Genomic DNA, 121,896 nt, shown 5'->3' with positions numbered 1-121,896 from the left:
GTGAAAATAGGGATACGCCTTTACGTCAGAGAAGCGACATATTTGAAAAAAGTATTTTATGCTCGTCATAGATTTAGAAATTTATCATAAAGCTGTTCTTTTGGCCGATGTACGTATCTATCTGTATCGGGGAACTTATGACACCTATGTTGTTTTCAAAATGAGCCAAGACTACAAAATAGAGCAAAATTGTTCCTCGATTGTTGTAACTGAATAAGTTAAAAATAGGAATATCTATTTCTGCCGCAAATTGCTAGTGCCCTTCAGAAAAGAATAAATATTGGTGTCGCATCTACCGCTAAAGTGCAAGCCATGGATTCCCCATCTTGGTTTTACCATCGATGTCTATCGAAAACCGATGCGAATGTGTGCATCACTAATTGATTAATCTGAAGTGGATTCAACCATTGGATGTACTATCAGTATGTACGGACAAGCATTGCGACAAAAACGTATTTTTTTTAGAACGTCAGGAATAACAGAAAAACAGATTATTATAGGCAGAAAAATTAACACTCTAGCTTATCCAATTAGGATTTAACCAATTGAGAAAATTATTTGATCAAACTAACTAACCTATCACATATCGATGGCCAAAGTGCGGGACCAAGTATCTCCGTTTGCGATGTTGCCAACTTCCCGCCATACCTATTTTTCTTTTCGATTTCTAGTCATCATAGTTCCTTAAAACTTCCTTAATTTTCTATTCCATTAACAGAATATTCTGTCTGAATTTCAAGCGATGAAATTGGCTTGCTTCTCCTCGAAAAAATGAGTTATGAACAGAAATTTTAAAACACCGCAATGGAGATACGTAGTTTTGCACTTTGGCCATCAACACTGCTGTGCTAAGGAAAACGCCGTGTGAACCTTTAGGCGTTGCCAACTTTTTTTTGATAAAACATGAATATCCTGGTAAATTTATGAATATTTTCCTCTCGATTTTTTTGAATAATTTTTTCGCAATTTCCCCTAAAGGTCTTGAAAATATCAAGAGAAATTATTCATAACTTTCCTAAAAATAAACATTTTATCGAAGGAAATGTGGCAACTCTCGATTATTCATACGGCGTTCTCCGTAGCACAGCAGTTGTGCGCTGAAAAATTCTAGAACAGTTGGGGCAACACCGAAGAAAATAGTAGCTAAAAATAGCAGCTTGACTGAATATTGCGGGAAATTCAGAGGGAAATAGTGCTTTCTTCGAATTCATCTCGATCTAATTTGTAAGATCTCGTCGTCGAATCTCCAACGCATAATGAAAGTGAAATCAGAGTGTCTGCGACGACAGTGCTTGAAAAACTTTTAATAGCTAGAGAACGACGGGAAGTGGGGATTCTTCATACTCCAAGTTTTCACTTTTATTCGCAACCGCTCGAGCATTACAGGATACAATGTTCAAGTTTTTTGGTCCGGGAGAGCGCGGTTCTGGTCGACAAGCTGTTCAAAAGATATGACCTAACCCTCGTCACATTAGGGTCGTTTCACGATAACTGGAATCGTTTTGTCGCCGTAATAGACAACTCATTTTTAGTTGTATTTTTAGAAGTAATGATAATCGCTCGAATTTTTTCGCATTAATCTTCAAAGGGTTACGTATTGTAATTCTTTTCAATGATATATTGCTCTACTTCTTAATTAATATTATGTAATTTCCGAAAATGTGCTGTCTGTTCCGCGGTAAAAAGTCAGCGTAACACATTTTCGGCCATTTATTTATTGAAATTGAAAAGTAGAGATATAAATCATTGTAAAGCGTCATAACACGTAACCCTGTGTAGATTAATGCGAAAAAATTCGAGTGATTATCATTACCTACTAAAAATATGACCGATAATATGTTGTCTGTTACGGCGACAAAACTATTCAAGCAATCGTATGAAACCACCCACTAAAGAGGCGATGCATCATTTCTCATTATTTTTTGTGGCGTATCACGGCCTCGTAATACGCTCTCATGTCTTTTTACCCGCACTGATTCTATACTTAACCTTGGAGGGCTATTATCTCATCGAACCAGGTCTGCTTCCCGCACAAGAAAAATTGTGAACATCGATGGTAAAAATTGAAACACACGCACCTCGAATGAGAAGTTGCAAAATATCTGCTATTGTTTTATTTTTCTGAGGAAAACGGATGAGCGTCATTGCCATTCATACAAAATATAGTTATGTAAAATAAATTAACAGCTAATATTGATATGATAACAAGGTGTATTTTCCTATCAATTAAAATGATTGTCAAACTTAATGTCGTTGACTAAATGAAAAAAAATGTGTATCACAATAGCAGCATTTAAATAATATGTTTTATTTCCTTCGAGGGAAAATTTAAAAAATGTTCCCTTGCAATTAAGTGTAATTTTTCAGAGCTACAGCGCTCCGCGATCAGGCGTTGTACGTTACCCGTTCCCTTTATGATGTTATATTATAAAGTACGATAAAATAGTATTTATTTATATTTTACACAATTTGTACATGAAAGCCGATCGGCTGTGGTACAGGTCATGAATAGAATTGAACGGTAAGAAAAATAGATAGACTCTGTTGAAAACTAACTGAGACGGCTTGGAATTACATAAATTTACAAGGCATAGGTACTATAGAATCTGTGATTGGTTAAGTTTTCAGTAAAGTTCAGGGGGCATTGAAAAATTAATGTATGTTATAGAAAGCCTCCTAGAAGAGGAGTTGTTATTGACCCCGTAGAAATGAGGGTGATGAAAATTTCCGAAACATTTGCAGAGAAACTCTGTGTTTCTTCTTAACAATTTATTTGAGTATAGACTCACAACGTCACAAAATAAGACAAACATTTTCTTACTTTGACCATCGATATTTACGTCAACACAGCCCTTCAATATACTCAACTCCAATGCTCTTCAAAAATGCGAAAAAATGCGTAACTTGCGTTATTAATGCACATTTTTTTAAATGAAAATAAAATAAATTGATATTCCGCAAAAAAAATCGTGTTATGATATGTAAATTCATTCTATTCTCTTGTCTTTAGAAGTTTTCATGAAGGTTGTAGAACTATTGCTTCAGCCACAGTCCTGACGATTTCGAATGCGTCTCTGCCGCTGGGGATGATCTGTTCCGGGGGTAGAAAGAAGCTGTTCAAGCCTCCGGGATATCCAGGGCCTCGAAGTTCCACTGTGTATGCGTATTTGACCCCCTTCGATTTTGCCCAGTCGTCGGATCCCCCTGGAAAAATAGGTAAATATTCTTAGTATTCATAGTTGTTTCTTACATATTTGTTTACCCCTCCCTAGTCCTCGTAGCCCTTCCCTTGTAGCACATCCACGGATGAGACTAACGGAACCGACGTGACATGGAAACAGAGCAAGGGAAATGACGCTCGTCAATGACGGCGCAGAGATACAACTATTCGTACTTGATAGATGTCCGTGTTGCATCTGCAAAGTTGAAGGCGCCATGGCGTGAGGAGTGATCCAGCAATGCTCCGGTCTGTGCTGCCAATACGATGTCCCTCAGATTCGTGAGAGGGGTTGAAAAACGAGTCCCGAATACGTCTGTATCTTCGGCTATCTATTGACACTCGATTCCTTCCTTTTTTTTAAATTTAATGTCTGTTTTTTTAGGATGTATTTGTAGACCGATATCTGCGGCTCGAATTGGGCGATCAATATAATCAGTTGGAATCAATTACACAAAAAAAAAGACGAACATACCTGGCTCGTGCATGTTTCTATAATGAACCAGAAACTAGCGATTCATTATTGCAAAGTATATTCAAATTGATCAATTGATCAGTTTCGTTTTCCTTTCCTCCTTCCTCCCTTTTCTCGCCCCCTTCCTTCCCTCCCTCTTTTTTCTTTGCTTGCTCTTCATTTACCTATGAGCATTGAATTTGAGGGAAAGCATAGTCTGAAACGACAAACATGCGGCCACAAAACACGGGAAGCTTGGCTTCACTCCACACTGAAGCTGAAGCAATCAAGTTCCGCGGCGAAACTCGACCATTTGACGTCATGAACGCAGTCAATCAATTATACTAACTGCAAGGGATTTTAATTCATTGGCTTTTTCCTCCCCCCCCCCCTCTCTCTCTCTCTCCTCTCCTTCTCCCCCCCCTCTCTCTCTTCTCCATCCTTTTCAACCCTTTTTCCATGTTTTTGTTGATCCGATGCAACCTTGAAAGGGCCTCGTCTCCAGAATGCTTTGGATTCCAGCTTAGGATTCATTTGTTCAGGGAAACTAGGAAATTTCCTTTCATCCTCTAGAACTTCCTTCAAGTTTGGAAACAGAGCTGGTCGAAGATGGAACTTAAAACGTCCTTTTTTTCGCCCGTGAGCCCTAAAATTTATAAGAATGTCTACACTCTAGCGTTCTTCAGATAACTGACAAGCGCGAGTTTAACGAGCGATTAAACTATGATGCTTACCGGCAGCAGGGTATAGGAGGTTGGCGCTGCTGCCGACAGTGTAGTTCACATCTCCAACTTCTTTTATCCTCTGAGCCGCAATCTCACCGACTCTCTGTAAATCCGCATGATCCTCGGGCAGTATCTTATCGTAGCCCCATGGATACAGTATATACTGCCCGTAGCAGTGAAATGTCAAAAAACCCTGAAAAACACAGACACCAAAAGTTACAGCATTTATTACTTTAAAAGGTCGGTGGAAAGTTTTTAAAGATCAGCAAACGCGGTAGATAGCACATCGTCGACAGGACTCCCAAACCACATATCGATGGTGCAAGTGCAGAAGAAGTGCGTATCTCAATTCTTGACAGTTTTGAGTTACCTGCATAAACGTGTTGTTGAAGATGTCGTCTATCTACCAGCAAGAGACTATAATCGAAAAAAATAGGGAAGTCACCTAATACCGTGGACCTTTTTCCACGTATCTAGGACTTAAGGGCAGAAATTGGTATCTCCATCTCAGGAGGAGCACCTCAGGAGGTTTTTTTCCCTAAAAAGCACGGATTGCAATGCTGAAATTCGTACCCTGGGACAATCTGGGCCAATGATTTGCCTTCAATTAGTCGGGTATGCAAAATGACTGTCGTGACGTACGAATAGTCGTATCATAATTTCGCATTAAGTTTACGCAGTGGATTGAAGGCGCTCCTGTGTATCGTATCTGAGTGGCCCTGTATTGACTGAAAATTTTCAGAATTTTGGAGTCATCAATCGAGCCGTAATTTTGAAAAATGTCCGAAGAACATTATTTTACGTCCTGATATTTTTTTTGTCTGTAAGTCTTATTTCAAAAAAGAGAGTCCAAACGAGATTTTAAAAAACCGGGTATGTGTGGTAAGTTGGTTTCACCGTCGATATCCGCGGCTTGATTGTTGAATGTATATAGAATGACCTTGATCGCTAAAAATCATCGCTAAGATAGGGACTTATCGATCGGAATCACTTGATAATTATTCAACAATTGGACCGCAGATTTCATTACAGTGGATCCTGAGCTTTTTGGAATGCGTACTGAGCACAATCGATATATTTCAAATTTTAACCATTCGGTGGATTATTTTGGGCAAATCAAAATTTCAGATTGTCGATCACTTATTAAAAAACGCACTTGCTGAAAGGTACCCTCCGCAATTTTGAAGTAAAGTCAAAAACACCGTTTGTAATTAACCGTAGATTTCAATACATTGACATCGGTTGCAAAATGTAAACCGTGATTTTGACTTTATTTTAAGATTTTGAAAGACGATTTTTGGCACAAACATACTTTTATGATTGATCTATAAACTGGAACTTTGATTTCCAAAATTAACCCTCCTGGTGGTAAAAATTTGAAAAATATCATTCATACCCAGAATGCATTATGCAGAAGCTGAATATCCACCTTGAGTAATGTAAGTATATGTGTCGCAGGCAATTAGCAATCGCCGGCAATTTGCAAGCGGTTCACGCGTTATTTCAATAAATCGCAATAATGCGCATCGGCATAATACAATTTTTAAGGTTATGGTCTCCAAAAGTATGAGCTCGGCTTGAAGCGCCTTCATTTTTTGTGATACTCTACGCTTTGTCACTGTGTTAGTTTAGTTGCCTGTCCGATCTCAACCCAACTAATGTCACGGAGTTCACTGCACTCTCTTCTGAATGTGCATAATTCTGCCATGTTTTAAGGGTGGAAAAGTGCCTATTCACATTATAGGCAACATAATCAGCACTGTAATCTGGTTCTTTTATTTCAGAATTTTATAATTTTCTATATTTATTCACCACTGGCTTGTAAATTGCCGGCGATTGCTAATTGCCTGCGACATATGCGTATTAGGAGATATTAAGTGAGAATACCATACCTGTTTGCGGGGTGGACACTGAAATCGAAGTTTTGAGGCTTTACGCGAATGAAAATAGCGCAATGGAGTTTTGTACTCTAAACGGCAAGATGTGATTATCGAGGGAAAAACAAGGTTTTGTGATCTCTCGACGTGAAATAGTTAAGGAAATTCATGATGCTGGGAGGATCACAGCATAAATTGATAATAAACGTGGAAAACACTTGATTAATTCCAAGAGGTAATTTAGCTCAATTCCAAGTAGATTGATTCTCAGAATTAATATCGTCGTTTCGATACCTAAAGTCTGAAAAGGAGAACACGTGCCTTAATCGGAACGTTACGTAGCTTCCGTCCTCCTTCATTAAGTAGAGACCTAATCAACGTCAGTTCTTAAAAGCCACCGTAATTCGTTTCTCTTATCTCTCCATTTTTCAGGGAAAAGCCGCCATTTTACGAAGATTGAAATCAATTTTCTGGTTATTTAAGGAAAATTGAGGAGAATGAAGTTATAATAACATAAACTAAAATATTTGAGCAAAAATGTTTTATCCACTAGTAGGTATTAAAATAAACCATGGAAGGCAGTTTGCAATGATGCAAAATGAGATACAGCTCATTGTTACTGAACCTTCAAAAACACGAGTCTCGCATCGCGACTAAGAAAATTTCTCAAAGTATTATATTTATTCAAAGAGAGAAGAAAATCAGCATTTTCCCTCGGAATGCCGTATTGGTTTCACTTTCTACATTTTTGCCACAGATCTCACCTCCTGAAATCTTATGCTCAGCTCCCTGAAGGGCGAAGGCTCGAGGTGGTTTGTATCTGTACATCACTGCTTTTTTTGTAAAACGTTTTGAATATCAAAGCAAGCCGCGAAAAAACTGAATCTTAGCGACACATCAGCAGGGAGCGAAACATTGCGAGTTCACGCCTTGCGCCCTCGCGCCTTCAATTTTGCAGACGCAACACGGACATCCATCAAGCACGAATAGTCGTATTTCTGCGCCGTTATCAACGCTTGCCCTTTTCCTTATTCAATCTTCATATTGTGTATGTTCCGTTTGTCTTATTTGTAGTGATACTTAAGTAACATTCCCAAAGATAGGTAAGACGTTATGCGGCTTCGTTTTTTAACTTTTCTCCCGAGTCTGGGTTAGGTTCGTTATTGGCAGCATAACGAGTATTGGAAAGATTGCCAGTTCACGCCTCGCGACATTGTGCCTTCAATTTTGTAGATGCAACATGGACATCCACCAAGCTTATATGGAATAACATAGATAATACTTCGAAAACCATCAAAATCGATGTATTTAATCGGAGGCTAATTTGACCCAACTTGAGACCTAGCGCAAAAAAAAAAGTCTTATATTAGGCATCTAAGAGTTAAGGTCAAGAAGCGTGGTTCCGATAAAAAGGTCTAAAAAGTCAAATCGTACATGATAGAAGGATACAAAATCGCTGCATAATAATGCCACTTCATGCCCTCTATTGGCACAGAAATGAAGCGCTTGCAACTTTTTTTATTTCGACTCTGGGTAGAGTTATTTATCAGAGTCTCAGAATACCCACCTCAAAAAATCACCCTAATAAAAATTCCACCTTCGGGCTCCTTTCCTTCTTGATATCTAAACAAATAGAGGAGGATTAAGAAGAGGCCCGCCTGTAAAAAGCCATGCAGTGTGAATGATTCTTCTATTCGTCTTGAAGAGTTGAGACTCGTATTTTTACACATACTGTTCTCTTGAATTGTAAGTGGTACTCGCAGCATCGCGATTCGGTAAAGCTTAAGTGAAAGCCCCTGCAGATCACAAGTTAAGGAAGTAACTGGAGCATTATGCGCAAAAGTTCTCGAGAAATTGTTGAAAAGTTGCTTTTTCACCCACCTCCATCACCCTGGAATTCAACTTCTCATCGAGCCAAAGTAGGATGAACAAGACGCGGAATGCAAAACTTCACCCTATTTTAATAAAGTTCATAACAACAGACTTTGCATGATGTTTTTTCGTATCTCAGTCGTTGCATAGCAGTCATTATCGTGCACCCCTGATTTCGACGGTAATTGGACGCTCCTAGCTACCTATGTAAAAAAGATTTATATCTATTTCGAGACGATTTGAATAAAGGACAGAGTATCTTCAGTTGTAATACTTCAGCAGTTATTTTCCAATTTGCTGATAACAAATTTATTGCGCGACCTTTGAATTTGAACTTAGTCTACCGGTCGATTCCAGAGACAAAGAAACACTCACCATTCCTATCTTAGAAATAGCAGAAGCTATTACTTTTGGAACTCTCTACTTACTTATTAGGTGGATGTTATACGTCGTGTCGAGTATCTCGTGTTGGCAACAAACCGAAGTTTGGTAAACTTGTATGGTTCATGGCGTCACCCGAAGCACCTAGTAGGTTAAGTAAATGTTATTTCCATATAATGAGTTTGTTTAACAATGTTTAATGCCTGCATTTTTAAAAACTAAAGAGTGCAGAAAGTTCACAGGAATTTCTCCCAATTTTTTTATTGATTTTAACCCACGAAAAACGAGCTAAAAGTTGCTTGATTTGACTGTTGATTCCTATGTAAAAATTCGCGAGAAATACGATGGTGCCACTGGTTTTTTTCTGAAATCAACTCCCAAGCTCAAAAAAAGCTCTCAAGCTGAGGCCAAAATGGAGGGAATATCCCACTTTACTCGGGGACTCTATGACTGAAAACACGGCAACCCTGCTGATGTATTTGCTCCCTATCTTTTGCATGGAGAGTTCGTCTTGATGTAGAGATGGACTCTCAGGATAACGTAGGATATTTCCTCTATTACAGCCTCAACTTTGAGAGATTTTTTTGAACTTGGCACCATCGTGTTTCTCGCGAACTTTTACATGAGAATCAACAGTCAAATCGCAAATTCCTCACACATGCAACATCTCCATTCTTTAAAGCTGCCGTGATTTTTCTTCTCTGTGCGAAGAAAATTCTGCAAAAACTTGGAGGAATGATGTCAATTTGTTCTCCTTTTAAAAATGTAAAATAGAGGTGGACATTTTCAGACACCCCAAACGAGTTGTGTGATTGCCGACTTACACCATCGTCTCCTATGTCTCTGCCAAGATACCAATGGAGGATTTCTCTTCGACTGTTACACTGAAAAAAATTCTCGGCGTTTTTACCACGGTCCGTTGGTTCCTTTACCATCTCACTTTTGTTACTAATTATTGGTAATTTTACCAAGACAGACTGGTAAGCTTACCTAAAAACCGGTATTCTTACTGTTTTTTTCAGGTAAGAATACCACTTTTATTGGTAATCAATTCCCGGTAACTTTGCCACTTTATCTCGGTAATTGTACCACAGTCGATAAAAAATATTGGCGTTTTTACCAAGGTCCAGTAAAATTACCGAGAGAGTTCAATAATTTTACCGAGATTCCTCGGTAAAATTACCAATTCCATAAATGGTGATTTCATGCACCAAGAAAAAACTGGGATCAAATAGAACCCCGAATTCTTGGTAATTTTACCCTTCTCTCAAGAAATACACCGAGTTTTTTTTTCAGTGTAGGCGTACCTGGATTTTGGGGATGTTCTTGGCGGCGTAGTTGACGATGGCCTGGGTCTCCCTCTCGGAGGCGGGGCGGGGTCCGCGGTAGGTGTCCCTGCAGGCCTCGCCGCTGGTGCCGTGGCCGCCCCAGCCGTGCTCGAAGTTGCGGTTGACGTCGACGCCGGCGCAGGCCGAGCTCACCGGCGCCCGGTTCTTCCGCCACAGCCGCGTCGAGCGCCTCGCCCGCGTGTACTCGTACCCGTCCGGGTTCACCATCGGCATCACCACGAAGTCCAGCTCCCGCATCTCCTCCGGCAATCGCTCCCGCTTCTCCGTCAGCTCCGACAGAACCCACAGCACCGCCGCCGAGGCCACCCACTCGCGAGCGTGGATCCCTGCCCAAAGAAAGAGAAGTGGTAGCCGCAGATTAGCAGTGGCGTGGCGCGAATTGCGATCTATCGATTGTTCTTTCATTTAAACCTGTGCTAAAGAATCGATTATTAAGGGGTTCGCTGCGAGCACCCTGTTTATCGATCCTTTTCCATAGGTTTAAATGGCATAACAATCGATATATCATAAAGCAGGCCACGCCGGTGCAGATTAGTACATGTTACATTCCAGTCGCTTTTACAGCGCGCCCGAGCGCTCTGCGACACCTAATCGCCACTCTTGTCTATCGACCCAGAGGTCATCTGGTAAATGTCATCTTGTAATTTCATCTTGAATGCCACATATTCACGATTTTGCTGGACGTCCCCTGCGTCTTCTCCCAGAGGGAACCCAATCGAGTACCTTCTTAGGCAATCATGTCATCCGCCATTTGTTAGATGGCCGTAGATTAGTCATTGACGTGAATATTAAGGGGTCTATTAAGGGGTAATTGAAAGGGTCAGTAGCGCTGATCACAGAATCGTGTTTTGGCTCTTTGAAGGAATGAAAACACCTCGTAACACATTATATGTATGCACAGGATTGTTATTCTACAGGGTGATCCGAAAGTCCCTTCCACCCCCGCTAACTTTTTACCTAATTGAGATAAAGATTTGAAACTTGGGGGATGTTCCTAGGTCAAAGGGAGCTATACTTTTTGGCCCCCCTAAAATCTTCAGCGGGCCCCCCTTGGGGGGGGGGGGGGGGGAACGGACCCCAACTTTTAATTTTCAAATAGGAAGATCCTCTTTGTGATAGCTCGTTCGAAAGAGCATAAACAAAGAAAACTTTTCGCGCAAAACCGAAGTCAATATCTCAAACCGTTCCAAAATGGCAGCCGGTTAAAGTTCAAAATGTCCGAAAATTCACACCGGTTATTTGTTGATGGATTTGCGCAAAAGTCGGTATGTAGGGGTATTTTGACACGAGAAAAACGAATTTAACGTTAGATTTTCAAAAAACCGAAATTTCCAAAATGGCCGCCAGTTAAAGTTCAAAATGGCCAAAAATTTATTATTTTGGAAATCTAAGTTCAAATGTGTTTATCTAGTGCCAAAATACTCTCAAATTCCAAGTTTTAGGCAAATCTATCAGCAAAAAACCGAGGTGACAATTTTCGGCCATTTCGGAAATTTCGGTTTTTTGAAAATCTAACGTTAAATTCGTTTTTCTCGTGTCTAAATACCCATACCTACCGATTTTTGCGCAAATCCATCGACAAATTAGCGGTGTGAGTTTTCGGCCATTTTGAACTTTAACCGGCCGCCATTTTGGAACGGTTTGAGATATTGACTTCGGGTTTGCGCGAAAAGTTTTCTTTTTTTATGCTCTTTCGAACGAGCTATCACAAAGAGGGTCTTCCTATTTGAAAATTAAAAGTTGGGGTCCGTTGCCCCCCAAGGGGGGCCCCCTGAAGATTTTAGGGGGGCCAAAAAGTAGCTCCCTTTGACCTAGGAACATCCCCCAAGTTTCAAATCTTTACCTCAATTAGGTAAAAAGTTAGAGGGGGTGGAAGGGACTTTTGGATCACCCTGTATATTAATTTCCCAAAGTAGGGTCGCTAGAAATATATACTCAATTTTTTTACATGCTTGCCAAGTTTAAGAAAAAATAGTGAAAATTGGAGAGAATTCGAAAATATCGAGAGTTTTGGCGTAATTATGAGCTTTCGAATGAAGAGAACCAGGCATATCTTCATTTCTTTCCCTGAAGGGGAAGAACATATCGCAAGACTTGTTTATACGCCCATTGACCGTAATTACAACTCACGATTCCTAGTCTGGGCGCAGCAAGAAATTAAAGCAGAATATCTTGACCACTGGATCTAGAGTCAAGAAGACTCATCTTGTTTGCGTTCAGATCCATAATAAAGGTTGTCAGATTTTATCTTATAAACTTCACGCAAATTGGAGTCTATGAAAAGTGCTGATTATTAGCGCAATAAGGCAACCATGTCCGAAATACATGTATTTTAAAATATCCTCTCTACTAATGAATATTCTGACTGCATCACTGGAACACTCAAAGAGAGCCAGACTTTGTAGTTCTGTTCGCAAACGGTGATAAAATATATCGAATTCCACTCGTTTTAACCGTAATAAAACGGCCGAAACGGGTTAATTAGGTCAAATGGACTGAATTCGATTTTATTTCGGCATGATTTCTGTTCTGAGAAGAAGTTGATTTCCAGGACGCCGTTTGTTTAACGCTCGTTATTTTATTGTTGTTTATTTCTGTGTGTCACCAGGATATTTAGTTTTAATTCCTCGTAATCGAGGATATTGAATACAAATTCTGACTAAATTTTTAAACTATGAATTATTCTGAGTTTAAGAAACAATGCTCAAATTTTGTGCTCAAACCGTTTAAAATGTACATGGACAAAGACACTAAGTCTTCAAGATGCAAGTGTTACCTCCATCGATCCAGATGGCTTTCCTATTTGGTTGCCCACTCGAGATGTACAGTACCCTCAGCGTCCGCCCCTCCGCAGTGGTTCCGATGTCCTCCAGTTTAACGAAATCGCTGTAAGTCCGATTCAGGTATTCCATGTATTGGTACATTGTGTCCACGGAGTGATAGCGATCAAAAGTCAGTCCATGCCCTGAATCAGGAACAGGAGTTTCTTAGAGAACAGTCCATAGTATAGTTTACAGTCTTGTTTTCTGAGAGGAAATTCGGCAACATTCTAATGCTCATAGGGCGTTGGAGCGCCTTCAATTTCATATGAAACTGTGCAACACCTCTGTTGTGAAATAGTTGCTTGCGAAGCGCCGTCTCAGGGCGCGGCGTGCTGCCACCGAGGAACGCGCTTTGGCGCCTACAAACCTAAGGGGATACTTCAAGCTTTGCGCAATGCTTGAAGTATCCATTTGGGTTTGTAGGCGCCAAAACGCGTTTAGCGCCGGCAGCACGCCGCCGCGCCGCTTCGCTCTGTTAGGCTCTAATATTTAAACTCGCGGAGTCGGCGTTTTTCAACTCTTGGTTTTGAAATGTTTGTACTGACAAATGCATTAATTATTCTCAGTTAAATTTATGGGGAAAAAAATCATAAAAATCAACGGTGTAAGTCGGCAATCACATAACTCGGTTTACGACGTCGCAGACTTCCTGTCATACTTTATTTTTTAAACGGAAAACTACTCAACGACAGTTCTGTAAAACTGCCGTGATTTTCCTTCTCTGTGCAAAGATAATTCTGCAAAAACTTCAAGGAATGATGCCAATTTGTTCTCCCTTAAAAAAATAACAAAGAGGCGGAGATTTTCAGACACCGCAAACGAGTTATGTGATTGCCGACTTACACCGTCGATATGTTGACTCTCCGCAAGTTAAACAGTGATAATCACAACCTCGTTGGGGCTGAGGAGAGGAGGGTCGGACTTAATCAAAGTCCCGATCAAAGGAAACTCGGAGACGCAATCCTCGTGATTTAAGTCACTCTCAGACCGTGAATACTCTTAACCGGTTAATCTAATCGCAATCCTCCTCGAAAGTCTCAAAATTTGATTAAGGCCGGATCACCATTACACCTGGTTAACACTCCTCGTTTATGACCCTAATCAATTTTTCTCGTTAGTCCAGGAGCTTCCCGACCTTTGAACTAGGCTCGACATGAGCCTGGCCAAGTGAGTGGAGTGAATCAGTTGTTTTCAAAAGAGGTCAAGTCCCTTTTTGCATGAGCCTTGGCTTGCATAAAGGACAATATTAGCAAGGCTTATCGAGGAATGGACCTGTCCCCTTTTGCAAAGAACCGATTCAAGTGAGTTTGAACTTTACTTGGAAATTAAGTCACGGGGCTTTGATTCCCGGGCTGAAGAGGGAGCTTGAGTCGAGCGCGACGACGACGCGGACTCCTTTGATGAAGCAGCTTCAAAGTGAATGCAATTAAAAAGTTTCGGCACTCGATCATTGTGTCGAAAATTAGAACACCTCCGCCTTTCGCGGTATGGGGACCCGCTCCGCGACGAGCCGCGGTGTGTGTGTGACGACGCACAGTGGATCGAGCCAATGAGACAGGTCGCACATGAAATTGTTTACTAAAACTGCAAATTTAAATGGATTGCATTTTGCAAAAAGGAACCACTAGCATTGCAATGATGCTAAGATTGTGCAACTTCATCTTTTGCAATAGAATTGCGGAAATCGTGAAAAACTATGAAATTTAGATGGTAATTTTTGTCTTAAATTCACAGTTTTTAGCGAGTAAAAGAGAAACTATGAATAGATAATCGGGTTTTTCCTCGAAGACAAAAGAAGTTGCACAATCTCAGCAACGTTGCAATGCTAGTGGTTCCTTTTTGCAAAATACAATCCAACTTTTAATGTTGATTTCGTCACATTTTCAATTTCAAGGGGAGCTAACTGGACGTATTTCTATTAAACGGAACGAAGCGCTATACGGCCGTGCCAAGGAAGAACGCCGTATGAACCTTAAGGTGTTGCCAAATTTCCTCTGATGAACTACAAATTTCTTGGGGAATAGTAAATATTTTTCTTCCAATTTTTCAGACAATTTCGTTCGCAATTTCATCTAAAATATCTGAGAATTTCATGAAAAAATACGCATTAATTTCGTCAGAAATACATGTTTTATCCGGGGAAATTTGGCCACTCTCGAATGTTCATACGGCATTCATCCTTAGCACGGCAGCATAGGGGGAGGAAGGGGGAGGGGGGCTTGCATTGGTGGGTGTTTTGGAACGCGATGCTAGTCCGTCCTATACTAGCAATGCTTTTCCAGTTCCGTTTGACAGAACGCGCTACCCGGGATTCTAAAATCATCCAAAGGAACTCAATTTGGCGCGCAGTTCTGTTTAACAGAAATACGACCAATTACAGAAAAGTTCACGAGAAAACCAATGGAACCACTTTCAGAACCTCGAAGGTTTGTATAAACGGAGTTATAAGCGTTTGAAGTTTCCAAATTTTGTCCGACCTCTCCCATTGACTTGGTCCACTGTGCGACGGTATAGACTTGCAGAAAATTAAATACCACGCCCTCTCAGGTCTGATTTTTATCGCGAATTGTTTTAACTTTGGATGTTGAAAACAGTGAACTGAGAAAACTTTCTACGTGCGCATCATACAAGCTCCAGGTCCAGGTAATTCCTCGAAGAGTTTGAATTGAAATTAAATCATGCTTTCGATAAACAAACCTAGCAGAGCAGAAGACAAAACCCGTTTGCATCAAGTTAAGGTGATTCGCTGCGGTTTTTGGCGCGGCGAACTGGCGTGCGATCGCATCACTTTAGTAAAAAAATCGCGGCAGATTTTGAATTTGTAGCCAAAAAAATAACGACAGCCCTGCAGATGAGCGTAAAGAATCATTCCAGACAAGGAAATTGGCAAAATTCAGGAACAAAACAAGAACCTTTCCAGAAAAAAACCTCGCATTCGACACAGTCATCAATATCTGTATCTAATTCGAGTTTTTTTTTATCCAAAAAGTATCCCGTGGTCATTTCTATGATTTTTTTTTTGTTTTGTTTGTTTAGAATGACTCCTCAAGCCTCCTTATTTATTTATTTTTTTTATTTTTTTATTTTTTTCTGCTAAAAATGCAAAATCTTTCGAGATATTTCAATCAATCGATGTGTTTAATCCCATGCATTCAAAATCTGCCAATACTTTTCATTTATTAATGCGATAAATCACATGCCAGTTAGACCACGCGTGACGAATCGCCTAAATTAGAGTTAAGATGAAAAGCTAAATTGAAATTAAAATGACTGAAATCGTTGCGCCTCACCTCGTAATGAAGATCTTGACAAAGACTCTTTAGACTCAGGAGGGTTTTCGGCTTCCATTTGCTTTTGAATGTCCTCGATTAAAACCTTGAACTCCAAATCGGCCGATTTCAGTAAGTGCTTCGTGTAGTCCAAAGACGACTTTTGCACTAGGATGTCTACTGCCCATTTTGAGGTGGTCAGAACGTCCAGGTCTGCACATTTTATCAATCAAATTATGCATTCAAATGAAAATGAAGATGAAAATAAATGGAAGAACCAAAATAATTAGTAGAGCTAGCAGTGGAATGATGAACGAGAAAAAAAGCGAAAAAAATAAATCAGAAAAAAAACTCAAACGCAAAATTTAAAACGTCGTTGCGTGTCGGAACTTCTCACGCCCCTTTTTCAAAGGCCTCAAAGACTTCAAAGGTTTCTTCCGACCTGGAATCCAGCCTTCGAAGAAAAGATTGTGTAGGCTGTTACGACATGCGTCGGCGTTTTAAATTTTTTGTCGTGAGTTTGAGTTTTTTTTTTTTTTTAATTTTTATTTTTCAGATTCTTTTTTGTTTAAAAGCCATCATTTCCACCACCAATGAAGGTTACTCGTAATGAAAGGCCATATTTATTTAGTCGTCCTGTAGAACAACTCTTTGCCTCAAGGAGGGAAATATATTTTAAAATGGATGAGGCTATTCGTCGGTACCGTACCGATGAATAAATGGCTATTCGTCGGTACCGCATCGGCGACATTAATTAATAAAAATGTGTTGTCAAGCCTTGGTCCGAATGGACAAGCAAACGCCATCTATGGTGCTCTGTTGTAATTACACGGAGATACTAAGTGCCGATAAACCGTGTAGCCCTGAGGCACCTTATCAGAAAACGTATCTTGACCAAATGTACAACTATTGTCAGTTCATGGTAGCTGCTCCACGGCTTGCGAATCTTCAGTATCTGTCGCTGCCCCAACTAACAACGATCATAGTGCAGATAGCTATTCCACCACCAGCGAATCTTCGGTTTCTGTTGCTGCCCCAACTAACAACGATCATAGTGCAGATAGCTATTCCACCACCAGCGAATCTTCGGTTTCTGTTGCTGCCCCAACTAACAACGATCATAGTGCAGAGAGCTATTCCACCACTAGCGAATCTTCGGTTTCTGTTGCTGCTCCATCTGACGAAAATGTCAGTGCAGAGAGCTTCACGAAGCTAAACTTTAAGAGTAAAGTCATTTCACGAGGGCGACCTAAACTGCCAGCAAGACAACTTTGTTCCTTTAATCGCACCGTTGCCGACCGACAATCTGTGGAAAATCCCCCCGAAGAACGAAAACGAAAGAAAACACCTGCAAATGAAACTAAAGGCCCCACCACCCGAAAAAAGAAGCGTTCTTGATGATTCTTTTGACAGAGTAGTACATTTCAGTATTATGATGATTCATTTGACAGTGAAGTACATTTCAGTATTATGATTATTTATTTTACAGAGTAGTACATTTCAGTATTATGTGAGAGTATTAAATACATAAATTAAATTTGGAGAATATTTCTTTACAACTCGTGTTGGGTTTTTTTTCCATCTTTCACCCAATTTTTAGCTCTTAACTTCCACCAAAATATTATTAAGAAATCATATCTTTAATATAATTTACGTACTAAAATCAAAGTACGGTACCGACGAATAGCTATTTATTCATCGGTACGGTACCGACGAATAGCTATTTATTCATCGGTACGGTACCGACGAATAGCTATTTATTCATCGGTACGGTACCGACGAATAGCCATTTATCCGTCGGTACCGTACCGACGAATAGCCACTTCGTTTTAAAATTATTAATATTAAGGAAGCCTCTCACGCAACATCATAAAAAGGACAACTTTCAAAAGCCTTGCGTAATATTAAACTGAATAACTGCGGAAATAGATCCTCATACCTAAAAAGTTGCACTGCGCTGACTGCAAAAGTTGCCAACAAAAGGAAAGAAGCTATTTTAGGAACGACCATGAATTCGGTCTATAGGATTTACCGAAACACTTAAGATTTTATTTTTTTTTTTATATCGATGGCTAAATGGAGATGTTGCATGTGTGAGGAATTTGCAATTTGACCGTTGATTCTTATGTAAAAGTTCGCGAGAAACACAATGGTGCCACTGGTTTTCTCTGAAATCGTCTCCCAAGCTCAAAAAAAGCTCTCAAAGTGAGGCCAAAATGGAGGGGATATCCCACCTTACCCTGAGAGTCCACCTCTACATCAAAACAATCTCTCCATGCAAAGATAGGGAGCAAATACATTGACAGGGCTGCCACTTCATTTGGGGACTCCAAAACTGAAAACACGGCAACCCTGCTAATGTATTTGCTCCCTATCTTTGCATGGAGAGTTTGTTTTGATGTAGAGGTGGACTCTCAGGGTAGGGTAGGATATCCCCTCCATTTTGGCTTCACTTTAAGAGCTTTTTTTGAGCTTGGGAGATGATTTCAGAGAAAACCAGTGGCACCATCGTGTTTCTCGCGAACTTTTACACAAGAATGAATGGTCAAATCGCAAATCCCTCACACATGCAACATCTCCATTGCCGAGCCACATATCTCCATTTAGGACATTCAAGACTTCTCGCTAAATTTGTTTTGTCTTTGGAAAACTATTCCACGTAATTTCTTGAACTTTCCTTAATTTCTCTGATCCTCTGATGGCAGAATATTCTGCGTAAAGTCCAAGCAATTCGACCCGCAATGATTCTACTCACATATTTCTTTGCGAATCTCCTCGAACTTTTTCCGGTCGGCGACGCCTCTGATGACGACGCTCAGGATCTGGGCACCGGTGCTGTCGTTCTCGAGGTGGTCGGCGTGGTTCACCCCGGGGGGGACGTCTCTTTCATCCTGGGCGTTTTCCTCCGCACATACGCACACTAACACCAGTGACGCGACACCGACGAACAGCCACAGCGCCGCACGAATCATCACCGCGAGGACTGATCCGCGGTTGGGACTCGCATAAAATCAGCCGCGTGATGCTCTACCTCATGTCGTAAACCGGTCGGGAAACTCGCGTCGCACAGTGGATCGAGTTTACAGGAGACGTAGGACATGAATTTTTTCACTAAAACTGCAGATTACACTGAAATAAATAGATCTGTTCACAAGGCTCCCGCACTGATTTTGGAACGGTCACAGAAGCTTCCGTTATGAGGACAGAGTACTCTGATCCCACGACCGAAGTTCTGTTCTCACGACAGAAAAATTCTGTGAGTGTAACAAAGAAACTGCTGGATCCTTGTGAACAGCAGGTTCTGTCGTCAGCACCATCTATTTTTTTCTGTGTATGGTTTTTATTTCATCAAATTTTAAATTTCAAGGAGTGGTTTCCGATGAAAATTTTACAAGCATGCCAATGAAACCTCTTTTAAGACACGAACGTTTTATATTAATAAAGTTATGAGTTTTTAAAGTTTCCACATTTTGTCCGACTACTCCTATTGACTTGTTTCATTGTGCGTCGAGAGGCTGTCGTCGTGGATGGCTCTGGTTCATTCACTAAAACTCGAGCAAGATCAAGTGGATTACATTTTGCAAGAATGAATCACTGCTTCTGGCTCATTTTCAAAATAACATATGTGCCATTGGCTCCCTTATGCAGAGAGGTGATTTTATGGAAGAGCCAGATAGCAGTTCCTTATTGCAAAATGTAATCCAAGTAACATTACACTCAGGGGCCGTTTGAGTATTATATAGGGCATTTTGTCTGTTTTTTCTTTTTGTGCGTGTGTATAAAATCCTAACATATGTTGTATTAGTTATGACTAATCCTGTCGATTGGTGAGAAACTAGCTGAATTGGAAAAGCTCTGTTTCTTTTTACTCATATTTCCAAAACCAAAATCAGGAATAATTGTTTCATATAAAATGTAGGATACTCACAAGCTGACAAATATTTCATTTAATCACGATGAATTCAATTTCAGGGAACGTCTGCTGCATCTGCAGCAATTGTTGTTACGAATATGTCGTGCGTGCTGATTTCAGCTCATTACAAACTTGACTCTCTGAAGGCGTTTTATGGGCGAAAGCAATTCGCCTTCAGCTGCGTCTGCAGCAATTGTTGTTACGAATATGTTGTGCGTGCTAATTTTAGCTAATGACATACTCGCCTTTCTGAAGGCGTTTTATATGCGCAAGTAGCGCATTCTGTCGAAAAACGAACGAAGTAGGATTTGAACGACTCATTCAATCTCCAAAAGGGTGCTCTACTTTCGCACATAAAACGCCTTCAGAGAGTCAAGTATGTAATGAACTGAGATCAGTACGCACAACATATTCGTAACAACAATTGCTGCGGACGTAGTTGAAGGAGAATTGAAAACAACCGTGTAATCCACGTTGAAACACATGTGCTCTTTAATGAATATTGTTGCCAACTAGAGGGTTGTATTTTATGGTATTTTAATGGGGGATTCTCGAAAAACCCAGCAGAAGGCAAATTGTTCAGTTAAAAAAAAAAGTAGTATGATAGGTAGTCTGCATGTAGAGGCTATGTATTCGATCCACATGAATCAAACGAAAAATAAAAACGTGAACCAATCAATACCGATTCAATGGACAAATAAATAAAAAAGCGGATTAATATCGGTATAGAAAACTTGCATTTACTAGGAAAATTTCAAATTGTCTAGATTTTGATTTTTCGCGATTTTAAGTCCACACGCACCACAGATTCATCCCCTGCAAACCGTTTATGGGTACATTTGTGTCACATTTCCTTTTTGTTTCAAGATCACAGTTATACAGAATTGAGCTATACAATTGTCGCCACACACATTAGCTCCATCCGAAGTTTAATGAAGTCTCGTGCGCTATAGATATGACAGAGAAGTTTATTTGCGAACAGTTTTTGTTGTTGCTCAGTTCGATAACATTACATTTATAATATCATCGAAAGAGCGTAATTGATTTACCAGCCACCGAGGAACCCACTTCAAATAGCCTTATTTAATTGCACAGCCATGTCCACAACTGTTTACAGTTGGCCAACTTTTTGAGTAACTTCATCTAATAATTACTGAGTACTTACTATCTTTGATACTTACTGAAACTTAATTGATTGAATTTTCACCATTCCTCGGCATTTTTTATAAAATCTCTGTCAAATTGCGACAACTTATAGTGAAGATCAGACAATTCCTTCCATTGTATCAGATTATGCTTCCATGAGTAGAATGCAATCATCAACAACTTAGATCGAAATTTTTTAGACGATTTGATCCAATTTTCACCAAATCTTACCATCACGTTCCCGTCAAATCTTGTGATGAAAAATTCTCGGATGAAACTATAATTAAATTAATTGTGTTAGAGGAGGCTGAACGGAAAAATTGATAGGCTGTCGTACCACTTGCGTTTTATTGTCTGGTTCATCTAAAGCTATGAAAAGCAAGACCTCTTCCACAGCTCCATTAGATAGCGGTAAAGCGTGAGTAAATAATATCGATGTGCATAATTTGCGAGAGCAATGTTTTTAAAAGGGAAGCGTTTTTGTCACCATTTATGTCGGAGGAAAAAGTCAAAACAGATGTATATGGCACATTTACATATTCGTCAGGCACGTTTAGTTTCAGACCGTCTCATCGTAAGCGTTGACCCCAAAAAAATGTTTTGTATCCGCCTTAATTTCTCCATTAACGAATCCAGCCAATTGCTGCCGATCGATTCATCGAGCGCTTTTCGTCTACTGCAAAAAAGAGAAAAAAATCATCGCAAACTCTCGTCGATATCGAGAAGCAGTCATTTTTTCAGCATCGAATCATTTTCTACCAAGTGGAAATTCCAAAAGAGATTGTAACAATCAAATTTTAAGGAGTAAAGTTTGAGAGGTGCTCTGTGAAAGAAATACTTGTATCCCAAGAAACGCATATTTGTTGTTTCCAAAATCAAGCCAGAATAGTAGTTTCTAATTACAAAATTTAGTCAATTTTCATTCCTTTGCTCCGCTGATGCAAGGGCTTAACTGCATTTTCAGATGAGCCGTAATTTCCTCCATTTAATTCCTCATTATTTTAGGTGAAGTTAAGTTGTTACAAAAAAGGAGAAACAATTTCTGAGATCCTTTCGTGGAGAAAATCACATAATTTTGTTTACAAAACTTAAGGTGGAATAGTCAATGAAAAAAGACAAAATTTATTTACAAAAGAGAAAAATATCACTTTATTATTTCCTCAGAATTTTGTTTAGTTATAAGGACTATGAAATAGTAACATCTAAATGTTTCTAATTCAGATCTCAAAGACTGAAGCGTTCACAAAGAGCAGGTAGCAGGTACAATTATAACTTTTCAACTTCCTCAATACCCGCGGATACTTTTGCGCATACAAATAAGAGAAAAGTAAACAACTTCCATTTCATTGCGTAAGGAGGAGACTTAGATGAGGCATAATTGACAAACTGCAATATAGAGTCATTAAAAATTATTTTCCTCCTTAACTGTATGCTACTCCATGTTTTGAATGTACCAATTTGCCTCCTTCGATTTATCTTTGATTCATAAGTATTGCCTTGAAGGGAGATGTCTTCTGATCGGAATAAAAAAACTGGCACAAAATGTGAACATGTACTTTGCTAATTGCATTGCGTTTTGCAGCCAAGTGTAATTTTCGAGAAGAATAATTCATAATAAAGGAATGAGATTCACAATTTTAAACCTCCAATCCTCCGAGTCGACTCAATGGCTTTCAGTTTTCAAATCTGTTTTATGTTATGCGTTTATGAGTTTCCAAAAACAAAAATGTCGTTAAGATCTTATTCAAAACCGCCTCAAATCTTTTGAAAAAAGTGCCGTGGCTCCAATCTGATTCGCTTGGCCAAACTAATCGTAAAGCATGTTTATATCCCTGAAAAATGTGTTAAATATGATAGAATGGCAGTTTGTAGGAATAAAATTATCTACTTAAAGCTGTAAGAGAGTTTAAAAATAATTCATACCAAGCGACTCAACAAATTATAGATTAATAATTGGACTGCATTTTGCAATTTGGAACTATAAATTCTGGCTTGGTTTAAAAACAACGTGTGTGACATTAGTTTCCCGATGCACATAAGTGTTTTTTCAAATGAGCCAGAATTTATAGTTCCAAATTGCAAAATGCAGTCCAATTGTGCCACATTCCATTTCCATTATGATTTGACTACTAAATTGGTATTTTATTACGAAACGAATACTCCTTTCTACGTACTAAATGTTTACATCAATAATCACAAAATACCATCTGGACCCTCTTAAAGTTTATGGCTAAGATTTAAGGGTTGTTTTCAGGCTGAGAAGCAACCCTGCCGTGATATACAATCCGGGAATCATCTCATTTGTCGCTCTCCCACATGATAAGAAGCTCTCTAGAGTAAAACTAAAAATCTTTATCTCAAAACGTAATATCTGAGGCCTCATGCACAAAATGACCGTCTAGGGGACCATTTAGTAATATTAATGAAACTGTTAATTTGTTAGATACTCTGAATATATCAGAGCCAAATGAAAAGCCTCCAAAGGTGTCTCAGCGAAGACAAAAACTTTTCCTCTCGAAGATTCAACATCTTACCATCGTTTTGGCTGTGGTGCTTCGGGTTAAAAAATCGCATGTTATGCTTGACTAATTACTCTAAGAGTTGTTCAACAGGCAACAAAAGGATGATTCCGAGGTTTTCAATATTGCATCACTAGGAATCGAACCACAGGTTTGAACAAACGGTTTTGAATCTTTTAGTCTGATGAACTCCGAGACTGGAAGTTTCTATTTGTCACCGAAATACTGTTGAAGGGTATTTATTCGTCTACGCAAAGAATAGATTGATGGTCATACTCGCTTTACACAGGATCACATTCTGGTGATAATTACTGTAGAATGTTTTGCGCGGTAAAAGGAAAGTTGGTGTTTTATGAGCAAGAAAAGGCGAATATAATCTTGTTGGTGCTGTACACGGTCTACATCAAGTGGTCCTCTGATAGTAGTTACTGCGTTGAACCAACAAAAAGGTGTAAAATAATGATTTTGTTGGTGTACAGCACCATCTGCGATTATCTGGGTCACAAACAACACTTTTTCTCAGTGTACCTGTGCGTACTAATGTGACATAATGTCACAACCTCCACTAATCTCGCCGATTCCCAGACGGAGGAACCTAACTCAATTCTGAGGCAGCAAAATTGACTCATATAATTCAATGTTTTACAATATGACTGTAGGTCCTGTCCAAATTTTACTGATTTTTGCTGGTAAGCGGAGGAAAAGTCGGTGAAATTTTCAGTTAGGAATACCAAATAATTTTCTTGTAAGAATTTAATTTACGAAGGAGAGTTTTGCAACGTTAAAATTCAGTAACGTTCTTCCGTCCGAAGACTGACGAATTGGACTACATTTTGCAACAAGGAACTACCGTTTAGGGCTCATTCATGAAATCACCTATCTATATGTTGAAAGTAATAGCACATGTGTCGTCTCTTAAGTGAACCACAAATGATAGTTCCTAATTGCCAAATGGACTAAATTTTGCAATTAGGAACTATAATTTCTGACTCAGTTTAGAAACAACGTATGTACCATTAGCTTTCCTATGCACATAAGTGTTTTTCCGGAGGAGCCAGAATTTATAGTTCCAAATTACAAAATGCAGTCCAAATGTAGTCCAATGCACACACACTACGGTGATAGATTCTTGCTGAGATACTACAGCACCACACAGTGGTGAACAGTTGTGTAAACCTGGGAGAACCACGTTTGTACACACGTTGGGAGTTTGGTTTTGAAAACAGGTTGAGCGACGTACTATCCGGAAGTCTTGACCAGGGCCTCGGCGACAGCTCGGACGACTTCGAATCCGTCTTTACCGCAGGCGGTGATCTCTGAGGAGGGGATGACGAACCCGTAACTACCCTCGTCCCTCAACTCCACCGTGTAAGTGTATTTGACCTTCCCGTAGGCCTTGGCCCAGTCATCGGCAGCCCCTGGTAAGAAAAAAATAAAATAAAATAAATGAATAAAATGGTGTAATACATTAAAGAATTAATCAGTGCTCACATTTTACCCGGGACTAGTACCGAATTTCGGAACTTTTGAGATTGTTCAGAATATTTCCCGGAACTCTTGAAATTCCCGAAATATTCCGTATCTTTTGCATTTTTCGGAGCTTTTTTGGAGCTTTTGAAAAAATCTAAAAAGAATCCCAAAACTTTTTATGGTTATGGAATGGGAGAAATTGGAACAAAAAAGTTCCGAATCCCGGAACTTCCGGAACATAGAATGGGAGAACTGGAATTCATAAGAAATCATTTCGTATGAATAGGTCTGCGAGATGATTATTAAATGGTTGAAAATTTTTTGTGTTCCAGTTTTAATTTATCGATGTGCTGAGCTTAATTTGTAGAGTAACTATTACGGGAAAAGAGTGTTAGGGGTTATCCCCTGAAATTGTGGAACTCCTTCAAGTTGTTCGATGATATTGGCATTTACAATTAATTGTGGTATAGTACCGCACTTCGAATTGGGTCAGTGATCCAATTCATTGGGGCACTCCCACAGTTAACTAGAAAGGCCCTTATCATCTAATAATCCCTACCTCTTTTTTCCATGATTCGTGCATGAGAGATATATTTGTAGAATAAGCGAAGAATTGAAGGCGCTCGGTCATTTTTAATCCTTACGTAGCAAAACTGCCTGCTACAGCGCCGAGGGTGAAGCAGCGAGTGTCCGAAGAGTCAAAAAGCCTTCAATTGCGTGCGTATGCAACACGGACATCCGTGGAGGCCGAATAGTTGCATCCAGGTGTTTTAATGAAATTCGTTTAGTGTTCGTCCTATGCAATACTACCTTGAAGCGCTTTGCTAATTTCTGTTACACCTTAAATAATACCAGCGTTGCCTATTGGGTCAATAAATCAAACAATTATTGATTTTTACCGCAACACTGTCTATCTCCCGAAAAAGGTTTTAATTGTTTTAATGTATCACAACATTGCCATCCTGAAACGTATTCTGCGGTCCCTCCACTGTTCCCTACCGTGTATTCTTAAGAGTCTCTCCTAGCTGATTAGTGAAATATATATACAAAGCGATAGGCAAAGGAGACAAAGGGACAATGGAGCTATCCTATTTGTTGGAAAAGGTGGTTGTTATAGACTGACGATGAGGGGGGATTGATGGACTGACTTCAGGGTTAGGGTATCTTGTGAGTTGCTTTTGGTAAGTCCATTATTTACCTCTCCCGTTCATAGCAACCACCCGCATCGACCAATAGAATTGCTTTATTGTTTTCTTTGTCTATTGACTTGTCTATCAATTTCAATAATAAGTCCGTAGGTGCACAAAAAAATTTGAGTAAATTTCGAATGCTTCGCTTTTTGCTTCCATTTTGTTCCCTTGAATCTGTAAGAGGTGGAACATGGATATGAATGTTTTACATGCAAAAATTATCTTACCAGCTGCAGCGTACAGCATATTTGCACTGTTGCCAACTTTATATTTTACACCCTGCTTTTCTTTTATTCTTTGCGCTGCGATGTCACCAACACGTTGCAGATCCTCGTAGTCAGGAGGTAGCTTTTTGTCGTAGCCCCAAGGATAAAGGATGTACTGTCCGTAGCTATGGAAAGTCAGAAAGCCCTGAAAAATGAAAAATAATATTTTAGAGGCTCACTGAAAAACGCCATGTCTATGTCTATCTCTAACGCTATGTTAAACTACAACACCTAAATTTAGAGAGCATGGAAAGAGTGTTTCATGGAAGGAATCAAAAGAGAAGTCAGCCTGCTCACACTATACATAAATCCAGAGCAGAGTCGTTACCAACCTTAACATTAAAAGAGATGTAAAATGAGCAGACTGCCCTGGTAAAAATTGGCGATAGGAGCTGCGTTTCAAAATACCATAGGAATTCTTATAGCCGGCTAAAGAGGGCAATAGAAAATCATATAACTGGCTGTAAAAAGCGGAGCAAATCATATGGCCGGGCTAAACGAAGCGATAAAAAATTATGCAGCCGGGCTATAGTTCCTATCGCCGGGCTTTACACTTTATCGCCATCGGCTATAAAAGGCCATAAGAAATTGTGTAGAAATTCGTGTGCTTTGGAAATCATTAAGTTTGATACGAAACCACCATAATATTCACATAACACACATTATATTTTCCTTTAATACATATTTTTTTTTCATCAATTAAAATGAGAATAATCCATACAGGATGTGCAAACATTTCAAAATCGTGAGTTGAAAAACGCTGACTCCGCAAGATTATATTGGAGCCGAACACAAAGCGGAGCGGCGTGCTGCCAGCGATAAGCGCGCACCAGCGCCTACAAACCTAACAGGGATACTTCACGCATGGCGCAATGCGTGAAGTATCCCTGTTAGGTTTGTAGGCGCTAATGCGCTTTTCGCGCTGGCTGCCCGCCCGCCGCGCCGCAGCGTGCCACGGCGCTTGAAGCAACTATTTCACACCAGAGGTATTGCACAGTTTCACGAAAAATTACACGAAAAATTTACGTCTCTTAAAATAGGAAAATACAATGAAATGGTTGGAGGAGAGAATTTTAGGCAACAAAATGTCCTGCGTTTTTTGGATCGGGCTAATTTTCCGACGTTTATTTCCAGGTTAAACTCGACTTTTTGAGAGCTTTTCACCATCTTATTTACGTTTAACTAAAACTAAATTATTTTTTTCATACATAGAATGCTAAGTGGTGGATACATTTGTACGTATAATTTTAGTACTTTATTAGATGAATTGTGAGAAAATAAATTCCCAATTAGACGTTAAATATTGAAGGAGGACTTTGAGCGATTCAATAACCTCAGACCAAACGCATGGTGCAATGCTGCCGTGCTAAAGAAAAACGCCGTATGAACATTCGAGAGTTGCCAAATTCCTTACGATAAAATTTTTATTTTTGAGAAAAGATGTGAATATTTTTCCTTGAAATTTTCAGGAACTTTAGGTGAAATTACGAACAAAATTATCTGAAAAATTGAAAGAAGAATATTCATGAGTTTACCAGGAAATTCGTGTTTTATCAAAGTAAATTTGGCAACGCCTGAAGGGTCATACGGCGTTTTTCCTTAGCACGGCTTGAGCCCGACTGGTTGTGGCGCGAGCGTTTGCAGGCGTTTTACATTGGATGCTCACCTTGGGTGCATCGCCGCATTCGAATCATTCTTAAACGTGTTGTTACAACTGCTGCACCAGAGGTATTGCACAGTATCATACGAAATTGAAGGCGCTCCAACATATTAGGAATGGCAGGCATCCCTCAAAAGTACGGAGCTTTCCGTGCAAAATAAATCAAGATACTACGGCCCTAAAATAGAGCGGTAGTCCAAAAACTCAATAAGTCCTAGCATCCGTAATTAGTAAAATTTAGCATACACTTTATCGCCTGGCTGTTGCTCAATCGCCATCGGCTATAAGAAATTGTGCAGCCGGCTATAGAAGCTATTGAAAATCTTACAGCCGACTTTAGGTCTATGGTATTTTGGAACACAGATTCTACTGCCAATTTTTACCCGGGTGGCACTACCAGTAAAACGAAAAATATGAAAAATTGGAAATTTCCGTGAAGTATTTCATGACATTTTATAAAATTTTGAATAATTTGAAACAAATTTTCAGGACTTAGATTTACAACACGTACTGAAACATACAAAAAAGGAAAAACCATTTGATTTTCATTTATTTTTGAATTTAAATTTGTATGAATATGTCAACGTCTTCCATTGTTCTCTAAAAAGTCAAGAAGTATTTCACACGGAATTTCATGCTAGATTCAGTTTTTCATGAAAAACTGCAACCCTGACTGCCAGGGATCAGAAATAAGAGTTAGGTAGTTCATACGTTTGCGTAGAAGATGATCTCAGATTGCCCCACGAATCGATACTAATCGACGGTGTGAGGTCACATAAAAAGAACACTTTCCATTCACAAAAATTATTGGCTGCAATCAGCTTTAATCTCCTTTTCTAGGTTTTTTTTCTCTTTCGAAATCGGGCATTTTTCCGAACTATCGCATCTGTTGAACTACATTTTGCAATAGGGAAGTACAGTTTCTGATTAATTTAAAAAAACCAACATATGTGCCATTAGTTCCCCTGTTCAGATAGGTGTTTTTATGAATGAACTAGAAATAGCATTCCTTTAGTGCAAAATGTGATTGGGTGAATCCTGCGGAGTATATTTCAACAAGCGCGTTTTTCCCGACGTCTATGGGTACATTGCCGATCCACTCCATCGATGAGAGAGTGCTGACTCAAGCCTGATCAGGGGTGCCCAGTGAGGGATTTTCTGAAGAGCTGCTTCTCAACTTTGAAATTGGCGAAGAGTTTTTTTAGGTTTCTTGGAGAAATACTCTCTTCTTCTCCCTGAGGGCTTTTTCCTTCTTTCTAAGAGAATCCTCCCCCCCCTTGAAAATATGTCAACCTGTAGGACAAAAATTGTACTCCCGAGAGAGTTTTCTCGAGAGAAACGATTCCTGATCCTGATTGAAAACTAACATATTTGCTGTGTATGCTATAATACCATATGATTTAAAAGTTTTTCATTTTTGGATGTACATTTTATCCTTAAAACAAAGTGAAAAAATAGAGTCTCAAAAGAAGATGAAAGTCACCGCAAAAGATGCCTAGAATGGGTCTGTTGCAAGCAAGGGATACAGTCGACTGCATACATTTTTTAAGGGAAAGTTCGCTCTAAAATTGCGTCGGGCGTATGAAAAAGTCTGAAATCCACTCCTTTTCGCGCAATCTGCGTAGTTTGTAACACGTTTTTTTAAAATTTACCACGTATACGGGCATCAATTTGCCGCCAAAAGATTTTTTTCATCTTGACTTAGGTTGAATTTGTCTAGAGACAAGATAAAAATGATTATACCAAGCAAAAAAGTAGCTTATATTACTACAAAAACAGCATTCTTGATTTAAATTAATATTTCCTGGCGGCAATTTTAATAATTTGTTTTCAGTGTTGCTTCTTTGTTTCTCTAATCAGCATCTCTGTCTTCCAAAATCAAGGAATTGAGCGTTTTCATCCTGTTTCCAACTTCCTTTTACTTATCAATCAAGAGATCTTGATGTCGATGGTTCCTTTGATAGCCCCACGCGCTGTTGTTGTGTGTGCCGTGACGACAATTCTCCACCATCCAATCAAAGGCATCCAAGTGTTCAAACCATTGATAATGTCACGGTATCTATAAATAACCGCTTCATCGGGCAATCGAAGTCTTTTCTTCCGCAGTGGACCTGTGGTCTCCATCTCGTTCCGCCATTTAACGCGTGTACTTATACCAGGTGTAAGTGTTAATTTTTGTGCTCTCTCTTTCATTGGAACGAATAACTATACGTAGGCAAAATACTTTATTATTCAAAGATTTTCATGATTTCTAAACCATCAGAGGTCGAGGAGTGGTATCATTAGAGCAATTTAAGGTTGAGTAGACGGGTTGGAAGTGCAATAATACATGACATCTCTTTTGTAAACGCATGTGCTGGTTAGAGATTTTCTTCTCGCTAAGGTAAACCAAGTGAACAAGGTACCCGATCATGAAGAAGTGGTATCATTGGAGGAATTTAAAGTTGAGTAGAGAGTTGAGTTGATATGGGTTTGAACTGCAATAATACATGACATCCCCTTTGTAAATGCACGTGCTGGTTAGAGGTTTTCCTCTCACCAAGGTAAACTAAGTGAACAAGGTACCGGATTATAATTATTAAGTGGAACTGGATGAAAGCAAAATACTGAATGATTGTTTATGAGTATTGCTTTTAATATATTGTTGTGTAGACAGTTTGTCATTTGTCAAGTCTTCTAAGCCACTTAAAAACGTATGCAACATTCTGGTAGAACTTTTTGGCGCTATTTCTGCTCTAAAAAGTGATTCAGAGAGGAAAATAATTCATGCACTCACAAAGAATACACTTAATTTCAGTTTTATTCTAATCTTTGCATCCTATTCGTACGTGGTCCTTACCACCACAGTTATAGAGTCTTTCATCTTCTTTGGTGCTTTGAGATAGTTTGAGATGCAGATGACGCGGGAGACGGTGACTCCCTGCATATCCCGAAAAGAATTCCTTCTTTTATAAAACTTTGTACACCGATTCTCCTCTTATTCTGCCATAGACAACGCTCTCACCCTTCGTCAAGGCTCTTATTTTTCTCAGAATAATCAGTGTCAAAATGCAGCATTATTACACAAAAGGGTCAGACTGATATAACTTTCAGCACTAAAAAAAGGGCATTTTTGCCATAAAAACACACGAAACAAGGAGCGATTAAAAGCGTGAGTAGCCTCTATGACAGTCTAAATGTCTCTCCGTAGTAAGAGTGTGACGTGTAAAGGTGCGTTATTTGAAGCAATTTATTACATTTTGGTGGTTGTAATATTTAGAACAATCAACATGTTATTCGTCATATTTTTCTACAAATCATTATTGTTTATTGTGGTTATTTTTTCTGTTTTTTTGTGGAATCTGCATTCTCGTGCCTAGATTACGAGGGGGGGGGGGGCACGAAGTCCCCCCCTCCCCCCCCAAATCTAGTGCACCTTGCGGAGGGTTTTTCGTCCTGCTCCTGGGATCCAGATACCAGTCGCGGACTGGCTGATAATCAGGTCCCACGCCCCTGGCCCAAGCTAGGAATCCTGACGTCCATCAGCACGACTGGCTATGAGAGTTTGGCCCTGTGCGATGGGCCTGCTAAACTCTGAACCCAACCCCTAGAACCGCGCCTGCTGCTCGTGGAACCCCTTCAATCTGCACTGTATTGCATTGGACCTAGTCCGCACTCCTCCGGCGGTGAGCCTATCCCGCCCAACACGAAATATTGCAGCAATATTGCCAATATTGAAACAATATTGTCACGTAAATGTATCGTCAAATATATTTTAAAAATATTTGAGCGTTGAGGGGACGATTGTGCACGATATCATGACCAAGCAATTGGTATGGTATGGGCATGTGCAGAGAATGGCTGATACCAGGTTGCCGAAGAAGGTGTTGGAGTGGGTCCCCCACTCAGTCGCGTGATTTTGATGAGGGGTCATTCAGTCGTCAGTTTTTTAAGAATCTAGTAATCTGAATCACATTGTAAGGGGTGTGTAATTGGAGCAACCTTTGAATAGGTTGAACTTTTGATGGTTGTGATATTTATAACAATTAACAAATTTGTGGTAACATTTCTCACAATTCAGTCGTTTTGGTCAGCAGGACAGTTCATGATGGTTGAGGGGTTGAGTGTGGTAAGGGTGGTGAGTAAGTGACTCATAAAACTTTCAATCGCTCGCCACTGCATTGCTGCTGTATAGCAACCATCAACATTTTCTTTTCTTCCTTTATTTGTCTATAAAAACAGCATGGTTTCTCATTTCAGGTCGGTTTAGTAATACTCCTACACTTGCCCTTCGGTGTGGTTTCAGGAATTGTTGTTTGCAAGAAACTTCTAATTTGGAATCAGCCACCCAAAAAAACTTTTTTTTTTTTTTTTTGGACCTATGTTGCCATACCTCCTCCTTGTTCATGATTTAGGCATTTGTTTTATTTTAGCAAAGCCCTTAGAACTCCACGCTTGCAGCTTTTGGAATGTATTAGAGAAAACATGAAGTAGGTAAAATAAACTGTGTACTCGAAATTTCAGCTAATCAATTTTTTAGCTACCAGGGGCCTGGACTTGAAAGAGGGTGTGTCAATCTACAAGGATGTGACAGATGATTGAGTGTTGATTGCAGGGCCGGATTTACGTTTTTGGCGCCCTGTGGAGAAATTTTCGAGGCACCCCCCTCGCATGCCCCCCCCCCCCCCCCCCGCCCGCGCATTTCCCAACCCGACGGTCTTCTTTGGTTACTACATGCTAACTCTAACTAAATACGAATTTTTCGAGTGAGTGAATGATTCTGGGGCAGAAACCAAAACGTATTGTCGCGACACGGGACAATAAGCCGCCTCGCAACCTTGTCTCGCCGTTCTTGTCTGTGTCAGTGTGTCTCCATTGCCTTTATACAATCAATCAACAATCAGAGTTTCTGAACTTTCGACACAATTCTCAATTTTTTGCAGAGTTTGGAAAAAAAACCCCAAAATTTGGCGCCCCTCAAAATCTGGCGCCCTGTGCAGCTGCACCGATGCACCATAGGTAAATCCGGCCCTAAGATGTCGTGTGCGAAAGTACAGGAGGAGTGTGCTGACGACAGTCGCCGGCTGTGCCCAAGTGCGGATTGGAAGGGGAAACAAAATGGACGCATTTATTCTAAAAGGAACTATGTTTCACACAAACCCCATGCACATAGTTCCTTTTAGCGTAAATACGTTCAAATCATCATCCACCGCATGTGTTGAGGTGGAGATTCTGGTACTCAGCGCGGTTCTATTATTCTCCGTGGAACTCACCTGGATCTCGGGTTTTTTCTTGCCGATGTAGTTGGCGACGGCCTTGGTCTCGGGCTCGGAGTTGGGTCCGGCGCCGCGGAAGATGTCGCTGCACTTGTAGTTGCTGGTCCCCTTGCCGCCCCACTTGTAGCCGTAGTTGCGGTTGAGGTCGACCCCCTGGCAGGACCCGGAGCCGGGGGCCCGGTTCTTCCGCCAGAGCCGGTTCCGGTAGGCGCTGTGCGAGAACTCGTACCCGTCCGGGTTCACCATCGGCACCACGTAGTAGTCCACCTGCTTCATCTCCTCCGGCAGGTTGTCCCGGTACTCCGTCAGCTCCCGCACGATGTGCAGCACCGTCGCCGAGGCGATCCACTCCCGCGCGTGGATTCCTGAACAAAATACATTTCAAACCTTCAGATTTCACAAAAAGAGCATTCATGAAAAAGAAACCGGTCGTGTGAACCGAACGTTCGGTGTTCCGTATCCTCCCAAATTGTCGGTTTGTCAAACTGAACTTTCGGTTTGTCGAACTACACATTCGGTTCGTCAAACTGAGCTTTCGGTTACGGTTCGGAATACATTTCGAACGTTGAGATTTCACAAAAAGAGCACTGGAGAAAAAAAATCGGTCGTGTGAACAGAACGTTCGGTGTTCTGTATCGTCCCAAATTTTCGGTTTATCAAATTGAACTTTCGGTTTGTCAAACTGAACTTTTGGTTTGTCGAACTACACTTTCGGTTCGTCAAACTGAGCTTTCGGTTACGGTTCGGAATACATTTCGAGCGTTGAGATTTCACAAAAAGAGCACTGGAGAAAAAAAATCGGTCATGTAAACAGAACGTTCGGTGTTCCGTATCATCCCAAATATTCGGTTTATCAAACTGAACTTTCGGTTTGTTGAAATGCACTTTCGGTTTGTCAAACTGAACTTTCGGTTTGTTGAAATGCAATTTCGTTTTGTCAAACTGAACTGTCGGTTCGTTGAAATGCACTTTCGGTTTGTCAAACTGAGCTTTTGGTTCAAGTAACTGAACGCTCGGCATATATGACCGAACTTAGTTCGTCAGCTCGCTTTACCGCATAAGTTTGGCTGCACGACCGAAAGTTCGATTTGCCAAACCGAAAATTCATTTTCACGAACCGCATGAGTTGGGATGATATGGAACACCGAACTTTGATTCATACGACCGAACTATTTTTTTCAGTGAGGGGGGCCTAGACATGGGCCTGAGCTGATGAAGGTGGGCGACAGGGGGAAAAGAGAAGGGAGAGACAGGGTAGAAAGGGGAAGAAATTAATGTTTCCAAAAGTAAGGAGGCAACGATACAGGACCGTCCATGAAATGTGATAAAATCGGACAGAATGTGTGATGAGATGTAAACTCAAGCGGAAAACCCGTTTTGAGGTCAAACATATAAATTTTCAGTTTCCGATGCTAAACATTGCCTTTTTCTCCTTTTTGTTGTATACTGTGTATTTCCAGTCCTTCACTAGTGATCAGCACAATATGTTACGGAAGATCCTGACGTGAATGAGGTGATGACCTGGTGCTCACTTCTCCGCGTATAAATATTGAGCACTGCATTACGACTCAACAGTACTACGCTAGCACTGCACTACGACTCAAGCTACAAGCATTGGTAAATACTAATCGAAAAAATCATTTCTCAGCGCCTAAACACTTCCTAAATCTCTAAATACATTAGCTCATAAGTTTCAGCCATGAGTTGCATTTTTAATGATGTTGCGAACGTTTAAAACGAATCGACTCTGAAGCTGGCAACAGCTCTAGTAAATTGGATATGGAGACCAGAAACTGTCAAGATAGTAGCTGTTCCTGGCGTATCAATGTTTATCGGAGCATTCCGCAAGCTAATGACTCGTTCACTCGCTGCCACTTTAAAAGTGCCTTCATACTTCCTGCATAGGCAACACGCACATCCATTGAGAGCGAATAGTTGCATCAAGGCACTTCTATCATCGGTGCTTAATTCAACCACGCCGCAGGAGAGTTGACAAAGAATTTCAGCTCATTTCTTATCATCAGCGCGGAAATAAGAAAACCGTTTGGTCGCACGAATCGTCGGACGGTGTTCCATGTTGACTTCGCTGTTTAGTCAATGTAAAAATGTGAATATCACATTGGTTCATGTATTGATCGACACCATTTGAATTAGTATATTTTGTAGTAGCAAATGGATGGTTTTTGGTTGCGCGAAAATGAACGAGCGAATAATCTGATGTTTTTCTCATAAAGTTAAGTCTGGGCTGGGTTCGCGAGTACCCGTTTTCAGCTGGTCGAACCCCCCCTCACCTCCCCTCCCCTCCCCTCCCTCCCTCACCCACCCCCCTCCCCCCACCCCCACCCCCCCTCACCTTCCCTTCTCAGACAAGGGTTTAATGGTTCAAAACTTCCCCAGACGATCTCAAAACTTGCCAAGGATCATACATGGTAGCCGGCGTGTAGATGGAATTTTTGATCGGATCATTGCAAAATACGCAAAAATTAACACAATCATTAAAAAGCTCCTTATTGTAATGATATTTATACTGGATCTGAGGTAAAAATGTAGATGGTCTTACTATAGATGGTTTTCTTAAAGGCAAACTCTTCACCACAATAGTGTCAGCATCGGCAGTTTATTGTTCACTTTCTCGACCCTTCGCGTGCCCTCCGCAACTATCAAAAGGTGACGTACCAGAGTGAAAGAGGGAAAAGGTACCTTGGCTACAGCCACTATGAATTTCAAAGAATGCGTACGTGTAAAATTTATTATTATTTACTCTCGTCAATAAATAACTTTTTTATAATTTCTGATAATGTGTGGTTTCTGTAAAATGTCGAAGTGGCACGAATTTACATTATGCGCGGGAACTGTGCATCAGGATTAAGATTAACTTTGCATATATGGTTGCTAACTCTTTTCGATAAATAACTTTTAGTAATATTTCTGATTTTGTGTGGTCGTAGGTTTTTTATTTTCTATTAGGTGTACAACGTCACTCCGAGTCCGTTAAACTCTATATTGCCCTTCCATCGCAAACAAATGAGTTGAAGGCATTTTTGATGTCCAGGTCGATGACAACCATCTCCTCTTTTCTATATCAAGGATCTTACACGTCAACTTCATTAATTTTTTTTAATTTTCCTAACGTGCCTATTGTGGAGTTCCGGCAGTTTATTGTTCACTTTCTCGACCCTTCGCGTGCCCTCCGCAACTATCAAAAGGTGACGTACCAGAGTGAAAGAGGGAAAAGGTACCTTGGCTACAGCCACTATGAATTTCAAAGAATGCGTACGTGTAAAATTTATTATTATTTACTCTCGTCAATAAATAACTTTTTTATAATTTCTGATAATGTGTGGTTTCTGTAAAATGTCGAAGTGGCACGAATTTACATTATGCGCGGGAACTGTGCATCAGGATTAAGATTAACTTTGCATATATGGTTGCTAACTCTTTTCGATAAATAACTTTTAGTAATATTTCTGATTTTGTGTGGTCGTAGGTTTTTTATTTTCTATTAGGTGTACAACGTCACTCCGAGTCCGTTAAACTCTATATTGCCCTTCCATCGCAAACAAATGAGTTGAAGGCATTTTTGATGTCCAGGTCGATGACAACCATCTCCTCTTTTCTATATCAAGGATCTTACACGTCAACTTCATTAATTTTTTTTTAATTTTCCTAACGTGCCTATTGTGGAGTTCCCTTTTCTGAATCCAAACTGACCCTGGGAAAAGGTCATCAGTGTTCTAAAGGCAATGGGAAAAAAATGAATGGTTTTGAATGGAAAGATATATTAATACAGTGAGGACACCATGTTGAATGAATGGAATTATTACTCGGACACTTCAAATATGGTTGAATGAATACGTAAAATGATGTAAAAGTATTTGAATATAGAGGACACCCCACATGGTGTCGGGAAAGCTTCTCTACATGAGAAACCGAGAACTAATCTGATACATTGGAAATTTGAAACTTGATGCGGAACAACAATGACAATTTACATGTTTTGTATGAGTAAAAATTTTGTTGAATATTTACTTGCGTTTCTGAGAGGAGTGGTGGAATTTGGATGGGGAAGGGCCAATAAAACAGATGCTTGTTTAATTGCACTGCGGTGATATTATGATGGTAACATATTCCTGAAGTCTTTAAAATATTATCATGTAATTAAATGCGGAGTAATCGGATAAGTTTAGGGACCTGTTTTTGATGTGTTGTAGAAGATTTAAAAAAAAAAAAAAAAAATGATCACATGGAAGGTTCAAAAAATCACTGTTTAAACGGCTATTTTACACTTAAAAAATATTTTAACCGGCACAGGCACATCTAAGAAACAGTTTGGAACACACGCAGCACGTTTAAACCGTATAATTCACTTGTCACTTGCTCGCAATAATGGTTTGTTACTGCGGGTTCATTGACGATTTCGAGAGGTGTCATTAATGTGAATTACCTACTGTGGGATAAAAAATCCGCACACTTTTGGTGAGAGATTCAGAAGATCATCGAAGACTAGTTTCCAAATGGTAATACTCCGTCTTAAATTTCCATTCGGAATGGGTAAATTAATAAGAACTCGCGTATATAATTTACGAATGTACTTGCGTATTTAATGTGATGTAATGTATCTGCGAATTCCCGGAAAAAAAATCGAGTTAGAAAAGGCTTATGTTTAAGTTTACCCAGAGGTATTCACATCTTTCGGCAAACACTACAACTGGCCGCGCCAGATCGAGTAAATACGCTTGCAAATGGCGGCCCTCCTCAGCCGCCATGCGAGCAAGTGGACTGATAACAGGTAAACGGGGAATCAACGGGGAACAGGTAGGTAGAATGGATAGTACACGGAAGAGATCGAAATACGTCACGCAAGCGTAAACAAAACATGGCGCAGACACCGAATGCCTATCACCAGGTCTTACATCAGCAGAACCAGAAGAGCGGGAAAATTTGAAATATATAGTGATAGGATGGGGAAAAGTGATGACACGAGGGACCACTGGCCGTTTAAATGGGGGACAGAAACCATAAAAAAAATGATAATGGAGGGAGAGAAGGCTTCATATCAACGAGAGAGCGAGCTGAAGTGCGAAAAAACTGGAACATGAAACAGGTGAACATGAAAATCCTGAATTTGGCTAGGATACCTGTGCATGACACGGCGAGCATCGAAAATAGAAGGCACGTCGGACAATCCTTTTGCCACAGGAGGAGACAAGAAGGTCCCAGGCATAATCCGCTACAGCTCGTAAATCCAAATGAAGACCAGTTCTCTCCGCAATCTGCATGTTGATTTCGTGAAAAAAAGAGCTCTCCGAATGAAAAGAAAGGGGAGGGGGACTTCTGACTGCGAGAAGCTATGCAGTCAAATTACTTGTAGCTACCTCCGTAAAGGGGGGCTACGTTGAATGACTTTCTTATCAAGGGGAAAATGGGGGAAAGACCGAAGGGGAAAAAATCGGGGGGAGACCGAAGGGGGGAGGGGGCCCTGCCCCCAAACGCGACGCGAACCGGAAAGAAACTTACACGGAAGATAAGAAAAAATACAACAAAATTCGAACTTCTACTACACTCCGGATAAAACAAGACAATACAAAGGAGCAACCCTCCGAAGAGGAAATCCAAAAAAAAACATGGGTACGATGAGTAGCCGGCGATAATCCGCCTAGAGGCCCATGACCGAGAAAGGTTTGACCCACATTTACTTGACACTAGTGACCCAGTCAGCTGGATCTGCGATGCCGCTGTTGCATTTCTGAGAAAACCTTTGAATTACACGTTAGGGTAATTTCGCAAAGAGAGGAAAAATAGGGCATAATCATAGGCAGGGCCGCCGACGACTCATCGGAAACAATTATGAGCATAACTCCATCAGTCATAACGATAAAGAAAAAGGAGTTGAGGTTGATGCGATTTTTCATAAGAAACATGACTGACTTCCGGATAAAATGTCGCAAACAACGACTTGACATCACTCCGGAACAAATTGAACTCGCATCAATTCCGGGTATTTGCTTGGCGGCAATATTGCCACCGACAGAAACGAGATCAGCTACTGCGAGTACTACAAGCAGCAGTATGAGCTCGTAAGAAAATCGGCTACACACCACCCGACGGATAAATACGGGTCAGAACTCAGCGGACAATTTTAGCGTTAAATGATTAATAATCAACACTCGATGTCCTCCTGCAACTCGGTAATACGGATGGTGGTGCGACGAGCTAACCGGTGCGGTAATTGCCTACGCCACCAGAGACGAGACTAACCGGTGCTCGAACTGCCTTGGATACCACGAGAGACAAGGCTAGAAGTACCAGGATTCCATGTAAACTCGGGAGACATTAAATTAAAAGACAAACAATTCAGAGATGAAGGCAACACGCTCTTACACTAAGAGCTCTCGGGAGGAGGAGCGTGCACATAGGCGCCTTCAAAAGCACAGGTAGGCAACAGGTTATACATCACTCAGGTCAAATTCAAGCGGAGTGGCACAACGAACACACTATCGAAATTGTGTAAAAAAGCACTGAAACGGGAAACTCAAAAATTGCGCACGATGCCAGGGTTTATGTAAAAAATTGGCGGAGGCGAAGAATGCACAGCCCGGGAGGGCGGATACTTTAAACATCATGGCGCACATCATCAAGACAACGATTAACTTAAACAATTGATTTTGAGTTGGGCTAAGAAAATCACATAAACGCTTGGAGAAACTGTAACACTCACGGGTCATAACATATCGAGAGAGAGTTTCGGGATCGGTCGTCTGCCCGGGGAAACGCCTTCAAAAGACCGGGTAGGCCACAATTCGGGCGACCCAAACGTACACCTCAATCGTGATTTCTCCGGACACTACTCTTCTAATGGGATTTAAAAGAAAGGATAAGTTGAAAGGGATGACGAGTGCTCAGAGACCCTTTCCAATTACTTAGACTCTGTATTTCAAGACACTTCCGGGAAAATATCGAGGGACATTCTTATGACGACTTACTTCCAATCGGATAAAAGACACAAGCACTGATTAAGAGTAGGTGCACTTATTCATCACAAGATAGGTCACACATCGAGATGACATGACTCACAAAAGCCGTACAGGCTTAAACTACCGCTCGACTTGGACTGGCTTTGACAGGCCCGTTTTAAGCGTTAAAACAAAAATTGGTGTGAATGTGAATTAGGGGGTAGCAACGTAAGGCAACTCTTGAATCGATATCTGGCAGCACGGAAAAATAAGCAGAGAAAAACACGGCACGGTTCGCACGGAGTGAAAGTAAATTAAATTCTCTGTTTCATAGGGGAAACTTTAGATTCCAATTGATCGACCGACACTTCACATTCAGGGAACACACTTTGTGATGCACTATTGCACTATTGACAATTCACTGAGACGGTGCGCTTTTCTTGAACCTGGAGACTGGATTCTGTATCACTGACAAAAATGCAAGGAAACAAATAAAGGCAATCATAGGTAGTGGCAATATGAATCGGTCAGAGGCACTCATTCGAGTGACTCATGCGGCTTGCCGCAGTTGAAAATTACCTGAAAATCCTATAATCAAAATATCATTTCTTTCCGCATGCAACCAGATGATCCAACGACAACCAATAGAGATTTTGTCATTGTTCATCTCGACACTGTTCGGATTAACGTTCTCAGGAATTACTCAGGCTCGATGATCATCGATAGCCGTTACTCAAAATAGCACTTCTGGTTTCAGCGGCTGGGCACTGGACCCACCGACTCTTATTCGGTGGTTTGGGAATTTAGCGTTGATCATCCTGTCGAATTACTTGGCCTCAAAGGACCATTAAGATGAGAGTGTCATGAGAGAACAGGAAAATAAGGGGAAAATGATAGCGACCTGGGGGTGCCGTGACGCTTTCATGTGAAACGAGACTCGCCTGACGGGCTCGCTTTTAACCAGGGTAACTTAAGGAGGGACTGAGGACCTTAAGGGCACCTCACAAGAACAAGAGCAACTTACTGAAATTGAAAAGATAAATCACAAGGTGATTTAGGCTGAAGGCCATCTAGGTGGTTTTTTAGGCCACCATGTGCTCTCTCAGGGGAAATCTAGAAAATTAACACTTTTCCAGCGTTCTCTCAGGGTACTCGAACCACCGACATCCTTAATGGACATCAGAGAACATGATTAACACCTGCAAAGAACTTGGTCTTCGGAACGATCTCCGCACCTACCACGAGGAGGCACAGATGGGGGGGGGGGGGCGCTCAACTTAACATTTCCTAACACACTATGGGGGGAAAATTTGGAACGAACTCACCAAATTGGTTGAGTGAAAACCCTCTCTGGCTGATTCGGAAGCGGTTGCGGCGGGACATCTTTGGAATCTCCTGCGGCGATGGCGGCCCGAAGAGGAACAGCTTAGCTCATGGTGGCGGATTCCGGCATCTCAGCGAAGGAAACCATCTCGAACGATTGAATGAAATTGATTTTCGAAATCCGACCTTCCGAAATACTATTTGACGATCGCGTAAGAGAATCGCGAAAAAGATCGATGCGAATCGCCGAAATTAGCGCGGATGAAGATGGATAAATTTCTTCACCGTGAAGGATGCGGGCACGCTGTCAAGGATCTAAGTTCGACCGAAAATTGCGGATTTCGAACGAAAAATCGGGTAATTTTCGATGCCGGTCTTTAAACGGAGGTTCGCGGAGAGAGCAGAATGAAAATCGGAACGGATCACTCAGAAAAACCGAGGAAAGTTGAGGAAATTCGGAGGCCTTACCGGAGGACGCGTAAGTAACACGGAGTTCGCACAGAAGAATGACAAAGAGGAATCAGTCAGAGAATCAGAAAAGGAAGACCGAGAGAGCTAGAGAGAGACAACCAGAGAGGAGAGAGGGTTCCTAGAATCCGCGCCAAAAAGCTCTAGTGACGTGACTATTACGTCAGGTGACCTGACCAATTACGTGGGCGGATAGGGTTAAATTTTGAATAATGCCTCGTTGGCGCGCCGTTTGGGGCGCTGACTCATGGGCCGACTTGGTTGAATCACTGGCGGCGACGTCTGACTTACTCTGGGTGAATCTAATCTACGTCACCGGGGTCCAATGTCGGATATACTCTCCGTTTTGCGTCATCGCGGGTGACGAACAAAGAGTCGATTGATCAAACGGAGTACTGAACGGTTAGTAGAGAGTGACGTCACTGTTTTCAACGCTGTTCAACAAGAAGCGTCAAATAAGAAAAGATAAGGAACGCCAGTTATTGGCGTGAACAACAACTATAAACTATGAATAAACTATCCTGTGCAGGGTGTGGATTAAAGAATAATAATAATAATGATACATAGAATAGGGGGTGTAGCTTACTACCAACGGGTTTCTCCTTTTTGTGTCTTCGGGTGCTGATTACCTCGATGATAGTGTACGATTACTTTAATAGAAAATGTTTCAAACAAGTTTTTTATCATGTATAATTTCAGTTTAAGTGGTCCGTCGAGGTAAAAAAACACATTTGACGAGCCATTGTGCAAAATGCGTAAATCTTCTTAACAAAGCATCATTGTATACGAGCGTCGTGATTTTTTAAGTATTTGATATTCCGAAAATGATTCAGAGTTATACCCGAATTCATATTTTCAGTGCTCTCTTGCATGATTAAATAAAACAATAAAATTACTATAATTACCTCCATCTATCCAAATAGCGGATGCGTTCGGATATCCGCTTGAGATTTTAATGAGCTTCAGTTCCCGGCCCTCATGCGAAGTACCAATGGACTCCAATGTGACGTAGTCCTTATACGTCTCCGCAAGATAATCCAGATACCCGTGCTGATCCTCAACACGATGATAGTGCTCGAACGTGAGTTTGTGTCCTAACACAAAAAAACATCTCGTTAAAGGGATTATCAAAAAGTCAAAAAAGTGTCGCTCTAGTATTTTTTTCTTTTTTTCAATGGTAAATTATTGATATACAGATTTGAGGTCAGAAGTTACTCGTTTGGGACTGCTGTATTATGAAGCCCCTCAAACATAACTTTTAAAAGGCGAGTGTTTCTATTCTCGTATGTGAAGGAGTAGATTTTAGTACCCTTGAATTTCTAAACGATTGTCTCGTGAGTTTCATCGTCAAGAGTGTTAATTTTAACGAAAGTGTGGCTAATTTCAGAGGGGGGAAAAGTGTTTTTAGAGAGTTTTTTTTTTTTTTGGACCTTTGGGTTGCCAGATCCGACTCCTAAGGATTGAGGATCTTCAAAGTATCAGGGGTGCGACCCCAAAAAACTCCGAAGAGTATATTAGCGTTCCGATGTGGATGATCACACCGCTAAAGTTAGGACCAGTGGCGTGGCGTGAATAATCGATTATCGATATCTCGCCATTTGAAGCTATGGTAAAGAATCGATTACTAAGGTGTTCGCTGCGAACACCCTGATAATCGATCTTTTTTCATAGGTTTAAATGGCATAACAATCGATGTATCGCAATTCACGCCACGCCACTGGTTAGGACGTGGGGGAGGCAACGAGTCGGAACCGCCTAGGGCAGCTTTCCCGCATGTGGGAGCTCAGCTATACGGTAAAAACCTCTTAGTTTTTTATGTACGAAAACCGCTTGACATTAGATGTGAAAGCAACGATCGCGAAAATTTCGAAAGGTTTTCGTTCAAAAGGTCTTCGAAATTATAATAATTCTCGTCCAAAATTTCACAAACTGGCAATCAAATGCGCCAAATTAAAATACTCCTCAACTATAAATGATAACTAATTTCACTAAACGGCCAGTCCAGAAACTAAATAAAACTCCGTGTCAATTAAATAGTCTTTTATTCTCTCAGAACATATCTTGCTCTCTCTCATATTTTTAAATGGAAAGGCACAAGTACATTCAAGGCATTATACCACTTACTTGTATTCTTTGGGTTTTTGAAATTTATTTTTATTCCTAGTGTTAATTATGGACGTGAGACAGTAGACCAAATAAAAGTGTACAGAAAAGATTGAACCAATTCAGAAATGAAATGTTTGAGAAATTCCTCTCCAATCTTGGGGCTAGAGAAGTCGATGACTATTCGGTGTGGAAGGTAGAAGGCAACTGAATTTTTAAAATTATTCGAAAAACTTTACATAAAAATATTATTAAAAATCGCTAACAAAAATTAATCAATTATAGATGAGCGATGAGAGCGTCCGTGAAGAGATGGAGAGATGCCAGCTTCCGGAGGATCTCTACCATGACAGATTCCTGTGGAGAGTGGGCGTCGCAGAGCGAGAGCGCCCTAGCGCACCGTAAAAGCGGCTCATACATACATACATACATACATAGATGAGCGATTCTGCTTTCGAGCCAAATATTGGACAATTGAGAAACCGCACAGAATTACTTCTTATTTTGAAAAATCACTGAAGAAGAGACAATATTGCAATGGAATATTCTTGAACGTCGCTCAAGCTTCTGACAGAGCGAACCACCAGCGGCCGGGTGAAAAGCTCTCGAGAGTTCTATCCAGAAATTACACTCAGATAATAGCTTCTTACCAAGCCAAAAGGCACTTTTGGATTCATTTTGAGGATGGATTCTCGGATCTTAAACCACCAAACGCTGGGGTACCCCAGGGTTTAATTCTTTCACCCTTGCTGTGCACCTCATTTACAGCGGGTATCCCTAAACCTAAAGGAAATCAATGATGGGTGTGTTCACGGATGACACCTCGATGTTTGCGAGTGCACTTACTTACAGGAGATTCCTGGGATGTTAGAGGACAACGGTCGGATGCAGATGGGACAGTTTTAAATGCCACCAAGCCAGAAAACGTGGTTTTCGCACTTAGAAAATAGGTCCATAACGGACAGGCCATACCCCACTCAGATAAGGCTCGATACCTTGGCCTTATTACGGACTTAAATCAATTAATTGTGCAATTAATTAATCCTAACCTTGAAATTTATTTATTGTTTATTTACATTTGCATTGCCCGATTAAATTTGCAGTTGTTTGGTGCATCATGCACATGCTAAAGGAATGCGGCCGGAACACCCATTAAATCAAAATCTAATTGAAAGTCGCATTAATTTAATGACCTGGCTCGGTTTTCAGCCAAACGTTGCCGTAGTGATGTTTATAAATAACAATAAAAATTTAAAAACTACGGAACAACATACAATTGGAAATGCCATGGCTGGATGATAAAAAAAAAGATTTAAGACACAAGTGCTCAAATCCAGTCATCGCTAATAACACAGGGAAATACTACGGGAAAAATGAACAGCGATGGGGCGTCCCGTAAAGGGATGACTGCAGGGCGTGGACGAAAAGATGTTGCGTTGTCACTTGCCCAATAACCTCCGGGTCCTAATAGTCTTTGTCTTTGTCTTTTGGTAGAAGAACTTCACGGACATTGGCCACGTTCTTAGACCAGCCCTTTTCGGACTTGAGCATGGTCTCAACAATATTATCAGGGGTCACTACACCAACCCTCTCGAACATGGCACATTGCAAATCGTAAAATTTGCCATATCCGAAGCTTGGGGAAGACAGGCACATGTGGCGTTAAGGTGTTGCAGAACGCCAGAGTGCGTTTTTGGAGCGACTTTTATGTGTAAAAATGAAAGGACACGTTACGGGCTTTCAGGGCCCGTTGATATTTGATGGAAAATAAGAACGCTGAAAGAGGAGCGTTGCATGGGGTCGCAGGTCTGAAAGATGTAAAAGGACCAGCGGCGGCTTGATTGTTGAAAATTATGTCAGCATCGACATCGAAAATCGATATATTACACGGCACAGATAGGACTTTGTCTTATCTCATCGTGCCAACAAAGCCAGATAAAAAGAAAATTCAGAGGGAGAACCGACATAGAGTCCGCGGGTCTAACAGTTAGATATGAACCTGGTGTAACAGGTTGTGCTCCTATTTATAGGGTTAGTGGCATCTTATTGATCACCCTATATACTCGGTGTCGTTCCCAATCTTTTGGATCAAGTATTCGTCACTGAGATGATTGTAGACAGGATAAGAGACCATGAACGGATTTTGAACTGAATTTGAGATGGGAAATGAACAGTGAATCTATGTAGGATTGCCAGAGTTAACTATGAGAAGAAAAGTTTAAGAAATTTTGGAAAATTTGAAATTTGAAACTTATGGATGAGGCTAACAGCACCTATATCAGTTTGACATTTTACCATTTTTGCCCAGTCTTGTCACTTACGAGGTTTGATCATGGGAGAGCTAGATATCGAACAAACTGTTTGAAGGCCGATTTTTTTTTCTTGTAATAGATTGTTGTGACTTTCATATCTAAAAATTATACACAATGTCAATAAATTATAAATAAAGATGAGTATGCAAACAGCAGAGTAGTTTGCAACTTGGTTACATCTTAATCAAAAAAATAAACTATAACTATTTGATGAGATCTGGGGGGTGACTAATTCCCATAATTTGATTCTTCTAAGGCGTCGAAAGTTAACTTGATGAAAGGAATCCAGGATACCTCAGGCAAAAGTTAGTCTTCGGATTATCATTAAAATAAAGATTCGATTTGAAAGGGAATAAAATACCTTGTTATCAGTAAATCTTACATTGGGAGGATAAGAGCTTATACTCTCTTTAAGTTTGTCTCTGTCCAGTGCCAATACACTTTACTCAATGCACGAATGGATATCGTCTTATCTTGGTTAATTCCTTCGTGATGCATTTTCTTTCTTTCCTTTTTTTTTAAAATGTATTTTTATGTAAGTGCGAGCTTATTTCCATTTTTTCGAAAGAAAATTCAAGCGATACCCAAGGATGAACTCTGGTGAACCGAGCATATTGACGGAATAACTCGAGAAGAGTGAAGAGAAACGATGCGCGGAGAAAAAGCCCCGGGATTCCCAAGCTTCTGGCGGAAAAAGTGAAACAAAATCTTCAATAATTCATGATAAAAGTTCTTTCACTTGTCGAAACCGTATTGCCAAGTCCCGTGAAAAACATCGCAAACCACCCGACACATTTCACCGCTACTCCGCTTTACTGCCGTGCTGAGGAAGAGCGCCGTATTGAACATTCGAGAGTTGCAAAATTTCTTTCGATATATATATAAAGTCGCTTTATAACGCACTCTGGCGTTCTACGACACCCAAACGCCACATATGCCTGTCTTCCCAGAGGTTATCGGGCAACTGACACCGCAACATCTCTTCGCCAACGCCCTGCCGCCAACCCTTTACGGGACGTCCCCGTCGCCTCTTCCCAGGTGGTACCCAATCCAAAACTTGTTTGGGCAACCTCTCCTCCGACATTCTTTGCACATGTCCATACCAGCATAACTGCCTGGACATGACGTCGTGCACGATATCTTTCTCAACCTTCATCACCTGGCGAATTCTCTCATTACGGACACAGTCCCGTCTCGAAATGCCGGCAGATCGCCGCCAAAAATCCATTTCTTTCGATAAAATGTTTATTTTTGAGGAAAATTTTGAATATTTTTCCTTGTAATTTTCAGAAGCTTTAGATCAAATTACAAAAAAAATTATCTGAGAAATTGGTAGACAAATATCCAAAAATTTTCTGAAAATTAGTGATTTGCCAGGGGAAATTTGGCAACACCTGAAGGCTCATGCGGCGTTTTTCCTTTGCACGGCAGTATATGAACATAACATTCGAAGATAAATCTCTGAGTGTTGTGCTCCGCACTAATGAGAGCCCACATTGAAATTCGGATACGATCTTTTCCGACTAGTTGGTTAGTGAATGAGAAAATCTGCCGTGTTGGGGAGAAACGCCGTATGAACATTCGAGAGTCGCCAAATGTTCTTCGATATAATGCTTATTTGTGAGGAAACGTATCGATATTTTCTCATGAAATTTTCAAGTAATTCGGATTCGATCGCCAATAAAATTCTCTGAAAAATTCGAAGAAAAATAATCACAAATTTTCCTGAAACTTCGTATTTAATCGACGGAAATTTGGCAACGTCTGAAGGCCCTTGCGGCGTTCTTCCTTAGCAAGGCAGCAGTGGTGTCCGCGGTTTGCGAAATCTGGCGACGATGCGTCTCTGTGATTAATTTATATTTCGGATAAGGATAGAGCTAATTTCCATGAATTGATTAATTACATGGCTAAAGGACAGGAGAAAGGAAAGCCGCGTAAAAAATGAACGTCAGCCGAGTCTGTGACGTCACTCTGGGCATGACCATCCCGCAGTTTTTATTGCGTTTCCTATATCAGGAGTTTGTTGCCCTAAACGATAAAAATGAATTTGCAGCTGTGCTCATCGTATCTAAGCACAGATTCTTGGCTCCTGACGATGGGACTGTAGAAAATTCCTCGGTGCGTAAATATAGCATCAGCCTAGACAACAATTTTCCTCGATCAACCTTGTTGATCGACCATTTTTAGCTGGCCAATGGCCAAAAGGAGGTCAAAAATCGACTTGCAAGCAAGATAATACTGCTTATGTGGGGCTTTAATTTGTTGATGTATGATAAACAGGTATACAAAAAATGCATTTTTGGAATGAGACAAATGTAGTAAAATCAACAGATCATTGGTTGGACTTCGAATATACCGCTCGCAGGAAAAACGAGAGTCTACTTGAGTTAAATTGCGCGCGCTACTGCGGTTTTAGCAGGCTCCTTCATCGAGCAAGGTTCATTCCCCACCCTATGTTCCTCAAAGTGAAAACATAGTGCAATAGTTAAGCCAAAGCGCTGAGATTGAGGGAACAACATTATCTTACGCAAGAGACTGTCACGGTAACGTTAAGTTTGCGATTTAACACGAGTAGATCAGTTTTTTTTTTTTTTTTTTTTTTTTTTTTTTTTTTTTTTTTTTTTTTTTTTTTGTGAGCGGGAAATTAGAATGCATCTACGGGAAAACGATACTATCTTTGTTGAAAGCTGCTGTAAATAAACTTCGGTGCACTAATTGTGCCCTGCGTGAAACTTTGATGAGGAATCACGTATTTTAATAATTAAATTCGCACTTTGTGAGGAGGTCCATTGCAAATTATCAGCGAAGCGCTGAAAAACGATCACAATGCTGCTAATATTTTTTTACAGAAAGTGGGAAATATTGTATTCAATTTCGAACTAATTGATCAATGTGTTTCCCGTCTATCAATCAGAGGCGTGGCGTGAATTGCGATTTATCGATTGTTATGCCATTTGAACCTGTGGTAAAGAATCGATTATTAGAGTGTTCGCTGCGAACACCCTGTTTATCGATCCTTTTCCATGGGTTTAAATGGCATAACAATCGATATATCGCAAAGCACACCACGCCACTGCTATCAATATGCGCCTTAGCGGACGATCCCAACGCGATCGCGACGTTGTCGGTATGTAGCGCCTTGATGCAACTATACGTGCTCTTCTGATGTCTGGGTTGCGTCACGAGAAGTTGAAGGCGTTTTCGCTTTCTCTGCACTCACAGCTACTCACGCGGCGATCGGCTCCTTCCCGCGGGGCCGGCATGCATCTCGGTGTGTCCTCATGTCATTAGTCTGAGGAGCTGTTGCCTCTATAAGCGCGCAAAGACCACGACTAGTTTTCTTCTTTTAATGAAGTATTCATTTCACTCATTCCGTCGGAATGAAGATTATTTGGTGATATGAATGATTGAACGAAATGGACCACCAAACAAGGTGGAATCATTATGATGTATTTTTTCTCATCAAAATTTTACGTAGAACACGATTTGTACAACAAAAATTGCTGAGAGTAACTCCTAACGATGATATTGACGTTTTCGGTGGATAAATTTAAATTTACTGCTCATGAGAAAACCATAACTATACATTAGTTAAATTGCAAACTAACTCGTTAACATATAACGGTCTTTACAGTATAAAATTATGAGTATCTCAATTTTGGCGCTTCCGCTTAATTGGATTGCATTTTGCAAAAAGGAACCAGAAGCATTGAAATGTTGCTAAGATTGTGCAAATTCATCTTTTGCAGTAAAAAAAATGAAATCATGAGAAAATATGAAATTTACATGGTTATTTTTGTCTTAGATTCACAGCTTTCAGCGAGGAAAATAGAAACTGTCAACTGTCAATGGATAATCAGGTTTGTTATCCAAGACAAAAGAAGTTGCACAATCTTAGCAACGAGTGGAGAGAAGGTGGAGGTGGAGAGGGAACCTTGCTCTATTAGAAAGCCTCCTGAAATCGTCGTAAGGTGCGCTTCGGCTCGAGTAGACTCTTGTTTTTCTTGCGAGCGGCGATTTAAAATTGTTCTTAACCCATGCTTCATAAATACTATAAAGCCCCATCGATACGTTTAGATTAAACTCGAAGTATAATTTAATATGCTACGAAATTATGCCACCCTGTTCGCCGCATCGGTTGAAAAAAGGCAGTAAGCCCTACATTAATCATTATCCGATTACTCTCTCGAAGTGATCGACGGAGCACGGTAAGACTAAGCTGAGATGGAATGATGCCATTGGTCGGTTGGACCACATGATTTCATCATCTTATCTAATTGTTGCTAGATTCCATTGAAAATAAGTTATATCTCATGCAAATCAATGAACATGAGAAATCTTTTTGTATCTTTTATCACGGGATCAGCTAAGCTTGCCTTGATGATACTCGCACGTTGTTTTCGGCAAAAAGTACCAAGTCGTCTTTCTCTAAATGAATTCGTAAAATTTATCTCTCGAAAAGCTGCGAAGTGAATCTCTTGTTTTATTTGTTCCTTATTTCATACATTTACGACGGTCATGGACCGACAAAATTTTTAAAAACGTCTTTTGAGGGAATGTTAAAGGGAACTTCAACATTCGCTATTGACAGTCCTAAGCCTATTAGGGCCGACTTCATCCTCTGCCCATATTACACTTGCTTTGAACAGGAGATAAAGTTGGCCTAAAGTATGAAGGAATCTTTTCTTGATTTTTTGGTGCGTTTTCGAGTTTGGACGCATAGATGCCATTTTATTTGTCGTTATTTTAGAACGGGTGTGAATTGTCCTTGGGCTTTTTCCTGCTAACTCGCCACGGGTGTGAATTGTCTACCAAAAATTAACTGCGGGTATGAACGAATTTTAAAATTGCAATCGAGATAAAAAAAAGGTTTCCCTGTTTAGCTATCAAACGTCATCTTCATTTTGATGAATGAAAACTTAAACATTGAGACTTGCATCCACTGAGTCTAAACCTGATTACCTATCTCTCTCAGAGACGTCTCATAGTGATAAAAATTATCACATCAGCGAAACAGACTAATTAATAAAAATGTGATCTTTGAGGTCCTATTTTTAAATTGATTCTAGTCGTGGAGGCTCCGCTTTACCTACGGTTAAAGTCTCAAGGAAATTAGCTATTAACGTAGATGTCTCATAATCGATGTGTAGCCAAAGAATTTCAGGATACGTCACGCGTTAAGTCTCCGGGCCACCCATTTTTCGCGTGCTTTGAAAGGATAGAATAAAATAAAATTAGAAATTACAGAAAATCCCATAAGAAGCACTGACTGTCGTTTTTAAAGTATTTCAATAATAAACGAGGTTCCATGGCACTATTATTCACTAGCACTCACGCAAGACCACTTTTTGTGTAAGCATGATGTGTCCCTAACCCTTATATTTTATTCTTTAACATTCTGAAAGCACCAGATGAGTAGATAACGAGGTGATTAATTGCGTATTTTTAGAGCTAAAATCCCAGACAAGCCCGCTTTCAAAAAGTCAAAAGACTAGAGGGAATTTCAAACACGCCAGAATGGCCGGAAAATGATGGAAATTATGTACTACGACAGTCGAATCGCTATCCTCTCGCATTTTTCTTTGATGTTTGTTAGACTAAAACGTTATAAATGTGGAAGTGTTGCTTCTTAAACACAGTTAACATGAATGAGGATAGATTCTTTGTTTCTCAAGGTATAGTTGCAACTTTCGAATTGTTTTCATAAACGAGGAGTAGAAACAATTTCTCAGAACTTGTGGGAACCTATGCTTGCATCTGATTGGAGCCTGATGACATCATTTGGCTCGGCGCAAAACCGGGGCATTTTACATTTTCCGAAAAGTTGCGCTTTTTGAACTTATATTTCTCGGTTTCTGGCTTACTTTTCCGCGTTATTAATGTGCGCATCGTGTTTTGAGCGTTATTTATCTTTGAAATATGTATTTCCAATACGTATGTATATATGTATATTCAAAATTCTTCCATGGTTTAGTGACCCATTAACTTCATACCTTTAAAGTATAGTTTAGAGGATCCCATGAAGTCAAACGAAATTTCTGTGACTTACCTTGTCGTCCGACCAATTCAGCCGTTTCCTCGGATATTGCAGGATTCTCAAGTTCTATCCTCTTCCCGAGATTGTCAATCAAGATTTCGTAGTCCAGATTGGCCGAACGAAGGAGATCTTTGGTCTTTTCGTAAGTCGATGGTCGCACCAGGATATCCACGTCGGATTTTGACCGATGCAGCATATCAATGACTGGAAAATTTCACACTAAATGTAGATTGGATGACTCAGATTTGAAAAATAATACTCAGAATCCTAAGAAACACTGATTGCAATTAATTGCAATTTCATGATAAAAAAAATTGCGTTTGTGCCGAAGTGTTGTGCATGTTGTCTATTTGCTGACTGAAGGAGCTCCTCTTATTGCTCATTGCAACGAAATTTAAACAAGTTGCATTTTGTCTTCTCAATTGAATAACGCCTCAATCTTAGATTTGAATTTTATACAAATAGACGTCAGAAATCGGCTTTTTGATGGCCAAAGTTCAAAAATACGTATCTCCATTTTGATGTTTCAAAATTTACTTTTTTTGTGAAAAGAAAGAAGCCAACTTTATAGCTTAAAATTCATACAGTATAATTTGCTGATAAAGAGGAAAGATTGAGGCAATTTTTAAGAGATTGTGCTCAGTACTTTCCACAGGAAGAATAAAGTATGACAGGAAGTCTGCAACGTCGCAAACGTAGATACGTGGTTTCGTACTTTGGCCATCGACTAATTTACCAAAGGATGTAAAAGTATTTCAATTTTATTGCATTAAATTGCGAAATTATTTCAATATTTTCGTTGCTATGTGCTACTTAAGATAAAAGCTCAGAGTTCGAGGTTGAAGACAAGTGAGGTGTTCTCCTAGAAGAAGGATAAAAAACAATAAATAAAGAAATCCACATTTCATAAAATTATCTTTCTGAAATATGAGTCTCGTTGTGATAGTAAATTCTCCTGGTTTTGACTAGTTTATGGACCCGGAAGTGATATGAAACTTAGCGAGTCAACTTGAATATGAGCTCATGAAAATGCCCGTACGGTAAGCGCATTTTGGAATAATTAAGATACCTCCTGTACCTCAATTACTCCCACGTGAGATAAAGCCACGCATGTTGAATTACTCAGAAATAACCACTATCCTACCATGTTGTTTGCATCGCACTGAAAAAAAGATTCAACTAAAACTCTCCCCGCATTTGCATCGATAGAACATACTCTGCCCCCCGGTAAACTTTCATATATTTGAAGCAAGGAAAAATAGCAGGATTTTCTAAACACTTAATCAAATTCTACAAAGTTGAAGGTCTGGAAAAGTTATCTAACTTTTAAAAATGTATTCGTCAATAAAAATAAGAATCTCAGCGCCGGTAATCTCAAATTGCGCTCAGTGGCGATACTTGGTTATAGGACATTTCGTCAACGATTTCTTGTCTGCGCACCTGTTTTTTCCAGTAATTTACGTCCACGCGTTTTTTCGAAACGGGAGTTTTGGTCCACGTGCTACTTGAGACCCAAAGTTAATTGGCCCACATGTAAATACAAACGACAATTGCTCACGACGTTTTTGGATGAAAATGTATAATGTCATGGAAGAATGGGGGTTATTGCTTGTTTTTTTGTTTTGTCTGTTTGGTCCAACGGAGAGTAATATATAGTTCAGAGTTTTGGTAAAGATGGGGGAGCGTCAATTCCATGAGAAAAAATTCACTAAAACTCTCTGCACCTCTTTGGTGTAACAGGACTTAATTATCTTTCAAGAAATTCCCACCTTGTTATACCTGAACCGGATAAACCTCTATATTTGCCTCAGCTAAAGGCTCTTAGATTTTTCCCGTGTACGATAAGTATCTTGATTTATTTTGCGAGGGGAGATCTGTACTTTTAAAGGATGTCTTACCTGTCATTCTTAATACGTTCAATTTCGTATAATACTGTGCAACACCTCTGTTGTGAAATAGTTGCTTCAGGCGCCACCGCACAGCGGGCGGGCGGCCAGCTCAAAACGCGCACCGGCGCCTACAAACCTAAGTGGATACTTCAAGCATTGTGCAATGCGTGAAGTATCCACTTAGGTTTGTAGGCGCCAGTGAGCCTCTCGCGGTGGCAGCACGCCGCTCCGCTCTGTTAGGCTTTAATATTTATACTCGCATAGTCAGCGTTTTTTAACTCATGATTTTGAAACGTTAGCACACTCTGCATTGGTTATTTTCATTTAAATTGATGGGGGGGGGGGGAATGTATCAATTTATCAAAGGAGAATAATAATATAATGTGTGTTTTTTTTAAATATTGGTGGTTCCGTGTCAAATTTAATGATTTCCAAAGCACTTTAATTTTTTCTTTTATATTTGTTCTTTTATTGTGCTGCAGCGAGGTGTGCGCGCAACCAAACGCTCAAAATTTGATGTATTTGACTCTAAAAGATCGATGTAAAAATGAGTTAAAACTAAAGATAGCGTGCTTCTTGGTTTTTTTTCCTCTTTAATTCATTCTTGCAGTTTCTGTCGGCACAACTGCGGCTCATTGAGATTAATGTCGTATGGAAAAGGTTTTTTAAATATTTGCCACGTTTTAAGAATATAAATGTTTTCAAAATGAAGTAATAATTTCGTAAAGAAAAAATTAAAAAGATAAAAAAATTACCTATACATATATAAGGTATATTCTACATAGAATATTTTAAGGATAGAAATAAAACCAATTATTCACCAATGACAATTTAAAAAGATGATTCAAAAGGAGAACGTAATAACATTTCATTTAGAAAATGAGCAACCATAACAACATCTCTTTCTCTCTCAATTTCTCATTTCCATATTGTCAATATAATTTTACATATATATATATAAAGTCGCTTTATAACGCACTCTGGCGTTCTACGACACCCAAGCGCCACATATGCCTGTCTTCCCAGAGGTTATCGGGCAACTGACACCGCAACATCTCTTTGTCAACGCCCTGCCGCCAACCCTTTACGGGACGTCCCCGTCGCCTCTTCCCAGGTGGTACCCAATCCAAAACTTGTTTGGGCAACCTCTCCTCCGACATTCTTTGCACATGTCCATACCAGCATAACTGCCTGGACATGACGTCGTGCACGATATCTTTCTCAACCTTCATCACCTGGCGAATTCTCTCATTACGGACACGGTCCCGTCTCGAAATGCCGGCAGATCGCCGCCAAAAATCCATTTCAGTTGCCCTCAACATTTCTTGCGTTCTTTTCGTCAAAGGCCACACTTCACTACCATAGAGCACGATACTTTTAACGATGGCGTCATATATCCGGTGCTTGTTTGCCTTTGAGATGCTCTGATCCCAGAGCACCCCGTTCAGCATCGCGATGGCTCTCCTGCCCTGGATGATCCTGTCCTTAATTGCTCTATCCATCCTTCCATCCTGATCGAGCCAAACACCGAGATACTTATACTCGTCACACTCTTCGATGCGCCGTCCATCCTCAAGCTCTATGCTTTGCCGTTGATGCGCTGCTCCCACGACCAGCTTCTCTGTCTTGGACACACTAACGTCCATGCCCCATTTCCGATATTCTTCGACCAACTTCCGCGTCATGTAATCTGCATCTTCCTCATCTTGAGCTACAACGATCTGGTCATCGGCAAAGCATAGAGTATAAAGGGTCTGCCCATCAAGGAGTGGAACGCCCATTCTTGCAACCTTCTTTTTCCATTCCTCTAAAACGTGCTCTAGGTATACCTTAAATAGTGTTGGTGACAAACAACAGCCTTGTTTTAGCCCTTTTGTGACGAAAAAACCTCCGGACAACTCTCCACGACATTTAATTTTTGCTATCGTCCCGTTATAAAATGATTTAATTGCCCCCACAAGTCCTTTGCTAAAACCCCTTTTTTCCAAGGCTTCCCAAAGCTTCACTAACGGCACGCTGTCATAAGCTTTCTGAAGATCCACAAACACCAAGTGCAGCTCCTGGCTGACCGCCCTTTTCTTCTCGATGACCTGGGTAATGGTGAACAAATGGTCGACGGTAGACCTACCGGCTCTAAAACCAGCCTGTTCTTCGGCTTCCTGGCCGCTCCAAACCTCTTCGACCTTTGCCTTGAGAATTTTACCGTAGACCTTGCTCAAGGTTCCTGTGACCGATATACCTCTGTAGTTGTCGCAATCTTGCTTACTACCTTTCTTATGACTGGGAGTAATCCAAGATTCCTTCCAATCCTTTGGTATTTCGGAACCATGCAAACAGTCTTGCATAAGTTTCCTCAGATGTTCAAATAGTTTACCGGTACCACATTTTATCAACTCCGCCGGTATACCCCCAGGTCCGGGAGCTCTGCGAGTTTTCAACTCCCTCACAGCCTTCACTACATCTTGGAGCTGGATCTCCACGTTGGAATCTTCTTTAGTGCTTATGACTCCGCCTTGAAACTCGGGTCGCCTCTCCGTTAATAAATCTTTAAAATAGTCCTCCATCTTGTCAATTGGTATCGGAGATATGATGTCGCGCATTTTATTCCGTCGCAACCCTTTGATCACTTTCCAGCCTTCCGTACTTTTCCGGCCTCCAAGGTAGGTATTTATCTTCATGCAGCTTTCTTCCCAAGCCTCATTTTTCTTCCGAGTGATTACCCGACGGACTCTTGCTTGAGCCTGTCTGTACATGATTTTATCATCCAACTTTTGGGAAGAGAGAAACTGATGATACCTATTCCTTTTCACATTTATTTCCTCCTCTACCTCCGCATCCCACCAGTACGGTTTTCTGTTATCATTTTTTTGATCAGAAACCCCCAGGGCCTCCGCTGCCGCCGAGTGAACGCAATTCTTAATGAATTCATACCGCTCTTCCGTACTGCCATCGCATGCATCTCCTAACTTTTCATCCAGGCGCTTTGCGTACAGAGCCTTGACACTCGGGTGCTTTAGGCTATCGATGTTGTACTGAACTTGATGTACGCGTTGTCGCTCCGGTTGTTGATTGTCGCCTTGATCGTTCTGCGACACACGAGCGGGAAAGGCTACATCCGCTCTGAGGAAATAGTGGTCACTACCGCAGGAGAGTCCTCTACATACCCTCACCTGCTGGATCTTCAGGTTTGTTACCTGTTTAACGAGCACGTAGTCAATGATGGATCTTAAGCCGCGGGTAGGTTGGACCCAAGTATATTTGTGAATATCCTTGTGTTGGTAGAACCCGTTCAATACTTTTAATTCCCTCTGCTCGCAAACGTCGATAATGCGGCTTCTGTTGTCGTTCACTGTAACTTCACCGAACGGGCCAACGATTTTACTGTTAACCCGGATCCCGTTCTTCCATTTAGATCTCCCAACACAAGGACTTCTCTCCCAGGTCCTACCTTCACTACCTCCTCGTCCAGTTCTTCAAAAAACTGATCCTTAAGTGCGATGGTAGCATCATCATTGACCCCGTATACCCCCAAAACAGTGACTCTGTGACCGTGCATAGTTAGGTTCATCTTAATCATGCGAGCGTTGATGGCTTCCCAGTTCTTAATATTTTTTCGAAATTTTTTGCGGATCAGAATTGCGACACCCTGCTGTGCACGCTGATGTTTTGGCACTCCACTGTAGAATAAATCATAGTCCCCAAGGCTCTCTGATCCGTGGCCTTTTTTCTTCGTTTCCGTTATTACCGCCACGTCGATCCCGTTGTTCTTTATCTCCGATACCACTTCCGTCAGTTTCTTGGAAATGCCTTGCACATTCCAAGTACCAAAAGCGAGGGTCGTTTTCCGTAATCTAAGTCGAAGAGTCCGTTTGTTTCCATGGTTACCGAGGCATATGTTATTGGGTTTTTTGACATTGTACATTTTTTCCGAGGATCGGGGAGTCAGCCCGATGCCCCAACCCCCAACCTGGAGGACCAGGGTTTGATTTCGGAGTTACCTCTCCTAGACAGGTTGCTTTCACTACAGCTAAGAGCCCTGTCTACCCACCCCCTTTGAGGCAGGGGCTACCAGCTGGGGTCCGCAGGATTGCTAAACCTGTGACAGTACAGTCCCCCATACGGTTATAATTTTACATACCGACTAAAATATAACGCTTGGACCGAGTCACTGTTGCTCATTTTACGTGTGGGCGTAAACTACTGGACAAAAAAGGTGCGCGGACAAAAAATCGTTGACAAAATGTCCTGAAACCCGATACTTCCAAGTTGGCATCACACTCTCTACTCAATTTAAATGCATTATAAGTATCGATTCTTTCAGTTGCAGCCAACCACATAGAGAATCTATTGTTTTACACGCCGTTAAATGGACGAGACACGGTTTTGCCAACTTGAAAGAATTATTACTGATCGAGCATAAGATCACAACACAGTGGTCCCGTCTACTCGATGTGCGCCTCAACGGGTGATCGCTATGGGAACGCGACATTCTTGGTATATGTAGCGCCTTGATACAACTATACGTGCTCTATGGATGTCCGGGTTGCATACCGCGAAATTGAAGGCGTTTTTACTTTCTCTGCCCTCGCAAAGCGATCGGTACCTTACCACGGCGCCGGCAGTTAGCGCGTCTTTATGTCATTAGTCTGACGAGGTGTTGCCCCTATAAGCGCAAATACACTTGCACTATTTCTTTTAAAATTAAGTGTTTCTTTCACTTATTCCGTCAGAATACAGATTGTGTATTGATACAAAATGATTAAAGTGAATGGCCCGCTCGATGAGGTGCAAATTTACGCACTATGATACATGTTTCCTCATCAAAATTTTACGTAGAATGCGATGTGCTCAACGAAACTTGCTAAAGATAAGTCCTAACAAAAATATTAATGTTTTTCGGTGGATATATTCAAACTTCTAACTTACAAAAGAACCGTAACTACTTGAGTTACATCGTAAACTAACTCGTTATCATAAAGGTTTCCACAGTATGAAAATATGACAACCTCAATCTCGATGAGCTCAATCTCTTTGAACAACACACGGTGAGAAAGGAACACCGCTCGATTAGAAAGCCTGCCAAAACCGTTGTAGTGCGCGATTTGATTCAAAAAAGCTTTTATTTTTCATAAAAGCGGGAAGTTTAAATTTGTCGTTACCAATGTGCTACACAAAAACGCTAATATCTCACAATCAGTTTGCAGTTCATTTCAGTAGTATTTGTTGAGCAAATTTTATTCTATGTGAAATTTAGAAGAGAAAACATTTATCAGAGCGCTCCAATTTGTACCGTGTCTAGTGGTCCATTGGTACCATTCAGTGGCGAGGTGTGAACGATCGATTACCAATATTTTCGCATTTGAAGCTATAATGAAAAATCGATTATTAAGGTGTTCGTCGCGAACACCCCGTTTATCGATCTTTTCCATAAGTTTAAATGGCAGATTTGATATCTCGCAAAACACGCCACGCCACTGGAACTATTACTCGGAGGAATTTTTCGTAAAAATGGCGGTGTACTCATAAAAATGTTAAAGTGCTGTGAAGCCAAGCCAGCCCGGACATCGTGAATGAATCTTTTTTCTCAAAACTATTTTCATTAACCATGAACTTTAGAGCGCCATAATCTGAATACTTCGTCCACGATGTCTGGGTCTTAAAATTTTGGAAACAAAATATGATACCTTCCATCGGAACAAAAATTAATATTAACTTCTTTAATGTGCGCTCAAACGTATTTCCGCACACTTCAACTTCGTTTACGCATGCGCAAACAGTTGCGCATGTGTTATGACACTCCGTATTTCCATAGACCGAGCCATGAACCGCAGAACGGTCGTTCCCATGTCATTAGCAGCAATAAATCGGAAATTATGGCTCGTAAAACTTCACCGGTAGGAGAATGATAGGTAAGTCAAAAGACTCACTTGTGGAAAAATCAGTTGTCTTGTCTGTGGCATCGGCGCGACACTCTGTAATGTGGTTCGACGGAGATTACAAGTAAACAGAGGCGTGGCGTGCCTTGCGATGTATCGATTGATCTGTCATTTAAACTTATGGATTAGGATCGATAAACAGGGTGTTCGCAACGAACACCTTAATAATCGATTCTTTACCACAGCATCAAATGGGGAAATATCGAAAATCGATCTGTCACGCCTCGTCACCGAAGGAAGTTACCTACTACTTCAAGGGTGAAACTAGTGAAAGGGAGCATAACCCCTAAGAGCAGTATTTGTAGGCGTTCCTTAAACAGCCCTTAGGAGGTACCATATGCTTCACATTGTCATGAAGGGACAGTCTATGGGAGGTTCGAGGAGATATCCTTCATATCGCACCATAGAAAGACACTTCTAACGCATTTTGAGTTAAGTTAGACCGAACACTTCAGAATTAGATTCTTGCAAGGAACCAGGAGGATTGGACTCTGAAAATGTTTTAAAGTGTGGAAGAAATGATTTTGACAACTTCGCGGTAAGAACGAACAACGAGCCTACCTTAAAAATTTCCCGAACTTACAAAAAAATATATTCTGCATTTTTAATTTTTTGAGGAGGCAAGAAATTGTAATCCCTTGGAAGGATCTATTTCTATGATGTGATAAGAAGGATCTCCTTAAACCTCCCTTAGGGTCGTATTCATAGGCTTCCATTAAACAGCTCCTTGCCTTAAGAGGCCCTCCTTGGAATACATTTACATTAAGGGAGGTTTTTCAACCCCTCAAAATAGCATAAAAAAGGGCAATTTTTGGAAACCTCAAGTAAAATTCAGCGATGTACTTTGGAAATGGACCCTTGCATGAAATTACAATGATTTGCCTTTGCAAAAATTACAAAATAAGAACGAAAATACATTAGGAGCTTTGTAAATTTTGATGTAGATACGAACATACTTTAAAATTTACCAAATTCACTGTTTATTTTCTTTCGATTTCTTTTTACTTTTTTTTGTAGTGGTGAGTTATCGAAATCCCTTTTAAGGATCCGTTTTCAAATTAACATGGCTGATTTTTTACTCGGGGTTTGAAAAAAATTTCTTTCCACTACCAAAATTCCAATAAACCTCCTTTATCACCATGTTAACTATACAGGGTGAGCGAAAAGTCCCCGACCCCCCCTCTAACTTTTGAACGAATTGAGCTAGGGAAATGAAACTTTGGGAATGTTCCTATCTCAAAGAGGACCATCTTTTGAGGGGGTCAAAATTTTGGTCCCCCCTCAGGGGGGGGACAGGGGCCCCCAACTTTTTTTTTTTCAAATAGCAACCCCTATCTTGTGATACCTCATTCGAAAGAGTATAAAAAACTAAGAATTTTGGCGCAAACCGCAGATCAATATCTCAATTTTTGACCGAGTTATGATAGTTCAAAGGTCAAATTTGACCTATTTTCAAAAAATCATAACTCCGGTTCAAATTATCGTAAAGATAAAAATAAAACGGGAAAATTTACCAAATTGTGTTCGCTTTTACGTAAAAATTGCAGAAATCACTTCGATCTAATTTTACGGGGGGGGGGGGGGGGCCGGGGCTCGGACCCCCAAATACGTCAATTCAAAGGTCATTCAATTTTCCCGCGAAATAAGCCAATTTTCTCTGGATTTGCCTCCACATTATCTCAGTAAGGTCAAAATCAGTTCAACAATACGTTGGCAAGTTCCTAAATTTCGGGAAAAGTTAAAAAAACGAAATTTAAACGGTCAAATTTAATCACCTTAAATTTCGTTTTTTTAACTTTTCCCGAAATTTGGGAACTTGCCAACGTATTGTTGAACTGATTTTGACCTTACTGAGATAATGTGGAGGCAAATCCAGAGAAAATTGGCTTATTTCGCGGAAAAATTGAATGACCTTTGAATTGACGTATTTGGGGGTCCGAGCCCCCCCCCCCCCCCCCCGTAAAATTAGATCGAAGTGATTTCTGCAATTTTTACGTAAAAGCGAACACAATTTGGTAAATTTTCCCGTTTTATTTTTATCTTTACGATAATTTGAACCGGAGTTATGATTTTTTGAAAATAGGTCAAATTTGACCTTTGAACTATCATATATCGGTCAAAAATTGAGATATTGATCTGCGGTTTGCGCCAAAATTCTTAGTTTTTATACTCTTTCGAATGAGGTATCACAAGATAGGGGTTGCTATTTGAAAAAAAAAAGTTGGGGGCCCCTGTCCCCCCCCTGAGGGGGGACCAAAATTTTGACCCCCTCAAAAGATGGTCCTCTTTGAGATAGGAACATTCCCAAAGTTTCATTTCCCTAGCTCAATTCGTTCAAAAGTTAGAGGGGGGGGGGGGGTCAGGGACTTTTCGCTCACCCTGTATGTGGCCTCTGAAGGAAAAGAGCTATTGAAAGATCAACTGGACTTCATTTTGCAATAAGCAACTAAAATTTCTGTCTCATTCATAGGAGCCCCTATCTCTACAGGAAAACGAAAGGCACATGATGCGGTCTCTAAAATGAGTCCAAAGTAGAGGTTCCTTACTACAAAATGTAATCCAACTATTGATACAAACTTTCAGCCCTAGTACTAGGAACACGCCCCTTAACTACCGTTGCCTGAACCACGAATTCACTTCCAGGACCTCAATATAGGTTGATGTTTATGTACTCACAAGTCTTGCTCCTGATCCTTTCAAAATCCCGCTCATCGTTCTTATCCTTAATGGAGACCCTGAAGACCTTGGCGCCGGACACCTCTTCATTACTACTAATTTGGGTTGGGGATTGGGGTCGGTTCACCCCGTACTCCTCAGAGGACTCATCCTCGGCGGACCCGGACTCCTTGGAAACCTCCTCGATGGATATATCCTCCTTGGATTCGACGGATTCGTCCGACCGCGAGCGCGATCTAGCGGCCGACGCGGAAGCCAGGAGACAGACGCACAGCACGGCACGAAGCATGGTCGCGACTGGTCACTGTCGCTCGGCCGAATAAAAAAGCTTAAATAGCTGACCGTGACAGTGAAACCCGGCCTCGTTGCCAAAACTAGTCGGAAATCAGGGGTTTATCGGGTGATTTGGGTCATATTTGGCAGCGGTGGTGTTGGAATGAGGGTCAATGGGCTGGTGGCACGTTTGAACTTTCCGAGTTGTCGTCGGGCGCTCCGCTGATTTGATGGTGACGTCATTTTGGGATTCCCCGTCGGGAGTTGTCACTCAGGTTTATTTTTTGCAAGAAGCCTGAATTTTTGGCGAACAGTGGGCGTGTGCACAGAGCAGAAAATAAATTCTAGTTAATTTTACCAATGTTTTCGGTATGATACCCATCACCGGAAGTTACGAGTAAGTTACTCTTACGAGTAAGTACTACTTACGGGAACACGTTACTCGGAGTAACGTGTTCCCGATCATTTTACCGACAATATCCGGTAATTTTAAAGAGTTCCATGAAAGAAATGGAGCGCATTTACCAGAGAGGAACTAAACCCCATCAGATATTGTTAAATTCAACTGCTCACTTTAATTTTAAACAAGAGAACGTTGATACGGCTTCTGCATAATTTTAAGGAATTTACTTCAATCTAGGCAGAAAATTCACTGAAATTTGCACAAAGATCCGCACAACCGTATTCATGTAAAAAATTAGATTGTCCAAATAAATTTGGCAATGCCTGATGTGGTTTGGTTCCTTCCTGCTTAACGCGGTCCAAGTATCGATGGCTAAAGTGCGAAACCACGGGATTCCGTTTGCAACATTGCAGACTACCTGTAATACTTTATTTTTTCATTGAAAAATTGCAGTCATCTTAATTTCTTGAAAAATTCCGTGATTTTTCTTCTCTTTTAGCAGAATATCCCGTAGAAATTTTAAGCCTTATAGTTCACTTGCCTATTTAAAAAAACAAAAAAAGAGCAGAAATTTTGCAACACCGCAATTTAGTTTTTTACTGCCACAAGTCTTCCTTATACCTTTTTTCCATTCGTTACTTGTCCCATTATACGATTAGCCCCACAAGTGGGATGTCCCACCGGGTTTTTTCCTAGGAGAATTTGAGTTAATTTTAATTTTAAAAAAAGAAAAAGAAAATATCACAAGCACTAACAGGGAAAATTTTTGAAAATCAAACAGCAGATTAGAAATAAAAATAACTCAAGAGGGAACTTTCGGCATATAAAATAGCGGATTTAAAACAAGAAACCAATTGATTTAAGAGACATTTTGAGAGACATTTTAAGAGACACATGTGAATTCACAAGTAGTTTGTGAAAGTGTAGGTTAAAATAGTCGGGAGTGTCTCCTAGAAACCAAAATAAGATGCGAGTCTACGTTGAAAACTTTTTTTTCTGCTCTATATTCGTGTTCAAGTTTCAATTACAATCAGGACAAATATTCAGTAGGACACCTTACTCGTAAAACTTTGAATTTAATGAAATTTTACCACCCTGCCAAAGGGTCTTCAAGAGCTCCAGTGTGCATACTCTTTCTTCATGAAAGGTACTCTACGGAGAAGAGGCTACTGAGCCCAACTATACTGCCATGGTGGGAAAAAATGCTGTATTGACATTCCCACATTGCCAAATTTTCCCTCTTAAGGTGATTCGATGGACGCCATATTTTGTGTCAGAACGGCATGCGATATATCGCATCAATTGGTTCCATTTTTTCAGCTACTCGTCATTTTTCTCCAATTTCGAGATCGCAATTCTGTTGTCAAGAGACTAAAGCACTCACTAACCAATTTTAACAAAGAAATTCAACGTAATAAAGGCGTGGTTTTTTTAGAGAGAAAACATCGCATTCGATACTGACATCGAAACTGCACTCGAATGCGATATTTTCTCTCCCTGGTAAAAATTGGCGATAAGAGCTGCGTTTCAAAATGCCATAGGAATTCTTATAGTCGGCTAAAGAAGGCTACAGAAAATCATATATCTGGCTGGAGAATGCGGAGAAAATCATACGGCTGGGCTGTACGAAGCGATAAAAAATTATGCAGCCGGGCTATAGTTCCTATCGCCGGGCTGTTGCTTTTTCGCCATCGATTATGAAGGCTATAAGAAATTGTGTAGAAATTCGTGTGCTTTGGAAATCATTAAGTTTGATACGGAACCACCTTAATATTTACAAAACACACATTATATTTTCCTTTAATACATATTTTTTTTCATCAATTAAAATGAGAATAATCCATACAGGATGTGCAAACATTTCAAAATCATGAGTTGAATGACGCTGATTCCGCTAGATTAAATATTAGAGCCTAACACAAAGCAGAGCGGCGACGCACTGGCGCCTACAAACCTAACAGGGATACTTCACGCATTGCGCAATGCGTGAAGTATCCCTGTTAGGTTTGTAGGCGCTAATGCGCTTTTCGCGCTGGCTGCCCGCCCACCGCGCCGTAGCGTGCCACGGCGCTTGAAGCAACTATTTCACACCAGAGGTGTTGCACAGTATCATACGAAATTGAAGGCGCTCCAATATATTAGGAATGGCAGGCATCCTTCAAAAGTACGGAGCTTTCCTCGCAAAATAAATCAAGATACTACGGCCCAAAAAGAGAGCAGTAGTCCAAAAACTCACTAAGTCCTAGCATCCGTAGTAACATTTAGCATACACTTTATCGCCTGGCTGTTGCTTAATCGCCATCGGCTATAAAAGGCTGTAAGGAATTGTGTAGCCAGCTATAGAAGCTATTGGAAATCTTACAGCCGGCTGTAGGTCTATGGTGTTTTGGAACACAGATTCTGCTGCCAATTTTTACCAGAGCTCTAAAAAAAAACCACGCCTTCATTACGTTTAATTTCTTTGTTAAAATTGGTAAGTGAGTGCTTTAGTCTCCTAACAACAGAATTGCGATCTCAAAATTAGAGGAAAACGACGAGTACCTGAAAAAATGGAACCGCAATTGATGCGATATATCGCATGCCGTTCTGACACAAAATATGGCGTCCATCGAATCACCTTAAAATATAAATTTCTGAGGAAAAGTCTGAATATTTCTGCCTGATATTTTCAGATACTTTAGATCGCGCTACGAAGGAAATTCTCTGAAAAACTAAACGGGAAATATTCACTAGTTTACCCGAAAATCCATGTTTTATCAAAGGAAATTTAGCAACGTGCGAAGGTTCATAAGTCTTTCTTCCTTCGCACGACAGTATATCCTGGCCGCTTCCTTCCTCACCGGCGCACAATGGATCGAGTCAATTAGAAAGGTCGGACATGAAATTTTTGACTAAAACTGCAATTTTTTATGTTTATTTCGTCACAATTTAAATTTCAAGGGGTGCTTGAAGAAGAGAATTTTGCGAGGAGTTCGATGAAACCACTTTCAGAACCTCAAAGTGTTGTATGAACGGAGTTATAGGCGTTTAAAGTTTCCAAATTTTGTCCGACCTCTCCTATTGACTCGATCCACTGTGCGGCGCTTACATTGAGCGCTCACGTCCAACCTGACACTGACACAGGATTCGTTCTGTGTTTGACATTCACCTGAGCACATGTAACACCGTGTTCTTGCCTTGCGCTTAGAATACACCCGAAATATTACCCGCTGAATTTCCTCATACGCGTAACCCCGTTCAATGTTCCGCACGCATGATGGATTCATAACTGTGAAATCCCGATTATCCGCTCTCAATGGCGCCAGTGCCAACAAGTGGTAAATGTTGCCATGTTAGAACTGAGGAAAAAGGAGATCGGACAAAAGTCACATCGGAGAACAGCTACTGCCGTGCTAAGGAAGAACGCCGTATGAAAATTTGAGAGTTGCCAAATTTCTACAGTGAAAATATTGATTTTTGAAGAAAGTTATGAATATAATTCCTTGATATTATCCAGACTTTTTAGATGAAACTATGAACGGTATCCTGTGAAAAATCGGAGGAGAAAAATTCACAGATTTTCCTGAAAATTCGTAATTTGTTGAAGGAGATTTGGCAACATCTGAAGGCTCATACGGCGTTCTTCCTTAGCACGGCAGAGCACCATTCGCTGGAAGAAAAAAAACACATTGGATCTGGGGTCCAGACTCTTAAAAACATCGACAAGAAAAAATACTCTTGATTCAATCAGATTTAAGCTAAAATCAAGAACCAAGCCTCTTAATTTGAGCGGATTTCTTTTTGATTTAAGCTTAAATCTGATTGAATCAAGAGTCCTTTTTCTTGTCAATGTTTTCAAGAGTCTGGACTCTAGATCCAATGTGTTTTTTTTCCAGTCTTTGGTAGAAATTTGTATGCTGATCAATGTGCCATCAGGACTTCATTTTGCAAATAGAAACAAAAATCCCTGACTCATTCATGAAAGCCTTACCTGCATATAAAGACCGATGGCACCTTCGTTCTCTCTAAAGTGAGCTGAAAATTGAAGTACTTGATTGCAAAATGTGGTCCAACTGTTAATTGAAGCACTTCAGGTCGATGTGACATTTGTCCATACTTTCTTTCCCCAACTCTACCAGAGAAGGCAATGATGATGAAATTTTCGAAATCGAGTTTTCTACGTTTGACTGAACTATTCACGGGGCTGGTTATGAAATTGATAGATAAAACGATAGACAAAGAGGGCAAAGAGAAAATGGAGCAATTCCGTCGGTGGAAGCAAGTGGCTGGAATGGACAGAGAAATAATTGATAGACTAACTAACGGTAATCCATCCATACGAGAGATGTGTCAGGTGTCAAAACGCCTTCACTTGCGTGCGTATGCAACATGGACATCCGCGGAGGCCGAATAGTTGCATCCGGGCGTTATGATGAGATTCGTATTGTTCGTCGCATGCGATACAGAGAGCTCTTCGCTCGCTTCACTCACACTTTTACTCAGTTCTAGCGTTGCTTAATGCGCCAATGAAGTACTACTGACAGAGACTAGGTATCACTGACTTTCATCGCGGCATTGCCTATTTTCCGGAAAAACCATTGATTGTTCAAAGTTATATATCACGACGTTTCCCTCCGGAGGCTCCAGAAATGAGGGATGTGGCCCCTCCACCGTAGTATTCTTACTCCACAGTAGTAAACGCAAATCACACATCCAATTCAGCGATAACTTCATTGAATGTATCGCATATATATTTTGCAAAATGAAAAAGCCTCCAATTTAAATAAAGGTAAAGGTGTTTGCTTCTAGGTATAATGATACCATCACACTAGAACTTAAATAATCCTGAGTGTTTTCCTCAATAGTTTCAGCGCAATTTTGAAATTGAGACAATTTGTGACCTACTTTCAACATTCGAAGCTGTCAACAACATTTTTGCCATCAACACTTGCAGATGTCGTTTGATTGTCAGCCTTAATATGTTTGCTTACGTTAGGTAAGACATTTTGAGGATCATTCTTTGGTAGCTGATGTCTCTTAAAAAAGCACGCTTACGTATGTTGATCGATTATTTGTCAAATTTTGATGCTGGAGGCTCATTATTATGTGCTTTTCACAAAAATTGCAACCCATTTTTCACGCAAAAGCTTCCATCGGATCATAATTGGAGGGCTTGGAGAACAGGGTGCATAGGTGCAGTTTTGCTATTTCGAGAAATACCTGTTTGAAGTTTCAAAATTATATGGACCCTTATGGCGAAAACAAAGTTCAAACTGACTACTTGATGCTTATACATTAGATGTTGGGAGAAAATTTGTCACAGGATATGCATTAAAGATATTTTTACTCGAAATCATTAATATCTCAATTTCTCAAAAACTGCACTTATGCGCCCTGTCTTCCAAGCCCTTCCATTCTTCTTGCGTGTATTTTATTTTCATATGATTTTTAGACAATTCGATGGGTCAATTGGATTAGCCATAGTATGGCCTTTCACTCATCAAAATAAAAGGTATTGTCCCGAGGAGATGAGGTCAACCTACACCAAACTGCTCCTCCTTGAAAATTTGACATAGTATCATCTGCTTCCTCCATTTCGAGGAATTTCATTCTGAGAATTCATTGCTGGAATTTTTGGAAATCTCAAACGTGACGTGAATAGTTTTAGGATGAAGCCATGAAGTATTTAAAAAAATAAATCATGGGAATCTTCCAAAATTGTAGTGATTCAAAGAATTGCAACGAAAAAATCGTCATGGCCAACGCAAGTGTCCACTTATTGCGGCGCTCACAGCAAACCTGTGTTAATTCAACCAATTGCTTCAACTTGTACCGCGTTAGCAAAAAGAAACCAAGCCACATCAGCTATTGTCAATTTTAATTGGGCACTTTCATTTTTTACTTGAAACCGGTTGTGCGAAGTTTCGTGCAAATTTCAGTGAATTTCTGCATAGTGCGAAGCAAATCCCTTAAAATTCAAAGGAATCCGCACACACATTATCTTGTGTAAAATTAAAATGCCTAATTAAATTTGGCGATAGCTGATGTGGAATTGGCTCCATTCTGCGAAACGTGGTCCACTTAATTCACTAGATTTTTGAAAAAATCAATTCCATAATTCGTCGTCTCCTGGACGAAAAAACGTAACTCAATTTCAATGTCGCCAAATTTCCCCTGGCAAATTGCCTATTAATCAAGAGAATCTTGGGCATTTCTGACTGAAAATTTCCCTGACTTTTTTCTTGATTCCAAGCAAAAAACAGACAATTTTGGATAAGAAATACTTACGTACAATTTTGTAAAATAAATTAATTGTTCGAGTCAATTTGGCAACCTTGGAATGGAGTTACGTTCCTTCGTGCTGAAAACGACGAATTTTGGTCGGTATTGTCTTTCCCGCGGCCCGGCGGATTTTATCCTCGGTCAATATCACGCTCGCCTCACAGTAAGCTCGCTCGTGAAAGTTGGAGGACGTGAGGTCGTGAGGATGGAGGAATTGATCATTTTCCAAGTGTCAATCTCGGTGTCCATTTGTCAGGCGACTTGTTCCAGTTACCTAACCTTGTTTTGGTCGCCGCTGCGGGCCAACGAACTTCACCCATCCTGGGTCTCGAATCGGACAGGTTTTATGTTAATCACGTCTTTTGCTCGTTGGCGACGCGACGACGCGACGCGACGTGTCGCATCTGCTGCAGCGTCTTAAGCCACGGCTCCACAAGCACCAAGCGACGCCGAGTCAACCGCGCGACAGAGCCGCGCTAACGAAAAACTAGAGTCCCTTTATACTGAGAGTCAAGACAATTCGGCTCATGGATGTCACAAACGGGAATAAAGATTATAGAAATTGAACGTTTTTCGTAATCTTTGATCGGCCCATTCTCAAATGCCTTTCTCCGTTCCTCCTCTCATTCCGTTTGTTCCTTGCCGAACCCGTAATTCCCGGTCCATTCCAGATTATAATCTTTGCAATTGGTGAAAATGTAATCTTTATTCCCGTTTGTGACACTGTGGAGGCCTAAAATACGGGAACCAATCAGAAATGGATTCAAATTGTCTTGACTCTCAGTATAAAGGGACTCTAAGCCGCGCTAGCGAAAAACGTAAGAGCATTTGAGAGTTGCCACATTTTCCCCGATAAAACAAGCATTTTAAGGTGATTAATGCATATTGTTCCTCAAAATTGTCAGATGCTTCAGATTTAATTTTGTTAAAAAATCGTTCAAAATTTGTCGAAGAAAAATATCCAACAGATTCCTTCAAGTGAAGAATCGATTATTACGGTATTTCCTAATAATCGATCCCACGCCATAGGTTTGAATGGTCGATCAATCGATTCAACGCCAACCGCGACGCGCTTTGAAACCGCGCGATTGACTTCGCGTCGCCAGCGCTTTGTGGGACCGTGGCCTTCCGCTCCTCCGTCGAGGAGGCTCCACTTTTCGGGTTCTGCTCCGCTTGAGGCTTGACCTACAGTTGCTTCTTCGAAGAAATTTTCGACCTAATGCCCGAAACTGGAAATCAGTATTCGCACCCAGAGGCGGTTCTTGCAAGTTGGCAGCGCTGTTTTCCTCCATTTAGAGCCTTTGAAAATATCGATTATAGGTGAGGCACGCTGCCTCACCAAGAACCGATTTTTTTACATACATTTAAATGGAGAAAACAGTGTTGCCAAATTTCAGGAATCGCCACTGTTCGTACCTCACCGAGCACCATTCGTCGGAGGCGCAAAATTGGACAGCCCCTTTACTTTAACAGAAGCGACTGCTGTGAAGTATTTTTCAAAAGATCGCATAACTTTAAATTTACGTAAAATGATATCTTCTCTCCGTATTCAAATAAAGCAAATTTAATGTCGGGTAAACTTTGCGTGAAAAAGCCTTAAAAAACTGCCGTTGATTTTTCAAGAGTTTCTCAATACTTTTTATAAAAAAAAAATTTTAAGCGTTAAAACTGTGAAGAGTTTCCTCAGAGCAAATGGGCAGAGTTAAGCAAAATAGTCTCATCTACGATGCAGTGGCTCAAAATCTTGTCTCCTGTTTTAATTTTTTGAACGGCAACCAACCACTTGATTTCATTTACTTTCATCTTTTGATTCATCTTTTCAAATTATCATTGGAGAATATTTGGTTTTATTTTTTAAATTTTCGAAATACAATATACCGTATGTAATTATGTATACCTTTTTTCTTCTTTTCTCTCTCTCTTTTAATGAATGAAAATATTACTTTTTTTAAAAAAAAAAAATTTACATTTTTAAAACGTGGCAAATATGTATAAAACCTTTTCGAAGCGATGGCATCAATAAGAATCTCAATGAGCCATAGTCGTGTTAAAAAAAAAACTATACAAAAATGAATAAAAGAGGGAAAAACCAAGAAGCGTGCAATCTTTGGTTTTAATCCATTCGTACATCCATCTTTCAGAGTCAAATACGTCCAATTTTGAGCGTTTGGTTGCGCGTACACCACGCTGCAGCACATTAAAACCACTAAATATAAAAGAAAAAACTAATGTGCTTTGGAAATCATTAAATTTGACACGGAGCCACCTTAATATTTATATAACACATATTATATTTTCCTTTAATACATAATTTTTTTCAGCAATTAAAATGAGAATAATCCAAACAGAATGTGCAAAAATTTCAAAATCATGAGTTGAATCACGCTGATTCCCCCAGATCAAATATTAGAGCCTAACACAAAGCGGAGCGGTAACGCACTGGCGCCTACAAACCTAAGGGGATACTTCACGCATTGCGCAATGCTGGAAGTATCCCCTTAGGTTTGTAGGCGCCAAAGCGCGTTCCGCGTTGACCGCCTGCACGCCGCACCGCGGGGTGCCACGGCGCCTCAAGCAACTATTTCACGCCAGAGGTATTGCACGTATCATACGAAATTGAAGGCGCTCCAACATATGAAGAATGACAAGCATCCTTAAAAAGTACGGAGCTTTCCTCGAAAATAAATCAAGATACTACGGCACAAAAAGAGAGCGGAAGTCCAAAAACTTACTTAGTCCTAGCATCCATATTTAATAACGTTTAGCCTAATTTTTTAATTTCATTAGAGAAAAAAGTGACTCAATTTAGGCAGACACATTCTTGAGTATGCCGTCAAGAAGATTTTATTTTGAATCAAGAATAAAATCGCTGAATGAAAGCGGGTTTCTGCTTGATGTAAGTGATTTTTCTTTTTATTCACGCATCTTTTCTTCCGTACACACTCATTATTTTCTTTATTGATTTATAAGGAAATCTTCTCGGCGGTAAATTTGAGCATATTTCTGCTTGAATCAAGTCACTTTTTCGCCTAATGAAGTTCAAAAATCATGCGAAATGTTATTGAATACGGATACTGGGGCTTAGTAAGTTTTTCGACAACCACTCTCTTTTCGTAGTGGTCACTCCGTTTAATTTGCGAGGGAACTTCGTGCTTTTGGAAGGTGCCATCAATCATGACCATAGAGTACATACATAGAGTCGTAATGTAAGTGAGAGAGCTGGCGACACTTTTAAGCATTTTCCAGGTCCCGAATTCCGAGACTCCTGGAGGACGCCGGGTGAATTTTTCGATACATAATCGATTGTTCTCGATACACGGGGACCCAGCCATCCGATGTAAACAAAGCAAATAGGAATTACTACGTATTTCACACCGCCATTTTGGATCGAACATGACCGAAGTTCGGCGCACACCAGGCTCGGAACTCGTCGAGCAGAACATGGCGCCAGCTCTCTCATTTACATTACGACTCTATGTATTTTCTCTATGATCATGATACGTTGGGGTGCCTTCAATCTCGTATGATACTTTGCAACACATCCGTGGCGGAATAGTAGCTCGAAGCGCCGCGGCACGCCGTCGCCGTCTCGAAGTTATCGTACACAGGAAAAATCTAAGAGTCTTTACCTGAGGCAAATCAAAAGGTTTATCCGGCTCAGGTATAACAAGATGGGGATTCCTTGAAAGATAAGTCATGTTGCACCTAAGAGCCGTGGAGAGTTTTAGTGAATTTTCCCTCATTGAATCGATGCTCCCCCATTTTTACCGAAAATCTCAATTATATATTTTCCTCTGTTGGAAAAAAAAGCAAACTTTTCTCCCTCCAAGACATTATACATTTTCATCCAAAAACGTCGTGAGCAATTCCCGTTTGTTTTTATAAGTGGACTAATTAACTTCGGGTCTCAATTGGTACGTGGACCAAAACTCCCGTGCCGAAAAAACGCGTGGACGTAAACTACTGGAAAAACGGGTGCGCGGACAAAAAATCGTGGACGGAATGTCCTATAACCCCCATATTTCCTGAGAACATTTTCAGAACATATTGTCTTTCAATTTCGAGTTTGATCATCACGCAGACAATAATATGATAATGAAGTACTACAAAATTATTCTAGTTCCAAGTTTTCTTTTTTATTTTTTATTTTATTTTATTTTTTTTTTGTTTACCTGTAAATCGTCCTACTCTTATCATAGAACGAAATAGAAAATTCCTTCTGAGCTTGTTTCATTTTTATCAAATTTATTTTTAAAAAAATTCTCTTTTGACTCGAATACAATTCCTTCTGCCAGGAAATGAACTTTTCAGGTTATGGAGTGTATTAGCAAAATTCATCTCCAAGGAGACACTAAACATTCTCGTTTTCATCGCCGCTGTTTGATGATGGAAATTGCTCCGTCACAACTTAAGGTTAGTATGTGTTTATGAACAATGGATGGGTTGATATGGAAAGATGGCGCAAAATAAAAGAATCTGTCAGCTACTATTTCAATGTATGTATGTGTTGCAAGAAACCCTCCGAGACCAGAGATCCCCAGAGTAACGCGAGTGCCTCGTCTAACGAAAGAGACTTCCACGGTGAGTACATTTGACTATCTCAAATCAGGATCCTCATCAGCTAACCTATTTTATTTCTTTGACCGACGGAGCAGGAAGTTTGTACCAGCACTTCATAGATTCCCTTCCTTCTACAAAGTAACTCACGATAAGAAGCATATTAAAATGTGATCCAAGCATTGAATGTGGCATCTGTTTAAACTCACAATCAGTGGTTTTTCTAATGAATCCAGCTGAATTCTACGTGCGAATATAGTTGCGGTTCTGCGAACATTTCAGTTGGATCATTTATGGGGGAGGGGAAGGGGGACAAATGTTATTCAGAACAGGCGGAATTCGCATGGAAGGGAAAAACTCAAAATAATCTCTTTAAATGCCTTAAAATTGATCAAAATTTAGCAAAATCCAATGTCTCGAGGAAAGGTCAACTTACTGTGCAGGATCAGGGGTAAATACTCACCCCCCCCCCTCCCTTACCCTCTACAGTTCGATGGTCAAAGTGTGAAACCATGTATCTCTTATACCACGCACCTCATTTTACCAATAGAGAGGGTTGCGTAACGCTGGTACTGGACTCCCCCCCCCCGCCCCCGTGTGACGCAAGGTAACAGAGGCTCATACCCTCCCCCCTCCTCAACTGCCCTTGACAGTTTCTTAACTTGAATCAGTTGTTTTCAAAAGGGGACAAGTCCATTTTTGAATGAGCCTTGGCTTGCATAATAGGACATGCTAACTAAGACTCAGCTAGGGATGAACCCCTTCCCTTTTGAAAACCACAGATTCATTTATGAACGCTCCTTTAGAGAATTTTCTAGTGCCTTTTTGAAACTGGGACTACCCGTCCATCAGGAAATAGTGAACGTAAGCTTGTCGCTGGGGTCATATGGATGTATCTCTGCTGAACGGATCTAGAGACCTGTGGGAAAGATGGGGTGTGCTCGTGGTGAGCTGCATAAGAAACAATGTTAAAGTGGGCGTGATTTCTTTTTGGAAAATGGAAAAGCGTGATTTTACAGTACATCAAACGGAACTGAGCGCCAACTGTATGCTAGCCTATGAGCCATGGCGATGGGACAAGAGTGATGTGAACAGGGCTGATGAGTTAAAGAGCCCCACCGTTGCGCGTCGCTGCGTCGTCTTCGCCGCTGACGTCATTGGTGCTTTATAATTCCCATTCATTCTTACAGCCCGAGAACTAACGAGCACACCCCTTCTTTCCCACCTGTCCTTTCCATTCAGCAGAAATTCGCCCATATCTCAATCGTATGTGCGTCCAGCAGGGGAGGTGTCGCTAATTTTTCGTCGTTCAATCTTCAACTTCATTGACAATCGACTCGAGGGCAAGGAACGCTTTTCGATAAGCCTGTGTCACACTATCAAAGTACTCCATCAAAATGTCAAGGTCAAGTGCTGTGATTGGTTTAAGTCGTCGAATAAGCCAATCACAACACCTGACCTTGATATTTTGATGGCTGGTTTTGATAGTGTGACACAGGCTACAGCCATCGACGAAAAAATACGAGCGTGGTCTTAAGTGGGCCCCAGGAGGTTTCCTCCGAGGAAAGGCGGAGTCATAATCAGTGGCGAGGCGGGAATGATCGATTATCGATATTTCCCCGTTGGGAGCTATGGTATAGAATCGATTATTAAGGTCTTCGCTGCGAACACCCTGTCTATCGATATTTTTCCATATGTTTAAATGGTAAATCAATCGATATATCGCATAGCACGCCTCGTCACCGGCGATAATGCTGTTTCGGCGGAAATCCGAGCACTCCGCTAAATTATTCGATCATTAATCAAGCAACTTCGGCACCCGCCCCTGCTTCCCCCCCCCCTCCCGGTTACTGGAGGTGAGATACCGCCCGAAGTCACTAGACATCAACTGAAGATAATGCGCCGAGGAAAACTACCCGTGTGTTGATGCCGGGAAATCTTATCCTAGCGCTCATATCGCTCAATCAGGTTCAACTTGCGAAATTCAACCCCGCGAAAATGTGTGTCGAGAAGAGTCGAAGCTGTGAGAAAAGTTTCAAAACTTGCATCTCGAGTGGAGAATTTGCACAGAAATATTTTATTGCTTCGTCTGAGAGTGCTTAATGAGCTGATTTCGCACTATTTTTTATGATTTTTACCGATTTGGAAAACAGTGAGAAAATAGGTTTAAAAGAGAGGTAGTGCACCGATTTGTAACGTCATCAGTCGTCGTCATTGTAAGGCAGAAGCTTAGTTTTTCCGCGAGAAAATAAAACATAGGTGAAATTGATGCAACGTTGGATGTTTTTATGATTTTAGTCAATGCCGTCGTCCAATTAATTCATTTTTTTTCTCCTAGATTTTTCCTGATTGTTCTTCATCTGACAAAAAATTTGAGACGCGCAATCTTATCGAAAGCCCGAGACGCACTCAAAAGAATTACGACTAACTAAAAAACAAAAATAAAATAAAATGCACTATAGTCGAAATGTCTCGGCCGACTGCTAAGCCATTCTCAATCGGTATGAAAATGCACAAAAATATAAACATAAACATAGTGTATTCCCTCCGAAAAAGCACTAATCAATCTAAAAGCTGTCGTTCGTAAGAGCGGAGCATTCCAGATATTTTTATTTTAATTGATCGGGGTTCTTACAAAGAATAAACTCGAACTCTCAGACATACTTTATTTCGTCATTTTTCTCTTCTTCTTTTCTTTATCCATCTTTTTGTTGAAAACTCGGCTATTACTTTTCTCTGCAGAGATAAATATTCTATGGAATTTGTCAGCCTCAGTGGTGTAGTGGTCAAGGCAGTTCGCTGCCAACACTGAGGTCCCGGGTTCAATCCCCGGAGGTGACTGATATTTGAGGACACTCAAATATCAGTCATCGTGACCGTGGATGACTATGCCACTCCAATACCCTGACCCTTCGAGGTTACAGGGTGCGGGAGGGAGGGACATAGTCACCCAGTAAGTAATCCGTCTGCACTGTTCGACTGGGTTGTGAAAAATCGGTAATCACTCGTAGTGTGCGCGACTGCCAGCGCTACCTATCAGTGTAGATTGCAACAACACAGTCCAACTCGGTGGAGGCATGGCTGTGCTCCGAAAGTCCGTGCTCTGCAGCGTCTGCCACAGTCTTTGATAAGACCTTCCGTTGGCTATCAGACGGCCGCTGAGCCTTGCGGGAATATAGTTGATACTCAATGTGTCAATGGTACGAAGATAAGTTAAGGAGCACGGTCCAACTTCGGGGTGCACGACGGCAGTTGCCAGTTGCCTTGGCCCCTTGAGGGCGCCTCGCCGGCCAGCCCGGCCTTACTTACTTACTTACTTACTTACTTATTCTATGGAATTTCAAGCAAAGTGATTGGTCTATGACCCATCATCAATGTGCGTCTTCGCCTCAGCGGACGATTGATGTGCGAACGCTACATTGTTAGGTTGTAGCGCCTTGATACAACTATACGTGCTCTCTGGATATGCGGGTTGTGTGACGAAAAGTTGAAGGCGTTTTTACTTTTTTCTGCCCTCGGAATGTGATCGGTGCCTTACCGCGGGGCCGGCAGTCGGTATACGTCTTTGTTATTAGTCTGACGAGCTGTTGCTCCTATGAGCGCGAATAGAAGCATAGGCTATCTTATTTAAAATATTATTTTCATTCATTTCTTTGGAGTACAGACTATTTAGTGGTGAGAATTATCGAACCGATTAGACCACCAAACAATGTGCGAATTTAAGCACTCTGATAATTACTAATCCTTTGTTTTCTTTATCGGGAACTACGTGATTGACTTACATCCATGTAAATTTATTACTGTTACTGCCTTCTTTAGAGGTGTAAATGGCCTTAGATGCTAAAGCACCGCTTTAAAATAAAATTATTTTACTACTACTACTACTTACTTACTTTCTTTTTCGCCCGATGAATTTTTCGAAATAGTGACAACCGAAAAATTCATCGGGCGAAAAAGAAAGTAAGTAAGTCAACTCTGATAATAGTATCCTCGTCAAAATTTTACGTAGAACTCGTTTTTTCTACCAAGAGTAACTTATAGTAACTCCTAACAAAGATATTGACGTTTTTCGATGGATACATTCAAACTGACCGCTCATAAAAAAAAAAAAAAAAAAAAAAAAAAAAAAAAAAAAAAAAAAAAATCGTCTATTTGAGTTTAATTACACTTGAAACGTTACCGCGGCGGTTTTCGCAGAATGAAATTATGACAACCTCAATATGAGCGATTCGACTCAGGTATTGCACCAGGCAGATCCAGCAATTTGGCAACACCGGATTCCCTCCATTTACACCTATGCTAAATAATCGATTCTTGTCAGAGCACCTGGCCCCTCTATGAATCTATACATTGCTATACGTTTAAATGGAGAAAAAGAATGTTGTCACTTTGCTGAATCCGCTAGTGTATTGCAGCAAGTTGCTTACTTTTTGAAAAACAAAAGGCGGAGTGAGAAGTTGAGAACACTGCTTATTGAGAAGCCTGCCAAAACAGTTGTGGTGCGATTTTGATTCGAATAGGTTGTTGTTTTTCTTGTAAGCGGGAAATTCTAATTTTTTGAAACCAATGCTGAATAAAAACGTTAATATCTTGATTGGAAGTTAGTTACATTAATTTTTGTTGTTAAAAGCGTATTTTACCTGAAATTTTGAAGGGAAAAATTTTCAGAATGCAATAATTTGTACGTTGTCCAACGGTCCATTGCAAGTTATTCCTACGGCACTTTTTTGTTAAGCCAGCATAGAAAACATTTAGTGAATTCTCTCGATAGTATTGCTTTGGAGCTGAATTTTCGTCATTTTGTTTTACAGAGGACACTTCAATCGTATATACATAGTATCGCTGGAATCCACGGCTAATTTTCCTTACTTGCTAAAATGAGGGGCTCAAAGTTCAAATATTTCGGACACAACTTGCGATTCATTTTAACCACTCTTGAACCAACCCCAAAGCCGGTTGATACAATTTATTGGGACTAATAATATTGTTAAAAGGGTCTTCGATAAGTAACATATATGAAATTTGTATCTCTTATTTTTGCCTCAATACATTCATTTCATGCTTTTAAAACTCGGAAAGTCGTGGATTTGGTGGTTTTTAGCTGCCGCAAATATCTTAAGTTACTTTCGGAAGAGAAAACCTACGTTTTTTACGTCTTACTTATCTTGTTTATTGGTCAACAACAAACACTTAATATCCACAATTTCGACGAGAACGTGATGAAATACCGTATGCACATTGCACGGCGACCGCCTTATGCTAGCATTCGTAAAGGTTTTAAAAACGCCTTCAATCAACCAACTAGGCAAACACTACTACCGCCGGATGCTGATAATCACAATGCGGCTACGGCCACAACACGGAAAGTCGGTATTCATGACGCCTCTACCCCATTTAACCTATTTTTACTGTTTACAATTGTTTTAAAATTGTTGTATTTCTAAAATTTTCTTTGTTTTATGAAAAGTTCCTTGCAGCTCGTGACAAGTCTCAACAACTTGATCACATCTTACTTTATGGTTGTCGTTTTAAAAATATATTTTGTAATATCCAAATCTCATATCCTAAGATGTGTTTTCATGCTCCAGTTTTTATTTTTATCATTTATCTTCTGTCGAGCTCTGCTAGAATTTGATTTATGTTCCAGTTATATTCATCAATGGGAATCTTCCATCATGCCAACTGGTTCTCCAAAAGCATCGCCCTGACACCCCGATACAGAAGTTCTATCTCCCCCAAGAAACGAAAAACGCCATAATAGAGGCCATTAGCGCAATTGAAAAAGAGTACGTCAAACCATGAAACAGATAATTTGAAAATCAATCACAGATTACAAATGCACGTGCTTGTGGGTGAAAATGAATCAAGTGCGTTGTGAGCTCGTTTGAAATTGAAATCACTCACTGTAAATACAATGTTTATTCTTGAGATCTTGGCCTCTTGCTTCCTCCTTTCTACCTTAGGTTTCAGAATTAATATAGTCCTAGTGAGTTACAGATTAATTTGTTGGTGGGTATGGTCCAGATATATCAGCAAAAAAAAAAAAAAAAAAAAAAAAGAATTGGCCAAACACCAAGTTTTTTGGTGAAATAATATAATAAAAGGTATCGCCTTTTCAAAACAGGGAAGATAATATCGCCAATTTTTTTTTTTTTTTTTTTTTTTTTTTTTTTTTAAAAAGAAAGAAAGCTACATTACATTACCTGTAGCAGTAAAATCAATTTTACAACAGCACTAATCAAGTTACATTTCCTTGTATTAGACAAATAATATAGTTAATATTTTGCATATATAACTCATGTGCGCAATTTAAATGTAGTGCTGAAATAGTTGACTTTTCAAATATTTACAATGAATATCTCGAAAGGGTTAAACCCTCATTGTCTTTGATTCTCCACAATTTTTCATGAAATGGAAAAATAATTTAGTGACTTAATACTATGTACTAACACGTGCAAACATGAATATATATACGTCCTCACAAGCAACATATTGCCTTTGAAGCCCAGTAGTGTAATAAGTTTGAGGTTATTCGTTCTTATGGCCTCTAAAAATATAGTATCATGTAAATTTTGAGTGCATGTAATACGGAGGAATGAAAACTAGAATCGAACGAAAAGTTGATTGGTAACTTTAAAATTTGACAACGCATATACTACTTGCTCTAATGTCTTATCGGTTCATTGTGCTAATTTTTGGAAATTCTGATTCACATATCGACGGTGAAACTACCAGACCACGTATCTCGTTTGCGGTGTTTAAAAATCTCCACTCACATTTTATTTTTTTGAAGGAGATCAAATCAATATCATTCCTTACAATTTTCACAGATTTTTCTCCGCACAAAGAGGAAAAATCACGGAAGTTTTCACGAATTGACGTTGAGTAGTTTTCTATTTAAAAAATAAAGTATGACAGGAAGTCTGCGACGTCGCAAACCGAGATACGTGGTTTGGTAGTTTCACCGTCGATATACATTTGGCTCTTTCTAATACCTGTATCTATAAATTTAGAAACTGAATTAAAGCAGAAAATCCTTATTTACCATCCTGTCATGTCAGTGTTGAAATTAAACCAATTCCCGGGGAACAGACGCTGTTGAAGACTGCCTTAAACAAACTTCGAAGAAAGACGTCCCATACTGGATAAATATCTCAGTTTCATTTTTCGGTACCGTCTTCACCAAAGAACATACCTTGTTTCGTACGCTGTACCACAAGGCTTTAAGCATCTTACTTTTTTCAATCCTAATTCTAATCGTATATACGTAGTCTCCACTGGGCTCCAATTCAATATAATCCAACCCTGGCCTATGAAGGACCTTACCACCTGTTTTATACCTTATTTTTACACCCTCTAACAATTCGTTCGCGTAATCTGATAGCCGTTTGTGTTTGGTACAATCATATTTCTCGCTGTCTTTATCCTCTAGCGTGACATACGCACCCTTGTGTGCTAAGTAGGTCCTAAATACTTTTTGAGCTGTTTTAAAATCTCCTTCAATTAAACTCTTCGTTAAACCATTGTAATCGGGGATTTTAGGATTTTTTGCGATGGTAAGCGCTAAAAATTTATAGGCATTCAAGTTAGGGATCTTCAGTAGGACTGCTTCCGAGTGGTAAGCTTTTTCCAAGTCGTAGGTAGCAAACCCGAGACTCACGAGGAAGGTCCAAAAGTGCGACGGAATTCGCCGGATGCTGGGGTAGTGCAGCTGGTGGATAACGTGTCTTGGGACTAATTCGTATGCGAGGAGTTTTTGGACGACCAAAATCGGGTACAGTCCGTACTTCTCAACCGTCAGTAAGTCTTTGAGAATTGATGTAGATGCAGCGTCCAGGCCTCCATCTACCGTGCCCGAGTCAACGTACCTAGAGCGATTATTGATGAGAAATCAGTGAATGCAAGTTTAAACGAAAGAAGTCTGGATCGATTTTGAATCAGGGAGAGACAAAAGACGTACACGATTAGGACTAGCAACATGAGACGGGGATAGACCCATATGAATTTAAAGGAGTAGTCCTATATCTTGAAACTAGAAGTCAGATGAGGGCGCATTAAAAATTGAAAGGAGGAGAGGGGGAGGAAGGAGAGGGAGAAGAGAATGAAGTTGGATAGGATGAAGAAGAGCAAGAAACAAATGAGGCGTAGAAGATGGTGGAATAATAAGAAGAAGAAGGAGAGGAAGAAAAGAAATGGAAAGATGGAGAATTTGTTTTTCTTCGTATTTTACTTCCTTTTTTTCCTCTTCTTATAACTTTGCTCTTTCTTTTTCTACACATATCCTTCTCATCTCTGCCACCCCTATCCTTTCTCCTACTTTCCTCGGTTGTCTTCCTTTCCTCTATCCTCTCCCTCCACTTATTCCTTATTCTTCTGTCTATAGTTAATTCTCTTCTTCTTCCCCTCCGTCTTTGTCTTCATATTTTTCATGCACACCTGATATAATATGAGGGGCTTAGAGGTCAAGGCGCATAAATGCTGTTTTTGCAGGTTTTGATAGTAATGAATTCAAGTAAAACTAGTCTTTATGCATATTCTGCCATAAAATTTCTCCCAATTGCCAATTTTTAAGCGCCAAAAAGTCAATTTGAACTTTATTTCCGTCATAAGGATCCATGTACTTTCAAAATTTCAAACACGCATTTCTCGAAATAGCAAAAGCTGCTCTTGTACGTCACGTCCTCCAAACCCCTCATATCTAAGGAGTTTTCGAGTTATTGCAATGCAACCATTTGTTTTTTACAAAATTCCCTGAGCACGTACGACCTTTTCGCTCTACAGCAAGTCTCGGGTCTAAAGAACTCGAATCGGTTCAAAAAGGGTAAAATGGAAAATACCCAGTGAAAGCAAAAATTATTAGTACGTTGGAGTTGCTTGCCAACGTGCGTTAAATATACAGCATAAATCTGAACATCTCAATACAGAGGGAAATAACTCAGAAGAGCACAATTTTTCCCCAAAGAGATATGCTGTTTGTTGCAACACTAGTTATGTCCATCCAGGAAGGCAACGCGTTTCGACCTTGTTGGGCCAATCCTCAGTGCAGTGCAGCCTGAATTTTCTGCTGCCAAGCTCGAGGGATCGTGAATGAACGTAACTAGTGTTGCACCGAACAGCATATCGACGGTGAAACTACCAAACCACGTATCTCGGTTTGCGACGTCGCAGACTTCCTGTCATACTTTATTTTTTAAATGAAAAACTACTTAACATCCAGTCTTGAAAATTTCTGTGATTTTTCCTCTTTGTGCGGAGAAAATTCCGTGAAAATTTCAAGGAATGATATTGATTTGGTCTACTTCAAAAAAATAAAATGTGAGCAAAGATTTTTAAACACCGCAAACGAGATACGTGGTTTGGTAGTTTCACCGTCGATATCTCTTCGAGGGAAAATTGTGCACTTTTGAGCTTTTTCCCTCTGTATTGAGATTTTCAGCTTAATGCTGAATTTTTTGCAAAAAACTCCAACATACTGTCTTTCGGCCCGTGCGTCCACCGCAATCGGTTTGTGAAAAATGATTACCTGATAACACCACTGGGGTTGTACACAGTTACATTGGAATCGCGAAAACCGTAACCGCCGAAATTCTCGACTCTAGTGCGGTCGATCTCCTCGTTTTTCCCGTTCCTTTTCAACAGCGCCATCACTTCCACCTTGGAAAACCCGAAGAATCCGGAGAGAGGGTTGTGGTCGTTTGTGCCTTCCTTGCGAAGCTGCACTCGGTCCAGCTTCACTGTCGCCACGCCCGTGGTGAGGACCTTTCTGAACCGGTTCGCATATGGACCCAGGTCCAAGAGGTGGGCCATGAGCTCGGTTATATTCTCGTAGTGGGTGTCGTCGTAGGCGGAGTAGAGCGGCGTATCGTAGGCGTCGATTATGAGAATGGGCGCCACTCGATGGTGTTCGATGACGTGAAAGCTGAGCAGCTGGACGAATACCCTCAGGCATTGCTCGTCGGCGGTCCCATTGGCGATTCGGTGGAGAATCGGGTCGCTGGAGTGGGCCAAGGCGGCTCCGTGATCTTCCATGACCTGGAAACCGGTAGAGTCCCTTTATACTGAGAGTCAAGACAATTTGAATCCATTTCTGATTGGTTCCCGTATTTTAGGCCTTCACAGTGTCACAAACGGGAATAAAGATTACAGTTTCACCGATTGCAAAGATTATAATCTAGAATGGACCGGGGAATTACGGGTTCGGCAAGGAACAAACGGAATGAGGGAAGGAACGAAGAAAGGAATTCGAGAATGGGCCGATCAAAGAATACGAAAAACGTTCAATTTCTGTAATCTTTATTCCCGTTTGTGACTCCATGAAGGGTGTTGTCTTGACTCTCAGTATAAAGGGACTCTAGAAACCGGTAAAGTAAAGCGAAGTTTTTTTTTTTTGGGGGGGGGGGGGGTGTCCCATGACGAATGGCCCATCAAATACCGGAGCAGCACAAAATGGATCGAGTCAATGGGGGAAGTCGGACAAATAGTGGAAACTTCAAAAGCTTATAATTCCGTTCATACAAAACTTTGAGGTTTTAAAAGTGGTTCCGTGCGAAACTTTTTTAATTAACAACCGCTATTGAGTAAGTTGCGATCTTGTAAACGGCGACGCTTTCAGTTTCGCTTCAGAATACGAAGACCGAACCAAGGGACTTAAAATACACAATCTCATCCAGCCGCCTAAGCTCTCTTCTTTGAAATAAGACGTAAAGACCAAAAACAATCTTATTATTTTTTCAAAATAATATTCCTCGGCATTTTCGAATATGCGGCTCGATTTAAAACCCAAAAGTGTGAACTTTTTGGTCGACATCATTGTACAAGGCCACTCACGATGGATACAGAAGAGCGCCTTCAAATGAATCCGTAAACTTAATGCAAAATTCTGATACCACTATTCGTGCGTCACGACAGTCATTTTACATACACGGCCATTTGAAGGCGAATCATTCACTTCAGGCAACGGGGTATGAATTACAGCAATGTCATTCGACATTCGTAGGCCGGAGTTTGACCCCTTTGCCCCCCCCCCCCCCGTAACTCGAAAACGGCTCCCATACTCATCTTGAAATTTTTCCTGAGTTTTCTGTTATTATAAGCTTCCACTTAAACCTTATGGTTCGATGGTCGAATCGAATACTGAAAAAGGGGCGAAAGTCAGCCCTTATTTTGGGAGGCTCTTTGGAGCATCAGAAAGTGAGTTTGAACTGTCTTTCCGCCATAGTAAGGCTCCATGTGATTTTTAAATTCTGAACTCGTATTTCTTGCAGAAGCAAAAACTGCACTTATACCACTTGTCCTCCATGCCCCTCCGTTGGCCTTAATCTCTAGGCACGAGTCCTAAATGGACGTATTTCTACCAAACGGAACTATGTTTATTATGACGTGGGCTCTGGTAAGCATATCGACGGTGAAACTACCAAACCACGTATCTCGTTTGCGGTGTTTAAAAATCTACGCTCACATTTTATTTTTTGGAAGTCGACCAAATCAATATCCTTCCTTGAAATTTTCACAGAATTTTCTCCGCACAAAGAGGAAAAATCACAGAAATTTTCAAAACTAGACGTCAAGTAGTTTTTCATTTAAAAAATAAAGTATTACAGGAAGTCTGCGACGTCGCAAACCGAGATACGTGGTTTGGTAGTTTCACCGTCGATATATTCTTATGGGTCTCCGGGCTCATGTCTTAATGAACATAGTTCCGTTTGGCAGAAATACGTCCAAATCGTTCTTCCGCGCAGGAAATATGTTTTAAACCATACCTGTTTAAACATTCGTTCGACCTCTTTGAGCGCGCTTCGAAAATCTGTGGCCTGAAAAGACGCAAAGGAGATCTTGATCACCGGAAACCGGTTCATGTGTTCTTCCCTGAACTGCTTCGCGATCGGGGTGTCGGCCATGACGTTAAGTCCCGCGAAGAGACGTTCTGATTGGCTCACATCATAGCGGGAGTTGAAGAAGTAATCGACGGTTGACGCCAGAAGAGACTTTCCGAACCCTTGTGGCCTGGTAATAAAGACGACGCCTTCTTCCTTGTCAAATATAAAATCCAGCAAGAATTGCGTCTTGTCAACGTATAGGTTATGGTGATTCTCTATGAATCCTTTAAAATCGGCGATTTGCATTGCGAAAACGTGAAAAATTGATAATATCAAGGCCAAAAAGTTCTCTACGTATCGCATTCGCATAGTCGTTCATGAGGTTTTGTATCGATAATTCTAAATGTTCGACTAGATTTTCCCCTTATTTTTGAGTAAAGAAATGTTCTCTGCGAAAGGATAATAAATTAGAGCCTCTATAATATCGATCTTAATCATCCCGCAAAAATAAACCCGTCCTCTTGGTGCGGGCAATTTTTTATACAACGTGATTTATTTCTCTTTTTTGTTTTTTTTTGTGTTTGTCACACGGGACGGTCTGAAAACTTTCATAGAAACATCCAGGTTCGTAGGAACAGTTTGCCGAGCAAGGAACTTGCACGAGAAAATTTTTTGAAAACATTTGGAAGAGATTAAAGAAACTAGGGGATATTATTGGATGATATATTTTCTGTGTCGTTTTGCTGACCTGCCACAAAATGAAAGGGTCCTCGGTAGTATTGCTTTGACGTTTGCTATGATATGAACTTTTGTGAACGATTGAGTGTTTTTCCTGTAACATTAAAAGAGTTTACAAACAAAATTTGGATTGAAATTTTGCTGGTTATTCAGCTTGTTAATACACTTATAAACACAATACACAACAATACACTTGTTAGCCGCGAAAGGATCAGTTAAATTAAATCATCCACATTTGTGTCTGTCATTATCACATCAGTTAAATCGTTTTTGTACTTCTTATGAAATTGAATATTTTAAAATAAGCGTTTTTAAGTAATTTTGGGTATATTTACTGGTAATTCAGCTTAAAAACACAATAATACGCTTGCTAGCCGAGAAAGGATTAGTTAAATTAAATTATCTACATTTTTGTCAGTCATCATCACATCGATTAAATCATTTTCTTTCTTCTCATGAAATTGAATATTTTAAAATAAGCGCCAAGTAATTTTGGGTACTTTTTATTTATAAACTACGTAACTAACAATGAGAGAGATGATTCCGAACTAATTATGACAAGACGTGGTGTTCAGAGTAGTCGTGTAATTTTTCAATCAATTAAAATTAGATTTTATCAATTCTCATTGATAATCCCTCCTACGTAACCTTACCTAACTACACTGCCGTGCTAAGGGAAAACGCCGTTTAAATATTCGAGAGCTGCCAAATTTCCTACGGTAAAATGTTTATTTTTGAGGAAAATTGTGAATTTTTTCCCTTGAAATTTTTAGACACTTTAGATAAAATATGATAGGTTGAGATTATAATTTCGACAAAAAAATAAGCGCAGTCGAGGTGATATCAATTAAACATTAGCGCACCTGCAGTTAATCACCCAAAAATCTGTGCTCGCACAGTAATGTAGACGATCGAAATCAAAACAGTTTCTGAGTTTTCAGCAGAAGAGTTTCTATTAATTTGAATAAGACATCTAATAATTTAAAGTAGCTGAAGATAACGCCGAGAATCCGAATTATCGCGGGCAAAGAGAAGCACGACCGCGCGTACCCGATATAGCGCCTTCAACATCGAAGAAATACTTCAAACGCTACACCATTTTACACATACGTTCCGATGTGCAAATTGCCTATACTGCGCCTGCCGGAGTGTGAACCGTGTTATGAAGCGCACACCATCGACCCACGATCCGCAGATTGATCGATCGAGCATAAAGCCGTGCTAAGGAAAAACGCTGTATGTACATTCGAGAGTTGCCAATTTCCTCTGATAAAATGTGCATTTTTAGGGAGATTTATGAATATTTTTCCTTGAAATCATCAGGAACTTTAAGTAAATTGCGGACAAAATTATTTGAGAAATTGGCAGAAATATATTCATAAATTTTCCTGAAAATTAATGATACACCAGAGGAAATTTGGCAACGCCTGAAGGTTCATGCGGCGTTTTCCCTCAGCACGGCAGTACAGCATATCGATGGTAGAACTCACAAACCAGGCATCTCAGTTTGCGACGTTGCAGGCAGCCTGTCATACTTCATTTAATTAAGCCACATCAGCTATTGGCAAAGTTAATTGGGCATTTTAGTTTTTTACAAGTGAACAGTTGTGCTGATTTTCGTGCAAGTTTCAGTGGATTTTCTACATAGTACAAGCAAATTCCTCAGAATATTCAAAGGAATCCGTACACACGTTCTCTCGTAAAGAATTAAATTGCCCAGTTAAATTTGGCAATAGCTGATGTGGCTTGGTTCCTTTCTGTTAAACGCGGTCCAGTTGTCGTATTACTGTGTTCATGAATGAAATGCCGTATTTGTCGATAATGCAGATCCAAAGGAGTAGTGGCGGTTGTCTCACTCTTTTTCCATTCGCGAGAAATTGAAGACGAACGTATGAGGAGACCAGTAAACCGAGTGAAAATTATTATTATTTGCCCCAAAAACCTGGATTCAGCTCTACCCTCGCCTCTTCAAAGTGACTGTATCCACCACTGTTTGTAAAAAGGTTTTATCAATTCGTAATTTCTCAGCTGTTTATCAGAGGTAAATTCCTTGACCCAGAAGAATCAAATAAATAATTCTATCGTAAAGTGTAACTTGCCGTAAACCAATTATTTTGTTCTATTTTCCTCTGATTGAAAATTATTACAGGAAATATGAGGAAAGAAGAGTGTCGGATGATTTTCCTCGAACTTCTAATTGACACGGATGGTTTGTAAATTAGTGCGCGGAGAATTTGAAATCTCGTCGAACATTTGCGTAATGTGAAAGGTGTGTGAAGCTTGGGAGACAACTCTGACTTTACACTAAGTATCCATTAAATATAGTCATACCTACCATGTTACAACTTATGAAATACATTAGAATATTCTTATTTTTTTTTCTCATTGGTGGGCTATTGAATTATTCTACGTTTGCTATATCTAGGGAATTTTCAAATTTAACTAATGTACCTTCCAATTTACAATCATTGATTTCAAATTCAATGTTTTATGTATAATAGAATCTCGTGTGTTTTACAGAGGATTCAGTTCAACTATTCACGGTGTAGAATTTTTTGAAAAATATCCGACGTACCAACGCCCCACCATAATGTCTGTATGACTAACGCAGTTTTCCCTAAAAGTTGTCACTGAAAAGAAAATATGGTAGATTTTACCAAACTCCGACACAGTGACACGAGAATGGTAATAAACACCAGACTCTGGTAGCAATTGCCATGTTATGGTAAATGCTACTACCATAATTCTGGTTATTTTCACTAAATGGCATCACTGTGTAAAAAACAAGTAGACTTATAGTAGATGTTACCATACTTTTTCTTTAATGTTCTCTCCGTAAATCTTACATAACTGATTGGGTATCATTTTTACTCTGCGAAGTATGTACCGGACTCTCAAGTTCCACCTATGCCTCCTGTATTTTTATGCCATTTTTAATGGCCGCAGTATTGAACTACTTGAAATATCGGTGGACGATGAAAATGAATCGCTGATTTCAAGTTCAACAGAAATATGTTCGAAAATCGCAAATATAACGGAGCAACGCTCATTTTACGTGTACAGTCTGAGTACCCATATTCCTTTTCACGCGTTTATCCAAAGTTTACACGAGAGACAAATCAAGACAATACTCATCACCCATCACAAGTAGCTGCGTCATAATGGCATCATGGGTTTTCAACCGAAAAACATAATACTATTCCTTCAAAATGTTGATGACGTACTAAATGTAATTTTAAGCTCAGTTTTTGAGGCGGACAAAACCGATCCCTCCGAAGTTATCAACGGAGGACCTTTTCAAATGCCTCGAAAATTGCGGCAATTCTGCGTTTATGACGACGAGCGGTTTGTCCAAAAATCGGACTTTCAAAGAACATGCGACGTCAAAATACAGATCACCGCGGCAGAACTGGCCGGTGACTCAGTTCTGACAGAGCCCGTCCTTAAATTGACCAGGGATCTTTTCTCACACACAATTTGGAACGCTAAAAATCGTATCCTCTTCATGCTGCCTGATGACGCAATATCAAACGAAAATACGAGACTGATTCAACCTGCAGGGCAAGACGATCATCAAACTCGACTCTTGTTCCTTTTCAAATTTTTCTGGCGGTTCTTCCGCGGCCTGCAATCCACCGTTTGCTTTGAAAGGCGCTGCTACGAGTATGATCCTTTCATCGATGAATTGCGAGGCGGAAATTTCGACGCAAGTTACGAACCCTTGGCCTTCGATTCAAGCCACTTACACGGTAGACATTTCAAAGTCGCTGTGAAGTTAGAGAGTAACGAATACTTTACCGATAGCTTGTTATTGCCTGGTTTGGTCATCCTCGTTTTTGACATCACAGATCGTCTCTCGCGTAAACTAGAGAGTCAAATAATCTGCGATGTATTTCACGGCATCGAAGGAGACTTTGAGCTTTACGGGGAGGCTCAAAGAGGTAACTACGATGTCGTCATCGATGGCGATAGCTTAACTTCAAAAATATTCGTATCTTCAGAGTACGAATTCACAGCGGCTTTTCGGTCCTGCTTCGTCTGTTTCGCGACCATGAGGAGCGGTTTCGTGCCGCCGTACCTCGTGCCTTTCAAAGTCTTCTCGCGGGCACTCTGGGCTGTTTTCATGACGACCGTAGCTCTGTACTACGTCAGTCTGCGCTTGTTCCATCACTTCCAGACCACAGCTTTCCGCGGACTCTACTCCGAGACCGAACTGAATACTTTCGAGAGTTCATCGGTTTTGCTTTCCGTCTACTCGTACATCATGGTCGGCTTCCCACCGAGGTTGCTACTAGGGCGCCTTTTCACCGGCAAGATCCTATTCACAATCATATCCTTCTCCATTTTGATCATCGTCACGGTGTATCAAAGCGGCATGACGACGCTTCTGGCGAAGTACCCAAGTTACCCGGAGATCGACACTATTAGAGAGCTCAGCGACTCTGGCAAATTAATACAGACAGACAACCCCGAAACTGCTGTCGATTTTCTCGAGGGGAACGAATATTATGATACACTGAGAGGCAGACTCATCGACAGTCGGAAATATTACCGGAGTCTGCTACAGTTTATCGAAGACGACGAATCTGACACCCTTCCGAGCTTTCTAATGGATATTGATACTCCTGCCGGTCTGAACATAACCGGCGAACAAAAAACAGTCTACGCAAAGAAAGCTCTGGAGATTCGAGCTAACATACGTTCGATGATGACGTCCGACGCAATAAAGGTGACGGTGCCAGTAAAAGATCGGAACTCGAAGGGAAACTTCTGGCTGAGACACGGGCTCACCGATCAGTACGAGGAATATCACATGGTCGCGGAGAGCGCTCTGAGTTTCGCTTTGGCTTTCCGAGTTCTCAAACGGGACTTTCTTTCCGATATTTGTGTTGATGAGATCAATCGGTATGTAGAGATGGGACAAGCACAGTCGAATCTTTTGTTACAGATACTTACCGACGAATTATCGAGGGGAAAATATGTAGAGAGAGAGGAGGTGGAGGAATCTCCCGTTGCTTTCAACTTGCGTAATTTGCAGCCAGCGTTTATTTGTCTAGTTTTGGGTTGGGTTTTGAGTTGCGTCGTTTTTGTCTCCGAGCTCTCGATCGATATCCGGGAGAATGCAGTTAAGCGGATCCTGCAGAGCGTCAGAAAATACCTCCGGGCCTTTAGCCTCTGGGAAAAGGCTTCGATAAATCACCGGAAAAAAATATGTCAAAAAACTGTGCGACAACTATTGGATGTTGTCATCAGCACATCCTAGAATGTTATTTCAACACCAGAGTGTTATAATGACGACATCCAAGAGTTGTCGCACATTTTTGGAACATCTGTGGTGTTATTACAGAACCTTTTTTTCAGCGATGAATGAATGAATGAATGGATGCCCTAGTAGCGCCGGCTGTTGAGAAAACTGTTAGGTATCATCAATTTTGAAAAGATAACTCTTTGAAAGAGAACTGTTAACATGTTCGGTTTAAGAAACTTTTTGGGGGATTTTTTAAGTAAAATTTGCGAGAGGTAAAATTTAAGGGGAAAAATGTTTATAAAAAAAACTCTCAAAATATTAGTAGCAGTAGTTATAGTTTTTCAACATAAGAAATTTGTGGAAGAAATTTTGAAAAAATCATAAATTTTAAAGCGAAAAGTCTGGGGGAGAAACTGTTAAAATGTTCATTTCAAGAAACTATTTTCTGATATTTTTTAAGTGAAATTTGCGAGAGGTAAAGTTTAAGCGGAAAAAAACGTTTTAAAAAAAAACTCTTAAAACGTCAACAGCAGTAACCGTTCTTCGACATAAAAAATATTTGAAAGAAATATTGAAAAACTCATACAAATAATGTAGTACTTTTTCAAAACGCGTGTGCATTGAAGCCTGCCGTTAAAGTGCATTCCAAGGTGTGCCATGATAGCCTAGCAGGTTTGAATTGACATTTTCCGCTTACGAATTTCATCGAACTTTGGAAGGTGCTTCAACGCCTCAATCTGCAAAAACTAGCTTAAGTGTCTTTTTTTCAAATCGTATTATTAATGTATGATTTTTTAAACTCTGGGAGTAATAATTTGCTGAAACCCACAATCAGCTTAAATCCCAATTGTGAGGATTTCGTTCCATGTTTTCTCATTAAAATTTTGCGTGTGAATGATTAGCGCTCTGATTTTTTCCTATTTTATTCCCTTTTCGCGATGCAACGCTTCAGCACTCCCTCTTCCTCACCTAATTTAAAATGTTTAAAATAATCCATTCCATAGGGAGGTTTGAAGGCAATCCGGAAGGGGGGGAGGGGGGGGGGGGTTCTAGGATACCAATCCACCTGCCACAGATGTCTCTCCGTCCTTCTTGATCGGTGTTGCATCCCTTATCCATCAGAGCAACATTTCAATGCCAGTCTGTAAAGTTAAAGAACTGGTTGTGGGCTTGAACAACCAGAGCGCCTTCAGTATTCTGCACATGCAACACGCCCATCCATAGAGCACGAATAGTTGTATCAATACAAGGCGTCGTCGTATTATTAGTATTGCAACGTTTCAGACACATACTCGCTGGCTAGAGGCGCTCCATTCTATTATGTTTGTAAAATAAACGCAGCGCTCTGTTTATTTTACTCGCGCAACTTTTTGTCGTTTTGTGTGCCTGAAGATTTTCTATGTTATCTGAAGTTCTTTTGGGGGTGTATCAACAGTCTCGAAAACTTGAAAAATCTGAGAAACTCTACCGTGGACGAATTCCCTGTTTCTAGCTATTCAAAAGCTCAGTTTGAAGCAATTACAAATCCATCATCTAGTTTTACATCCAAATGGTATATTTTTGGCCTGAATTGTCAGCGAACACCACAACTGTGACGATTTTCCAGAATTTCCGTCCGAGAATTGTCTCTACTAAGAAGACAACTCAGCAAGCGAATTCTTTTACTTGGAGGCTTACCGTTATACTTACATCGAAAGTGAATCTACGCTAGAAAAAGAAGTACATTTTTTTTAAAAATATTCTTTAAGTTAGTCAAAAGGTGAAAAAAGTCTCATTTTTTTTCAAGTTGTAAAAAATAATATCCCAATAAATTTTACTCCAAAATGAGAGGAAACTACGAGTTTTAATCAGAGAAGATTTTGTCAATCTACTCAAATCTGAAGGATTAAACAAAATATGAAAAAAAAATGTATATTTTTTTTCAGAACTCTAGAGAAATAAATAGTTCTTCAGAAGGATATAGAGGGAAATGAGAGGACACTTCGGATCTTTTGGTCGGAAATCATAGAATGTTCCACTAGTAAGTTATATGAGAGCATCACTCCGGAGAGCGGTGAGTTTATCTCTAGAAATCAAGAAAAGAAGGATATTGTATGGAATAAAAAATTATAGATACTATGATCTAATAGAATTTTGCCTTTTCTTCCAAAACAAAACCACCGAGTGCCAAATTTACTTTGATAAAACACGAGTTTCCTGGTAAACTCATGAATATTCTTCTTTTAATTTTTCAGATAACTTTGTTCGTCATTTCACCTAAAGCTCCTGAAAATTTCAAGGAAAAATATTCACAAATTTCCCCAAAAATAAACATTTTATTGAAGGGAATTTGGCAACTCTCGAATGTTCATACGGCGTTCTTCCTTAGCACGGCAGCATTGCGCCATGCGTTTGGTCTGAGGTTGTTGAATCGCTCAAAGTCCTCCTTCAGTATTTAACGTCTAATTGGGAATTTATTTTCACACAATTCCTCTAATAACGTACTAAAAATTATACGTATACATGTATCTGTCGCAGGCTAAAGGTCAAATACGGCATTAAGGCAAATGCCTAGGCAAATAGAAAAGAAATGGTAAAAATCATTGAAATTCGTCGATTGCCTAAGCATTTATCAAAATGCCTAGGCGTTTGCTCAAATGCCTGAAGATTTGACCAAATGCCGAAGGCTGATTAGGCAAATAGTAAACTCCAGCCCGGCTCACAAAGTAGCTGAAACTGCAACGTCGAGCTCAGAGCCTGCTCAGAAAATATGTCGTCTTGAAGCACCAAGCTCCAGCCCGGCTCACAAAGTAGCTGAAACTGCAACGTCGAGCTCCGAGCCTACTCAGAACGTGTGTGGTGATCAACCTCAATGCTCCTCTTGTCAAAAGCCTGGTAGCTTAAAAAAATGCAGCTCTTGCGATAATTCATGTAGTCAAGAGTGTGGTAATGAAGACGGCGACCAACCATTTGTTTGTAAGTATTGTCATGGCGAGGCAGAAATACGCACAACAAGAGCGGAAGCCCATCTACGACAAAAAGTTGCAGCTCAAAAAATGACAGAAAGAAGTTCGAAATTATTCACACCTTTGAAAGTGGAAGATACAATTATTTTGAACGTTTCAAAATTTTATCGTGGTCCGTTGGACCCAAAAAACATCGAAGGAATTGTTCTTGACGTCCGCAATAATGTTTACCAAATTGGAACACCCGCAGGTGTCATCAAAAATTGGTGTTCGCGGGAAGAATTAAAACAAGTAGAGGCAATAAAATTTGAAATATCTCAGGTTCCGAGGGATAAGCTAGTGTCGGTCCGAAAGCAGTTTCTGGCGTTTCGTTATTTGAAGGGCAAGGCTTTGTCAAGTGTAATTGCCAAGCCAGTAAAAATCAATGTGCGACCAAACGATGTTCTTGCTTCAAAAATCAGAGAAAATGTTCCAGCAAGTGCCACCAACCCATCGCGTGCTCGAACAAGTAACGCTACTGCCTCATTCTTTTTAAGGTACCGACTGCTTTCTTTTTTTTCTTTTTTTCTTTGGCCGTGGTTTTTTGGATTATTGCAAATTGACTTTTTCTCAGATTTTGACTATTTGCCTGAAAAGGAACATCATTTGCCTTTTTGCCTAACGTGCCCTCGGCATTTACGCAAATGCCTAGGCTTTTATGTAATTGCCTCGTCATTTAGTCAAATGCCTAGGCAAATAGCCAATCTACGTTTTCGATTAAACTTGACCATTTGCCTAGGCATTTGCCTAAACGCCGGATTTGACCTTTAGCCTGCGACATATCCACTACTTAGCATTCTATGTATGAAAATCATAATTTAGTTTTAGTTACACGTAAATAAGATGGTGAAAAGCTCTCAAAAAGTCGAGTTTAACGTAGAAATAAACGTCGGAAAATTAGCCCGGTCCAAGAAACACAGGGAATTTCGTCGCCTAAAATTCTCTCCTCCAACCTTTTCATTGTATTTTCCTATTTCAAGAGATGTATATTTTTCGTGTAATTGTTTTATCAGAGGCCATGTCGACACAACCCTGGTAAAAATTGGCAGTAGAATCTGTGTTCGAAAATACCATAGACCTACAGCCAGCTGTGAGATTTTCAATAGCTTCTATAGCCGGCTGCACAATTTCTTATAGCCTTTTATAGCCGATGGCGTTTAAGCAACCGCCAGGCGATAAAGTGTATGCTAAATGTTACTAATTACGGATGCTAGGACTTAGTGAGTTTTTGGAATATTGCTCTTTTTTTGGGCCGTAATATCTTGATTTATCTTGAGAGGAAAGCTCCGTGCTTTTGATGGATGCCTGCCATTACTAATATATTAGAGCGCCTTTAGTTTCGTATGATACTGTGCAATACCTCTGGTGTGAAATGGTTGCTTCAAGCGCCGTGGCACGCTGCGGCGCGGCGGGCGGGCAGCCAGCGCGAAAAGCGCCTACAAACCTAACAGGGATACTTCACGCATTGCGCCATGCGTGAAGTATCCCTGTTAGGTTTGTAGGCGCTGGTGCGCGCTTATCGCTGGCAGTGGCAGCACGCCGCTTCGCTCTGTGTTTGGCTCCAATATAATCTTGCGGAGTCAGCGTTTTTCAACTCATAATTTTGAAATGTTTGCACATGCACATGCATCCTGTATGGATTATTCTCATTTTAATTGATGAAAAAAAATATGTATTAAAGGAAAATATAATGTGTGTTTTGTGAATATTATGGTGGTTCCGTATCAAACTTAATGATTTCCAAAGCACACGAATTTCTACACAATTTCTTATAGCCTTTTATAGCCGATGGCGATAAAGTGTAAAGCCCGGCGACAGGAACTAGGTATAGCCCGGCTGTATACTTTTTTATCGCTTCGTATAGCCCGGCTATATGATTTGCTCCGCTTTCTACAGCCAGCTATATGATTTTCTATTGCCTCCTTTAGCCGGCTATAAGAATTCCTATGGTATTTTGAAACGCAGCCTCTATCGCCAATTTTTACCAGGGAAAGCATTGAAAATAATGAGAGAACACCATCATCATCTAAATATTTAGAAAGACGGCCACCTGTGGTGTGGTGGTTGTATAGAGCTTCCTCTGTGATCAGGAGATTCCGGGTTCGATTCCCGGCCAGCTGTGACCCATTCGTGTTTGATGGTCTCGAACAACGGTCACGTGGGGCTGGATTGTTTAGGGACTCGGGGGAGATGGGACTTTAGAGACTGTAAGCTTGAGATAATGGACATTCGAAGTGTAAAAAAAGGAGAAAAAAAGAAGGAAAAAAACCGGAACCTAAACATCAACGAAAAAATTACAATAGTGTGTCCATATCATTTTCAATGCGCCTTCATTCTCGAAGAAAGCAAATTATGTTACAGTACGGTGTCAAAGCAGAATGCACTGCACTCTATCGTCTTAGGATGGAAAGTGAATAAGTTAGGTTATGTTTGTGTTGTTGTGGTGTTATCTGATTCGCTAAGGCTTTCGCAGCTTTTCCAGCTATCATTCTTATCATTACTTATTCAGCCTTTCGCCGCAAGTTTACCGGGTACGTACGTGAGTTTGTTCACGTCGAGTAGTTGATGAACGAGTTGTATTTTGTTTATTTTTACGAACTCAAGCACTTACGGTCTGCAACACCAAATTTGTGAACCTTCCTCATTTGTTCCCAAGCCTCATCTTATCTTTGTAAGTACCTGTAAATTTCCTCCAGGTGTTTCGTGTTTACAATTGTTTTGGAACCTCATTCCCATAACCCAGCTGGCAGTGTTTATTTACCGGCTCTTTATCGTGGATTTGGTTCAGTGAGTTGGTGTTCCGCCCAGCAGCTGATAATTAGTACTAGCAGCGAATACCTCACGATTACATTGATAGGTAAGGAAGGCACAGAGACTAGTCCTGGAGCATGACTTGCGCCTCGTCTCCAGCCGCTAATGCTAAGCCTCCAGAAATTGCGCTCCTTGTGTGCTTATAGTTCATTGTATGCTGTAATCCTAATTGATGAAGAGGCAACCTGCGTATTTATTCAAAATTTGTCAAAGGACGTATGAATGTAGATTGATGAATACTTTTGAACTTTGTCCAGAAAGCTGATGTTATCTTTTACTTAAAGGTAAAAATGCACTCTGTAATTTAGAAAGTCTCTCTCTATCGGGCATTTTCAAATCGTATGGTATACCTTTGTATCCCAATCGCCTTGAAATATTTTGATTTTAAGTTTTTACTCGATGCCGAGTAGAAACTTAATCAAAACATTTCAAGATCGGGATACAAAAGTATACTGCACAGTCCATTGGTTAATCTCAATTAGTCGAGGCAAAGAAAGATGTAGAAACCATGCAGTCATACGAATTGATAGGTTCTGGAATTCAGGAAAGGCAGTTGAGATCAAATCAAAAATTCAGCTTTAGCCAAGTAACTGCTGTCACAGTTAGTACAGGAAAAAAAATAGGAAAGGGCCCATTGAACTAATCAAATAGCCAGCAACCCTTTGCCATGGGTGCTTAAACTTCTCGCAAATGACGAAGTAAAATAGAATAAAAAGGAAATCCTGTCAAATTTTCCTGAAATCTTTTTTGTCGAGGAGTTCAAGCTGTGTTGAAGTTCAAATGTTTTAGGAAAAGAATTTTTGGTCTCTTACTTTTTCAGGAACAAATAACTGATCATGGATTTTGGTTAAAATTGGGGGAAGAAAAATTACTTTTGGGGGAAGGTTGAAAACTTTCTACACTCCTAACTACGGGATGTACTTACTTCGGTAAAGCTGATTTGGAGTAGTTTTCAAAAAAAAAAAAAAAAAAAAAAAAAAGCGATCGGTTTTTCTGAATTTTTAAGGTTTACCGCTGTTTTTTTTTGGAGCTTTAACAGTTGCCTATAATCGTTTGTCCAAATAATTAATTTAACATGCTTTCTATGTTTCCTTGTAGATGCAGTTTAGGTCATTATTTCGCCACAAAATGAAAATCCTATTTCCAGCTGCAGGATGGTTCTTCATGCAGCTATTTGCCTCTAGCTTTGCTGAAGCAGAAGATTCAAAAATTAAAGTTCTCACAGCTGCTGATTTTTCGACAGCCATTGCTAAGAATAACCACTTCGTAATGTTTTTTGCACCATGGTGAGATTTTTATTTATTTTAGAGACACTTTTTGTTGTACATCTATCTACCACCATAAATGAAAAAATAAAGCACTAAGAAGTGGCCCGAACTGTATGTAACAAAGTGGAGAAATGGTGCTGGGTCCACACCATTTTGCGGGGAAAACAAAGCCAAGAAATTCCAAAAATTAAAATTAGAGTCCAAATTAGTGTGATTTGCTGATGAGGTCTAAAAAGGCCCAAACCGCTATAGATCTCTCGGCGTTACTCCAACTTAATATTCCAATGCAAATTGCCTGAGCTGAACACTCTCCCCCTTCAGTTTCGTACTGGTACGCATTAGAGTTCAAAAAATTTGGACTCTAATTTTAATTTTTGGCATTTCTTGGCTTTGTTTTCCCCGCAAAATGGTGTGGACCCAGCACCATTTCTCCACCTTGTTATCTACAATTATATTCACATGATTGCCACGATTAAATCTCACCTTCATTTCTCCAATTTCGGAAAATGAAAGAATGATGCACACAAAATTTGAAGGAAGCAAATAATGGAAAACATGTAGCAGTCGCAGAAGTCCCTCTCAATTCCATACGCTTAGGCTGCCTGGATGTTCAGGCTCCCCCCGCGCACAGCGATAGATTCCTTTTGGCAGGTGCAATTCTCGCTCACTCCTTTTTGTAAAAAAGTTCTATCTACACAAAATGTTCAGCATTAACATTCTTCCTGCGAAGAGCTGCCATTTCGATCATTGAATTTTTTAGTCAACCACTTTGTACAAGAATTTGCTCTTTACAACAAATTCAAAATCAATTTTAAAATAAATCAATTCTCTTCATGCAATATACATAGACCCCTTCTTTTCAATAAAGATCAATAAGTCTTGGTCTCTGAAATTCTCAGTTTTCATGAGCAAGTAAAATTTGAAAACGCTTTTTGTACTCATATGTTTTTAACTATTCAAAGAAGGTAGGGTAAATCTTTCTGTTTCAATCCTCATTAACTTGCTCATATACATTTTCAGGTGCACCTATTGCCAAAGATTGGAACCAACGTGGGAAGAACTTGCGGAAATGTTGAACGAGCCTGTTGATAGCCGCGTAAACATTGCCAAGGTTGATTGCACTACTGATACATCTTTGTGCTCAGAACATGATGTAACTGGTTACCCAACGTAAGTCTCCCTCCCTACTCTTTGCACACAAGATCAGAAAGACCTCCTGCTACTTGCAGTCTTTTTTATATCGGAAAAGCTTTCACGTCCTGAAAAAGCATGAAAACCTAGAAAAATCAGAGAATTTTGGGCAACCTTGAAAAGTCATTGAATTTTGTTTCAAAACTTTGAAGCACTTTCTCCCAGCCGAGGCATCTAATTTTTTTCTTGTGCACTCCCACGCTCTATGGACGCAAATTAGAACTTCTGCCTTTAAATTCTCAAATTTCAGATTTTTTAATTTCAAATTAAAGCAATTTCAAGCTAAAAACATTTTTTCAAAATCACTTAATAGTAATAGTGGCGCCAAAGAACCTTTGAAAAGTTAAGGAAACTCAATTTTTAAAACCCCGAAGTCAGGAAATTTTGAACTCCAAGAAATCTTATCACTCTGTTTTTAGGGAAAACGATCACAGTATTATATTACCATAGATAATCGAGTTTTTAGTAATAATGATATCGAAAAGTCGGTTTTATTGTACAAAGAGGGAAACATATATCATTTTGATTTTGTGAGGCAAACGGGTGACTCGACAAGGCATGAACTAGAAGGAAACGTTACATGTTTCCTCTTCAAAATCCCATGCAGAAAAAGAGAAGTTGATTTCCAGACTTGTTTTTGTCTTTTTTAATTCCTCTACACTCAATAAATGTTCTTCTCTTTTACTTTTCAAATCACCCACTGTTTTTATAGTGCAATGGGTTTTTCTTACAATACTCAATAAAACTATTTTGCAAACAGGTGTAATCATGGTGCTAAAATGGGGAACCAATTATTTGCGAAGGATTTAAGGTATTCCAAGCAGAAAGCTACACATCAGTTGTTTTTAATTTCTTCCCTCTGTGCTATCACGGAATTCTACCTCAAAAGATTTTTCTCCTTTTAGGAAAATTAAATTCAATATGTATTTTCAGGAGAATCTACCGATCTGTCTGAATCATTCTCTTATTGAATTGTTTCTTGATGTTTTAGCTTAAAATTTTTCAAACAAGGATCTAATGCTGGAGCTAAATTCAGAGGGACCAGGGATTTACCATCCCTCAGTACTTTCATCAATGAACAGATGAACGATGACCCCAACGAGGTAATAATTTTTGCCAATTTTTTACTACAAATTTAAATGAAAGCATTGATGAATTAATTTTTCATTAGTTGTCGTCACACATTTATGGTGAAACTACGGAACCACATCTCAAAAAACCTGACCAGAAAGGTTAAAATTCTTTTGGATGGCAAGGATGAGTCGCCCTGAAAAACTCTCCTTGCATTTTTGAAAATAATTTTAAATTTTGTACATATCGCTAACATCTTTTCACTAAATGATCATGCCCTAATTTCATCTCTTCTTGTTTCAGGATTCTTCCTCCGAAAGTGGCTCGGCCCCAGAAAACAACAGTGGTTTATTTGAGCTAACGGATGATAATTTCCATAAACATATTGCGACTGGGTCTCACTTCGTAAAGTTTTACGCTCCGTGGTGTGGTCATTGTCAGGTAAGCATGCAAAACGTCAACCTGATTTTCGCATCTATTAAACCTGATCCAACAATTTTGGACTCTATCATCTTGTAATCAAGCCTTTACTGAAGGCTGTGAGTTCATTGCTCTATTTTTACACTGCAGAAGAAATGGAATTTAGTTTTTCTGGCTTGTAGAATAAGTATGGTTGAAATTTTGGAGATTTTTACCCACTGCAAACAGGTATATCACTGCATGGGCACCACATGTTCTGAATCGCAGAAGATTTCACTCGATTAATAGATTTCTTTCTCCCTTATCGCTCCAAAAATTTCTTCGCTGATGCAAATATTTCGGGCCACAGACCGTTTTTACTGCTTCTCATTTTAGTTGATTAGCCCATTGTATTCTTGCTCATCTCTTTCAATAGGGAGTGCTTGAACAGTCAAACTGAGTCATTGAATTAATTTTTCAGTTTTTCTGGGTGGCAATTTCATTTATGCATTGTAAAATTGAATAATTTTTGCACTACTAAATCTCAGAATTATTTATAATCATTTTTCCTCCCCAAAGAAAAAATATTGCAAATTATTTGTAATGTTTTGTGCAACATTATACTTTTCCAGCACCTACTGATGACGAGTTGCTGCAACTTGTCTTCGGTCAGTTGTATGGATAAAAATTCTATTTTCTGATGCCTTTTCAAATTTTTTTTCATTTCAGAAACTAGCACCTACCTGGAACTCTCTAGCTAAATCATTTGAGTCTGATCCTAAAGTTCGGATCTCAAAAATTGATTGTACGATTCATGATTCAGTCTGCATAAACTTAGAAATCAGATCCTACCCAACATTATTGTGGTTTGAAGATGGAAGGAAGGTTAGTGAAGGTCAATTTTCTTATTTAGTTCTATTTTCCTAGAACTATGCAGTTCGGATGTGTTGAAAATTAACAGTGAAGTTGTTGTATAACTCATGATCTTCTTTGTCTTTCATTTCTATAACTGAGCATGACTCTTAGTTAGTAACACACAAGTTCAATGGTATCGATTGTTTTAGACACTAAAAAGTCAGCAAAATGTTAAGCATAGAGAAAAAATTTAATATTAGTAGAGAAACGATTAAATCAATCAAATCCCTGGTGATTAATTATGGTGAAGCAAGTAATTTAACTCTAACCTCAGCTGGTTATGACTTCATGGATGAAAATCATATTTTTCACTTGATCATGAGAGAAACCAAGATCACAATCTTTTTTCAGCGAAAATTGGAACACACTTCAATCAGAAATGGTTAAAAAAGAAGAAGTTACGGAGTGTCTGCAGGTCTAAAAAACCGGACATTTCATCAAGTCAGGAAAGAGTCAGGGAATTTTATGATAAAGACTTAAATTTGAAAAATCTTGAGTTTTGAAATCAGGAAAAACATTCGCGCTATCCGAACAATCAAACTGAGCCCCAGTACTTTGAGTTACAATGTAAGTAATGAACAGATGAATCATAAATTAGAAATTCTAATTTTAGTTGTGTGATTGATTAACCATTAAGAATAAACGCTCACATGTTTCCATCATTTGCAGTGAAATCAAAGCGCTGAGTGCAAAAAGGGCATCTCTTATTTGCGGTGTTTCAAAATCTCGCTAACATTTCATCCATTATGATTAAAGCAAATGTATGAAATGTGTTTTCTTTTTCAAAGAATATTCAATGTCATTTTATAATGCTGAAATCCTAAGATTTTAGAAAATTCACCCAACAGTTTCCTCTCTAAAATGTGAAGCACTGAAGATTCTGAAACACTGCATCTGAGAAATGCCCTTCCTGCACTCAACGCGTCGATTAATTCCAAAAATATTTTCCTTTTAGTTCTGTGTCAGTGCAAATTGTCGATATGACATATCAAGGAATTTTGATCATTTTGATAAGGGAAAACCTAGAAGAGTCAGGGAAATTGTTCGCCTAACAACCTGAGTCTGTCTCCCTAGAAATTACAATTGTTTAGGACAGTTAACATCTGTGAGATGAGGATGCATACAGAATTAAAATAGGAACAAAAGAATACGCACTTCTTTGGTAGTGAAGTTGATTGCCCTGCTTTTTGATAAGTTTAACTCACCTCTTTTTCAAATTTATTTTCAGGTTGAAAAGTATAGTGGTCATAGAAATCTAGAAGATTTTCAAGCCTACGTCCAGAAAATGCTGGACTCTAAATCGAAATCAAGTCAGAAGTCCAAGCAAGTAGAAGAAGATGTACCTGATAAAGCTAGTCCTGTATTGGCCCTCTCAACGGAGACTTTCGAATCTGGGATTGAAAAGGGAATCACTTTTGTTAAGTTCTTCGCCCCATGGTATGTTGGCATCGTTTTCTGGACGGCATGTTGCTTTTTTTTAAATTAGAATTTGATCAGGGTCAACTGACCTCTTCCATTACAAATACAACCTAGTTTGAGAGAACAGTAAAGCTTCATTTATTGGATGTCCAGTTGCAGTGGTTGATTGTAAGTGATTTTCCGATGCTATTTCGACACAAAGCCGTTTAACAATAACAGCTCGTGGCTGCGACAGGCAAACAGCAAATCATCAAAATTATGGTGGAAAAAAATATTTTAGAAAATCTTTTTTTGAGATCGTCATGCTAGTCAAAATGATTATATCATTTACTGTGTAGATGGAAAACACGAGGAGTCCCTCTCTAAAATATTATTTTTGTTATCAACTTACTATAATGTTATTTAAGTCTTTAAATCTGTGACTTATTGGTGTGTTTCAGGTGTGGTCACTGCAAAAGGCTAGCACCCACTTGGGACGAACTCGCCAAGAAATTCTCAGAAAATAGCAAGATCAAGATTGCAAAAGTTGACTGCACTTTGTCTTCCAGTAAAACCTTGTGCAATACTCAGGAGGTAAGTAAAGGCAAAAGTATTCCAATCAGTCATCAATTTTCCTCTCTTAATCACTGTAGATTGTATCATCAATTTTATTTATTTACCCAAAGAATTTAAATTTCTTTGCATTCTGTCATGAGAAATTTACATATTTTACATACAATAAATACCCAAAGCTTTTAAGCCTACAGGGACCATCATCTAAGGCAGAAAACACATAGATGGCCCAAGTGCAAAACCATGTATCTCCATCGCAATGTTTCACAATTCTGCTCCTATTTTACTCTTTCAAAGAAACAAACCAACTATGTAGCTTGTACTGAATATTCTACTAACAGAAAGAAAAAAAATCAAGGAAGATTTTAAGAAACCATGGCGTGGCGTGCTTTGCGATATATCGATTGAACTATCGTTTAAACCTATGGAAAAAGATCGATAAACAGGGTGTTCGCAATGAACACCTTAATAATCGATTCTTCACCATAGCTTCAAATGGGGAAATATCGAAAATCGATTTTTCACGCCCCGCCACTGTTAAGAAATTATAACTAGTTTTGGATTTCAAAGACTTTTTGGATGACACAATTTTATTTAAAGTTTTCAAGGTTTTTTTATCTTTCCTTTTTTTACCCCACGAAGAGAATGACAGAATACCTTTTCATAATCAGTGCACTCTCCTATTCTTTTTTCAGGTGGATGGTTTTCCAAGTCTGTTCCTGTATATTGACGGGAAAAAAGTATCAGAGTACAACGGCTCACGAGATCTTGAAGACTTATACAACTTTGTCATAAAGCATGAAATTCAGCATGATGAGCTTTAAGAATCCAAATTGCAAAGCGAATGGATTTTTTATTATACTATAATTCCTGTGTTCCCCTTACCTCAGAGTCTTACAACACTATTTAAGCCGGAGCAACATTTTACAATCCTAAAAACATGATCTCAAACTCGCAGAAAAACTCTGGGAGCCAGTGTGATTGTTATTAAAACATATCAGGATGTTTATTAAGATTTATTTTTTCATAATACAGAAAGAGGAAGTGAGTAAGGCTTACCAAAGAATTAGGAAAGTCAGATTTTTCTGTGAATTCCCATTGTTGTCTGTTAAGAATTTTTTACATTTTAGTTTTCCAGGCAATTTTAAAGCTTTCATTACAAAGCGTAGCTTTGGTTTTCAAGAAACATGATATCTGTAGTATTGATATGGAGCTCAATATTTGGCTGAAGATATTTTTAAATGGTCAGAAGGCAAATTTTCGCAAGAGGATTAGGTTAAGTTTTTGCCTAATGTATACATTAAAGCGTTTCTTAAGTGCAAAAATTTAGTTAGATATAATTTTGTTGCTTGGATTAAGATATTCAAAATACAAGGAAACGCTGGGAATGAGAAAAGTTCTAGTTTTACCTTAAGTACTTGTTTAAGAACTGAATTTATCGATGGTTTTTTTTTTTCCTTTAGATTTTAGTGCACTTTAGTGGGTTTTTTTTTTTTGTAAAAAAAAAAAAAAAATCCTCGGCTACCAATCAGGAAGGCTCCATAAGATTGTAGCCAGGAGGCAGAAAAGGCTGTGACATATTTAAATGTTACCTTTATTGTCCCGTATTGCCGCCTCACTCTCTGTTTTGTTTTTCTTGTCTAAAATACCAACTGTTCATCCGAAAATTTGTTCTGCTGTTGATTTTTGAGACGTAATTTAACTAGTGCACTTCCACACCTAATGTAATCGTAGAATAATCTAGAAAATCTGTTTTTTTACTGTTCCCCCCCCTCCCCCTATTTTTTATCATTATTCAAAGGCTGGTGGTAATGTCAGCATCTTGTTGATCCTTCAAGGATTGTTCTTATTATCTAATCCACTGTACTGTTGATATGTACTGTGACATCACCCTGAGTAAGTAAGCTAAACCCAAAAAATTTTGACTTGTGAAATTTTAGTTTATTTCTTTTTTAGAGTAGTGTATGTTGTACCAATAAGTTGGAAGGACCACAAAAGTGCTGATGTTTTGTTGTTTGCATTTTATTTGTGGTCAACTTAACATAATTACAGTAAAAATGATCTTATGTATTTTTGGTGAACCATTTTCATCACATTCACTCGTCTAACTTTCGAACATTAAACTTTTTATGGACTGCATTTTTAACCGTTTTCTACGCAGAAAACTTTCTTTAAACATACTTATAAAAAAGTGCCTCAAATTTGTTGGGTCAATGAAAAGAACTTTTCCACCCATTTTACCAGGGGTGTACTCAGTCGGAAAAAATATACAGGAATATTGGCCGATTAGTGCTCAGATTGGCCTCTTTTAATAGTTGTTTTGCCATGTACCTATAGGAGACAAATAGGTTTAAAATCGCCTTTAATATCGCTTGGATCATCATGGGTTTTCTCAGTAATCCCACCTGCCTGACTATCCCTGCATTACACCAAGTCTAGATCGTAAAGCATCGTTTTATCAAGTACAGGAACACAAATGAGTCCGACCTCAAGCTCAAAATTTTGATGCATCACAGATTTTTATAACTCTTCTATAGCAAAGTGAAGCTTGAACTGTTCACCATTCGTAAGAATTCTACTAAAAGTTTGACTCTTATTGAGTCAGTCTTGATAGTTCACGAAAGATGATGGAATATTCTGTTATGTGATAGTTTCAACATCGTATCCAAGTTATGGGCTTGGTGTTCAATGCTTTTGGTCTAAGAATGAAAAAAGTGTTAATTAAAAATTGTTTGAATCATCTGATACAAGAATGTGAACTTGACTTTACCTCTCATTGTTAAGATGTGTTCTTCAGCTCTCTCATGCTCAGTCCATCAACAGTGTGTTACTTTTCCCGTTGTAGAATAGAATGTGTTGTTAGTCATTTTTTTTTTCTTCTTTTGTACTTACATGAGTATTAAAATTTTGAAACCAATCTGCCCCTCTGTTTTTGTATCAATAATACCAGGTAGTTCAAATACTATCGTTTTCCACAAGCCATAATAACTTATACATGTTCATTGATAAAGCTCTGATATTAATTGCATGTAAAATAAAGCTCAATAGGACTATGATCATGTTTCCCCAGAGCAAATTGTTTAAGCAAAAATAACTTTACTGTAAATGTTAAGTCCAAACTCTGTCCTGAAGTATCTACTTTTGGGTGAACTTTCTAAGGATCATACATTTTCTCTAATTCATTCCTTGGTTTAAAAAATTACTAATTTCATATATGTAGGTAGATTAAAACCCAAATTAAAGTTCCTGTCAGATTTTTTAGATCACATGAAATATTTAGTGATAATATAAGGGATCAAATGGTACTGTCAATCAAAATTTTTATTTTTTACTATTCAAGAAAAATAAGAAAAAAGCTGAAGGAAATAATGATGCAGCTATGGAAATGTGCTAAAGAGAAGGTCCTTGAAATGTAACGCGGAACACTAAGTACTCAGAAATAGTTCAATTTTCAGCCATAATCACTTGCAACACTAGTTTCTTGAAGTTTATACTTACTGTTATATTTAAAGAGGTCTTTTAACTAAAAGATTTAACCAGGTATGTAAGTATCAGTAAGTGTCAATTTCATGTGTGTCAACAGAAGTAATCAACACACAAAACCCGGTAACCAAGGCTCAAAATATTTGTTTTTTAGCCTTGTGCCCATTTGTTGTGTGTTTCGTAATTCTTGTCACAATTCTGGCTTTTGCGTTGTTTTTATTATGAGACAAAATTATGGTTGCCAGCGAACACTTCCCTCTCAAACGTCGCCTTGTGCTTTTTCTCAGCTGTGAAGTGCCGAGCTCTGTCGCAAGGGACGTATCCAGCGAATTTGAAGGCGAAATGAAATGATTTACTTTCAGTACATTCAAGTTAAACAAATCAAAATCCGTTTATCGTTGTGTGGTTATAATTTACGAGTTATGTCAACACCGTCTCAGTCAGAGTTGCTATAAGAAATTTCACAAGAAATTTTATGAAATTTCTTTTTTCCCATAAATTTCATGAAATTTCTTTTTTCCCCATGAAATTTCTTGAAATTTCTCAGTTAAAAAAAAAAAAAAAAAAAAAAAAAAAAAAAAAAAAAAAAAAAACACGCTCAACGCCAAAAAATATCCTTGAATTTTTTGCGATGAACGTTAACCGTTGCGTGATAAAGGGGCGCTATGCCACATGGTTTCTAAAGTGCCGGGCTCTGTCGCGAGGGAAGTATCCAGCGAATTTGAAGGCGAAATAAAATGATTTACTTCGGTGCATTCAAATTAAACGTATTAAAATCCGTTTAGCACTGTGTGGGCATGACTGCCGAGTTAAGTCTACACTTTCTAGTTAATAAACACGCTCAACCCTAAAAAAAAAAAATCCAAGTAAATTTTTTGCGATGGATATTCGTCGGTACGGGTGAAGGGGCGCCCAATCAGTCATCAGTCATTCATCCGATGAGGCATGCGTTGGGTAGGGTTGCCTGTGCGATCGGTGTTCGTGACGTCACTTTGTCATGCGACCCCCATCTGACCAATGGCAAGAGCGAGGCGAACGGAAGAAGCGTGCGCAGTGACGTCATGGAGCAACGAATTCCCCTGTACGTTGCTGATTTGTAAACACCACACTCTTCCTTCGACCGCGGTATCAAGTTTAGTTTTGGAGGCGTGGTAATCAGACACATCTACTTAATTTCGTTCGTATCATGTCGAAATCGTGAGGATCAGTGTCGCGCGCTAGCTTTCGGTGGAAAATCGTTCCGAATGACATGAACGAGCTCGAACCGACCTGACGGGTATAATATTCTAATTAAGTGGTTTATGATAAACTCGTGTGCTTTCCCTCTCGTACCCACACTTACCGGTTGGCCGTCAGTGTGCAGTTCTCGGACAGTAATTGTCTCGCAACTATTTGTGGACGAAGCCAGTTTTCCGCGGCGTTCGGCATGAGATTTCCGCGCTTTTCAGTTTTCGTTCAGTTTCTCTAGCGGTGCTTTGTTTTTCGTTCTGTCTGTGATACCAGTTCCAACGTGCAAACCTCGCTCCTGGATTTATGCGTGAAGTAGTTGATATTTTTATCAAGAATCTATTTTTCTAACGTATTTTGCTCGGTGCCCACAATTTTTACTACTGTTAATTTTTCTAGTTTATTTTCTAAATCTGTAACTTCACAATGAAGCGGAACTACGTTGGTCTCACTCTCACCAACTACTCCTACATGTTCAACTTCGAGGAGGAGTTCGAACACCAAAACACACGGGTATGGATGACCAACAACTGGACCAAAGGATTTTACTATTGTGGACTCTACATGGTTATCATCTTCCTCGGACAGTTGTACATGAAATCCAGACCTAGGTTTGAGTTGCGGAAAGCTTTGATCGTGTGGAACTGTATGTTGGCGTGCTTCAGCATCATCGGAGCCTGCAGAACTGCTCCCGAGTTACTGCATGTACTTAAGAATTATGGAGTTTACCATTCACTCTGCATACCAAGGTAATTCATTAAGAATAATTTCTCATTCAATCCCCAATCAATCCCATTTCATCAACTTTCTCATCCGATTTAAGAAGCATCGGGGCTCTTATCACATGATAACTTTTTCTTATATCGCAATTAGATCAAGCTTTCATGCGAAATTGTGTTTTTGGTCTTTGTGTTTGAACATAGTGCAAATCCTTCCATAAAGTTTCACTCCCAAATTCATGGTGCTCAGCCTCATTTGATAACAGTGTTATCAGCGGTCGTTATCACACTTTCTCTTTCCTCCAAACTGTGTGGACCAACCTCTGTGTCGTAGGCCAGTTTCTTAAATTTTAATGTCCCTAATTGATAGGCCTGCATTTCTCTGCCAAACTCCAAGAACGTAAGGTTAGTTCACATGTTTATGAGAGAGTTCCTGTTAAGGGCCAATATTGGAGCATTGTAAGAGGTTAAATTTACATGCTGCTTACCACTAGGTGCTGAAATTTTTTGGGGAAAGTTTTGTGTATAAAACATTTTCTTTCACATGTAAGAATAAAGTAATGTGAATTCCAGATATTACTGAATTTGTTGACCCTGCTCTTCACTGGAAATAATTAAAATCTCTCCCCTACTAGGAAAAGAGACAATAAATATGTAGGTCATCGTCCTTGTTGAAGGTCCATCACTATTTTAAATCTGTCAGATTTTTGGCATGAGTACTATCAAAGTGCTGAAGCAAATTGACCTAATTTCTGTGATAAAATTTTACCGGGATCATTTCTCAATCCATAAAGAGAATGAAAGATATTGAAGAAGATGAGACTAGAAGTTAAATTGAGAATGTAGTTTAAATGCATTTTATGCTCTTTTATTGGACTAGGCACTTAATTACTCACAATTTTTCATTGAGCCACTGACTTGGTACTGCCGCTATTTATGAGGTAAAGATGAAAATTGTAGTGTAGTTAGTAATACACTCTATGCTCTTACTTATTTTGTTTTCATCTTCAGTGCCACTTCATCAGTCTTCCAGCTGGATCACAAAATTTCACTATTTTGCTTGTACTTCTCTTTTTTAATGGGAAACTACCTAAACCCACGTACCGAATGGTTGACACTTAAATATACGTGTAACTGCTTTATCTCAAAGGAAATTCTGTTCGTTCTCTCAGGTTTTGAACCAAACGGCATGCATAATCCTTCAAAAAAAAAAGAGCATATTCTAAGTTAGTGGTCATAGTGTTCTCAGGACAAATAGGCTGGAGAAACCAGTGGCCCGATTATTGAAATTATGTTGATACAATATGACAAGACATAGCCCTCTCAAAACCACGCAATATATCGCAATTTGATGTCTTATCGGGCTGCTTTAAACCTCCAACAATCAGCTTGCTGGAAAAGGCAGGACTAAAAATATTTTATAACCAATATCAATGAATAATTTTGTCTGCTTAATTTTCCCCTCATCCATTCAGTTTGTGCAACCATTTAAGCAACAATTCTAGAAACTAATACTTTTCATTGGTAAAAATACTTACAAATTTTGAGGCTAATTTTATTTTCAATGGTAGAAAGAGCTCTCTTTTTTATGAGCTGTATGGTGGTTGGTTAATGGAAAATTTGAGTGTCTCTGTTTCGCTTGAGTCTGAGGAAATCTGGAAAAGTTTGGTTATTTTTAGTCTACTTATATTTTGGATGGTATTCTTAGCCATCGCAATGTACATATATTTTTGCCGCTCAATGATGACCCTATAATGATAGTGTTAAATTCCAATGGATAAATAGTGCATTGTACTTGGGTGAGAGCTTAATCAAATATTCTCTCCAAGTAATGAAGGCAGACTATTTTTGTGACTCGAGAAAATCAAGTTTTTCAGAGTTAAAAAATTAAATTCACTTCCATCCATGGTTCTTACTAAATATTAATTAAATAATTGTGTAGAAAATAATGCAAAAAGTAATTTTTTTAAGGTCAATTTTTTGCGGAAGTTACTCTGGGATTTACAGGATACTCCTTTGAACAAAGTTGTTTAACAAAATAAAACCTAGTTTTCTCGGTAGAAATCATCATGAAGGACCTAAATTTTTTTTCAAAAACTTCACTAAGGAACACACATCCTTCATTTTCTAGTGATTGGAAATATTTGCCCAAAAATTCGTGTATATTTTCAATTTCCACGGAAATTAGAACGAAAATGTAATAGGCATCATTACTGGACATTGCAGACTTAAGGCGCGCAACTATTCGAACTCCGGTGTAGTCATGTGGTATCACGCTAAAATGAAGGGAAATTTTCGCTTTTCGCCTGTCTCAAATTACCAACGTTTATGAATGTAGGTTTTATGCTCGCATTGTTAAATGTGAAAATCAAGCTCGCAACTATTCGAACTTCGGAGTAGGTATGTGGTATCACGCCAATATGAAGGCTAATGTAGGCTTTCACCTGTCTCAAAGTTCTGACGTATATGAATGTCGCGATATTCATGGGAAAATGCGTATCATGTGTGTAAGAAACCGCTGGAAAAATTGCGTATTTGCCGTAATACTAAGGTGAAATATGCGTAATGTTCCATGTTTTTACTAAGCCCCCGGAAAAATCGCGTACTTGCCATATCGACGGTGAAAGTCGGCAATCACATAACTCGGTTTGCGACGTCGCAGACTTCCTGTCATACTTTATTTTTTAAACGGAAAACTACTCAACGGTAATTCTTTAAAACTTCCGTGATTTTTCTTTTATGTGCGAGGAAAATTCTGCAAAAAATTCAAGGAATCATGTCCATTTGTTCTCCTTTAAAAAAATAACATAGTTGCGGAGATTTTCAGACACCGCAAACGATTTATGTGATTGCCGACTTGCACCGTCGATATGAAGGTGAATAACGCGTAATCTTTTGTACTTTTTTACAAAACCCCTTGAAAAAGCATGTATTTGCCGCGACATTGAGGTAAATTACGCCTAATGTTTCATGTTAGTTACGCAACCATTCGAATTCCGGAGTAGGTACTTACGTGGTATCATTTCGAAATTGAGGAAAATCTTAGCTTTTCGCCTGTTTCAAAGTACCTCAAAGCACGCATTGTTAAATGTGGAGTGGAAATAAAGTGCGCAACTATTCGAACTCCGGAGTAGGTATGTGGTATCACGCGAAAATGAAGGCAGATGTTTGGGTTTTTCTCCTATCTCACATCAGTGACGTTTATGAACGCGGCTGTGTTCATAAAAAAAATGCGTATTATAAGTTTTATTCCTTCGTATCTTCTAACAGGTATCAGGGAATTTCATTTTCTAAATTATGTGGTAACCCTGAATAGAACGTAGGTACGAGAAAATTTTGGAACGTCGCTATAATTCGTCACCTGCCGGCCGAAGTATCACAAGCACCATGCGACGTTTAAAAATTTCCTCCGCCATTTTATTTTTTTACAGAGAAATTTTTGGTTGTAGTTGTCCGAAAATTAAAATTCAGTGATTCAGATCCATTCCAAATTTCACTGAATTTTCTGAAATTCAGATTCATTACAAAATTTCACTGAATTTTCTTAAATTCAGTGAAATTTTCATCAGATTTGACCAATAATTTCTCTGTAAAAAAATAAGATGGCGGCGGAAATTTTAAACGTCCCATGGCGCTTGTGATACTTAGGCCGGAAGGTGACGAATTATTGCGACGTTCCAAAATTTTCTCATACGTTCTATTCAGGGTCACCACATAATTTAGAAAATGAAATTCCCTGATACCTATAAGAAGATACGCCAGGAATAAAACTTGTGACCAATTGAGAGACGTGGTCTTACAGTTGAGCCAACGGATGGTGCGGCAGACCCTTCTTACTTAAATGTCTCTCGATCATGACAACTCAGAATGTGACTCCCGTGCCGTCGCGTCTTCGACATCATCACAATAATTAATCTGATTAACCTCAGTTAATATCCACTGAACTTCATAATATGATGTGGGCTGGGGGAGAGACACGAGTGTAGATGCATATGTCTCGATCCTTCTCACATGCGACTCGACGTGCAATAGACCTAAGTACTCCTCAACTTATTACTTCAAATTATATGGACGTATCTCTGCCAAACGGAACTATTTGCATTAAGACATGAGCCCTGAGACCCATAAGAATATATGCATACCAGGGCTCACGTCATAATGCACATAGATCCGTTTGGTATAGAAATACGTCCATGTTTATTGTTTGGATCTTTACCGTCAGTTTTCTCGTTGATTGTAAATCGCTGTACGCTGACGCAGCTCATTGGCCGAAAGGAATATCTGAACCAGTGATGAGGCATTAAAGAATAAAAATAATACACCTAGCGGAATGAAATGAAAAATTAGTACTTTTATTCAACTTGCCGTAGTCAACGACACATCGCGGTCATTCGCCCGGAAAATGCTCTCTAAATATTTCATGGTTTTATGCTGATTCTGTTGTCTGAAATCCTTAGGGGTGCAAATAGTGTGATCCGTCCGAACGTTTAGCGCAATCTAGAATTTTTTCCTCGCTCATTCCTGAGAAATGTCCTCACTCTCCCAGATTTTTCAAAGTTTTTTCTCTTCCTCTTCCTTTTGAAAATTTGGTAGAAGCGTCTCCCGAAAAGTCCATAAGACAGATAAATCCTCTGAATTTTTTCGGTGTCGTTTTAGAAAAGTAATTCCATGCCGATCATGCAATCTGCGGATTGCGTAGAGCTCCTTTCCCGTTTTCATCAAAATTTTAGATAATATAGGTATCTTATTTGCATCGTTTTATAATCTAGGACCTTGTTCAATTCTTTTTCGTTAAAAAAAAAAATAAATAAATAAAATAAATAAATAGGCAAAACATTGCCTCGAAATTTTCTGTGAGTATGCTCGGAATTATATAGAATAATTTATTCGTAGTATACCTAGTTTAAGAAAAGTTTGGTATAAGTTATATGATAGAATTCAATAAAAATGAAACATGAGTGGAGGTGTGCAACGACGCAACGTTGCAATTGGAGATAAAAACGCTTTTTTGCGTGTAGCCTGCGATATTTGACTTCATTTACGGAAGGCGCTCTTGAGATAACTGTTCGACCACGGGTGAAGTCCATATTGCCGCTAATCGGAATTGAAGGCGCGTTATACTGTGATGATGACGCGACCACGCTGTGCAATCTGGCGCGGCTTTTGAGCGCTGCGCTGCAGAATTAGCCAGTTTTGCAGGCAGTCTTCGCATTTTGAGGTTACCTGAGGCTGTTCCCACAAGACTTGCACACTTCACTTTTTCTTTCTCATAAAATAGAGCGTTTAACTTTTTTCTTCGCTTAAGTTAGCGCTTTGCACTATTTCCTTCGCCAAAAGCTATGCGTTTAGCTGGTTTATTGTCTTTGCTCCCTGGTTAAAATTGGCAGTAGAATCTGTGTTCCGAAATACCATAGACCTACAGCCGGCTGTAAGATTTCCAATAGCTTCTATAGCCGGCAACATAATTTCTTATAGCCTTTTATAGCCGATGGCGATTAAGCAACAGCCTGGCGATAAAGTGTATGCTAAACGTTACTAATTACGGATGCTGGGTCTCAGTGAGTTTTTGGACTACCGCTCTATTTTTGGGCCGTAGTACCTATCTTGATTTATTTTGCGCGGAAAGCTCCGTACTTTTGAAGGATGCCTGCCATTCCTAATATGTTGGAGTGCCTTCAATTTCGTATGATACTGTGCAATACCTCTGTTGTGAAATAGTTGCATGAGGTGCTGTGGCTCGCTGCGGCAGTGCAGTGCGGCGCGGCGGGCGGCCAGCGCCTACAAACCTAAGGGGATACCTCAAGCATTGCGCAATGCGTGAAGTATCCCTGTTAGGTTTGTAGGCGCTGGTGCGCGCTTATCGCTGGCAGCACGCCGATCCGCTCTGTGTTAGGCTCCAATATAATCTTGCGGAGTCAGCGTTTTTCAACTCATGATTTTGAAATGTTTGCACATCCTGTATGGATTATTCTCATTTTAATTGATGAAAAAAAATATGTAGTAAAGGAAAATATAATGTGCGTTTTGTAAATATTAAGGTGATTCCGTACAAACTTAAGGATTTACAAAGCACACAAATTTCTACACAATTTCGCCGATGGCGAAAAAGCAACAGCCAGGCGATAAAGTATAAAGCCCGGCGATAGGAACTATAGCCCGGCTGTTTAATTTTTTATCGCCTCGTGCAGCCCGGCCGTATGATTTTTTCACTTTCTACAGCCTGCTATATGATTTTCTATCGCCTTCTTCAGTCGGCTATAAGAATTCCTATGGTATTTTGAAACGCAGCTCCTATCGCCAATTTTTACCAGGGCTTCCACATTTTTTTACCGGTTTTCAGGTGCCTTCGCATTTTGCTCCGCGATCGGGCATTTTGACACCCGATCGAACACTTTCTGCACCCCTTGTGTTTTACGAATGAAAATAAGGAAACATTCAGAAGCTCATGCGGAGTTTCGCCTTAAGCGGCAGATACACCTGTGAGTTACAAGCCCTTGTTGAAAGTGAAACACCGATACTGCCACGCTAAGGAAGAACGCCGTATGATCCTTCAGGCGTTGCCAAGTTTTCTCTGAGAAACCGTTAATTTTCAGGACAATTTTTCAATATTTTTCTGCCAATTTCTCAGACAATTTTGTTTGTAATTCGATCTAAAGTGTCTGAAAATTTCAAGGAAAAATATTCATAATTTTCCTCAAAAATAAACATTTTATCCAAGAAAATTTTGCAACTCTCGAGTGTTCATACGGCGTTCTTCCTTAGCACAGCAGGATAGGAAACCAGGACTTTGAGCGTTCGACGTCTAGCTATCGAAATCCGCCTTGCCTATCAGTGGCGAGGCGTAAATGATCGATTATCGATATTTCCCCCATTGAAAGCTGTGGTAAAGAATCGATTATCACGGCGTTCGCTGCGAACATCCTGTCTATCGATCCTTTTTCATAGATTTAAAAGGCAGATCAATCGATGTATCGCAAAGCACGCCACGCCACTGTTGCCTATTGGTGTTTCACTTTCAACAAGCGCATGTAATTCGCAGATGTATCTGTGCCTTTAGCTGGGGGAGTATTTGGACCGCGTTAAACAGAAAGGAACCAAGCCACATCAGCAACTGCCAAATTTAATTGGCTAATTTAATTTTTTACATGAAAACAGTTGTGCGGATTTTGGTGAAAATTTCAGTGAATTTTCTCCATAGTGCGAAGCAAATTCCTTAACATTTTCAAAGGGATCCGCACAAACATTTTATCGTAAAAAATTAAATTGCCCCGTTCAAATTGGCAATAGCTGATGTGGCTTGGTTCCTTTCTGTTAAACGCGGTTCATTTATCTCTGTGTGGGTCTGCGAGGACTTACGGTTGTTCCTTCCCCGGTTGGAGTCGCGAAACAGGTGCGTGGGGCAGGGCGCCAGCGGCGCTCGCGTCGGACGAGACGTCAGATAAGCTAGACGCGCGCTGACCTATGCGGCTTCCGCATAGCGCGCGACTCGAACGGCGGACAGCGGTCACTTCCTTTGCGGAAACGAGATCAGCGTCCAGCCAGCCAGCGGGGCCGCAGCACCGCACCGCCGTCGTTCGAGGTGTCCGCCGGCTCCGCGCAACGGGTAGGAGAGAGAACCGAGCCGACGAACGCGCTTCGCGAGAGCGGGATAGCGCCGTCCACGCGCACACGGCGGCGTTGTCGAGTGTACTGGAAAAAAGAAGAAGGAACCTCGAATGGTACCTTATTTGGACCGAGTTTAACAGAAAGGAACCAAGCCACATCAGCTATTGCCAAGTTTAACTGGGCAGTTAAATTTTTTACGAGAGAACGTTTGTTCGGATTTTTTTGAAAATTTCAAGGAATTTGCTTCGTACCATGGAGGATTTTCACTGAAATTTGCAGGAAAATCCGCATAACCGTTTTCATGTAAAAAATTAAATTTCCCAATTAAATTTGGCAATAGCTGATGGGGCTTGGTTCCTTTCTGTTTAACGCGGTCCATTTCAGGGTTGCCACAGTCAGGGAAAACCGGGAAATGACAGGGACAATTTGTTAAATCGCCTTCATTTGCTTTCTAGAATGGGTTTGAGGTTTCGAACAACAAATGTTGCCTGAAAACTATTCTCAATTATGCCTTTTTAACCATCCGTCACATCTTCAATTGTCAGGGAATTTCGCCGAAATGTGTCAAGGAAATCAGGGAAATGTTGGGGAATTTCATTTTTTAAATGCTACTTATGGCAACCGTGTCATTTGTGACATTTTATGTCAAGCTTGACGTTCCGCGAAAACGCTTCAAAGTACCTAGGGTATCGATAGGCACCATTTCTGGGCCCATCATGAATTTTGCTCAAATCTACGATTCTTTTGCTCATTGAAGTTCTATATCCTACGTGATTTGGTCATTGTATGTCTGTTTTTTAATCTAAGACTGGCCTAAACAAGGGTTTGAAGGCACATTTTTCCGAAAAAAGTGTGTTTTACGGATTGCTGAAAAATTCGCATTTTTCGCAGTAGAATAACGCGGATGAATTGGATAACATTTTGTCATTAGAAACTACAGTTTCGGGCTCATCTGTAAAAACACTTACATGCATGTGGAATCTAATGGTATATACGTTGTTTGTAAATTAAGCCAAAAATTTTATTTCCTAATCGCAAAATAAAGTTCAACTGCGAGGCGAACTGCAGAGAATAATGAATATTTCTTAGCAAGTTAAATAGTGATGAACTCGCACAAAGCCAACAATGTTAACATAGGTCTTCGTTGTTAGGTCAGGCATGTCCTCAAGTCACCGTCCTGATTGCAAGAGTGTGATTGGTTCTATCCCCGCGCCTGGAAAAGAATATTCCACTGCGGCTGCAGGTTATTAACAGCGGAAACTGCTAAAGAGTTTATGACCTCTTCGGAGTGAGATTGACATTGTGTCTTTTATGGTGCGATTTGACGTCACGAATCGCAACTGTAAGAGGAACGGTCAGCCGCGGTGAAATAAAAAATCTCCCCGCTCAACGCGAAATGTAACGACCTGAGCCAACCTAACCTCAAAACGGACCCAACGGTGTTACGTCATGGGGCACATGGCTAGACTGCCGTGCTAAGGAAAAACGCCGTATGAACCTTCGAGACTTGCCAAATTTCCCCGAACAAATCGCGTATTTTTGAAGAAAGCCTTGCTTATTTTTCTTTGAAATTTTCAGATATTTCAGATTAAATTGTAAACAAAATTCTCTGAAAAATTGAAGGAAAAATATTCAGAATTTGTCCAGTAAATGCGTTTTTTATCGAAGGAAATATGGCAACGTCCGATGGCTCATAAGGCGTTCTTCCTTAGCACGACAGTAGAGGTCCGCTTTCCGCACTTTGAGAGAATGGAACGTTACGCAGAATCGAACCGATTATTTCCGACAGTTGCCTGGCGTGCTTTGCGATATATCGATTGATTGTTTTACGCGTCATTTACCTTCCAAAAAATGTATCCGGCAGTTAAAATTCGTTCATGGTTTGTGACCCATCCAGACTAGTTACTGGCTTTTCATTTTTGGCCCCCGAAACCTGAATTGGCACCCACCGCCCGACGCACTTGAGCTCTCAAATGCTGAACCGCTCCTCCGTCGTCAATATTTGCGCGATGACTCGACGATCCTGCAAGTCTGATCTCAGACTTTCTCCGGTCGACGGTCGGTCTCTTGCATGCGGTCCTTCTCAAAAGCTCCGCGAAGTTATTTCAGACAAGATTGACGGCCGTGAGTAGTGACAGCACACAGCAGTTACGGCATGGAGATAGGCGCCCTTTCGTGGCCTGAAAAAAATTCATTCTATTACAGAAGCTTGACGGAGATATGGCAGGTCACTTCTCGATTTATTCGAAGGGAAATCCACGATGGTCGTCACCATCGAAGAATCCGTCGTCTCCAGGACGAGGGAACGTAACTCCCTAGGGTGTCTAGCATCAGGATTTTCCCGATTCTATCCGGATTTGAGGTCAATCAGGATTTCATCAGGATTTGAAGAAAAATCGGTCGTCAAATCAGGATTTGGGAAAAGTCAGCCGTCCTATCGGATTTTTTTATCGAGCTATTTTTGTGAAGTTATATTCGCCAATTTTTCTCCCCATTCTTCTCCAAAAAATTCAGGATTTGGAAAATTTATGAAATCAGGATTTGGCGGTCAAAATCAGGAAAAATCAGGATTTTCCAAAATGAAAAAAAAAAAACTAGACACCCTGTAACTCCGTTTCAAGGCTGCAAAATTTACTCAGGCTGAACTTAATTTTTTACAAGGTTGTACCTGCGCAATTTTCCCCCGAAATGTTGCTGATTTTTGCATGATATCAGAAGAAAAATCAGGGAAACTTTCATTTAGAAATGCCCAAGATGCCCTAGAGTACCTATATTGAGAGAGTATGGCCACTGGGGTTACCATCTCTGATTGGCTCAGCCATCTTAGGCTAAATGGAGCCCTTAGGACCCAAAAATGGCGGACGCCATAAATTAATGTAATGCAAAATGACTCAAAATGTAGTTTTCTTTGCTTATCGTAACGAGAAATTTACTCAAATGTACTATTGCGACATCTTTACATAATTTTAAGGCTAATCGTGTGCAATTTTTGAGAAAAATTATCCTAGATGTAGTATGGTTGGCAGCCTGTGCGGTTGGTGATAACCGTCAAAAGTTGGCAATGACCCCCCTCCCATCCACAAAAACCAAAACAAAGCACCGCCTTTTTTGGGTCCTAAGCCTCTCCATGGGGCCCAGTGGCCATACTCTCTCAATATAGGTATGCCCTATGCTGCTCTCAATGCCCCAGGTAAAAATGCAATTTAGGAGGGGAAATTTGGCGTTATTGAAGTGTAGTTACGTTCTTTCGTGAGGGATACAACGAATTAAGGAATGTCATCAATTTTTTGTCAAATTTTAACCGAATGAAAATAAGCCTCTCAAAATTTCTTCCTATTACTACAAACGCACAAAAATGGCAGATCACATGGTAACTAAAAAAATGGAAAACCCTCGTTTCTGACGCAAGAACGTATCTCAATTTCCACTTAAACCCTGTTTTACATATAAATCCATGGTTTCTAGGGTCCATGCAGAAATCGAGATACGCTCTCACTCCAAAGGGGCGATGAAATGTTCGTGACAAAAAAAAATCAGGAATTTCGATCACTTTGCTGTCAAATTTGAATCATATTATGTAAAGCTAAAATTAAAATAGGTATATGAATTTGTTTTTATTGAAATTATATGAACAATATTCAGAAGCCATCCAGCTTCACAGCGCCGAAAACTAAAATAAATTAAAAGAACGCAATGATGAATGTTTAACTCGGAAACCAAGGACACAACAAGTGATTGACCGCACTTATTCTGTCTCATTAAGCGGTTGGATTTTTTTTCTCTCGTGGAAAAAGACGATCACAGCTCAATTCATGATTATTCATCGAATCAAATTAATCTCAGAATGACGCGTTTTCTTCTTCTTTTTCTTCCT

At 39.9% G+C, this 121,896-nt stretch overlaps 6 protein-coding genes across 10 annotated transcripts in view; 3 read left to right on the top strand and 3 right to left on the bottom strand.

Moving 5' to 3' along the window:
- Positions 1–2,433: 2,433 nt before the first annotated feature.
- Positions 2,434–18,972, bottom strand: LOC109031585 (carboxypeptidase B). Its single transcript, XM_019043178.2, has 6 exons — positions 18,722–18,972; positions 15,988–16,179; positions 12,652–12,840; positions 9,834–10,201; positions 4,406–4,589; positions 2,434–3,204 (listed from the first exon to the last, which is right to left on the bottom strand). The coding sequence occupies exons 1-6, from the start codon at positions 18,936–18,938 to the stop codon at positions 3,017–3,019; spliced, it is 1,338 nt and encodes a 445-aa protein (XP_018898723.2). The 5' UTR covers positions 18,939–18,972; the 3' UTR covers positions 2,434–3,016.
- A 1,584-nt stretch (positions 18,973–20,556) lies between these two features.
- Positions 20,557–63,676, bottom strand: LOC109031583 (carboxypeptidase B). Its single transcript, XM_019043175.2, has 7 exons — positions 63,083–63,676; positions 52,594–52,785; positions 43,035–43,223; positions 33,383–33,750; positions 26,432–26,615; positions 24,785–24,962; positions 20,557–21,701 (listed from the first exon to the last, which is right to left on the bottom strand). The coding sequence occupies exons 1-7, from the start codon at positions 63,369–63,371 to the stop codon at positions 21,569–21,571; spliced, it is 1,533 nt and encodes a 510-aa protein (XP_018898720.2). The 5' UTR covers positions 63,372–63,676; the 3' UTR covers positions 20,557–21,568.
- Positions 63,677–74,416: 10,740 nt separating this feature from the next.
- Positions 74,417–80,504, top strand: LOC109031458 (uncharacterized). Its single transcript, XM_019042966.2, has 2 exons — positions 74,417–74,600; positions 80,224–80,504. Exons 1-2 carry the CDS (start codon positions 74,447–74,449, stop codon positions 80,376–80,378), a joined length of 309 nt encoding a protein of 102 aa, XP_018898511.2. The 5' UTR covers positions 74,417–74,446; the 3' UTR covers positions 80,379–80,504.
- LOC109031572 (uncharacterized) lies at positions 80,467–87,708 on the bottom strand. 3 transcript variants are annotated; one of them, XM_072302800.1, is made up of 4 exons: positions 87,466–87,708; positions 86,336–87,224; positions 84,100–84,608; positions 80,467–82,444 (listed from the first exon to the last, which is right to left on the bottom strand). In XM_072302800.1, exons 2-4 carry the CDS (start codon positions 86,759–86,761, stop codon positions 81,646–81,648), a joined length of 1,734 nt encoding a protein of 577 aa, XP_072158901.1. In that variant the 5' UTR covers positions 86,762–87,224; positions 87,466–87,708; the 3' UTR covers positions 80,467–81,645. The 3 variants fall into 3 exon arrangements, with proteins under 3 accessions (XP_072158901.1, XP_072158902.1, XP_018898704.2); XM_072302801.1 differs by having other exon boundaries at positions 87,538–87,708; XM_019043159.2 differs by having other exon boundaries at positions 86,336–87,708.
- Positions 87,709–97,812: 10,104 nt separating this feature from the next.
- On the top strand, positions 97,813–107,905 carry prtp (thioredoxin domain-containing protein pretaporter). Of its 3 annotated transcripts, none has more exons than XM_019043141.2 (9): positions 97,813–98,033; positions 99,272–99,459; positions 100,462–100,611; positions 101,624–101,735; positions 102,007–102,144; positions 102,832–102,987; positions 104,246–104,454; positions 104,877–105,009; positions 105,684–107,905. In XM_019043141.2, the coding sequence occupies exons 2-9, from the start codon at positions 99,272–99,274 to the stop codon at positions 105,810–105,812; spliced, it is 1,215 nt and encodes a 404-aa protein (XP_018898686.1). In that variant the 5' UTR covers positions 97,813–98,033; the 3' UTR covers positions 105,813–107,905. The 3 variants fall into 3 exon arrangements, with proteins under 3 accessions (XP_018898686.1, XP_018898688.1, XP_072158261.1); XM_019043143.2 differs by lacking the exon at positions 97,813–98,033 and adding an exon at positions 98,049–98,219; XM_072302160.1 differs by lacking the exon at positions 97,813–98,033 and adding an exon at positions 98,439–98,457.
- A 1,667-nt stretch (positions 107,906–109,572) lies between these two features.
- Baldspot (elongation of very long chain fatty acids protein baldspot) overlaps positions 109,573–121,896 on the top strand; it is a 94,589-nt gene continuing 82,265 nt past the window's right edge. The window contains exon 1 of the mRNA XM_019043073.2: positions 109,573–110,447. Coding sequence (XP_018898618.2) covers positions 110,125–110,447 — 323 coding nt within the window. The 5' untranslated portion in view covers positions 109,573–110,124. The remainder of the gene's footprint in view (positions 110,448–121,896) is intronic.

Source organism: Bemisia tabaci, chromosome 7 (assembly GCF_918797505.1).
Source record: "Bemisia tabaci chromosome 7, PGI_BMITA_v3".
NCBI classification, from domain to species: Eukaryota; Metazoa; Arthropoda; class Insecta; order Hemiptera; family Aleyrodidae; genus Bemisia; species Bemisia tabaci.
Note: the sequence above shows the minus strand (reverse complement) of the source record. Positions and strands in the feature narration are given on the sequence as shown.

Bases quoted from the DNA above. Each gene is read 5' to 3' on its own strand.
- LOC109031585 (XM_019043178.2), bottom strand. From the start codon at position 18,938: ATGATTCGTGCGGCGCTGTGGCTGTTCGTCGGTGTCGCGTCACTGGTG. The intron at 10,202-12,651 runs GTAACACTTGCA...TTCTTTGGGCAG, and splicing joins AGCCATCTGGATCGATGGAG to GGATCCACGCTCGCGAGTGG. The intron at 4,590-9,833 runs GTACGCCTACAC...TGTGTTTTTCAG, and splicing joins AGAACATCCCCAAAATCCAG to GGTTTTTTGACATTTCACTG.
- LOC109031583 (XM_019043175.2), bottom strand. From the start codon at position 63,371: ATGCTTCGTGCCGTGCTGTGCGTCTGTCTCCTGGCTTCCGCGTCGGCC. The intron at 52,786-63,082 runs GTGAGTACATAA...GAAATTTTCCAG, and splicing joins AAGGATCAGGAGCAAGACTT to TCATTGATATGCTGCATCGG. The intron at 24,963-26,431 runs GTAAGATAATTT...TTTTCTTACCAG, and splicing joins TATGCTGTACGCTGCAGCTG to GGGCTGCCGATGACTGGGCC.
- LOC109031458 (XM_019042966.2), top strand. From the start codon at position 74,447: ATGAACAATGGATGGGTTGATATGGAAAGATGGCGCAAAATAAAAGAA. The intron at 74,601-80,223 runs GTGAGTACATTT...TTTATGTTCCAG, and splicing joins TAACGAAAGAGACTTCCACG to TTATATTCATCAATGGGAAT.
- LOC109031572 (XM_019043159.2), bottom strand. From the start codon at position 86,761: ATGCGAATGCGATACGTAGAGAACTTTTTGGCCTTGATATTATCAATT. The intron at 84,609-86,335 runs GTATGGTTTAAA...ACCGGTTTCCAG, and splicing joins TCGAACGAATGTTTAAACAG to GTCATGGAAGATCACGGAGC. The intron at 82,445-84,099 runs GTAATCATTTTT...TAATCGCTCTAG, and splicing joins AACCCCAGTGGTGTTATCAG to GTACGTTGACTCGGGCACGG.
- prtp (XM_019043141.2), top strand. From the start codon at position 99,272: ATGCAGTTTAGGTCATTATTTCGCCACAAAATGAAAATCCTATTTCCA. The intron at 100,612-101,623 runs GTAAGTCTCCCT...TTGATGTTTTAG, and splicing joins GATGTAACTGGTTACCCAAC to CTTAAAATTTTTCAAACAAG. The intron at 102,988-104,245 runs GTTAGTGAAGGT...ATTTATTTTCAG, and splicing joins GGTTTGAAGATGGAAGGAAG to GTTGAAAAGTATAGTGGTCA.